At 41.9% G+C, this 105,228-nt stretch overlaps 1 protein-coding gene across 1 annotated transcript; it reads right to left on the reverse strand.

Annotated features, from left to right (window-relative positions):
• Positions 1 to 12,956: 12,956 nt before the first annotated feature.
• BDP1 (B double prime 1, subunit of RNA polymerase III transcription initiation factor IIIB) lies at positions 12,957 to 87,839 on the reverse strand. Its single transcript, XM_063456383.1, has 49 exons — positions 87,545 to 87,839; positions 81,742 to 82,327; positions 77,402 to 77,511; positions 64,466 to 64,528; positions 63,627 to 63,752; positions 62,873 to 63,003; positions 60,614 to 60,708; positions 57,892 to 57,946; positions 51,951 to 52,091; positions 51,585 to 51,833; positions 50,968 to 51,216; positions 50,287 to 50,538; positions 49,312 to 49,545; positions 48,405 to 48,561; positions 47,707 to 47,848; positions 46,932 to 47,002; positions 46,729 to 46,834; positions 45,952 to 46,022; positions 45,165 to 45,357; positions 44,484 to 44,680; positions 44,130 to 44,262; positions 42,908 to 42,978; positions 41,681 to 41,891; positions 41,020 to 41,201; positions 40,538 to 40,763; positions 39,022 to 39,197; positions 37,895 to 38,075; positions 37,240 to 37,322; positions 36,328 to 36,505; positions 36,028 to 36,215; positions 33,931 to 34,072; positions 32,484 to 32,647; positions 29,003 to 29,135; positions 27,689 to 27,807; positions 26,997 to 27,165; positions 26,089 to 26,369; positions 25,293 to 25,644; positions 25,016 to 25,108; positions 24,705 to 24,723; positions 23,277 to 23,360; positions 22,598 to 22,724; positions 20,723 to 20,897; positions 20,207 to 20,276; positions 19,201 to 19,384; positions 17,724 to 17,898; positions 17,150 to 17,183; positions 14,686 to 14,926; positions 14,034 to 14,304; positions 12,957 to 13,576 (listed from the first exon to the last, which is right to left on the reverse strand). The coding sequence occupies exons 1-49, from the start codon at positions 87,751 to 87,753 to the stop codon at positions 13,448 to 13,450; spliced, it is 8,028 nt and encodes a 2,675-aa protein (XP_063312453.1). The 5' UTR covers positions 87,754 to 87,839; the 3' UTR covers positions 12,957 to 13,447.
• Between the last annotated feature and the right edge of the window lie 17,389 nt (positions 87,840 to 105,228).

Below are 105,228 nucleotides of genomic sequence, written 5' to 3' on the forward strand. Positions count from 1 at the left end.
CACTTACCTTCTCCTAGAGACAGCCTGAAACCACACTTACCTTCTCCTAGAGACAGTCTGAAACCACACTTACCTTCTCCTAGAGACAGTCTGAAACCACACTTACCTTCTCCTAGAGACAGTCTGAAGCCACACTTACCTTCTCCTAGAGACAGTCTGAAGCCACACTTACCTTCTCCTAGAGACAGTCTGAAACCACACTTACCTTCTCCTAGAGACAGTCTGAAACCACACTTACCTTCTCCTAGAGACAGTCTGAAACCACACTTACCTTCTCCTAGAGACAGTCTGAAACCACACTTACCTTCTCCTAGAGACAGTCTGAAACCACACTTACCTTCTCCTAGAGACAGTCTGAAACCACACTTACCTTCTCCTAGAGACAGTCTGAAACCACACTTACCTTCTCCTAGAGACAGTCTGAAACCACACTTACCTTCTCCTAGAGACAGTCTGAAACCACACTTACCTTCTCCTAGAGACAGTCTGAAACCACACTTACCTTCTCCTAGAGACAGTCTGAAACCACACTTACCTTCTCCTAGAGACAGTCTGAAACCACACTTACCTTCTCCTAGAGACAGTCTGAAACCACACTTACCTTCTCCTAGAGACAGTCTGAAACCACACTTACCTTCTCCTAGAGACAGTCTGAAACCACACTTACCTTCTCCTAGAGACAGTCTGAAACCACACTTACCTTCTCCTAGAGACAGTCTGAAACCACACTTACCTTCTCCTAGAGACAGTCTGAAACCACACTTACCTTCTCCTAGAGACAGTCTGAAACCACACTTACCTTCTCCTAGAGACAGTCTGAAACCACACTTACCTTCTCCTAGAGACAGTCTGAAACCACACTTACCTTCTCCTAGAGACAGTCTGAAACCACACTTACCTTCTCCTAGAGACAGTCTGAAACCACACTTACCTTCTCCTAGAGACAGTCTGAAACCACACTTACCTTCTCCTAGAGACAGTCTGAAACCACACTTACCTTCTCCTAGAGACAGTCTGAAACCACACTTACCTTCTCCTAGAGACAGTCTGAAACCACACTTACCTTCTCCTAGAGACAGTCTGAAACCACACTTACCTTCTCCTAGAGACAGTCTGAAACCACACTTACCTTCTCCTAGAGACAGTCTGAAACCACACTTACCTTCTCCTAGAGACAGTCTGAAACCACACTTACCTTCTCCTAGAGACGGTCTGAAACCACACTTACCTTCTCCTAGAGACGGTCTGAAACCACACTTACCTTCTCCTAGAGACGGTCTGAAACCACACTTACCTTCTCCTAGAGACGGTCTGAAACCACACTTACCTTCTCCTAGAGACGGTCTGAAACCACACTTACCTTCTCCTAGAGACGGTCTGAAACCACACTTACCTTCTCCTAGAGACAGTCTGAAACCACACTTACCTTCTCCTAGAGACAGTCTGAAACCACACTTACCTTCTCCTAGAGACAGTCTGAAACCACACTTACCTTCTCCTAGAGACAGTCTGAAACCACACTTACCTTCTCCTAGAGACAGTCTGAAACCACACTTACCTTCTCCTAGAGACGGTCTGAAACCACACTTACCTTCTCCTAGAGACAGTCTGAAACCACACTTACCTTCTCCTAGAGACAGTCTGAAACCACACTTACCTTCTCCTAGAGACAGTCTGAAACCACACTTACCTTCTCCTAGAGACAGTCTGAAACCACACTTACCTTCTCCTAGAGACAGTCTGAAACCACACTTACCTTCTCCTAGAGACAGTCTGAAACCACACTTACCTTCACTCTGAGGATCTGTGGCATGCTGTCACTTCATTTATTCTGAGTGACTCATTGAATTTAACAGCTCAGATTCATTAACATTGAGAGGATTCATGACCACATCTCCTCTGTCACTGCTGTCTCTCACTCAATGCACAATTGTCACTAGACACAGCCCTGAAGCCTGACAGCCACTGTGTCAGAGGAATTCATCCCTTAGGCCTCTACTGCATACTGGGCAACTGCAAGATTCCAACTACCATTACAGTACCAAGGATATTCACCTTCCTTTATTCTCTTGCAGGATACAATGTGGATCAAAACGTATCCAGGCTGGGCTATATGTGTATACCTTCTTTGTTGAATCTGCACGCAATATTTTTTTTATTTTTTTTATCACCACTGGTAGAGGAACAACATCTCAGAGAATTCACGCCACTGTCCACGCTGGCTCTTTCACCCACTGGCTCGGTTATGGATGAGGATCTCTCTCCGCATCTCACAACATCTACTCTCATCTCATAACAAGCTTCAGAAACAGCTTGTGAGGCGTCATATCTCCTTAAACCAATCTTTGATTCCCAATTTAAGGACATTAAAGAATCAATTGATAATTTACTCTAATCCCATTCTTTTCAAAATATTCTACTAGAAATAAGACAAAGCACAACTGAAGACGAACTTCACCAATTACAATCAACAATACAATAACAACACAAAAATTTCTCTACAGGAAAAATTAGATGATCTCGAAAATCTGAGTAAGAGAAAATCTCAGATTTGTGGGCTTCCCCTAATTAAGCTGACATTTGCTTCACTCTTCAACGATGGCTACAGGACACTCTGCAGCTTGGTGCCTTTGCTTCCGCTCCCATCATTATCGAAGAAGCACATAGAATAGGCCCAGACAGACCCAGTGACACCACTAGATTACCACCAATAACAGCAAAATTTCTAAACTTCAATTATATGGGTTTAATCCTTACAAGCTTACAAACTATCCAGACTTACCAATCAAGACAGAATTCTAATCTTTAAGGATAACTCTTTGCAAATCACACCGCGGAGACACGTCTTCACACCCATCTGCTCAGTGTTCCACAAAAGGCATAAGATTTGCTTTGTTATATCCTGCCACACTTACGCATTGCAAACCATACTCTATCGGCCTCTTCAATATCAGAGGTTTACCACCTTTCTTCAAAATGTTCTCTCAGATTAGGGGTACCCCCCCATCCCCTAGGTTGGAGCAATTAATCTTCTCATCTAACATTTTTTTTTTCGTCACCTAGCTGTATATAGTTTGGGCTACTTGACCTTCTACCTGTCAGATCCCTAGAACTCCTTGCTTACCATTGCCTCTGGTACTTTCTGACCGCTTGGTTTCAGTCCTATGTTGGACCTAAGCAGGAACACATAATGGCAATCAACTCGCTGGAGTGACTCTGGCTTACTTCTCATGCAGCCATTAACAAAGCTTTTCACAACTACTTCCAAAAACTTAAGATAGCCCCGACTGATCATCATGATCAGGTTTTGGCTTTCTTAAAAAAAAAAAAAACCTGAACCTACCTCACTTAGATGAAGACTCCACAGAGCTCCTTAATGACCCTATTACTAAAAAAGAAGTCCATATAACCATTGCATCCCGTAAATCAGGAAAAGCTCTGGCATGCACCCTGCTGCTCCCAAAACAAGGTCGGGATGTGGAGGATTTAGCGTCCTATTGCCCTAAATCGTTGCTCAACCTGGATCTTAAAATTCTTACTAAAATCAAAGTCTTGAGAGTACAATCATTTTTTTTTTTTTAATTCTTTATTTTTCATGTGCTCAGATTAACATCAAGCACGCAAAGCTACAACAGCTTTTGCACGCATTTTCATAACATTTTGCAGTGGAGACAGCACACTTTTTTTTTTATAGAACATGAGGAATACAGGCAGTTAAACATAAAGGTTGTATAGTTTAGTATGCTAGACTGAACGTGCTTTGGACATGGCTAGTCTCGTTATGACTGTAAATCTTAAGGTACACGTTTTAAAAGATAAAATAATATTCAAGAGACACAGGATAGCTATTTGTGAGGAACAAAACTGTTGATTCCTGGCTAGCATGACATATTTTCACAGGCTGGTTGCCAGTAAGGCTAGTTAGCCGAGCCACTCCAAAGCAGCGATTGTGACCTTCCGTGCTGCGCATAAACCTGCTGGATCTTGCTAAGTGAAACTCGTTTTATGTCGAGAATAATAAAGTAACGTAGAAAAGGGCTGCCTCGAACTATAAAGCAGGACTATCAACGCAGCGCTGATGCAGTGTCAATAACAGTATTTTTAAACGTTTTGTTACAAGCTATACACAAGGGTACTAAGTAGTATGGTCGAGTAATTACGCAGGTGAGCGAGTGACCACTGGAGGTGAGCAGACTTCTGTGCTAAAAACAGGCTCTGCGTGAGGGTATGTGGGGATGGAAGGCAGTAAAGGGTAAATTGGCTGCAGTGTGAAGCTAGGATCTTTACATATCACTAAAACAATTTGCACAGTGCAGCTCAGCTTTTGAGAACAAAGAGTCATGAAAGTAAAGCATAACAAGTGTTCATTAGGTACCAGTATGGGGGGGATTGAAAAGGCATGGTACCAGAGATTAAGTCCTGGACCCCACTCTTCCTCAGCCGATACACTGCGTGGATTGAGTAAAGTCCCTGTGCTGTAACCTCTGTGGCAGGCTTGTTGGGACTCCAGCGTGGATACGTCTGATCGCTATGCGGCGGTTACCGAAACCTGGTGTGCAGACTTTGAGATGACTGGACCTGTGTAGCTGCTATTACTGGGAAACCGGAGTCCTTCTTTCAGTGTATGGGGTCGCTTGTACCTGCCTCTTGCCAGCGAACAGGCAGTGAGGTTCCCCATTCTGGCCCGGGCCTCTGGTCTTTCTTCGTGCTTGTGTTCGTTGTTGCCTGGAGCGCACCAACCAAGAGAGCAGCTTGTGGGCGATGATTCGCCTTCCTCCATAGAGTCTCCCGGGGAGGCGGGAATGAGATGGCTTGGCAGAGGTTATGTGTGGTCGAGCTGCTGCGGCACGCTTTGGTGTTTGAAGATGGGGCCGATAGCGGGGTGGGCATGCCGCCATGTTGAGTTGTGACCCGGCGTCGGATCGATGGGCTGGCACCTTGCTCCCAACCTCGGGTGCAGCAGGTGAGTTAAGAAGGGCGGCTCTGCGTTCCAGGCGCTGCCAGAACTCCCGGCATACACGATCAAACCGCAACTCGAAGCAGGCTTTCCATGTCTGAGGCTCCGATTCCCCCTGAGACTGTGGAGGTTGTGGTTTGGCGGCCATCTTGTGTTCAGCCTGCCTGTTTTGTTCCGGTAGGACACCCTCATAGGAGTTATGTAAGCTTCCCCAGCGGGGACCGGGATAACCCCCACCGGTCTGGGGGGGAGGGGGGAGGGGGGATGCAGGGTGCCAGCAGGGTTGTTGCTCTGAGAGGTCCCCAGGTCGGAAGATCGGCCGTCTCTCCCGGCCCTTAGGCCTCCGTCTGCTCTAGGCCGCATGTATATGATGTGGGATAACTTGATATAAAATCACAAAGCGGGCCACAGTTGTGTAGAGCCCCAAATTCCACGTTTTTTTGTCAGTTATGGCTGATTTTAAGCTGTTTTGTGCCAGAGCTCTCTGTAGACACGTCTGCTTGGTTCAGCAGTCAGGCCCCGCCCCCCGAGAGCACAATCATTTTTGCCTAGGGTCACGAGCTGGGGTTTGTGGTGGGGAGATAGATGGTCACCAGGGTCCAAAGGTTGTTGACAACTGTGATGGGTGCTGTGGGTGGGGGGGTGGAGGGGGAAATCAGCATTGATATTGAAAAGGCATTTGATAGCATCACTTGACAACATTTACTACACCTATCAAAACTACTCTTAGCCTGTAGCCTTTGTCAAAAACATACATCAGAACCCAACCGCTTGCATTACAACAAATTGACTGTCCATACTTCACACTGGGACAATGGGTGTGACAAGGTATGCCCCTTATCACTGCTGCTGTTTAACCTATCCGTAGATCCACTGTTGCGAGCCATTACAGGGGTATTCTTATGAAGGAGGTAACTATGAAGGTGTTAGCTTTCGCCGCTGATATTCGCCTGTATACCTCAGAACCAGACACTTCCATACCACCCCTCCTTGATAATTTTTATCCCCTCGTGAGACTTGGAGTTAACTGGACTAAGTCCAGTGCACTACATTTGGAGAAGGGGCCACCTCATCAGTTGTCTGGGAGAATCCCTCTGAAGTGGCAATTAAGTGGCAATCAATAGTTTTATTGAATTAGAACACTGGCACAAATTTCCTCTCTCATATATGGGCTAATCTTAATAAATTGGTTAGTTTCAGAAAGTTGCTGTAACTTCTACATGTGCACCCCCATCTTAATCTCCAAAAAGGATAAATGTCTCCTGAATAAAAAGCTAAGACAGAGGCTTGAGGGCCAAACTGAGCTTTGCTAAACTTTACCTAACCAAATTCAATGAGACACTTAATCTTCCAAATTCCAGAAAATATAGTATGGCAACTTAGCTCCGGCATGCTCTTGAATGGATCCACTCACAATTAAGATACTCAGATCTAGCCTTGGAATCCTTTCTAGCGGTGCTGGAATCCCTACCAGTTTTACTACACGGACCACATAAACTCTCAAAGTCAACTGCTTTCCATGGTCTATCAAGATATGTTCCTGAAAACCACACGCTATGCATATTTTACCCAGCACCGACTCAATTTAAATGCACTCACACCAAACACCAAAGTGGTCCGAAAACCAGTCAGTATCTGGTGTGACTGCCATTTGCCAACATGAGGTGATGGACGTGGATAAATGGCACAACAATGGGCCTCAGGATATCGTCACGGTATCTCCGCATTCAAATAAAATGCACTGGTGTTCGTTGTCCATAACATACGCCTGCCCATGCCACAACTGCACCGCCACCATGGGCCACTCAATCCACAATGTGGACATCAGCAAGCCGCTGACCCACACAACGCCATACACACTGTCTGCCATCTGCCCTGTACAGTGAAAACCGGGATACAACCGTGAAGAGAACACCTCTCCAAAGTGTCAGACGCCATCGAATGTGAGCATTTGCCCACTCAAGTCAGTTACAACGACTAACTGCAGTCAGGTTGAGACGACGAGCATGCAGATGACCTTCCCCGAGACGGTTTCTGACAGTTTGTGCAGAAATTATTTGGTTATGCAAACCGATTGTTGCAGCAGCTGTCAGGGTGGCTGGTCTCAGACGATCTTGGAGGTAAAGATGCTGGATGTGGAGGTCCTGCATTTATAATTTTGTTCAGTGTAGTTATAGACTTCAAAAAAGTCCTGCTTTACTTAGTATCAGCTTAAACCTGGAACTTTAAAGAACATGGTATGGTTTGTGTGCCACTTCTCACTACTGGGTTTATAACCAATTCCCCTGTGTTGTGGAAATGAAATATTACCCTAATTTTAGTTAATAAAATGCCTATTTACTCCATTTAGTTATAATCAGTATTATTCAATAAATTACTAAAATGACCACTAGATGTCACTCAGGAGTACCCCACCCATCGACTAAACACTCTCATTTCCAAGATGGTGCTGGAATCCGGGGGAGAACTTCATGACGACAGTAATGACAGAAGATGGCACACCCAGTAGGACGTGCTTTGAATGAAACACTTAACCAATTACTGATTTATAATTCTGTTATCTCTGACAATTATTATTATATTATTTATAGAGCACCGTCAAATTCCGCAGCGCTTTACAATGAGTGGCCGAACAGACATGTAGTTGTAACCAGACAAGTTGGACACACAGGAACAGAGGGGTTGAGGGCCCTGCTCAATGAGCTTACATGCTAGAGGGAGTGGGGTAAAATGACACAAAAGGTAAGGATAATATTAGACTAGTGACAGTTGCAGAAGAGGAATCAGTTGGGAGCTATTACTACTGCCTATTTATATTATATAGTGAGCGCCTAATCCACCCATTTTTCTGGGAGCTATTAAGAGTTTAATTGATACGCTTTTATGAAGAAGTGGGTTTTTAATGATTTTTTGAAGGAGTGGAGACTGGGTGAGCATCTAACAGAGGAGGGAAGCGAGTTCCACAGGAACGGTGCAGCCCTCGAGAAGTCTTGAAGGCGAGCATCAGAGGTGGGAGTACGGACAGAAGATAGACGTAAGTCTTCAGCAGATCGTAAGGGCCTGGATGGGACATACTTGTGTATAAGGGAGGATAGATAGGTGGGAGCAGCATTATGTAGACATTTGAAAGCAAGAACCAGAATTTTAAATTGAGCTCTATATTTTATAGGAAGCCAATGTAGGGACTGACAGAAGGGTGAGGCATGGTAGGTGCGGGCGGACAGGAAGATGAGCCTCGCCGCCGCATTCATTATGGACTGTAACAGCGCAAGCTGGGAGCATGTAAGACCACTGAGGAGCGGATTACAGTAGTCAAGGCGAGAAAGTACATTGGAATGGACCAACACCTTAGTCGCATCTGGCGTTAAGTAGGGGCGGATGCACACAATGTTTTTGAGATGGAAATGACAGGATTTGGCGATAGAGTGAACATTTGGCTTGAAGGAGAGGTCAAAGTCAAAGAGAACACCTAGGCAGCGAGCCTGCGTGGTGGAGCTGATGGTAGCACCATTGACTTGGAGGGAGACAGACACGGGAGTAACAACACTTGAGGGAGGAAAGACCAGAATTTCATTTTTGGTCAAGTTTAGTTTAAGGAAGTGGGCAGCCATCCAGTTAGAAACAGCAGAGAGGCAGTCAGAGACACTAGTCAAGAGGGACGGGGAAAGATCAGGAGAGGACAGGTAGATTTGCAGGTCATCTGCATAGAAATGATATTGGAAGCCAAAGGAGCTAATGAGTTTACCAAGGGAGGCAGTATAGATGGAGAACAGTAGGGGACCAAGGACTGAACCTTGAGGGACACCAATAGAGAGGAGTTGGGGAGAAGAAGCAGAGCCAGAGAAAGAAACACTGAAAGAGCGCTGGGAGAGGTAGGAGGAGCACCAGGAGAGAGCAATATCTTGTAGACCGATATTGCTAATAATGAGAAGAAGCTGTTGATGATCAACAGTGTCAAAAGCCGCAGACAGGTCAAGGAGAATTAGGATAGAGTAGTGACCACGAGATTTTGCAGCGAGTAGATCATTGGATACTTTGGTCAGTGCCGTTTCCACAGAGTGCTTAGCGCGGAAACCAGACTGAAGCGGGTCTAGCAGAGAGTTTGATTCAAGGAAGTCTGTCAATCTCGCATACACAATTCTTTCAAGGATCTTGGATGCAAAAGGCAGTAGCGAGATAGGACGATAGTTGGATGGGGAGTTAGGGTCAAGATTGGGCTTCTTTAGAATTGGGGTTACAGTTGCATGTTTGAAGGGCGATGGAAATATACCAGAGGAGAGAGAGAGATTGAGAATTTTAGTGAGAGGTGGAGAAAGAGAAGAAGACAGAGTACGGATAAGATGCGAGGGAATTGGATCTAGGGAGCAGGTGGTGGGGCGGGAGGACTGGAGCAGAGCAGAAACTTCTTCCAATGTAGCGGGTGCGAATGAACATAGAACAGCAGAGGGAGTGAAGTTAAAGGAAGTATTGCAAGGGGGAGGAGAAAGATGAGAGATCTCTTCTCTGATTGTACAGATCTTGTTAGTGAAGTAAGTTGCAAAGTCTGAGGCAGTCAAGTTAGTAGGTGGAGGAGGTACAGCAGGGCGAAGAAGAGAGTTAAATGTGTGAAATAGTCGTTTGGGTTCGCGGGAGAGTGTGGTTATGAGGGTATTGAAGTAATTAACTTTTGCAGAGGAAAGAGCCAAGCTGTATGAGCTTAGCATAAATTTATAGTGGAGAAAGTCAGATGCACAGTGAGACTTTCTCCAACAGCGTTCAGCAGTTCTGGAGCATTTTTGGAGGTATTGAGTGAGCTTGGTGTGCCAGGGTAGTTGTTGGGGGGGCCTGCGGCATTTAAATGTACAAGGTGCCACGATGTCTCGTTGAGAGGAGAGGGTGGAATTGTAGACAGAGGTTGCAGCACTAGGACAGGTGAGGTTTGAGATAGGTAAAAGGAGAGTTTGGAGATTAGTGGAGAAATGCTCTAGGTCAAGACATTAGAGGTTTCTGTGAGAGTAATGTTCAGATGGTGGTGTCAATTGGGTCTTAGGTATGCTTATGATGTTATTGTGCTTTATAAGGGGTCGCCTGCCCCTCTGAATAAACATTCAAGTTCTTCATTAACCTGAAACTTGTGTCTGGTGTGAATTACTTCAGGGAGCGTGCACGCACTGTTTCTTTAATTTGGCCAGGGGCAGATACACAAAATAATCAATTTATTGATTTCCACTTCACCCTGTACATGGAAATGTCCTTCTGGATGACATGGATAACAAAACACCTGGTCTGGATATCTTTAGTACACTCGTTATCATCTGAGGAGGGGTTGTAATTGTGAATCTTCTTCATGACATTTGTACATTTCTTTGGCTTATTTAAAAATGTCTGAGAATAGCCCATGGCCTCCGAGGGTAACAATCTTTCCTCAAACCTTTTTCCTGCTCTCTCAGCTTAAATCAACTCCCAATCCAGCTATTTTCCTCCGTCACCTGGTTACTAATCCCACAATGTCCCTACTATAGATTTATACCCAAACGGTCTTGATCAAGCCATTGTCCTATCAAATTTTGTAATATTTTTTTCTCATTTACAGCCCCCCTCTATATAATATTGTTAAGTGCTATGGAATAAGTTGGCAATGGCATACAATTGCCAATAAAAATAAAATACAACTTTTCCTATGACTAAGATCAATTAGATTTAGACTTTATGAAGAGGTCAATCTTATTTGTCCAACTAATGACCAGAAAGATTTGCTCATGGCACCAATGAAAAATAGGTAAAAAATATAAAATCCCAACAAATCAGGAAAATCCTCAGGACCAGATGATTTTAGCTCCAAATATTACAAGCACTTTCTGTGTCTCATTGTGGCAACGTTTTCATGCCATAGGGGACACAATCCAGAATAGTGGCAGTGACTGAAAAAAAAAAAATATATATATATTTTTGTGGTAGTATAATGGCATAAATTTGCACTACAAATACTAATACATGAACAGTGTACTAGAGTCATGATCAATTAACAGCATAAATACTAACAAATGAAGCTTCATACATCACTAAAGGAATTTGGCGAGCCAGACATGTTATGGGGGCATTTTGAAATCTACAAAACTATGAAACTACAGATGGGTACAAGATTACATTTGGTGTGTAAAGTCATGACCTATAGTTGGTTCTGGGAAAGTTTATCAGCATATATTTTGGTGGCCGTATTGGATTGGTGAAAGATAAACATAGATAATATCAAGTTACATTGATGCTGTTAATATACAGCATTCCAACTAGGTTTTAACTTTTTGTCTCTTCAGTTCCACGACATTTAAATAAAAGCTGAACATGTTCCATGAGGACATGAATAAAGGCTAACTAATAGTGTTCTCATGTACTGTTCTTAGAATTGAAATAACTTTAACAGGTGGGAACAACCTCTTCGTTTCCCACTCAATAAGAGATAGAACAAGCTTTTTGATTAGGTTGTGTACAAAAGCTTTTTGAATGGGGCCAAGTGGACTTCTCATCAAGCTCTCATACAGACTAAAATTAAACAGCCAACCAAGACAAGAAGAATACACTAGTGAAAAGGTAATCTAAAAAGGTCATTTCTTGTTGACAGAAGAGGTCTGGTTGTTCTGTTTTCCAAGGGCTTGTGCACCAGCAGATAGAGGTATAGAAAAAAGATAATTTCATTTGGTTTTGTGACTTTCCATAACAGAGCAAAATTCAATGAATGTTTCAACAGAAGTGCAATGTAAAGTTAAATACTGGCTTGGCTGAGCAGACTAATCAGTGAAGACAGGAATGTTCTGACGAGTGGAAGCCTTGAGAAGTACTTAAAGGTTTAACAGGTTCAAGGCTATGAAACAGTAATGAGGAACCAAACAAACTGCAACACACACTCAAAATAGAATACAACAGATCACGTGAAATATTGTCTTCATTTCTAAAGTCTCAGCTATGGATAAACAAACATATTTTGGATCAAGTAGATCAGCAGTGTTCTGTGTTCTTTATTAAAAGTTCATTTGTCCACATTTTAATATATGACCTTTGAAATGACATTGTTACAATAGTAACTATATAAATATAAAAGTATGGCCTGAAGGGTTAACAGACCCCAGAAAGTCTATAGCAAAATTTCAGAATTTCATATGGAATGAATATATGTATGCATGTTCAAACACTTAGTCGACAGATTTAAAAGCACTAATTAATAATGAATACTGACCAAACTGCTAGCTTGTTTCAGCAATCGCCTGTAATTAAAGTTCATGTTCATTATAACCATCGCCATAATCTTCTGTCTATACGTTAAGGGTCCCAGGAGTAGTTCTTTAACAATAACCAATTACTCACTTGTTAACTTTGGTGCACAGTGCCAATTAAAAAAAACATTTAGTAAGAATGACTTTATTTTTATGCTATGGGTGGTAAAATAAAATAAAAATGGACAACAGAATAAAAAAAAAAAAAAACGACTGAAATGTGTTCTAAAAATAAAGAAAAATTCAACAGTCGCAAAACAGCCTTTTATTATTAGTGTGCAAATGAACAGAAACCAATAATTTAGACAAAGTATGTCCAAATTCTATGGAATCTAGACTGAGGGAAAAAAAACACTCCAGACGGTTACCTTTTTGATTCATTAGAACAAATCGCATGAAAAGGCATGAACAGGTTTAAAGCTGATTTGTAAGCCTACATGAATGGAATGGGGAGGGACTGATTGATCGAAAGAGAATAAAAAAATACCCTATTTATCATCATAATCTTAATAATGTTAATTATGTGTCAACATTGGAAAACCTTCAAGGGCAAAATCTCAGAAATTTTATATGGATTTCAAAGAAAATTTAAGTTTTTTTTTTTCTAAATAAAGTGGAATTATTTTTCCATTTTTAAAGGTGTTATTGGACCAAATACAATACTCTAATAATGACCACCTGGTAGGACAACGCTAAAATCAGAAATGGCCATGTTTTCCAGAGGAGTTGGCGGGAGGAGGAACCCCCCGCCAACCAACCAAAAAAAAAAAAACTTGGATGATCTCATTTAACACATTGAAAGAATAGGAAATCTGGGGAATAATTAAACTTTTAACACTGACAATGATTTACATTGCTCTATCGTACATTAGGCACAGAGGCTCATTTAAAACAATGGTCCAGCAATGTACTGCATAGCAATATTTTGCAGCCTTTGTCTTCAATTGAAAGAGAAAATAAATTAAACTTTAAATAAATAAATATACCTATTCACAGTCACTGTACACGACGGATATAAAAGAGGCTCTAAATGTGCCTACTTGTAAACCACAGGGAAAACATGCTTCATTATGGTAAAATATACAATTTGTACAAGGCACGGAATATGCATGCGTTCTACAAAAGGGTGCTTTCTCAAGGCAACATTTCCATGTGTTCTTAAAGGTTTCCTTTGAAAAAAGAAAACTTGTCTTGGGAGAGCAATTTTGCTAGCAATATGCTGTCAGTCAACATCTTTTGAGTTTTAATCATCATCAACCGGCATAAAGATGTCATCAAAAAAATATTCTGAGACTGTGGAGACCTCCTCTTCCGAAACATCTTCAGTCGAACTGGGCAATTCTTGAGGTTTGTTGATTTGATTGTCCAAATCCTAAAGAGTAAAAATCAATACAAATATCAGCTAATGTCCTCTGTATTTAAATATAGATCTCCATTAAGCTAGTCACATATAGATTAGCAAACTAAACAGGAAACGCACAGACGGATGTTCTTACTAAAAGATGTATGTAACAGAATATCTGTAACATTCTTGCTCTTCTCTTGGTGCAGATGACGAAGCTCCACCATTGGACGACCTAGGATCCAGTCCGCCCTCCGCTGGTCCACCAAGGAAGAGTGGGAGGGAGGGGGCACGCAAACACCACAGACAGCCTCCCCCCTCACAGCTCTCACGCACAAGTCACTCAGCCACTACACACACAACTCCCTGTCAACACACACCAATCACAGAAACAGAGCTCAGGGCCCTAGGAGGTGGCCCCAATCTGGCAAACTGCCTAAAGCCCTGGGCAACATTAATACGGCTCTGTTCTTGATTGCCAACTTACCTGAGGTTTGCCAGAATCATTGATCTCCTCCTTAACAGAAGGAACCACTGACACAGCAGGCAGAGAGCAGGTCTGTGAAGGCACTTGAATGCTTGTTGCAGAGGCATTGTTTCTTGTAGAGACTTTATCCTGGGATTTCCGGGAACTCAAAGATGGCTTTTTAGACAGAGGCCGTGGCAAGGTTTTCGTCTTACTCTTTAAGTCCTCCTTTCCTCTCTTTGCTTTTTCTTTGCAAACTAATCCCAATATTCCCAATGGCTTTTTGCCAGGCCTGAGAAAATATGAATGATTTATTCCCATCATACTTAAAAATGTAAACATTAACACACTGTCACTTTTACTTTTCCACAAAGATAGAACCAATGCAATCAGAAGATATACAATTACAATATAGAGAGCCAGAGTGTCCCTTTCTCTCCCTGTCATTCACGCAAAAGATCTTCTTAATGCCTAGATATATGCTATGCAAAGTTGGGAATGCCTACAAAGTGCCATGTGGATGCATTTGCACTCACAGAAGCTCTGTGCATGACACCATGGGGGTTTACATTTATCAATATTGCATTTCTGGTTGCGGCAATCTACCAGGATTTACAATGCAAAAAAAAAAAGAAGAAAAAAAATCCACAAAAAAACATGTTTGCAGTCTTACCGTTTCAACGTGGTTTTTGAAGGTAATGCTGAACATGCTGCAGGTAAGTGTCCAGTGCTATTTATTGAATTGTTTTCAGTGCTGAGGACTGCAAGTTCACTTGTATCTTGTGTGCTAGATGACGGAGTTTCTGGTTTGCTCTTGATGTCTGAAGTGGGGATTTGGTCCTCCTGACATGGTCCAGGTATTGATGTGACAGAAGTGGATTCCTCCTCAACATTTGTCAATTCCAAATTCTTTTCTACAATTGGAAAAATAGGACTGGTTTGTAAACTAGGCATTGTAAGGCACTATAACTCTACAAGAGAAATGTTACATACGGGAGGTTCACCAGAACAGGTCCACCACAAGCAGAAAGTGGCTACCATCCTATTCATGGTCACCCATTCAAATGAAGGCACAGGCAAGATGCATGGAAATGCTAGTAAAGCTATAATGGAAAGCTGGAAAGCTTAAACGTAATGCTTTTCCCAAAAATTAATCCCCGTACGTACCCCAATTCTACAGGCAGGACGTCATTAGCTAAATAGTTTTAGCACTAACTACGAGCTATTTGGTTTCTTTGTCCTCCCATCACGCACATGCACGTTATCTAGGTCTTTTTTGGCTAACAATATGTATCAGACTGTTTCATTGAGATACAATCTCATGTGTCACATATGATTGTCCAAAGACCAGCATTGAAATCACAATATATTAAACATAAAATAAATAAATAAATCCAAATTACATTTGAGGGGGAAACAAATTTGTTTTTACCTAATTTTCAATCCAATATTTTTTTCCTAAACGTTGAGTATTTAAAGGAAAACTCTAGACCAGGGGAAGGCAGCCTTTTAGTATTACTGTGCCAAAACAAGATCTTGAAGTCCCTTGGCGTGTCGGTTCTATTTTTTAAATTGAGGTGTGTATGTTTATATTGTGCTTGTGTTGTTTATGGGTTTTGCAGGTGCTTTGTAGCATTGTATTTGTGCGTATGTGGGCTTGTATATTGTTTATTTTCATGAATAGTTTGTGGTATTGTGTATGATACCTATGAGGGCTGTGTTTGGGGGCTGCTTCTGGTATTGCATGTGAGAGGCTGCTTGTGGGGTTGTGTGCGTGTATGCGGATTGTCAGTGGTGTTGTGTTTGTGGGTACTGTGTGTATGTTTTCCTGCAGGCAATTTGTATTTGTATGAAGGTGAAACTTCTTCTGCAGCTCTGTATATATCTAGCATTGTGGGTGGCTTCCCTGAGGTCCAGGTCAATGGCAGGAACTGTGATAGCTGATGCAGGTTGTTCTACTTCAGTAGAGATTCCCGTTTACAAGTGCTGGGAGGAAGTGATCTGAGATCACTTCCTTTAAGTGCTGCAATGAGTAAATCGAGGTTTGTCCCTTACCACCTGCAACCACCGCTCTGTCTGCACTAGCAGATATCTGATTACCCACTGGGACTCCTGATAGGCCACAGCCTGTTTGTATAAAAATACAGATTTGAAAAGAAATCAGCACTTTTATAAAACTCTGTCCTGGCTGAACCAAAAATATTGTAAAATATGTAAAGGAAAGGTCCAACATTATAAAAACAAATGGACCGTTTACATTCAGAAGTTTAAAGGAACACTATAGTCACCTAAAGTACTTTAGCTAAATAAAGCAGTTTTAGTGTATAGATCATTCCCCTGCAATTTCACTGCTCAATTCTCTGCCATTTAGGAGTTAAATCACTTTGTTTCTTTTTATGCAGCCCTAGCCACACCTCCCCTGGCTATGATTGACAGAGCCTGCATGGAAAATAAAACTGGTTTCACTTTCAAACAGATGTAATTTACCTTAAATAATTGTATCTCAATCTCTAAATTGAACTTTAATCACATGCAGGAGGCTCTTGCAGGGTCTAGCAAGCTATTAACATAGCAGGGGATAAGACAATCTTAATTAAACAAAACTTGCAATAAAGAAAGCCTAAATAGGGCGCTCTTTACAGGAAGTGTTTATGGAAGGCTGTGCAAGTCACATGCATGGAGGTGTGACTAGGGTTCATAAACAAAGGGATTTAACTCCTAAATGGCAGAGGATTGAGCAGTGAGGCTGCAGGGGCATGTTCTATACACCAAAACTGCTTCATTAAGCTAAAGTTGTTCAGGTGACTATAGTGTCCCTTTAAATAAAAATGTAAATTGTGCAGATAAAAACAATTAATAGAACACTCTGCAATATACAAGCTCCATGTGGACTTGATCAGACTTTGTTCACATTTGTAAAGACATTAGGAACAATCAGGCGGTGGTGGTGGTGTTGGAGGATTGTGGGAACGGTTCTACTTGATGTAGTGGTTATGGTGCCAGAAGTGACCAAGCTACCAAGGGAGGCACTCTTAGCACCATAAACACTAGAGCCGCTAGAGCAGGCAGCAATGGTAAACCCTTGGAGAACCAACCACACAGCTTTCACATGTTTGGCAAAAAGATTGAACGCTTACCTACAATCTTTTCAGCTACGTGCTGTTCTTCTATCTGCAACAAAATAATCCAAACATTTTAAATTAATAAGGGACAAGACACAAACAATCCTAGGCAATGCCAAAATCCGTATCTGACTCAAAAGTTGGATATTTGTGATTTCTGTGGGAAACGCAAGTCTTATGGCTTGTCTGGTGTGCAGATCTTTGTTCAACATTGTATTGACTATCCACGGACTTCAGGTAGAAGGGATTTTAAATCACAATTTTTCCCACTTTTTTTATGACTCAAGAGTGGTTATATATAATTTATTGCTTAGAGTGCCCCTTTAACCCCTTAAGGACACATGGCATGTGTGACATGTCATGATTCCCTTTTATTCCAGAAGTTTGGTCCTTAAGGGGTTAAAGAACATTCTATAGGCTTTGTGTATTCAGCAAGCATAACACATAGAAAGGATTCCCATTCACTGGTAAGAAATCAATTAGAAATAAGAATGATAGGTAGAATATTAATTTGTTTTTACATTATGGGTGTTTTAGGAACCAACTGCATTAATATAATGGGTGTAAAAAGTAATTAATTACATCCTACCTGGACACTATCTTGGAGCAAAGGCTTCTTCTGAAATGGCTCAGCCTCTACTGCCTCTGAGTTGCTTGCCCTTCTTTTTCTTGATATCGGGCTTACTGCCGATTCAGCGTTCTCAATGTCGGGTGGGATGCACGGATCGCAGGACGCAGGAACAGAGGATGCTACAGTCTCTGTGCTGCAGATTGCACAGAAAATCCAGGTTACGAGAGGTAGAACAATAGACACAGGGTGGTTAGATAGATTAACTAGATCGATCGTTCTCGAAACGTTCCAAAAGCGACCCTTTTTTATATAAAAGCACATTTGGATGGTGATTCACCCCATAAAATGTCAGCAGTAGCCAATTCTAAAATGGTGCTATATACTGGGAAACAAATCAAATTAAATAAAACAAACAAAAACAAAAAAACCATTAGACTCCTTGCAAAAAGAACCCTCCACTGAGGAATTAAGAACTGCCTGGACCTGATCCTTATGATGCGCCTGCTCTAACAAGTGGGGACCTGCATTGAAACAGCATGGGGAACCAATCTCTGCCCCGACCCATAAGATAAGAACCACTGAACCACTGAACTAGATACGGATTTTAAATAACAATAAAAGTAACAATCCTGGACTAGGCAACTGAATTGAAAACTAAATCTGAAAGCTTAGGAAAAAATAACCTAGTTTTTTGGCCCTAAATTTTAAAATATGGTTTCCAACTCATCATAGAAACATCGAATGTGACGGCAAATAAGAACCATTTGGCCCATCTAGTCTGCCCAGTTTTCTAAATACTTTCATTAGTCCCTGACCTTATCTTATAGACAGGATAGCCTTATGCCTATCCCACGCATGCTTAAACTCCTTTACTGTGTTAACCTCTACCACTTCAGCTGGGTGGCTATTCCATGCATCCACTACCCTCTCAGTAAAGTAATACTTCCTGATATTATTTGTAAACCTTTTTCCTTAACTCCTTAAGGACCAAACTTCTGGAATAAAAGGGAATCATGACATCTCACACATGTCACGTGTCCTTAAGGGGTTAAAGGTGAGGTCAGCGTTTAATGAAATCCTTACACTGTCTCGACGTGCTGTCATGTGGGACTATGGACTGTCTGAAATATTTCAGCAACTTCCTGCTTCTCTACATTGATCTGCAGCACTGCAGAGAATTCCATGCAAAATTAAAAACTTAAGTATATTTTCATTTACTTTAAAAAAACACAAAGAAAACAAGAAGCCAACTTCAGCTGTGCCTTCAGAAAAGTTAGATGATACCACTGCTAAGTGTATAGTTATAGAAGAGCTTCTTACACTTATAGCATTGACAATACCAGTATATTAAATACAATATTTTAGAGAAGTCCGTGGTCATATTGTGGTCGGTCCAAGGAGAACATACTCATATGCTCCTTAGAGAAACAATGTTCTATATCTTGACTGTTGCCTCTAGATGTTGCAACACGTTTCCGCAGCTCCATATTCTCACCTCTGACATTCTGACGTAGATACAGCATGCGCAGAACCTGCGCTGACCATAACAGGAGCTGGAAGAGGCTCCTCTGGAATAAATGTATCGCAGGAATACTGGTAATCCGAGTTTAGAGGAATTTCTACCAGAGTCAAAATAAAAGTGGTTTCCTCATCTGGACATCCGGTTTCAGATAGATTATCTGTCAAAAGGCAAGAAAAGAAAACGGTTAGAGGTATTAATATAAGACCAGTCAAATAATGGTGCCTACATTACCAAAATGCAGTTCTCCAGCTGTGAAAACCACAGGTATCATCTTAAGGGTAGCAAAGCATTATGGATGCCATGGTTCCACCACAACCAGCTGGAGAGTTACCGTTTGGTTATCCTTACACTATAGTGCAGGGAAGGCAAAGTTTGGCAGTACAGTAATGCAACGTGCTATTCTGGGGTAAGGTTCTAAATGAAGTGAAACCAATTCTACTGGTTTCCATGGTGAATGTCCGCTACTCTCATCAGAATAACAATCTATTTGTTCCTTGCTCCGCCTATATGTTAGCCATTACTGTTTTATGGCATCATAGGAGGCTAAAGTGGATATTTGAATCTGCGCATTGGACTCTGCAACTGTAAAACATGGATCATAAGATTAGTACAAAGATGTGTTAAAAAGGTCAATTTGCAGCCATTTGATACAAGGATAAATAAAATCATTTTTCTCCCATGTAGAATGCAAAAAGAACAGTAATGTCACAAACTGGTTATTACTTTACTTTTTTTATTTGCATATATAGATACACACTAATGTGCAGCTCACATAACATGTTGAACCTCTAAAGCACATGTATTAAATCTTGAAATCTGCACAGCAGACACAGAGTGTACGCACTGTTCTGTACATGAATTATTGGAGCACTATTATTCTGGAGACTTCAACACTCTAAGTTCAGACTAGGAACTCTCGCACAGATATTAAACATATAAGAGGTTTATTTAGAGCTGACAGCAGCAGGCTTGCACCTACCTGAGATTTCCTGATTGTGTGGTACTACACAGCACGGCTGTGAGTCTCCAGGAAGACCATGGAAATTAATCTGGACAGGAAACACAGGAAAGAATCAAGTAAGCATTCTCCAGTGAACTAAATCGGTCACTACACCGCCATGAAAGACTATCATCAAACTTGACTTGAAATAGAGAAGTGGAAGCACTTTGATCCATTTGGAGTAACCTTTTAAAAACAGGTTTGTTTGTTTTTTCATCATCTTTAACCCCTTAAGGACACATGACGTGTCTGACATGTCATGATTCCATTTTATTGCAGAAGTTTGGTCCTTAAGGGGTTAAAAATGAGTATATACTAATCTATGCCACAAAATATCAAGTTATTTGCTTCAAGATAGTTCCCCTTTAAAACCCTTGACACACACACAAGAACGTTTCTAACCAATAACAAGTAGTTTGCTCCATAAGTCTAGTTGTAGATCAGATTAAAAGATTAAAAAAAATAAAAAAAAACATTCAGAAATGAGTCTCTCACCTGCTCAAACGGAACTCCAGAGTTCCCATCATCTGGATCAGTGCAGAGGTTGGCTAGCCTGGAATCAGAACTTTGAGATGGGAGACATTCCATTAAGACAAGGCCATCCTGATCCCCGAGCTCACCAGGAGCACCATGCTCATTGCTGAGAAGATCACAGTGAGTTTCATCTGATCTATTATAAAATATATGGCAAAATAGTTCCAAGGATGAAAAATAAAGTTCTTGTTTTACTAGACTGACTAAATTGAAAACAACTGCCTTTTGGCAGGATATTACATGTCACACATCTTCACAATGTATTAAAAAACAAAACAAACGACATCTTAGTAGTGGTAATGGTCCAAAGATGTTGCACCATGTCAAAAATTGCTACTTCTGATAAAGTGGAATGTTAACATTATGAGGAAAACATGTCTCTCGTGGCTGTCAGACAGTACAGCCACCTACAGATTCTTTGATATACGACAGACTTGCATTTAAAGTTCATACTTTTGCTGCAAACCCCTAGCTATGCATCTTCTGTAGTGAGTTTTCAAACTAGAAAGTGATCAGGAAGCTCACCTAATTTTCTATCACACTAGTATGTTCATGGGAATGGGAGTTTACAAATCAGCTTAGTACTATAGTATGATGTACAAGTCATGATGTGTAAAGTGGAGTGCCACTCGCTCAAATTTCCATCTGTAATGCTTCCAGATTAGTGTGACCATCCCCAACGTACCAATACTTATGAATAAAGTTGGACCTGGCACACACAGGTGATGTTTGGGCAGGTTTTATTGAAAGGCAATACAAAGAATTGGCTTCCACAGAAGCCTTTATCAAGATTGATAGAGTCTACTGTGGGAGCCGAAACGTTGTATAGTCTTCCAATAAAATCTATCAAAACACCACCTCTATGTAAAAACCAAAGAAAAGAAAAAAAAAAATTACCTGCGCCCTCTCCTTAATTCCTATGTATATTTAAACAAATGGAGGTCATTTAGTTACTCCAATGGCCACTGGAGGGAATGCCCGCCTGCCAACGTCAAGGCAGACCCCCCCCTAGACGGGTCCTACACTGACCTTTCATCTTGCTTCCTTGAGCTTCTGGCAAAAATATCTCTACTGAGACAGAGAGGGGTATTTTTTATATACACCCCTATATACTTGTTAACCCTTAATAGGGAACACATGGGATGGGCGGCAGCATTGTAACCTAGCTGTGGTTTTTACTATATGTATTAGCTGATGTGTACTGTAGTCATTGCTGCCGTCCCAGGAGTGATGGGAGTGAGCGCAGGACTTTTATTTTTGTATTTGTATTTACTTTTCGTATCACACAGCTTTGTTACAATGCAGCCACCCATCCCATGTGTTCCCTATTAAGGGTTAATAAGTATATAGGGGTGTATATAAAAATACCCCTTTCTGTCTCAGAGATATTTTTGCCAGAAGCTCAAGGAAGCAAGGTGAAAGGTCAGTGTAGGACCCGTCTAGGGGGGGGTGCCTTGACGTTGGAAGGCGGGCATTCCCTCCAGTGGCCATTGGAGTAACTAAATTACCTCCATTTGTTTAAATATACATAGGGATTAAGGAGAGAGCGCAGGTAACTTTCTTTTCCTTTGGTTTTTACTATATGTATTGGAGTTGATGTGTACTGTAGTCATTACCACCTCTATGTGACTAGTCCAACTTTCTTCATACATTATGTGCAGGAGTATGTGTAGTGCAAAATCGGTAGCATAGTGCACACTGGGTGGAGGGAAAAATGATGGGCTTCAAGCCCAACATGAATGGCAATATCTTGCTTTTCTTTGTTCTGGCACAAAAAAAACCTCCAAAACATTAATTCAAGAGCACACATCACAGATCATGTAAGAAAGTCCTCACCTAGCCTCTTCAGTTCGATCTTTAAATGCAAGGTCTTCACAGTTCTCAAATTCGTGCTTCTGATTGATGGATCCGGTACCCATCAAGGGTGTTTCTGGCTCAGTCTCCTTTGGTGTTAAACCTGTATCTATAAAAGAACAGCATAACAATTATATAGTATTTCTATGCAGTTAATTTGTGCACATTGTTTGATCCTCAAATCTGCACTTGGAATCACATCGTACATTAGGGGTCTTATAAAGCACAATTCTGTGGATAAGACATAGATGAAGGGAGTAACAAAAACGGTCCATTGGTTTCCATGGTGACTCAAATTATATAACAGGGAAATCATCCAGGCAATAAGGGGACTCCAAAGTACATATACGAACAGAGCAAGCAGCAGGCATTATTGTTTAGTGATTTCATCCTCACACTTTAATGTAAACATTGAACAAATCAGTCAGAGATATCACATAAAGGACAGACCGCACGGCTAACTGATGAAAGAATCTGAAAAAACATTCCACTGTTAATCATGGTGATTGTTCCGCTTCTAGGAAGTTTTCCCAGAATTCCAGATCAGTCACCTCTGCTATTGGTATAGATTACAATCACACTCTGAATAGACAAAGAATAATGTATACAGTGAAAATAAAATAAAAAGATCAATATTACTATGGACAACGAGTATACATACCAGGTTCAGATACTCTGGACTGAAATACAGGATTTCCCATGGATATCAAAGTCATGGCCGCTTCAGTACTTCCATCAACGTGATCTTCAATAAAAAAATAATTCACGTCGCTATCAAGTTTAAACTTTTATATTCAATTTATTCAAATAAAGTGGTAACACTTCTCAGTAACCTTCTTTACAATCTATCAAATAGTATACAGACATAAGGGATGCCAAATGTGCTCTTCATTTTTCCAAGAGGCATAACATCCAGAACAGGGACAGGCAGCCTTCGGGTACATCGGAACAGGGATAGGCACTCCAGATGCCCTTACACCCATAATACTGGCAAAGAATCATGGGAGGTGTTGTCCAAAACATCTGGAGTGCCGAAGGTTGCCTATGCCTGATCTAGAACAAGAGTAGAACACTGACCATTGCTGGAATGTGTTCACTTTACTCTACCAACATGGCACGGGAAGTCTGGAAAAGGCACCCATGGGTTGAAACATCGCTGGGTCACCAGTGTTATTATGGTGAAATGAAGCTTCACAAGATGAAGTGTTTCTGCGTTCACTGAACCTATTTGTTATTAAAAGGACACTATAGTCACCAGAACAACTACAGCTCATTGTAGTTGTTCTAGTGAGTATAGACAGTCCCTGCAGGCATTTTCATGCAAACACTTTCTTTTCAGAGACAAGGCAGTGTTTACATTAAAGCCTAGGGACACCTGGGGCAGTGTTGCACAGTGTGCATCACTGATGTTCAGCGCTGAACTTTCTTCAAAGAGATGCAATGATTCAATGCATCTCTAGGAGGAAATGCTGATTTGGTACCACCTCCTTGACTATCTCCGCCAATCCCCCCCTACAGGGGAAAGCATTGGATTGCCTGAGACCATCAATTCTGATTAGGTCAGCCACAAAGGCGGATCGGGGGTGGACCCTCGCTGGCGCTAGAAATAAGGCAAGTTTTAACCCTTTCAAAGAGGACAAGCCACCTAAATGGAGGTTTTAACATTAAAGGGTCAGAAATACAGGTTTGTGTTCCTGACCCTATAGTGATCCTTTAATCTATTATATTAAAACAAAATCCAAAAAAGCATTAGTTTCACCTCTTGTAGTGAGCACTTGCTCCCACTAATCATTTCGTAGAGAAGGTTAACTAAACAAAATATTGCCGTCATGGTATAAATATCAATTGCCCCATGATTCAAATTGTCCTTTTTCAGGTCTAATTTAATTGGATGATATGACAAGATTAAGCAGACCGTGGAGGTCTAGAAAGTTAACAGTTAAACAGCCCCGTAAATGTAAAAAAAATAATTAAAAAAAATTGAACTTTGGTTTGTATACAAGCAAAATCAAGATGTTAAATGCAGGAACTTGAATTAAGCCCAAGTTAAAGAATGTATTATAGCAGAAACAATGCTAGAAATAAGTACCTGAATTGTCTGGTGATTCCTGAGGGGAAGAAGAAAAAAAAATTAAACTATGACTAAAGGTTTACAATAAATTCAACACAACATAAACCGTACAACAGCGCCAAACAAGAGAAAGTCTGAAATCATGAACGGCATGCAATCGCCATGAATCTAATGGGAAGAGAACGAATAAGGTCTTTATATCCATGAGAAATGCTCTACATTTAAAAATAAATGTGGGTGACAAGAACAGAACTGAACAAGCAACACATAGAATGGTTTATGACAGATGTAACAAACAAGCACAAAGCATGTATTAGTGCTAAACTTACATGCTCTGACTGAGCATCTGGAAGGAGATGAGAATGTGTGTGTGTTCCATCAGTGATAGATGGGACTTCCAAAATCTCAACTGGAATTTCAAGCTGCGTAAAAAAGAAATAAAATTAAGAAATTAAACAAACACAAAAGAGCTACATATCAGTCACCGTGCAAGGACGGATAACCGGTCATACACAAAAGGAGGAAATGTTCAATATTCATCTCCTGACTAAGTTCCAGTGCAAGACACTTAAAATCACCGGATCCCACTCTCCCCATTCCAATTACCTCTTCAACAGTCTCCTCGATCTCAGAAGGCACAGGTCTTGGTGACCTGAGGCTGAAGGGAACAAACACGGGGGCTTGGTTCACCATGTCAGGAGCAAGGTTATAATTCTCTTCCTCAAAATCCAACTGTGCATCATCATCGTCCTCCTCCTCCTCCTCCTGAGAGGCTCGGAGTTTGATGAGGGTGGTCTTTCCTTTACACTTCTTGGAGACAGAGTTTGAATATCTGCTTTTTCCAATACTGGACTTTGTACTCCTTAGATTCTTGTCTTTTTCTGTGCTATCCTCTGGTTCAGAATGTGATGGAGCAGGTGGGGTAGGCAATACTGGCCTTTTAAGTTGTCTCCCAAATCTAAAATTATACCCAAAAATACACTCAGCGACACACCATACACAAACACCACTGTTGGATAATCTTGGCTCTCAAGACATTTGTGAACTTTGGGTTGGCTGAGCATCGAGATTAAATGTATGATGTTCAAAAACATCTTGATGCCAAGGCAAGCGGTCACTGACAATGTTAAAATAATATAAGTCTCACTACTTTAAAGTTTGCCATTTTAAAACTATGTTTATTCAACTGCAAGGAGACGGAGCGTGGCAGACGTTTAATTGGCATTAAACAAAAAAAAACCTAAAAAAAAAACTGCACACACAAAGTTTAACCCCTCTGCTGCCGGAGCTGTAATTCCAACTCTGGCAGGGTCACTGGGGTGTCACCAACCAGTCCGGAACTAGTTTTAAAATGTTATGTAACCGCACAAAGAAATTTACTGTATGCTCCTTCAACACTTGCCTGCTCCTCTGATACACATGGCAATCGGGCTCTGCTCCAGAAGATGCGCTGTTCACTTCTATAGATGGGCTATTCTCTTGCAGATTCGCCTTTGCACTATGCTGCGGTTTTCCTGGGGACAGAGTGTTCTGCTGCTCTCCAGAAACAAAGACTTTATGGTCCAAGTAACGCTCAAACTCGGCTTCTGATGCAGAGGGGCATCTTTTCTTAGGAGACACAGTCTTGCCATATTCAGCAGCTTTCCTTTTAGTAACAGGTGATGACACGGACGGGTCGGCATTCTGCAAAGAAAGTGGACAGGTGAATAGCGGGCACAAAGCCAAGTGAGCAAATTTTATTAAACTAAGCTGATAACCAGCAGTTATCACAGCATTAAGTTTATGAGCAGAAGAAGGAACAGTATAGGGGAATGCTGAAAATTGAAGGAGAATGGGGAAGTGAAAAGCCCCTCTGCAGTTATTACAGATAAGTGCAACCAAGGTTGTAATAAGGACCTTCACCTGGGCTCTCTATAAGGTAATACTTAAAACAAATAAATGTCATGTACTCAGAATGGTTTCTACTTCACTTTATATAGTCCACTAAAATGCCTATAGCTTGTAAATACCTTTGTAAGCAACATGAACCCTCTCTTGGTTCACAAAACGGAACCAGCATGACCAGGAAAGTAAAAAGCTTTCCCTGAGTAGCGGAATGCTGGGAGCTAATACGGCAAATGTTCCATGCATTTTATTGTTGGATTCAGTGTTCACTTACGGGATACACAGTGGATTTTTTTTTTTGGACCAAGGCAAATCCCATCAATGCCCCCAAAGCATTTAATAAACTTTGAATACATTTAAAAAAAAAAAAAAAAAAAAAAAAAAAAGAATCAATGCTCTGGAACCAGCACATGGATCTGTACATACATGCGTTTCTGTAGTAGTGGGTTCTATCTCAGCAGACAGCGCCTGATTTGTCTCTGTGCTTTCCTTCCGGTTACAGGCTCTTGCGAGGTTCGGTTTTGGCCGTACAAGCCTCCCCCTTCTCAGCTGGGCCGGTTTGATATTTAGGCTTGTGGCATCCTCTTCTTTCAGTCTAAGTTTAAAAATATCATATAATCCTAAATTACACTTGAGATTTGTGTTTATATTTGCCAACACCTCTTTTTTTAAGCTAAGATAGCTGTACTTGACATATTCTACAATGTTTACAGTGCAAATATTTTGCTACATTTCAAATTCACAAAAAAATATTGGCAATTCATAGTCAAGTGAATAGTCACCTCATCTTGCACAGTAAACAGAAATAGCCTTAAAACCTCACAAAAAACAAAACCAAAATAACAAAACCACAACCCACAAAATATGACAAATGTAGAATAAAACAAAAAGACAAGTCACGGGGTCTCTGCACACAAAATCTTATAGCGGCACCAATAAGCCTGCTTTGTATGAAGACACTTTACTGGTTTCAAACGGCAAACTCCAAAATAATATTGGCTTGGTAGAGAATTTTGGGAGTTGCAGTTACACTGTCCAAACTGAAAGAAGACAGATTCTCTTGGCATATCTACCCGTTATAATACATATGACAGAACGCTTTACACATTATAGTTTACCTTGTGGTTTCGCAAGCAGCAGTGTTAACCCTTTGAGCACCTTCTGCAGGACAGCTAGACTCTACCACTTTGCGGGAATTTAAGCAGCTGGTTTCAGGAGTTTGGAACTTTTCATCTGCCTTGAAGAAATATTGAACAGGTTTATTTTTTTATTTTCGAAATGTTGTTAGGCCCATTTTAAACAGCATGTTTGGTTAATAAGGTAGTCACAGCCCTATAGTCAACAGGACCTCAAAAGGGACACAACAAGCACCAAAACAACTAGCTTAATTAAGTTGTCTTGGTGTACAAATTATGCCCCTGCTCAATTCTCTGCCATTTAGGAGTTATATTACTTTATTTATGCAGTCCTAGCCGCACCTCCCCTGGCTGCGGCTCTCAGATGATCCATGAAAAAAAAAAAAAAAAGAAAATTTCAAGCTGATTTTACAGCACATTCAATGTTATTTACGAAAGTAAAAGCCGTTGGGAAATCAAAGTGAATTTAAACTTTAAGCCCATCACACACGTAAAGCATTTCAGCCCGCTGAGGTGCTTTATGTGTGAGGATCATTGAATTGTGGTTGCAGTTTATAAATTTCTAAAAAAATTGGCACTTTTATCACACACGCAGAAACACCTCTCCAGCTGTCAGACAACCAGGGAGTTGATCTGCCATTCAATTCACAGGGCGCACTGCCTTCTTCTCCAAGTCCTGATGTGAGCATGCATAGCGCACACAACAGCGAATGCAAGTTAGTACTTCTCAGTGAATTGTACTACAGCCCAGAAGCCACAGGTTTATAGCTAAAAAAAAAATTAAAAAATAAAAATATTAGGATTCTTAATGGTCATTTCCCTGGCAAAGACGGAAAGTATGCTTGGAAAAAGGGAGATTTTTGCAAAGGCTGCAGACAGCAGAACCGCAGCTTTTGAGAGCTATTTATAGATATTTCCCCATAGAAAAATAATGTAGAAATAAATGCATGTTTAAACACATACTTTTCTCCATCCCCAATGAAGTGTTCCTGTAAGACCATATAGCTGAAATAGAAGCATTGATGATTTTTTTTCCCCCCCAAGATTTTTGTCCTTAAATTTGAAATGCAAATTCTCACTTTGGTGAATAACCTCGAGTGTGTTTACGTTAGACATTTTTATTTCCTTGATCTGTTAACTGCCTGTGAGAGTTAGCAGCAGCCTCCTGTGTGTGATTAAAGTTCAGCTAACGGTGAGCTTAGAATATCCCTTTAAGGGATGCAGAGAGACCCCATCTTAAACACTTTTACACGATTATGGTGGTTTCATGAGAAAGTCCAATTTGCTAGCGAATACCTTTATTTTATCTTCAGCATCCAGTGTCTGTGAGGCTTCCTTTCTTCCCACAGCTCGTGTTAGGTTTGGCTTTGGGTGAATTCTAAGACCCGGTAATGCAATGATGGGTTTATGGTCTTCAAGTGTTTTGAGGCTGGAGGAGGAAAGAATGTCATTGTTTACACAAAAGTAGTTTCAAAACAAAGTATTTCTAGAGACATACAATTAACTAAAGCAGTCTCCCACTAGGGCATCCAAAAGCTGGTAATGGTTTAGAACACATACAAAGTAACTAATCACTCAATGGTTTTGGACAGAGCTGGGGATTGTGTACAAATTAAACAGCAGCTTTTTTTTTTTTTAATTCGCTTTTTTTTTTATTCATTCTTTATTTTTGTTGTGCGGGTTATTACAGAGCATTGTCATGCGCCGCAACAGCGTTCATTTACATAAAGATACATATAGGTTAAACAGTGGCATGATAAACTTGAACAATTTTTGTAAAACATGTTAAGCTAGGCAGTTTTGTTTAAACGATAGCAATCTATTTGATAAACGAATATGTTTGCGTTAACCTGACAGCGTTGGGTCTCAGCATTGCACATAAAAAAGAAAACCGTGATCTAGTATAAACATTTGTGTCATTCTGCGGTGTTGTGTTATGCTGATTATTGTAGTATTATTTTTGTTTGCTGTGCAGATGATTACAATATATGAACGGTCGCCACAACAATGTATTTCAAGAGTCATAACTGTTTAGCAGTGACGTGTGTGTTTGCACAATTTTGTATTTTTTAAGCATGCTTGACTAGACAGATTGGTGAAGTAAGCTTAACTAGAGTACCATGACTTACATTTAGTTTACGATTCTGATGTTGCTACGCTATCATGTACATAGTGTATAAGCACGGTTAGCAGTATAGCAGTAGCTAGTTCAAATAATACATGTAAAAGTTAAACTATGTGTACATAGCTAGGTACCATGAACACTAAGTAGGTGCTTAATAATCCAAGATAGATAAACAAGGGAGATGGGCTGAGAGGGCCCACATGGAGGCTATGTTAGGGACCTCAGGTGTCATGTTGTTCAGCATGGATGCTGGAATGTATCGTTGGGTACAGGAGCGGGGCAGCTGGGGCAGACAGTATTCATCCTGACCTAATCTGTTATAAATCACCATGCGTGTAAGGTAGGGACATATAGGGTTCGGTTGAATAGGCTAGTGAGGGTTAATTGCATGTTAGGCTTGTGCTGGTTAAACCGGCCTGTGGTGCTTTCTATTGGCATGTATCTGAGACACTAGAGGGATCCCAATAAGCCACCCTTGTCATGTAAGGGAGATTTCCCCAAATCATTTTTTATTAAGGCAGTGCTAAACAAAAGAATATAAGAACATAAACTAAAACATTCCTGTCCCCACGGCTTGCAGTGTCTCCCGGCATTTTGATTTACCATCAAAGCCAGCCCTGGGGGATTCTTCGGTTCTTTGCCGAGCTCAGCCGACGCCCCTTCGGGAGGTAACATAGTCCTGTGAGAGTTCTAGAAGGGTGCCCAGCGGTGTGTCTGAGTGGGGGCTTGCATCTGCATGAGGTAGATGGGTGAGGCTCGGAGGGTGCCGACCTGATCTGGGGGTTAGTATTGTAGGGTCACCCCTGCTGGCTGTGGTCGTGGGCTGGGAGTTGCAAGGTGTTTTTGTCGGCAGAGCCCCGTCATCAGCGAGGTCCGTCTCATGGGTTTGCGGGCCCGCTTGAGGCCTCTTCTCTTTTGGGAGTGACTGTGCGTCCGCCTTGGGAGCATGTCGGCAGCGCTTTGGGTGAGAGTTTAGCTTGTTTGTATGCCGCATTTTGCTGCTCTCTATCTGCTATCGTCTTCCAGAATTTGTTGAAAATGTCATCCAGCTTGGCCATGTAGTTTGGCAGTTCTGTGCGGCAAGCCCCCGTGGCGACGGCCATTTTGCAAGGCCGCTTTTTGCCACCCTGCTCTCCTGGGTCCCTCTGTGGGGTCTCTGCAGGTGTGCTTAGTTGCCGGGATATCCCTCACCAGCAGGGGGGGGAGGAGGGAGAAAGGCTCTTGGTTGGCCCTCCGCAGCATTGGGGTCTGCTTCCCGGTTGCTCCAGGCTGGGTGATCGGCCGCCTAACCCGCGCCCTTGTCTCCAATTAAGTCGCAAAAAGGCTGGTTGTTGCTGCAGTAGGCCCTGGTGATGCAGCTCACGTTTCCTGAGGTTCAGCGATTCGTGAGTAGGTTCGTTGCGATCTCCCTTGCATCCCCTACGTGGGTTATGCAATTTTGGGGGATTTTGTTGCTTCGGAGCGGTGTAATTTCGCTTAGATTAGGGATTTGGACGGGAGCTCGTGCTTCAAACGTCTTATCAGCGACATAACCAGGCTCCGCCCCCTCAACGGCAGCTTTTTTTTTACTAAATAAACAATGTGTCTAGTGTCTCAACAGGATTTATTGTGAAAATGCCAATTATCTACTTGAAGTACTGGTATTTTCCTAACTGACACACAGTTATTCAGTTTATTTTAAGATGAATGGTTATAAATATCTTTTTGAAAACTATTTCGAGAGACACATCAAAGACACTGAAGACATGACAGAAATGGGCACTTCTCGGAATAGAACAAAATCCGCAATAAAAACAAAAACAAAACAAAATGTAGTGTTTTATCAAGTGCCTAGCAGAAGGCACAGAAATAGCAATCTGTTGTGCATTCAGGAGCTTGAAAAAGGCTCCTGTATCAGCAAAAACATTATTTGTATTGCTTGTTATGAAGAGTGTTTGAAATTTACTTGAAATGTTTACTTCACCCCACTTTACTAAGTGCTCACCCATTTTGTTTTGCCAGTGAACATAATTGAATTTTCCTTGGCAAGTAGTACGGGGGCAATGTGGGTGGGGGAGAGGCACATAGGGGTCTGGAGTAATGTAATCGCCCCATGGTGCTCTGCTGCAAAAAGGTCTCAGTCTGGAAAATGCCATGACAGTGCATGTACACTGCACGTGCCTTCCTTCCAAAGCGCCGTCCACGTGCATGAATCCTTAGGGGTTGGGGTTAACTGGGCAGGCTGGCATAGGACGCTAATGGGTACTCTTAAGGAGATGTTAAGCAAATCTCATATGTGGATTTTGAATTTATGGGACACTCTAAACCAGGGGTGCCCAAAGTTAGATTCCCAGATGTTTTAACACTACAGCTTCCATTCTCAGTGCATGCAAAGCATCATGGGAATTGTAGTTCTACCACATCTGGGGGAATCTACCTTTTGGGCACCCCTGCTCTATACAAGCTCCCTGTACTGTACAGAAAATATAGTGCAGTAAAAAGGAGTGCATGGATGGTCAAAGCATAAACACCTCCAAAAATACAGATCTTAGCACGCCGGTTATTTCTGAGCTGCAACTTCGACAGCTGGCCAAGTATAATGAGAGATGTGGAGCTTCTCCACTAAAAACGGATCGATGCATTTTTTTGAATTCAGTAAACTGGAGTACATACGGTTCTGGTGCTTGATTGCTGGGTAGGCGTTGCTCATTTCCATCGCAATGTACTATCTGGGAATCGTTTGTATGTAGAGATGTCTCTCGCCTAACAGTATGTCCAAATTCTGTTTCTCCCGACTGCTCCAAAGAGTTATTGGCTGTATCAGCTTTACTGTAATCCTGCAAAGACAGACAAACAGTCCTACTTACAATGCCCCATACAATCATACATACTCCCACTGCTAGTAGGAGAGACACCATGTACGAAATAGCAAGCCATGGCTTGCAGTTCAATGCATTGACCTACATGGGTTTGTTTAAACCAATGAGAATTTGTTATTTTTTTAGGAAGGAACAAAACAAGAATCTTCCAATGAATTAAAAGTTTTGGCTGAAAATGCAAAAAAAAATATTTTAAAAGCACCTCTGGGTTCTTTGCATATCTTGAAAAGGCCTGGAGGTGCAGGGGAGAGGCCTGCTTTATTTACCTGAACCTGCCCCTTCCGGTCGCGCTGACATCGTGATCTGGTGCATACCCATCAGCTACTGGCGCTTTAGGAGCCGGTGTTAGTGCTGCACACGCGCAAAAGTACAATACTGATAACTGTAGAGGATCCTGTGAGAACCTCCATTGACAAAAAGCCCTTCTCCCCTTAGCCAACTGCTTGACAGCAGTAGCTCTGCCTTTTTGTTAAGCTTTGCCAAAAGTAGTAAAAATTCACAAGAGAAATGAGTCCCTTCTTTGTGTTGATGTCTTTTGACCAAGTTTAAATTACAGTAGCTTTATGAAATGCTCTTTTGTGGGGGGAAGGGAGGGTAATCAAACGAGGACGAGACAGTCACTCTAAGGGCACCAGTTCTAACCGTATGGCATGGTTACAGTATAACGTTCTAGTTACCGAAGGAGAATTGGGCTGCAGGGGCCATTTGGCCACGACGTGGGATCACAGGTACATTTTTCCTTTAAGTACTCTGGTGCTTTTTATGTTTAACATAAACAAGGACATTTCCACATAATCCAGCGTGTGGAAAGTCACAATGCATTGTGCATCACGGTGAATAATGTGCTGGGGGTGACTGCACAGGAACAGCAGCGGGACGAACATTTTGGAAAGAAGCCATTAATCCAGTTTTAGAATATGTCGAAGCTTTTCTCCAAGTGACACATTTATACATTTTCCCCCAAAGTCCACAAGATGTAAGGTTAACATTTCTCGGCATGGTTGAATTAATCACATTTCCAAGTCATTAAGTTAAAAAAAAATAAAAAAATTAGGTTGATTAATAAGTGTGCCCTGTCCCACTGAGTTCCTCACTCCATCTGCACTAAAATGTTGGACCAGGAGGACCCTTATTTCCTTAGGCTCCCATGCCGATAAATCAATGGATAGTGGAGAAATAACATCAAATGACATGCTAAAATGAGCATCATTAATTAACAGGTTTGGTAGCAGTATAATTACTCTAACATCCACTGATCCAGCCTGGTCTTCTTGTCCGCTTGTGCGTTTCCTCTTGACTGTGCACCATAGATTGGGGGACTGGGCTCCTGCGGTCCTTAAGGTTGGATGTGTGCTTGGTTCATAAGCAGCTGCTTCTTCACTACTACAAGAACATCCCAACATTAAAAATAAATTAATAAAACACACACACACATAAAAGTACATATCACCAACTCCTTCTCTTCACGGTCTAGATTTTTGACATCTTGACTAGCAACAATATTTACACTAAGAGTGTAACGAAGTGGTCATCAATATCACAAAAGTTCTAAACCAGAACTCACCAAAAGATAAAGAATCACAACAATTTACAAACTTCTCCAAAAACAGCCTGTTCCTAATCTATCCTGCCACCGAGCTTTGGAAGTCGAGACTGACCGCCCAATGGGCCAAAACGTTTACAGCATTTAGAGGTAACAATTTAAATGCAGCCCACAGTGAAATTTTGAGGAAAATCCTCTACAGATGGTACATGGTTCCTGTGAAACTATCTAAAATACCCCCCACGTATTCAGAGATGTGCTGGCGCTGTAAATCTAATCCGGGTAACATGCTCCACATCTGGTGGCAATGCCCTGGACTAGTACAATAATGGGAACAAGTGCTCAATATCATTCGCAACTGCACAGACATACAACTACCCAATACCCCAGAGCGTTGTCTCCTTTAAACTCTCGGATATCGACTCCTACCCCATGGAATATATAACATTCCACGTTATAGTGGCTGCACTTACGCTATTAGCACGTAAATGGTTCTCCACCACTGCCCCTACCCGAGAAGAGCTGGTCTCCTAAATAACCCAAATGAGCAAAATGGAAAAGAGCCACTAGGAAATCACCAAAAGCCGCTCATTTTGGCAAACAGCCTGGGACAAATGAGATTCTTTCACTGCAATGCCCCTACTGTAGGGACAGATTCCAAACGGTCAGCAAGCACTGGAGGGACTAAATGCTAACCATCACTTCCAATTGGAAGACATAATATAATCTGCCTTCCCCCCCCCCCCTTTTCTTCTTTTATCCCCTCCCCCCCCCCGTATGCCAGATATTTATTACTGTAGTGTCCATGTTGTTGCCCCTACTTTAACCAAACAATGTACAGGTACACGGTTCAGGTGTGCCTATATTAAGGTGTGCCAAACAAGTTTACTGGCTTAACAACACGCAATGTATTTCTGTTTGGGCTCGCAATCCTGCGTGATGCGAGGATAATTAAACTTGTGGAAACTGAGAAAATATCTTGCGCTTGACATACTATTATACAAAAGTGTGAAATAAATAAATAAAATATAAGAGGAATCTCGCAGGACTACAACTCTGGCAAAGCATGATGGGAATGTTAGTTCTCCAACAGATGTGTATTTACTTTTTGGCCAGACCAGGTGAACGGGATCTATAGTGCAACATAATCACAGCAAGTTTTCAATTAACAGGACACTTTTCCAGTCCAGGACTCTCTCTCAGCTAGAATTAATATATGAAAAATAAAAGGATCCGGCTCTTCAGCGGGCGTTGCAGACTTTAATCGGGAAAAAAGATACAAGAGATGACATTTCAACCACACTCACACTAAGTGGTCTTTATAAAAAAAAAACAAAAAAAAAAAAACAACTCACTGAAGAGCCCGTATCATTTATTTTTCATACTTGCATTTGGCCACCTCGGGTCCTTTGTTGCATCGTGGGATATATACTTTTCACTTGAGAATGTGCCAGTAACTTACATGTGAATTAGCTACAAGTCATGGTAGAACAAGCAACTAGCTACTCAAACTGCACACTAAGTTTTCATGTGACCCTTAAACAAGCATAAGGGGTTATCTCCAGCCACTGAGGTCTAGCTTTCTATTTATGGTCTGCCGCTTTAGAACTTTGGGAGAATCAAAGAGAATTGAAGAGTGCCCAAATATGTCCACCACTGTTTTTCATACATTGCTAAGAAGTAAATGAACCTTCACCCATTTGCCCAGGAACAAGCATTTTACTTTTCTATTGTAAGTCCTAAGGAACCTCCCACAATATATATTTTAACAACTGGAAGTTTAGGAGACACATACATTGCAACTCCGTCTTCAAAACTATCGTGTACATCCGTTACACCAGCGACCGTGGTGTTTTCCTTAGGTGGGTTCTGCTGAGTTTCTGGAGGAGGGTCACTGGATTGAGGTCCTTCAGACAATAATGCAGCACTTTGTGGATGCCCGAGGTCACCACTCCGTTTAGAAACATCTTCGCATATAGAGGTCTGTTGGAAAACCCATAGGCATTAAGGACAGCAGCAGAAAAACAGAGAAAGTTCCAATGCAGCACATACTCTGCATTAAAAATAATAAATACAAAGATGGTTCGAGGCATACTTTGGGGATGAAAACTGTAGGTTGGATGCTTTGTCCTGTTGCTTTACTCTCTTCATCGCTAGCGGATAAATCTTTCTTCACAGCAGCTCTGGCAAGGTTAGGTTTTGGCCTCTGGAATCTGCTCCTTGATAAGACTGCTGGTTTTAAGACATCTGCAGGTCTGCCTTCATTGACAGGCCTAGAATAAAACAATAAAAAATAGAAAAAACTTCTCTTTAACCCCTTAAGGACCAAACTTCTGGAATAAAAGGGAATCATGACATGTCACACATGTCATGTGTCCTTAAGGGGTTAAAGAAATACTAAGCAAACTAACAAACACAGCTCAATCTAGTGGTTAGGTTGTCTAGAATCCCCTATCGCCTTCCTATGGTATAATAAACTGTTTAACCCTTCAAGGACCAAACTTCTGGAATAAAAGGGAATCATGACATGTCACATGTCTTTAAAGGGTTAAAAAGGGTTTGATCTAAGCTGAGGCACCTATTGATGCCGAGGAACCGCTCAGAACACCTACACAGACACTGTCGAATATCAAAGTCAATTTTGAGCAACTTGGACAACACCTACTGGCCTAGAATTCTGGGCAAGTTAAACTGTCACTTTAAGAACCAAGTCCATCCCAGTGGTTAAGACTCCACATGTGCAGCATTACAGTATGGAACACCACAGATGCTTAGATATTTTAAATTGTGCAATTCCACCTCTAGCAGTCTTCAATAGCCAGCCAGGTATGAGTGTTAATGTGAATTCTATGGAAAGAGGTTTAAAAAAGAAAAAGAAAAAGACGACTAGGATCGGCATATAATCTCTGCAGGGGACAGATACCGGCATGAGATAAAGCAGAAGAGGAGGCTTTACACTTGCTGGGACGCATTAGCGGTGAAATTAAATAAAACCATAGAGACTTACTGGAGGCGACTTGGCGAGGCTTTTTCGCGGTAAGAAGCATTCAGAACAGAGATGGATCCTCCAGGCGACACAGTGTTATTAGTCTGTGATTGAGACATGGCATCTTTTAGTTCACACTGAAAGCATTGGAGATTTGGCCAAGTAGTCATGACACAGAAAGTAGCAGCACTGCAACATGTCTGATAAAGGCTGCATTTGAAAGCTGTATATAGGTATTTTCTTCTTGATAATGAAGACTGTTTCCATACCGTATTTTTAAATCGTGTGGTTTTAAAATATAATTCATCACTAATGAGATAGCTAGAACACTGCAGGGCCTTGAGAAGAGGTTTACAATGGTAATTTGCACACAGTTTGACTGACACACACACACACACACACACACACACAAAAATCACTTCTTTATCAACAAGACAATTATCAATAAGCCACAGCTCTTACAGCCATACTTTAAACATGCGGCATTAAAATTGGCCCCCCAAAATTTGAAACTCTGAAAAATACCTACTCTGCAACTTGTATAAGAATTGATACTACCACAAACGGAAAAAAAAAAAAAAAAGCCCATTAATGAACAATCGTAAATTAATATTGGTAAGCTATCTTTTTTTTTATAACCCTAGCATCTTCCACCAAGACTAACTCATCCTCTTACTTTTATTGTGGAGGGTAAAAGGGATTCCACATTCATGCTGATTTCATCTTTAGTTGCCCCATTTGAAGCAGGAATATTCTTTGCTGCAGCTCGCTGTATATTTGGTTTTGGCCTTTGCAATCTACCCCTGACTGGAATAGGTGTCTTGACTGGCTCTGGTTTCATGGCTTCTTCTGTGGAGCTGGGAATTAAAAAAAAAAACAAATTTTTGTTGTAAGAGAACAGCATTTTTGGAACGCTGAAAGATGCAGGCTACATTTACACTTATCACATTCAACCAAACTGCCCGCTTGCCTGTTTTGTGCCCAGACTATTCTGCAACACCATTTCTGGAATAAAAGTAAGCTTCTACATTATCGAAACTGCATATTGGAGGGGCAAAGCTGTAGGCACCCATATATTTTTTTTGGCAAACAGCTTGACACAAACTATAAAAATAAATAGCACCCAAACACGTTCTAACCACTATAGCTGCTGTGCGGATATCACAGAGTGCACTTTAAAGATTGCTGACACCTAAATGGACACTATAGTCACCAGAACAACTGCAGCTTGTTGCATTTGTTCTGGCGAGTATAATTATTCCCTTTAGGCTTTTTGCAGTAAACCCTTTTTTTCCAGAGAAAATGCAGCCTAGGGATGCCTCCACTGGCCACTCGTCATATGGCTGCTAGAGGTGCTTCCTGGGGCAGTGCTGCACAGTGTGACTGTCATTCAATGTCTCCACCCTCTGCATGGAGGGTGAACTTTACTCAGAGATATATTGATTCAATGCATTTCTATGAGGAGATGTTGATTGACCAGGGCTGTGTTTGGCATTTGCTGGCTCTGCCTCCTAACCAATCTGAGCCAATCCAATGCTTTCCTATGGGAAAGCAAAAGCATTCTGATTGGCTCAGAACACCACTTTTAAAGATGTCAGCCAAGCAGGCAGGTCAGGGGCAGAGCCAGCATCAGCAAACTGGAATAAAGGTATGATTTAATATATTTATGGGGGCATTAGGGGAGGGGGAGGCAGATGCGCTAGATGGTATTTTTAACACTATAGGTTCAGGAATACAGGTTTGTGTTCCTGACCCTATAGTGCTCTTTTAACTTTTCCAGTATGGCTTGGCATTGGAACTTACCTAGAATCTTTCAAGATCTCTTCTGATCCCATGTGTCCAGGTAAAGAATCAAGTTGTTTATTCTGGGATAGAACAGTTTCTGAGGTCTCAGAGTTGGAAGTGTACGGAAATGAAGCTGAGGTTTGTTGTGCAATGTTTTCATCTGACAAAGAAATTTCCCTTTCCGGTTCTCCAGGCTGGTGAAAATAAAGACATGATCAGGCAGGTGAAAGAAAATTCCTTGCAGAATACTTTTTAAATAGAAAACTCCTTTAGGTCCACTAACAAAGGTATGGCTTGCTGAAATCACCAATTTGTACAGCGCAACACGTAGATAAAATAATCAACCAGGGCCTACAAGCTAACTCCCAGTGAACCTGTGCACCTTAAAAATCATGGTAAAGCCCAATCTGAAGAGTGACCCGATGCTCTTCCACTTAAAGGGACTCTCCAGTGCCAGGAAAACAAACCGTTTTCCTAGCACTGCAGGTCCCCTCTCCCTCCCACCACCATCCCAAGTTGCTGAAGGTGTTAAAACCCCCTTCAGTGACTTACCTGTATACAGCGCCGATGTCCGTCGGTGCTGGGTCAGGATCCGCCCACGCTCCTCCCCCGCCAACATCATCCTATTGCTTTCAATGCTTTCCTATGGGGATTTCAGCTACGCTCTAGGTCCTCGCAGAGCGTGAGGACGTCCAGCAACGCTGTAGCACACTTTTCATGTGCTATAATCACGGAAGTGCCCTCTAGTGGCTGTCTAGTTGACAGCCACTAGAGGAGGAGTTAACCCTGCACGGTAAATATTGCAGTTTATGAAAACTGCAATAATTACACTTGCAGGGTTAAGGGTAGTGGGAGTTGGCACCCAGACCACTCCAGTGGGCAGAAGTGGTTCCAACTGGGCAGACTAGATGGGCCAAATGGTTCTTATCTGCCGTCACATTATATGTTTCTATGTAAGTGGTCTGGGTGCCTGGATTGTCCCTTTAAGTACACTTGCCAATAACCCTGGTATTTACATTTACACAAGTGCTGGGATTTCACTCATGACAAGTTACAGGTTTTTCAATCTATTATACGGTATGAAGCTTCAGTACATTTGTTCAGTGTATTTTTAACTGTGAATTACAAATGTATGTTTAGAAGGAAAAAAAATGTCTTTAAAATAACCATTTAAAGCTTGAGATATACTGAACTACTTCTAATCATTACACGAACGGCAAATGGATTTAGACTAATAATGAGAAAAACAAATTATTATTGTCAAGTTACAATCTCTATGCATTAAGTATACAGGTATGGGTGGCCAAAATGTTCATCTGTGATAGGAATAACTCCCATGAGGATTTGCCAGGAAATCTATGTTTTGACCCCTACCTCCTCTAAGAGATCAGCACAAAAGCCTCACATTCTAAAAGCACCAAAACATTAAACATTTATTTACTTAGTGTGTGATGTAATGTGTCAGAACTCTATACAATTTGACTCTTTTCTCAAAAACTTCCACCATAGGATTTATTTTCAGTGAGTTTCTTACTTTTCCTAAAGCAGACAGGCCTTCTCTGGGGCTCTGGGAAATGCTAGTGGGTTCTTCGGTGACTTGCTCGGTAATTTTCCTGCTGTGGTCTTCTTCCACATTGGATCTTTCAGTTCTTGGGGAAATCCTTACTAGATTGGGTTCGTTGGACCCATCACATGCCAGTGGTGAGAATTTAGCTGGGGATTTCACACATTTATTCGGAGATCGGAGCGGTTCATCAGCCCTAAGCAATAAGCATGTATTTGTTTTCATTACAACACTAGTTCAGTATTTAAAACAAACAATACCACCCCCCCCCCCCATTTCAAGGCATAAAATAACAAATAAAGACAATGTAACAGAAATGATGTAATACAAATAATGGTATTATATACACACATCTAGACAAACATACACACTAAACAAGTTTTATACAAAACAGAGTACTGGTATTAGTACATGCTTGATATCTAAATAACAGCAATGTAAAAATCACTTACGTAAACAGTTCTGAAGTGGCATCTTGCCCCAAGTGTTCTGGGATAGAATCCATGTCCATGGTTTCGGAGTGAGAGGACGCAGAGGAAGAATCACTTTGGGTGGTACAGGCAATAGGAACTGATGCAGAGTCTTGTGTAGAACCTTCTTCTTCCATGGGGATTTCCAATCTTTGTTCTCCTACCTGTAGATAATAAATTGACAATGAACAGCTAGAAGGAAGTTCAAACACACCTAATGAGAGATTGTCTCATATTAACAAGAAAAAGATCATAACTAGGGAGATGTATCTCTCTCTATATGTATACCATTAGTTGTGTAACTTCAGCTAATCATTCACCAAAGTAAGAAAATGTGTATATTTTAGTGGGCATCACAACATATTTATTTATTTTTATTTAAAAATTGGAACTTCCATATCTATTCAATCTCTTAATATTTGGTTTCTCTTGGGTGAAAATTCAATAATCTTGGGTTGAACTAACTTCGCACCCAGATTGACCGCGTTTAGATAAGAAATTAGAAAGTGAACCCAGCAACAAGCCTAACAAGGACTCCAGGGCAATTCTAGAGGATACTTCTAGATAAAAAAGGAAGAACTTGTACTTGTTTTCCTCTGGGTTATTGTGTGATCATCTTTTCTGAATAGATATTCTTCATTACCTTTTTAACAGGGCACATTTCCTCTTTGTGATGTGTTGGGGCTACGGATGAAGCTCCTGCTGTTTTGCTATGGTTTTCCTCTGGTTTTGCGATTCTAGTAGGTGTCCTCACCAGATTAGGCTTTGGTTTTTGAAATCTGCTCCGAACAAGGGGTGTAGGTTTAATGGAAGATGGTCTGCAGTCATCCTTTGGTACAGAGTGGTCCTCAGATCTAAATAAATATTTTGCAAAAAGATAGCAATTCTTGCTTAAACGAGAAGTGTGTAATTTAAAAATGTTTACAAAGGTAGACATTTTATTGGATCAAAGAGATAAATAGTGGAAAACATTTTGAGTGTTCACAAATCATTGGAATTAATTTAAGAGAACAGTATGTTTTACTTATAACAACTATGCTATAAGAGATAAGAGTTTCCTGGTCAGCAAAGTTCCCAAATGTAAACACATAAATGGTACAAAATATGTGTATACTTATTAAATCAATTCTATAATTCTATAATTCCCAGCAATGCTGCTCAACCAAGTGCTCAGATTATCATGATCCAACATTCAGAGTTTATCCAAATGTATTTCGTTAGGAATATCAAACAAACCTGAACCATATTTAGTCTTTCAAAAGGTTTAAAGGGAAACTCCAGTGCCAGGAAAACAATCCGTTTTCCTGGCACTGGAGGTACCCTCTCCCTCCCACCCCCCAATCCCCAATCCCCAGTCGCTGAAGGGGTGAAAACCCCTTCAGTCACTTGCCTGAGGCAGTGACTATGGCCCTCGTCGCTGTCTCCTCCTCCGCGCCGCTCCTCCCTCTGATTCCGTCGGCCGGTGGGCGAGACTGATCCTGCCCACCGGTCGGGGTGGGCGGGATCAGTCTCGCAATAATTACACTTGCAGGGTTAGGAGTAGTGGGAGTTGGCACCCAGACCACTCCAATGGGCAGAAGTGGTCTGGGTGCCTGCAGTGTCCCTTTAAGAATCATGATTTTAAAACCCCAAATTATGTTAAACAGATGCAATAGGTATCAAAACAACTTAAGCTCAAGGAAGCAGTTTTGGTGCATAGATCATGCTTGAGTTACAGTTACAGAAAAGAAGTATAATTTGCATATAACAAGTCCTTCCTTAACTAATGGAGGGCTGCTTATCTTAGTGGGTACACGGACAGTATAGAAACAGTCCTGGATAAACAAAATGTAACCCAAATAGTCTAGACAAAAAAAAATAAAATTCTCACTTGTTCTCGGTTCCTTTGTCCAATTTAGGAGTTTCAAGAGGCAGGTTGGTAATACTAGGCTTATCAGAAGTCTGAAGACGGGAAATAAAAAAATAAAAAAAAATAAACAGTACAGGTTATTTGAAAATGTCGAACAACTAGTTGTTAAATCTAAAATTGCATAATTACAATTCTATTTTGAGCAGCAGAAATATTGGGGCAGATGAGGATTGTACAAATATAAAATATATTATGGAATTAAAAAAAGAAAAGGAGAGGGTTAGCGCTTAATAACAGGATAAGGCAGCAACTTTAAAAGGGAATCCCCCCCAAGACCCTTTAAATACAACAAGAGAAAAGAAAAAAGTAAAAGCTGTGCCAAATAAGACCAGTAAATAAAAATAGTCCAAAAAAAAAAGTCTTAGCTGAATAGATCTTCCTTAGGTAAAATAGTCTGTACAATGCTGGATCAGGAACAATGTCCTCGCTGTCCTTCCCCAGGTGGCATTTTCTTTTCCTGGACTCCAAGCAATCCTCGGTTGGGATTATTCCACCTACGCTATCATCAGGGAGCAGTTAGCCTGCTCCATCCTTGTAAGTACCATTTTATTTATTTTATTTCTACACTATTTTATACAGAGAGCACTATTGGTTGTCTCTTTTATTCTCTTTGAGTGGCCATCTACCCTTGAAGAAAGGAGGCTGCATTATATCCCATAAGCGGGGATCATACCGCTGTACGCTTTCCATACAAGAGCTAGCTATAGCTCTATCAAATGTGAGTGCAATATTATCCTTTTTTTATCATTTGTTATCCCTAGTGAACATATTACACTATTTGGTCATCTGTTTTATCTTTTCATATAATTGGACCCACCTGGGGAAGGACAGCGAGGACATTGTTCCTGATCCAGCATTGTACAGACTATTTTACCTAAGGAAGATCTATTCAGCTAAAACTTTTTTTTTTAATTTGGACTATTTTTATTTACTGGTCTTATTTGGCGCAGCCTTTACTTTTTTTTTTCTCATATTATGGAATTAGCTTGTTTCAAATGCAAATGCTAACTTTTATACAATGTAACAAAGCACTATCACAGAGATGGTAATGGCCTGATTACAGTGGTCACGCAAAGACACTGATAAACCACTAATGCGGTATGCAGTTTAGTTGGTTAACCGCAGCGAGAACTCCATCCAAAACCAAAATGTATTCCTCGTACCAAAGTTAAGTTAAGAATACCTGTCCAAGTTTATCGGTCTGTTCTTTGGTCTGACACTGATCCAATTGTCTAACCTTCCCAGGAGCTCTGGCCAAGTTTGGTTTGGGTCTTATCAGGCGTCCTCTCACTGTCTGGCCAGGGGGCTTCTCGTTACTGCAGAAAAAAAAAAAAAAAAGCTAGTTTTAGGTATACTGCAACACACACACACACACACACACCTTGTGAGATAGAAAGCTTTACGATATAATGAAGTAGATCACAATGAAGTAGGACAGGACATGTGAATGGGTTAGAGTTAATGGAGGATTTTACAATAAACATCAAAAACTGTTAAATTGCCAATAACTGGTCACATTCTAACTTCATATACTCACCATGAGGCCTCTGTTGTGGTCCTGTCTTGACCTGTTTCTGGTGGGGCAAATTCTGGAGCTCCACTGAGTGGATGTGCAGACTCCGAGTGCTTGGAAGGCGAATCCTTTGGAGACTGAATAGGAAGAGTGACTGGAACGGTCCCGTCTAGGCTTAACATTCCATCTACCGTGGAGACTTCCATTTTATTGTCTTCATGCTAAGGATACAGGCAACTCATTGAATATGGACTTTATAATTTTTTTTTAAATGGAGGCATGTAAAAACTCCTAAATTCCTTTGTAAAAGATTATTGCATTAAGGAAGATAATACAGCAGTTATATTAGGATTAGAGTCCCTTTAACACCAATACTCAAGAGTGTGAGATAAACATTGGTGGTGAGATAGTTCATTGGACAACATTGCCTTATTTCAAAGTCACATTTTCTATTAAGCATTAGGAAAATAAGTACCATTAACTTTGGTAATGTAAATATCTAGATTCCAGGATGCACTGGGGAACTAGTGACCAGCTGAATCTACTTTTCCCGGTTAAACATGGATATTCATATTCAAATACACAGACTAGGTGACATGTTGTCAACTTATAATAAAATGGCATGGATGCAGTTTTTCTGACATGATGAGGTACATCGTCCTTAAATAATTTCAGAAATGTTAAATTTCAGGAACAATCTCTTACTTTTTCCAACACGGTGAGGTCCTCTTTATGACACAGTGAGATCTTGCTGGACCCTTCCAACGCCAATTCTTGAATATTGGGAGCATCCTCTGCCACTGCCACAGTTTCTTTTTGAGTATGGCTTTTTGCTAAATTGGGCTTTGGTTTCTGGAATCTGCCACGGGCCACTGGTGCGGGTTTAGGGGGAGACGTTCTGTATGTGAAAACAGAAAAAAAAATATTAATCTCTACAGTGAATATTTGCTTTCATAAAGACTAGGTTAAGCACAACACAAAAGCCCAAAGAACACCGAGAAGGTTTCTTTTCTGACAAGAAAGTATTCAAATATTCTGAGACATTTACGGAATGTGGCATTCAATTGTTTTATCTGCTTGGCCAACATCTTATGTATTTAATAGGAAACAGAATGAATTGTTCCTTAATGTCAGCATATGGTCATGAAATGTAATAGTGGAGAACATCTTTGGAGATAAAAACTCAACTAACTGCAAAAACTCCTTAAGAAGTACTAAGCAGAGATAATACTTATATGTAACTAAGTGTAAAGGTTTAAGTAAACATTTTGCCAATCTGACCTGCTTTGGGTAACATTTTGGATTTAGAGGAACGACATAGGAAAAGTACAGCACAAATATGGAATTAAAATGAGATAAGGAACAATGCTTAGAGCGACAGCTGGATTACATCATTCTGTTTCCCAATTGTCAACGGTCAGTAGTATTAGAATGTCCCAAAATTCGATCACAGTTAAGAGGCAGATTTCAACTTTAACTACTAAATTCTTACACAGGTTCCATCTCTGCTTCTGGTTTTGTAGTGAGGTCTTCATTTGAACTGGCGTTGACACTTTCAGACACCTGTAAATAGCAAATAGAAATACATATAAAATGATCTATAAAATATGAGAGCCCAATTAAAAACTAAATGTGTTCTTATAGAGACACTGAGCGAGCCAGACAGCTGGCAAGTTAATCAGAGACATTATTTTAATTTTCTAAAACGGAACACTTCTTATATATAGGCACAGCTATTTGTAAAACAAAAAATAATTTAACTTTACTTTCACATACTTTTGAAAAACTTCTATAGGTTACCTTTTATATACAATTAATTAAAAAAATATATATTTTTGTTGTGGAAAAGCGTTACAGTAGGAAGTCATGCGGGAAGTAAAACTTATCCACATGTACAGTTTAAGTAAGAACAGTTACATTGGCATAGTGCTATAAATAAAGAAACATCGGTCAGCTTTGGTGGTGCCTATCTGAAAACAGTTGCTTAAAACATATAGGTAAAATAAAAAAAAAACGCAGTACACTGGTAGTTGTGGGTGTACACCGGGGAAACATACCCCTGGAGTTAGGCTTCAGATTTAAAGAACTGTATACCAGCATAGGTGGAAATAACACGCTCTATCGTAGGTGGGGGGTGCGATATATGGGGTTGTATGTAGGATCATTAACATGCGTAGCGTATCGCAGGTTGCTATCAGTAAGGGTGAGGCAGCTCGTCTGGGTGTTAGCCTATGTATTGTCGTGGGCTTGGAGGGATGGGTATATTTACAGTGATGGTGTCTTTTGCCAGCCTCTCCACAGCTGCTTCCGGCGGGGTGCAGTTTGGTTCGGGTCTGGTAATATATTCAATCCCTGGCTGGGAGATCTCAGCCGAACTGCAAAGAGAAAAATCAATTAGTTTTCTTGATTGTCTTGGTTTTAAAAAAATAAAATTAAAAATTAAAAAAAGAAGAGGAGAATATTATCACTCACTTGTCTTTAACGTGTGAATCCACCTCCTTTGGTACGGAGTCTCTTACAGACGACTCTTTACATGTGTTTCTCTGCAAGAAAGACAATAATATTTCAGATTAATGTTCTGTAGTATATGATACAAATTACATAACCAAAAGTCTACCAGCAATAGTTACAATAACTTGATCCGGTATCCTGTTCTGGCATTCCATCGCTTCAGCCTGTATAGGCACCCTATATGCTGATTATATAGAGCCTGGCACGGCTCTATCCTTGTGAGTTCGATTCCATTCATTCTGTTCTCATATTTGATGTTATTATACAGAAAGCACTATGTTTTTATTTTGTATGTATTTTCAGATATATTGAACCTGTGCTGCTTCAACACACATAAGTATTATTAGTGTGTATTCACATTGGGTGTACACGGTTTTTACATTTTATGATCTCTATATAAGGTGATAAGGGAGTACACCTTCTTACACCCATTGTACTAATATTATATCACTACACTATCTTCTGAAGCGCCTACACAAACCATTGTTCTATTTTTAATAACTTGATGATGTCACTGAAACTTACAATCTATAGGACAAAGATAAAAATAAGATAAAATAGCAAAATAAAACATCTCAATGTTCCATCTAAATTAAAATTACCATTACATTAAATGTATAGTACAGTTAATTTGTTTCCAAACTGCTATAAAAGGTCTCCATTGTTCTTAACCAATTTATCTGTTATTTTTAGGGTCCAGGTTAAGTGCGGGAAAGAACATATATGGTCTGTGTACCTTAAAGTCAGAGGCTTCACCAGTAGATTTTTGTGGACTTCCTGGCATTGGATCCTCACAGACAGACACCATGTGTTCATCAGCTGTCGACAAGTCCGAAACAGGAGGCACTTCACAATCATGGACATCCATGAGCTGTGTGCTGATAAAAAGATCAAAAATTACACAGGAGAAAGAGCCAACAGGAAGATTGCTTAGACAGAAGAAAAAATTGAGGAGAGCCATGCTTGAACAACAATGCTCAACCTATGATGCTCTCTATTATCGCTCTACTGTGGTTAGAACCCAGGAGATGTCCGTTTAGACTGGAGGATGCAAGTAGCGATCACTCTCTAAGGGACATCTCACAACAATGCCCAACAATATCCAGTGAAAGATACATTTTCCAGTTCCCTGATTTATTTCGTGAAGCGGTAACTTTTTTTTAAGTTTTTAAAAAAGAAACCCTATTGCAGAAAATGCAAGAAAGGCTGATACATTGCAGCAATAAACAAACAAAAAAAATTAAATTAAAGAAATTTCTAGATAATGTTGAGATAATACTTTACGGCTGGCTAAACATAGCGTGGAAATGAAAATCAGAATTTCTTTTGTCCTACTGCTGAATTAGACAATGTTTCATTTTACTCTCTATTAAGTTTTTTCCCCTCAAAGTTTCAAACATTAAGCTCAGGTACAGAAGAAGGAGACATTAATACCTTGATAGCAAATCACCTTCCGGCCAGTCGGAATCTTCAGAGAAGAGCGTAATGGATTCATTGTGAACGGACTCTTCTGACTCTACGCACAGACTCTCTAAAGTTTTAACAACATCTTCCTTGACATTTTCCACAGGGTCTGTGTCCTCAAAGGTCACTACAGAACAAAAGGATTTCCAAATAGAAACTTTTTTTAAAAGGGGAAAGACAAATCGCTTTGGAGGCTTTGCCAGAAGAATAGAATTTAAAACACAGTACTCTATTTACGCTACTATACGAATACTCATTGACGGTCCACAGCCTATAAATCAGGGAAGGCTCCCAATCCTTGACAATTTACTCCCATTTATTATGTCAAGTTAAAGTGTCACCCTAAGGCAGCTTAAAAAGGTCCAACTGTTAGCCATTCCTGCTAGAATTATGTTCCTAGAAATTCTACATTCTATCTGTGAGGTGTGTATGGTATGTTAGCTACTGAACTCCAGAATCACACAGAAAGGCTAGTTAGAGCCACCACTTCAAATATATATTTGCTTGTGAAATTCCTGTGGTTTGAAAGCTCCCATTTAGATTTTTCAAATCATGGATGTGACTTAGCTTCAAGAAGAGCTGGGCATTTCCCATAAACCTTCTAGGTTTAGATGAATGCAGTCATATATATTTATTTCTGCATTCTTAGAGCCAACTGAAGAACAGGGCAGGGCTCAAAATGCCCACTAGCTATTGATCAGTGAAAATAAGCCCTGGTGTAGAAATTCACTGCTAGTAAGATGAAATTAACCCTAAGGGCTTGCAGTGACAAGTAACTTTAAAGCCTGGGTAGTGGCGTAGGACATGAAATGGTAAGTTCTGGTGTAAGGAGTTTGGTTGGTTCTTGACATTTGACCGAAGAAGAAGAAGTGTTTACCAGTTTTTCCCTTTCGCCTAGATTTGGTCTTTTTGGTCAACGGAGAGACTGCAGAACCATCCTCTAATAATGGCTCCTTTTCAGGACCTTTGGGGTCATTGTTTTTTTTCCGTGCTCTTCTTTTCTTCTCTTTGATGGTGTCTGGAACCGGATTTTCCTCGGTGGTCAAACTATCGTCATTCCCTGTTTTTTCTTTTCCAGACTCATGACCTTCCTCTCCTGAAGTGCTTTTATCTACAAAAAACAATATGGGTTAAACACTGCAGAATCTGCTATGACACCATGAAATGCACCAATCTACTGGTGTGGGGGGCTAGCGGTTGAAAAAAAAAAAAAAGGAGTAATTCCCATAGCACAAATAAATATAAATGCTCCCTCGACAAAAACAGTATTTTACTGGAACAATCTCAAATATATTCCAGTTTAGAATTGGCTGTTTTTTCGTATAACACTGAAAAAAGGTAGCGTGTGGCAAGTTGAAAAACGTAATTTTTGTCTTTGATATTCCAGAATGCCTAACAACCAGTTACAGTGAAATTGTTTAACACCTTACGATACCAGTGCTGGTTATCGGAGTAAAACAGCCTCTTCAACACATGAATCAGTCAGTTACAAAAATGCAATAAAAAGAAATGCAACCCTCTCTCTTCTTACACGTTTAGGTTATACTCTGTGTATTGTTTTTATTTCAATCCTGCTCTAAAATGCATGTATCTAACAAAACTTTTATTTAAACACCCCCCCACCCCCCACACAAACACACAAAAAAAACTCCATTCTGAATGGATGTCAACTTCAGGATCCATATGTACATCTTTAATCTTTGTCAAATGTACTCTGCAAAGCAATATATAAGAGACAATAGAATTTGCACTACTCAGCATTTATGGCTGATGTAGATCAGATCTGTAGTTCACAAAAACTCGATGACCCCTTATGTAAAATTAAATAATACATAAATAATATGCATCTTACTTTTTTTCCTGGATTTTTTTTTTCCTTTCTGTAAACCATTCTCTTCCACAGAGTCGACAGAGTCTGCTTCTTTGTGCTTGCGTTGCCGTTTCTTTTTAACGGGAACGAGATCTAAGGAAGTCTGACTATCATTTAATCCTAGCGTCTCGCAATTCTCCTTTTCAGAGGTCCTAGAGTCCGCCATCTCGCCTTCTGACAAATTGGCCTCATTTTCGTCACAGTCTTTACTCTTTGGTTCAGTCTCTTGCTTATCTGCAATAATAATGATGTGAATGAGAATACATTGTGTTAGCAAAACTAATAGCAAGAATACGTTAACGGATCATTTGACGCACCATAAGAATACATTAAAGAGTAACTCCAAGAATGCCCACAAACGGTTTATCTTCTTATGGTAAGCCACTGCCAGGGACCTCATGGCACAAAAACAACTCCATTTTAATTAAGTTTTTATGGTGCCCATAGTATTCCTTTACATATAGGGGACCAGTGAACATGTTAAAAATCCAAATTAAGTATTTATTTCTGCCGAGAAGAATATACATAATATATACAATAATTAAAAAAAATAAAAATTATATTATATATATATATATATACATATACATATATATATATATACATATATATATACATATACACACACACACACACACACACACACACACATCCACATCTTACTTTTATTTCTGGATTTTTTTCCTTTCTGTAAACCATTCTCTTCTACAGAGCCGACAGAACCTGCTTCTTTTTTCTTGCGCTGCCGTTTCTTTTTAACGGGGACGAGATCTAAGGAAGTCTGACTATCATTTAATCCTAGCGTCTCCTCGTTCTCCTTTTCAGAGGTCCTAGAGTCCGCCAACTCGCCTTCTGACAAATTGGCCTCATTTTCGTCACAGTCTTTACTCTTTGGTTCCGTCTCTTGCTTATCTGCAATAATAATGATGTGTATGAGAATACATTGTGTTAGCAAAACTAATAGCAAGAATACGTTAACGGATCATTTAACGCACCATAAGAATGCATTAAAGAGTAACTCCAAGAATGCCCACAAACGGTTTATCTTCTTAAGGTAAGCCACTGCCAGGGACCTCATGGCACAAAAACAACTCCATTTTAATTAAGTTTTTATGGTGCCCAGAGTATTCCTTTACATATAGGGGACCAGTAAACATGTTAAAAATCCCATTTAAGTATTTATTTCTGCCGAGAAGAATATACATTATATATACAATGAAAAAAAAAACTATATATTTTTACATAATATATAATTACATATATACACCCACACATCTTACTTTTTTTCCGGGATTTTTTTCCCTTCTCTAAACTATTCTCTTCTACAGAGCCGACAGAATCTGCTTCTTTGTTCTTGCGTTGCCGTTTCTTTTTAACGGGGGCGAGATCTAAGGAAGTCTGACTATCATTTAATCCTAGCGTTTCCTCGTTCTCCTTCTCCGCGGTCCTCAAGTCCGCCATCTCGCCTTCTGACAAATTGGCCTCATTTTCGTCACAGTCTTTACTCTTTGTCTCTGCTGCTTGTTTATCTGTGATAATAATTAGAACAGCAACATGACTTGGATATATCGCTAAATGTTTCCTAATTTGAAATGCTATCAAACACGTCCGTAGAGTAAATCTTCTACTTCAGTCACAGTAATTACCTTTCGGCTTCTTGCGTGTTTTGGGCGATTTTTTCTCTTGTGGTTTTTTAACTCTTGGAGATCTTGGCTTTTTGGTCTTTTCTGCCAGTGCCCTTTCAAGGAGCTTGGCAAAAAAATCAAAGTCAAAGGCTTGTTTTTCACCTGCAAAACAACAATATGTTAGTACCGTATATACTCGAGTATAAGCCGACCCGAATATAAGCCGAGGCCCCTAATTTTACCCCAAAAAACTGGGAAAACTTATTGACTCGAGTATAAGACTAGGGTGAGAAATGCAGCAGCTACTGGTAAATTTCTAAATAAAATTAGATCCTAAAAAAAATATATATCAATTGAATATTTATTTGCAGTGAGTGTATATAATGAATGCAGTGTGAGTGTATATAATGAATGCAGTGTGAGTGTATATAATGAATGCAGCGTGAGTGTATATAATGAATGCAGCGTGAGTGTATATAATGAATGCAGCGTGAGTGTATATAATGAATGCAGCGTGAGTGTATATAATGAATGCAGCGTGAGTGTATATAATGAATGCAGCGTGAGTGTATATAATGAGTGCAGCGTGAGTGTATATAATGAGTGCAGCGTGAGTGTATATAATGAGTGCAGCGTGAGTGTATATAATGAGTGCAGCGTGAGTGTATATAATGAGTGCAGCGTGAGTGTATATAATGAGTGCAGCGTGAGTGTATATAATGAGTGCAGCGTGAGTGTATATAATGAGTGCAGCGTGAGTGTATATAATGAGTGCAGCGTGAGTGTATATAATGAGTGCAGCGTGAGTGTATATAATGAGTGCAGCGTGAGTGTATATAATGAGTGCAGCGTGAGTGTATATAATGAGTGCAGCGTGAGTGTGTATGAGTGCAGCGTGAGTGTGTATGAGTGCAGCGTGAGTGTGTATGAGTGCAGCGTGAGTGTGTATGAGTGCAGCGTGAGTGTGTATGAGTGCAGCGTGAGTGTGTATGAGTGCAGCGTGAGTGTGTATGAGTGCAGCGTGAGTGTGTATGAGTGCAGCGTGAGTGTGTATGAGTGCAGCGTGAGTGTGTATGAGTGCAGCGTGAGTGTGTATGAGTGCAGCGTGAGTGTGTATGAGTGCAGCGTGAGTGTGTATGAGTGCAGCGTGAGTGTGTATGAGTGCAGCGTGAGTGTGTATGAGTGCAGCGTGAGTGTGTATGAGTGCAGCGTGAGTGTGTATGAGTGCAGCGTGAGTGTGTATGAGTGCAGCGTGAGTGTGTATGAGTGCAGCGTGAGTGTGTATGAGTGCAGCGTGAGTGTGTATGAGTGCAGCGTGAGTGTGTATGAGTGCAGCGTGAGTGTGTATGAGTGCAGCGTGAGTGTGTATGAGTGCAGCGTGAGTGTGTATGAGTGCAGCGTGAGTGTGTATGAGTGCAGCGTGAGTGTGTATGAGTGCAGCGTGAGTGTGTATGAGTGCAGCGTGAGTGTGTATGAGTGCAGCGTGAGTGTGTATGAGTGCAGCGTGAGTGTGTATGAGTGCAGCGTGAGTGTGTATGAGTGCAGCGTGAGTGTGTATGAGTGCAGCGTGAGTGTGTATGAGTGCAGCGTGAGTGTGTATGAGTGCAGCGTGAGTGTGTATGAGTGCAGCGTGTGTGTGTATGAGTGCAGCGTGTGTGTGTATGAGTGCAGCGTGTGTGTGTATGAGTGCAGCGTGTGTGTGTATGAGTGCAGCGTGTGTGTGTATGAGTGCAGCGTGTGTGTGTATGAGTGCAGCGTGTGTGTGTATGAGTGCAGCGTGTGTGTGTATGAGTGCAGCGTGTGTGTGTATGAGTGCAGCGTGTGTGTGTGTATGAGTGCAGCGTGTGTGTGTGTATGAGTGCAGCGTGTGTGTGTGTATGAGTGCAGCGTGTGTGTGTGTATGAGTGCAGCGTGTGTGTGTGTATGAGTGCAGCGTGTGTGTGTGTATGAGTGCAGCGTGTGTGTGTGTATGAGTGCAGCGTGTGTGTGTGTATGAGTGCAGCGTGTGTGTGTGTATGAGTGCAGCGTGTGTGTGTATGAGTGCAGCGTGTGTGTGTGTATGAGTGCAGCGTGTGTGTGTATGAGTGCAGCGTGTGTGTGTATGAGTGCAGCGTGTGTGTGTATGAGTGCAGCGTGTGTGTATGAGTGCAGCGTGTGTGTATGTGTGCAGCGTGTGTGTATGTGTGTGTATGAGTGCAGTGTGTATGTATGAGTGCAGTGTGTGTGTATGAGTGCAGTGTGTGTGTATGAATGCAGTGTGTGTGTATGAATGCAGTGTGTGTGTATGAATGCAGTGTGTGTGTATGAATGCAGTGTGTGTGTATGAATGCAGTGTGTGTGTATGAATGCAGCGTGAGTGTGTATGAGTGCAGCGTGAGTGTGTATGAGTGCAGCGTGTGTGTGTATGAGTGCAGCGTGTGTGTGTATGAGTGCAGCGTGTGTGTGTATGAGTGCAGCGTGTGTGTGTATGAGTGCAGCGTGTGTGTGTATGAGTGCAGCGTGTGTGTGTATGAGTGCAGCGTGTGTGTGTATGAGTGCAGCGTGTGTGTGTATGAGTGCAGCGTGTGTGTGTGTATGAGTGCAGCGTGTGTGTGTGTATGAGTGCAGCGTGTGTGTGTGTATGAGTGCAGCGTGTGTGTGTGTATGAGTGCAGCGTGTGTGTGTGTATGAGTGCAGCGTGTGTGTGTGTATGAGTGCAGCGTGTGTGTGTGTATGAGTGCAGCGTGTGTGTGTGTATGAGTGCAGCGTGTGTGTGTATGAGTGCAGCGTGTGTGTGTATGAGTGCAGCGTGTGTGTGTATGAGTGCAGCGTGTGTGTGTATGAGTGCAGCGTGTGTGTGTATGAGTGCAGCGTGTGTGTATGAGTGCAGCGTGTGTGTATGTGTGCAGCGTGTGTGTATGTGTGTGTATGAGTGCAGTGTGTATGTATGAGTGCAGTGTGTGTGTATGAGTGCAGTGTGTGTGTATGAATGCAGTGTGTGTGTATGAATGCAGTGTGTGTGTATGAATGCAGTGTGTGTGTATGAATGCAGTGTGTGTATGAATGCAGTGTGTGTGTATGAATGCAGCGTGAGTGTATGAATGCAGCGTGAGTGTGTATGAATGCAGCGTGAGTGTGTATGAGTGCAGCGTGAGTGTGTATGAGTGCAGCGTGAGTGTGTATGAGTGCAGCGTGAGTGTGTATGAGTGCAGCGTGAGTGTGTATGAGTGCAGCGTGAGTGTGTATGAGTGCAGCGTGAGTGTGTATGAGTGCAGCGTGTGTGTGTATGAGTGCAGCGTGTGTGTGTATGAGTGCAGCGTGTGTGTGTATGAGTGCAGCGTGTGTGTGTATGAGTGCAGCGTGTGTGTGTATGAGTGCAGCGTGTGTGTGTATGAGTGCAGCGTGTGTGTGTATGAGTGCAGCGTGTGTGTGTATGAGTGCAGCGTGTGTGTGTGTATGAGTGCAGCGTGTGTGTGTATGAGTGCAGCGTGTGTGTGTATGAGTGCAGCGTGTGTGTGTATGAGTGCAGCGTGTGTGTGTATGAGTGCAGCGTGTGTGTGTATGAGTGCAGCGTGTGTGTGTATGAGTGCAGCGTGTGTGTGTATGAGTGCAGCGTGTGTGTGTATGAGTGCAGCGTGTGTGTGTGTATGAGTGCAGCGTGTGTGTGTGTATGAGTGCAGCGTGTGTGTGTGTATGAGTGCAGCGTGTGTGTGTGTATGAGTGCAGCGTGTGTGTGTGTATGAGTGCAGCGTGTGTGTGTGTATGAGTGCAGCGTGTGTGTGTGTATGAGTGCAGCGTGTGTGTGTGTATGAGTGCAGCGTGTGTGTGTGTATGAGTGCAGCGTGTGTGTGTGTATGAGTGCAGCGTGTGTGTGTGTATGAGTGCAGCGTGTGTGTGTGTATGAGTGCAGCGTGTGTGTGTATGAGTGCAGCGTGTGTGTGTGTATGAGTGCAGCGTGTGTGTGTATGAGTGCAGCGTGTGTGTGTATGAGTGCAGCGTGTGTGTGTATGAGTGCAGCGTGTGTGTGTATGAGTGCAGCGTGTGTGTGTATGAGTGCAGCGTGTGTGTATGAGTGCAGCGTGTGTGTATGTGTGCAGCGTGTGTGTATGTGTGTGTATGAGTGCAGTGTGTATGTATGAGTGCAGTGTGTGTGTATGAGTGCAGTGTGTGTGTATGAATGCAGTGTGTGTGTATGAATGCAGTGTGTGTGTGTATGAATGCAGTGTGTGTGTGTATGAATGCAGTGTGTGTATGAATGCAGTGTGTGTGTATGAATGCAGTGTGTGTATGAATGCAGTGTGTGTGTATGAATGCAGTGTGTGTGTGTGTTGCAGAGCCTTGGTGGGGGGTGGGCAATTTTTTATTTTTATTATTATTTATTATTTTTATTTATTTAATTTAATTATTATTATTATTGTATTATTATTTAATTATTATCATTTTTTTATTATTACTAATTATTTGATACATGGCAGGGAGGGGGGCTCTCCTTCCCTGGTGGTCCAGCATTGGCAGTGCAGTGGGGGGAGAGGGGGGCTGGCAGAGCTGTAACTTACCTTTCCTGCAGCTCCTGTCAGCTCCCTGCTCCTCCGCGCGGTCTGTGCAGCTCCCTCTGTCAGCTCCCAGTGTAAGTCTCGCGAGAGCCGCGGCTCTCGCGAGATTTACACTGGGAGCTGACCGAGGTGCTGAACTGACGGCGTGGAGGAGGAGATAGCTGACAGAAGCTGCAGGAAAGGTAAGTTACAGCTCTGCCAGCCCCCCTCTCCCCCAGTCTGTATTATGGCAATGCAAATTGCCATAATACAGACTATTGACTCGAGTATAAGCCGAGTTGGGTTTTTTTAGCACAAAAAATGTGCTAAAAAACTCGGCTTATATACTCGAGTATATACGGTACTTGGAATAATAAGATATCTTTTTCTTTTCCTCTCCAGAAAGTAGACATAAGCCACTCATGGAAAAATTACAACCAATCAGGGCAATATTAATTTCCACAATGTGTTAGTGGCCAGAAGTAGGGCATACATAATGTTAACGTGTCACCATTAATTTTTTTTTTTTTTTATTACATTCAATAAAACTTAAAGGGACACTATAGTCACCAAAAAAACTTTAGCTTAATGAAGCAGTTTTTGTGTATAGATCGTGCCCCTGAAGTTTTACTGCTCTATTCTCTGCTATTTAAGAGTTAAACCCCACTTTTGTTTCTGTTTGTGCAGCTCTAGCAACACCTCCTCTGCCTGTGACTGACAGAGTCTGCATGAAAACAAAACGGTTTCATTTTCAGATATAACTTGCTTTAAACATTTTTATCTCTTGCTCAATAAACTGAACATTATTAAACATACAGAAGGCTCCTGCAGAGTCTAGTAAGCTATTAAAGCAGGAGATAAATTCTGCATTAAACAGAATTTGCAATAACGGAAGTGTAAACATTAGATGACTCTTTACAGGAAGTGTTTAGAAAGGCTGTGCAGAACACGTGCAGAGAGATGTGACTAGGGCTGCACAAGCAAACTGATTTAACCAATAAATGGCAGAATTGAGCAGAGAGACTGCAGAGTCAAGATATATACACCATAACTGCTTTATTAAGATAAAGTTGTCCCTTTAATTATTATTATTATTTATTTTTAATTACGTATGTTTTCTTGAGAAAACGTCAGAGAATACATTTTTGCTCAGACTTTTTTGTTATCTCACCAGCTGCTGCTTAACTGGCAACTTAGGCTGAGCAGCAGCTGATCAGGTAACAGAGTCTGATCCAACATGGCTACTCAGTCAGACAAAAATGTGACATTTTCTAAAAAAAAAAAAAAAAGTCAACATCCTTTAAAATCATTACATTAAATGTAAAACATTAAGGGCACCTGTCTGAACTGACTCCATTACAGAAAATCCAATGCAGTTCATTTTAGACACTTTGGACACTATTTTCCTTACACACAAACTCTGATAAAATAAATGAATAAATTAAACTTACTAAAAGCTTTGTCAATCCTCCAGCCGTTCGCTCGTTCTTCTCGCTTAAATTTGTTCTGAAATTAAAAGGAAACAAGACACCATATTGAATCTTTATTAACAATTATCACTGTGTTATTTCTGTGTTTTAGAAAATAAAAAACTAAAAACAAGACAAAACGGTGGAAAAAAAGGAAAAGTAAATCAAATGAATATCCAGATTGAGGAAAACAAAGCAACAAGTATTTCCCTTTTTAAAAGCTAGATACGCAGACACACAAACACATACATTTAAATAGGACTGGATAAATATCAGATAAAATATACGGGTCTTGTGACATATACAGACAATTACCGTATATACTCGAGTATAAGCCGACCCGAATATAAGCCTAGGCCCCTAATTTTACACCAAAATACTGGGAAAACTTTTTGACTCGAGTATAAGACTAGGGTGGGAAATGCAGCAGCTACTGGTAAATTTCTAAATAAAAATAGATCCTAAAAAAATTATATTGAATATTTATTTATAGTGTATGTATATAATTAATGCAGTGTGTATGCGTGCATGAGTGCAGTGTGTGTGTATGCGTGCATGAGTGCAGTGTGTGTGTATGCGTGCGTGAGTGCAGTGCGTATGCGTACAGTGTGTATGAGTGCAGTGTGTGTAGTGTGTATGAGTGCAGTGTGTGTAGTGTGTATGAGTGCAGTGTGTGTAGTGTGTATGAGTGCAGTGTGTGTAGTGTGTATGAGTGCAGTGTGTGTAGTGTGTATGAGTGCAGTGTGTGTAGTGTGTATGAGTGCAGTGTGTGTAGTGTGTATGAGTGCAGTGTGTGTAGTGTGTATGAGTGCAGTGTGTGTAGTGTGTATGAGTGCAGTGTGTGTAGTGTGTATGAGTGCAGTGTGTGTAGTGTGTATGAGTGCAGTGTGTGTAGTGTGTATGAGTGCAGTGTGTGTAGTGTGTATGAGTGCAGTGTGTGTAGTGTGTATGAGTGCAGTGTGTGTAGTGTGTATGAGTGCAGTGTGTGTAGTGTGTATGAGTGCAGTGTGTGTAGTGTGTATGAGTGCAGTGTGTGTAGTGTGTATGAGTGCAGTGTGTGTAGTGTGTATGAGTGCAGTGTGTGTAGTGTGTATGAGTGCAGTGTGTGTAGTGTGTATGAGTGCAGTGTGTGTAGTGTGTATGAGTGCAGTGTGTGTAGTGTGTATGAGTGCAGTGTGTGTAGTGTGTATGAGTGCAGTGTGTGTAGTGTGTATGAGTGCAGTGTGTGTAGTGTGTATGAGTGCAGTGTGTGTAGTGTGTATGAGTGCAGTGTGTGTAGTGTGTATGAGTGCAGTGTGTGTAGTGTGTATGAGTGCAGTGTGTGTGTGTATGAGTGCAGTGTGTGTGTGTATGAGTGCAGTGTGTGTGTGTGTATGAGTGCAGTGTGTGTGTGTGTATGAGTGCGGTGTGTGTGTGTATGAGTGCGGTGTGTGTGTGTATGAGTGGTGTGTATGAATGCAGTGTGTGTGTATGAGTGCAGTGTGTGTGTATGAGTGCAGTGTGTGTGTGTGTGTATGAGTGCAGTGTGTGTGTGTGTGTATGAGTGCAGTGTGTGTGTGTATATATGAGTGCAGTGTGTGTGTGTATATATGAGTGCAGTGTGTGTGTGTGTGTGTGTGTGTGTGTGTGTGTGTGTGTGTATATGAGTGCAGTGTGTGTGTGTATATGAGTGCAGTGTGTGTGTGTATATGAGTGCAGTGTGTGTGTGTATATGAGTGCAGTGTGTGTGTGTATATGAGTGCAGTGTGTGTGTGTATATGAGTGCAGTGTGTGTGTGTGTATGAGTGCAGTGTGTGTGTGTGTGTGTGTGTGTGTATGAGTGCAGTGTGTGTGTGTGTGTGTGTGTGTGTGTGTGTGTGTGTGTGTATGAGTGCAGTGTGTGTGTGTGTGTGTGTGTGTGTATGAGTGCAGTGTGTGTGTGTGTATGAGTGTGTGTATGAGTGCAGTGTGTGTGTGTGTGTGTGTGTGTGTATGAGTGCAGTGTGTGTGTGTGTATGAGTGCAGTGTGTGTGATGCAGTGTGTGTGATGCAGTGTGTGTGTATATGAGTGCAATGTGTGTGATGCAGTGTGTGTGTGTGTGTGTTGCAGAGCCTTGGTGGGGGGTGGGCATTTTTATTATAATTTTTTTATTATTATTTTAATTTTATTTTGCTAAAAAAATTATTGTTTTTTTTATTAATATTATATTATTTATTTGTTTTTTCGTCCCCCCTCCCTGCTTGATACATGGCAGGGAGAGGGGCTATCCTTCCCTGGTGGTCCAGTGGCATTGGCAGTTCAGTGGGGGGGAGGGGGCTGGCAGAGCTGTAACTTACCTCTCCTGCAGCTCCTGTCAGCTCCCTTCTCCTCCGCGCCGGGCCGTGCAGCTCCACTGTCAGCTCACATTAAGTCTCGCGAGAGCCGCACTATGACCCCGCGGCTCTCGCGAGACTTACACTGGGAGCTGAGGTGCCGAACGGACCGGCGTGGAGGAGAAGGGAGCTGACAGGAGCTGCAGGAGAGGTAAGTAAACTCTCTGCAGCCCCCAGTCTGTATTATGGCAATGTAAATTGCCATAATACAGACATTGACTCGAGTATAAGCCGAGTTGGGGGTTTTCAGCACAAAAAATGTGCTGAAAAACTCTGCTTATACTCGAGTATATACGGTATATAAAACACACAAACAAAATAATTGCTCACGAGAATAGAAATCCCATTTTACCTTGATCTCTATACGCTCCCTGTGAGGAAAGAGCTGACCGATCATGGAGAAGTCTGTCCCAACCATACTGATCGCTAAAAAGAACATCTCGGTCTCTAAAAGATAAAGAGAGACAAACATTTCATTCAATTACTGGAAACCTATCTGAAACAGACTGACCAGAATGACCTACTGCAAGTAATCAAGTGAAGCATTTAACCATAATCACAGCAGGAGTTCTTGCTAAACTTGCTCAACCAATATGAATAAAAAATAATAAGATTTAAAATACTTCTATTCCCCAAAATCCACAAGTAACTGAAATCAGAATGGCAAAAGAATGCGAGTACAATATTACTCTGCCGTTTGTCCAAGCACACACCACCTGGGGGCATCATGGGAATGCAAAATCGCTAGGGGTATCATGGGAATGTCAAGTCGCTACAATGTGGAAAATGGTGGTTAATAGCCTTTTACTTTACTTTCCTCCATGGTGTTATTCACCTAGCATTTATCGGGGTGAAGAAAGAAGCAAATATTCCTCTATAAAAGGAAGAGACCTTTTACAAAAACATTGTTCCCATGTGAACCTGAGAGAACATGCACAACACCAGCTGCTACATGCATAGTAACTCTCTCTAGTGACTGGATGTTCTCAGCGCACACATGTACTTAAGAGCAGAACACACAATCCTTTAAACAGTAGAGGCCAGTTCCTCTATGCGAGTTATTCACTAATCCGGGGAAATGAAGAGAATTGAACATTTTAGACCAGACTAGTCAAATTAGAAAGAAATCTCCAACTCCACTATTTCCGTACCTAGGATATACTGGCCTAAAAACGGTCAACTTCCTTGTAAAGTTTCTACGTTCGTGTATAAACCCATACATAGTGGCTTTTACCAGATTATGAAAGCCAATACGTGAATACACTTGCAGTAAATTTATTAATAGATCTTTATTTAAAATCTTTTCCTGCCCTGTTAAAGAAGAGATTAAAGCGACACTCCCCTGCTCGTATAAGATATATAAATTAGTAGATGCACCCCCAATTAAAATATGCATTACATTTAATTATAGATTATTTTTTTAATTGGGGATAAATCTAAGAAGAGTTTGCAAAATCTGCCTTTCTTTTGTCTGCAGCCTTTGCACGCCTTCCCTTTTTAACCCCGCCCAGACTTCTGTGGCTGTCCAATCACAGAGTTCCCTCTAACAGCTCAATGACAAGTCTTTGCAAGGCAGGTGCTCTAAGCAATCGCGGCTTCTTGAGTTTAATTCCACTGAGCTCACCAAACCAGTCTGATGGACAGCCATGGGGGCGTAACAAGCTTAACTTATGAAAGTGACAATGATGTGGGATTATTAAAAATCCTTATTGTACTTGTATTGAATTATTGTACTAACTCCATTTTAACTTTATACTGTGACTTCTTCCTCCATTTTGTCCTCCTAACCTGACTTCTTCCCCCATTTTGTCCCCCTAACCTGACGTCTTCAATCCTCCATTTTGTCCTCATGACTTAACTCGTTCATTTTAAACTACCTTACGTGACTGAACTTCTCAACCCAATTAGTACAGTAGACAAAGACTGTGCTTCCTGCAAGGACAAGTACCAGGAGGTGCTGGCTACTCCTTAAGACTTGCCGGCTACTCCTTAGGACTTGTAAGATAGTATAGTTTGAAGGCCACGAGAACACAGTAGTAATGAAATGTTCTATTCATAAGAGACCTTGCACCTGGACATGAAGCCTGATATCATTGACCGTGTAAAATGACGCTCAGGACCCCCTTATCCCCACCCGTGTCCAGAATAATCCCACCTCCGGTGGGTGGACACGGGACTAACCTCTTAATTTTTTGAACCAATAGGTAAGACACTAACCCCGACACTTAACAATTAATCCAATTGATGATGTTTATTTGCTGATATTCTAATAATCAATGATGACGCAAAATGCCTCTTAAAAGGGCCTGCGCGCCCGCTTTTTCTTCACTTGCCAATAAACTTTCTCGAAGTTATTTTAACCTGAACCTTGTGTGTCAGACTTAATTACTTCAGCGTATATACGCAATTTAATTTTATTGATTTGGACAGGAACAGATAGACATTTGAACATTTTGGTTTACTTTCAAAAAGTACCATAACAACAATGTCTACTGAATTTTTGTAAAATGAAAAAAAAAAAAACGACACTTCAACTTAACGCATAAAGCAAGTGAAAGTGCTTTAGGGGTCTGGAGTGTCTTTAACCTACTTTATCACAACTTGCCATTACCTTGATTAGACCATGGCTTAGAATGAGTGTTCTTCCGAAAGCTAGAGTAGGTGGTTGTGGAGCCTCTCTCAAAAATTGGATCATTTTCTTCAACGATGGCTGCTTTTGCTCTGGTTACTTCTACTGTTAAACTAAAGACAAAAAAATAAATAAATAGATTAGTCACCAGGGTTTATAATTCTATAATCTATACAGTTTTTACCTTTATAGGTAATGTCTACACACCATAACTACTACGTCGTCAACTTGCCATTGTTCTCGGATAAATGGTTTTCAAATGGCTTGACCATACTGGGGATGCCCAAAGCACCTGTGCTTCAGCCCCTGTCCCTTAGAATTACTAATGTAGAAGTTACACACTGGGGCACAATTAATGGGGGTATATAACATACCTTAAAGCGTCTTTGTGCTCTACACACACAATATATGGACGTCCAAAGTAGAGTCTCTATATATTTTGTTAAAAATGAAAAGCTGTACTAACTACATTCATAACCATAACAATGATAGCGGTCCAATTTTTTAAATTACCAAAACGAAATTATTAATTAATATTATGAAAGGCAATAGTTTTGGAATTTTCTGCACTTTTGACAGAAGTCGCTGGTGTCATTACTTGTTGTTCTAGTCAATCCACTGCAATACACAGAATTCCATTTTATGGACAGTCTACTTTGGCAATTATTTTCTTCTTTAACAAAATCTCTTGGTACTTCAATATAAAACAATAAATAAAAATGAAACAATGATATACCTTTCCTCGTCCAGTATAATGGACCCATCTTCTGCTACTTTCACACGAGGGACTACAAACTGGCTATCGTTTTCATCCTCATCTAGATCACCATCTTCCTCAAGAGGGGTGTTTTTTACGTCAGTTCTAAAATAAAACAAAAAATGACAGAACAAGATTTGCAATAACAGAAAAACGGATTCAAAATAATAAAATGAATAGTAATGCGTGCAAATCTACAAAAAAAAAAAAAAAAAAAAAAAAGGTACTCTTTCATCTTTGCCAGACGTATTGACAAAGTTTAAATATATGGTAATTTCTTAACTTGCAATCTTTTAGACAGAGTGAAATATTAGCAAAAAAATCAGCCTGTCACATGTGGATATATGTGAATGTGGATATAATGACTACATACAGTAAGTACAGTTAGACCCGGCGTGTGTACTATACATCCATTTAACCCCTTAAGGACACATGACATGTGTGACATGTCATGATTCTCTTTTATTCCAGAAGCTTGGTCCTTAAGGGATTAAACTCTCAGTTATAGGTTCTTGTCGTTTTCACCCTGTTTTACGGCATACAAAGAACAAAATAAAATATATTCCTAATTTTTGTTTGTTTTTTACACTAAAATTGTGATACCCCATACATGATTGCAAGATCATCTCTGCAGGACAAGCACACTTTGTAGGATCCTATTTACCAATTACAAATCAAAGTAAAACAAACAAAAAAAACAAAAACACTGCATATATAGATCTACACAGAGATTTTATGTACCAACAAAAGTTGAGAAGGTACAATACATACGCCAATATAAAAAGCCAAAACAAAAAACAGATTTACTAAAGACTCACGTGGTGATTGGAGTTTCTGTGCTTTGAGATTTTTCACTGTTCTTTCTTTCTTCAAAAGAGGATCTAAAAAATTTTTTTTAAAAAGTGAGTTATTACAGGATACATTCTGTTTGTAGTCACAACCTGATAAACATAAGAACCTCACCCCACAAGAAAGTAATACCCTGATGAATCTAAGTAAAAGAAAGGAGCTTACAATAAAAAGTGCCGATAAGGGAGGAGGAGTGGTGATTATGTCAACCCAGTACTATGTTACAGAAGCCTATAGACTTCTTAATGATCACTCCACCTATAAAAAAACTTGATCGCAATCCCAACTACAATTTTAATCAAGACCTTAAGAGCTTGTTATGGGATGCTAGATCAGCAGGCATTATAGATGAGTCCACTTTTTCTTTTATTTTTTCAGATTTTCCCAAAGTGCCCACTTTTTACTTTCTCCCTAAAATCCACAAATGCAAGGATAAACCCCCAGGGAGGCCGATTATAAGCGGCATTGATTCTCTTACATCCAAGCTCTCTGAATACATTGATTACCATCTACAAAAATATGCTCAGGGGGCTATGTCATACCTGAGAGATACTAAGCATCTTATTCAGGAGTTAGAATGCATTGAATGGGATGATGACTTCATCTGGGCTACTTTGGATGTAACTTCACTCTACACCGTAATAGATCACGATCTGGGTGTAGAAGCAGTTAGAAAGAATCTCGAGTGTGATACTGACTTAGATCCACCTTTTTGTGTTTTCTTGGAAAGGGCCATCCGTTTTATTCTCACTCATAACTTTTTTAGTTTTGATGGAGATTTTTTTCTTCAGATCAAGGGCACCGCAATGGGCACCAAGTTTGCACCAAGCTATGCCAACGTGTTTATGGACTGCTGGGAAAGATCGTACATCTGGTCCAATAACCCGTTTGGTGCAAACTTGGTGCTCTGGAGAAGGTACATCGACGATGTCCTGATTATATGGCGTGGCCCCATTGACCAGTTACATGGTTTCTTTGAATATGTCAATCAGAATTCTTTATCTTTGGTCTTTACCCCTAAGATCGGTACCAAGAGTATTGATTTTCTCGATCTGTCAATATTTATTGAGGATCGAAAGTGAAGACTAAGACCTTCTTTAAAGATATCGACTCCAATAGTTTTATCGATACCAAAAGTGGACACCATCCAAACTGGCTTAGAGGAGTTCCCAAAGGCCAGTTTGTCAGACTACGCAGGAATTGTAGCGATCTAGATTCTTTCTTTGTGCAAGCAGAGGTTCTGAAGAAACGCTTTTTAGAGAAGGGGTATTCCCCCAGCTTTATAGACTCAGAAATTGCTAGAGTTGGGAAGATTTGTCGCAACGATCTTCTTGTGAATAAGAAAAAGGATATGACTAGAAACCCCATTTTTGATTTTTCTTTTAATACTCGGTACAATGGAAGAGCTTTTGATGTGCAGAGGATTGTAAGAAAACATTGGGGATTGCTAGTTGAGGACGAATTTTTGGGCAAACAAATACCTAAGGATCCAAAAGTTATTTTCAGAAAGGGCACTAATTTAAAACAGATCCTTGCTCCTAGTGCCTTTCGATCTGAGAAGCTTCATACTAGGCATAAGGGAGGTTTCTATACATGTGGGAACTGTATAAGTTGTGGCCATTTATTTAGTACAGTTTCTGATTTTGTCAGTACGCAAACGCAAACGAAATTTAAAATAAAAAATAAGATATCCTGCTCCTCGACGCATATAGTATACCTCCTCACCTGTGGGTGCGGGATGCAGTATGTGGGGAGAACTGGGAGAAAATTAAAAATCAGTTTTCAAGAACACAGAAATAACATCAAAAAGGGTCTATTGACTCATTCAGTGCCAGTCCACTGTAATGGCTGTCCCCTCTTCAGTTTTAATACATTAAAATGCATAGGCAAAGAACAAGTAAGCCTGAAGAGGTGGGGATCTAATGATGACCTTAAGACAACATGAGGGTTATTGGATCCATACATTGAAAACCATGAAACCAAGGGGTTTGAACGTAGATTTTGATTTGATTTGTTTTTTATAATTAATAATTTTTATTTTATTTTTATTATTATCATTTTTAATTTTATTTATTTTTTATTATTTATTTTTCATTATTTATTTTTATTTTTATTTCTATTTTTATTTTTATTCTTATTTATTTATTTATTTTTATTATTTATTTATTTTTATATATCTTTATAATATATTTATTTTTATTTTTATTTATTTTATTTATTTATTTTATTTTTTTTATTTCTAATTTTATTTTTATTTTTATTTTTTATTTATTTTTTACTTTTATTTATTTTTAATTTTAATTTTAAATTTATTTTTATTTTTCCTTATGTTTCTATTCCCCCTAAGGTGTTTTTATACTAGTCATAGGCTTCACGATGTTATCTTGATTGTTTCTGGCCATATATATGATATGCTGTTAATTTATGTACTATATCTGTTTTTCTTTATACCATGGACTTGTGTTTATGATAAAACGGAACTCTCCCTATGTGCCACCTCCGCACTGATAAACGAAATCAAACTGAGGCTTGGACAGCAACTCCGGAACGCATGACGTAACCGGAAGTAGCCCGAACCCGGAAGTGAGCGGCTGAGCCGGCGTTTTCGCGCCAAACCGGACGGATTTAAAAGGGAGGTTTCTGGACTTGATTTTTATGCTTGCATATGGATGATTGTATGCTCGATGCCCCTGAGGAAGTTCATCTCTGAACGAAACGCGTAGGGCTTTGTTTTTTAGTGCTACAGTATTAGCATTTTTACTTTCATTATAGGTTTTATTTATTTATTTAATTTTTATGCATCTGGTTCCTCTGCTCCACTGGATTTCTCCATTGGGATGTGTGACTCCATCTGAACCTTGATGTGCCTATTTGACACTGCAATTTTGTAAGTGTACCTGTGAATAAAGTGTGTCATTTTTTACTTGGATACTCTGCACTATTATTTGTCTTTTTCCTCCTATACATGATTCTGATGCTCCACAAGTCCTGAATTATCCACATCATCATATTTTGATATGCCTTCAATCAAATTGGTTTTGTGAGTGCAATTATTTATAACTACGATTATAATTATTTTGCAACAGTATTGCGCTATGTCCGTCTCTATTATTTCTGTATTGTAGATTGCCATCTTTTTGGTGTTTTGTTGTTACAACCTGAACAAACACACCTTTTACCACGAACCTTGGATATTATGGATAGGCAACAGACCCTAGGTTGGATCTGAGCATAGCTTTGATTTTCCAAGGATGGGATAGTGAATATTCAGCTTTTTCTGAGCACCATGCACGTGACTGTGCTTTGGATGCCAAAAGAGCCACCATGGCCGACAAGGTGATCCAGCCATGCATAGTTACCATTTTTCATTTATTTTCTTGCATTCTGGTACATGTACATTTAGCAATATAGTTCCCATTTTTCATTTCTACGTTCGAATCTACTCAATAGTTAGCTGGCATATATCTCCACGTCCTTAAAGAATTTAGGGAACGCTAGGTTGTTCAGTTAAACTTGTGCGCTACTGTTAGTTGCCCTTAAATCATAAGCATTCCCTGTTTCCATAAGTCGGAACTATAACATACTGCGCATATAGATACTGCATGTACCAGATTGATATGTAATATGATGAATATACTCATATCCATAATTTAGTTTACAATTGAACGTGTATATTATGGTACACTGCCTCAGCGGGCATTAGCACCGCGTAACTTATTACCGCTTATTTATTGGCAAAAGACACAAGACGTACTTTATTTTTTTTTTTTTTTTGACAATCTTTATTTTTATTTTGTTTTGGATAGCATAGCAAGATGTATTACAACCATAGCAAGTAAAAACATGACATGAGTACAGTTCACCAAACTTATAACGGGTGTACATCAGAAAGTCCAGGGTAGGAAGATTTAGTTAATGGGAGACTTCATAAGATATTACGTGTGCCATATACGCACTGCTGCTTATACATAACTTGTTAACCCCTAGTACAGTCAAGGTGGTAGGGCTTTCGTAGAGCTTTTGCCGGAGTCCCCTGCGAGATATTCCAGGCTATTAGGGTGTCTGCGCAATGTTAGTGATACAAAGTTATAACAAGCAAGAACAGAACATGAGTACACTTCACCAGTCTTAGAACAGGGGTATGTCGGGAATTCCAAAGGTAGGAAGTTTTAGTTAATAGGGGACAGCATAAGATATTGAGTGCGCGATATATTCACGGCTGTTTATACATAGCTTGCTAACCCCTAGTACAGTCAAGATGGTTGGGTTTTTGTAGAGCTCTTGCCGGAATTCCCTGCGAAGTATTTCAGGCTATCTGGGTTTCTATGCAAGGTTTATGATACAATGTTATACCGTTATGAAGCCGCATGCGGCTCTCAGCCTATTTCACTTTGATTCGGTGTCACAATTCACACCAGTAGTTCCCCCCAGTAACATGTGGGACTATCCGTGTATCTGTAGTCAATCTACGTGCCAGCTTCACAGTGACATGGGGCCATCATGAAGATGAGCGTCAGAAGGGTATCTTTATCCGGTCCATGGGGGCTGAAACATGACAGTAAGTGGTAGTAAGTCAAGTCGGTGGGGGTGAGGATGTCTACACATTGACGTGTCTGTGAGTCCGTCCCTCGGGACGGTCGAGAGCGCTTATAGTTCGTACCAAGTAGGGTACAATATGGTGCAGCAATCAAGGGGGTAGTCTCTACGGGGGAGTTAAGGAGTCTGACTGTCGGGGCTAAGGGGATGGGAGGATGGAGAGAGGGAGGGTGAGGGTAGGGAGGGTCGGGATGCCTGTCTCCCGCTCCCCGCACCGGCGGCCGATAAATGCCACAGCCATGGCGTCCAGACTTGAGTACATTTTTCTTGTCTCTCCTGTAGGGCCGCCGTAAGGGACTCCATCGTATATATATCCCCCACCCTGTCCATCCACTGCCGGAGTGTAGGCGCATCCCGCTGCTTCCACATTGTGGGGATCAGTGATGTGGCTGCCGTTAGCAAGTGTTTTATCAGGGATTTTTTATAGGCAGCAAGCGTCATGTCTGTGTGGTGAAGGAGCATGGAGAGGGGTTGGAGCGGTAGTGTAATATCCGTGATCTGTTGAATGGAATCCCTGACCGCTGACCAAAAGGGTGTAATCTCGGGGCAGCTCCACCAAATGTGCAGGTAGGAGCCGTCTGAGGCTCCGCACCTCCAACAGTCTCCGGGAATCTCTGCGTCCATGCGGTGCAGAGTGTCCGGTGTCCTGTACCAGTGCGTAAGGATCTTAAAGTTCGTCTCTTGGAATTTGGAGCTGATGGAGCACTTATGTGACAGTATGAAAATCTTTTCCCACTCCTGGTCAGTGAGTGTGGTCCCCGTATCCCTTTCCCACCTGGTGACATATCTCGGGTGTGACTGGTGTTCGCTTGCTAGAAGATGGGCGTAGAGCCTAGATACCCCCTTAACTGGGTGTGACCTGGCTGAGCAGAGAGTTTCAAATTGTGTGAGGGCTCTGTGTAGGCATTGTTTGACTGGGAAAGTCTTGTAATATGCTCGAATTTGCATGTAATGGAAGGTGTCTAGTCCCGTGGGTACCTTGTCCCCTAAAATGTCAGCCAAGGGTTTAAGTCGGTTCCCTAGTGTGAGATGCTGAAAGCTGAGCCAGTCGGTGTCGGTGTATGTGCTGAGGTCTGCGGGCGTCAGTCCCCCTCCTACTCCCGGGTTGTGCGTTATTGGCGTGTGAGGACTGTCCGTGGTCGTAAGTTGGTGTGAGTATCGCAATGTGCACCAGATTTGCAGTGTGGCGTCAATCAGGGGGTTGCCAGTTCGCAAGGCTCCCAGAGTTAGGGTGCTTAACCATAGGCGTGAGGGAAGAACGCCACCCGTCTGCTCGAGTTCCATGGGGACCCACAGCTTGGTGGTTGGGCGGGCATGCCAGTCCACTAGCCTGAGTAGATGGGCTGCTTGATAGTATCTTAGGAATGACGGGAGCCCTGCGCCTCCTCTCGTTTTTGGGCGTTCTAATATAGCCTTGCTGACCCTACTCTTTCTCCCGTTCCAAACAAATTCTCTCACCGCCGCTGAGATCGTTTGAAAAAAGGATCTTGGCAGCGAAACGGGGATGGCTTGGAACAAAAATAGCAGGCGGGGCAGCACATTCATTTTAATCACGTTGATCCGGCCGAACCAAGAGACATAAAGGCCCCTCCAGCGGCGGAGGTCGTTCAGTAAAGCCGTAAGGATGGGGAGGAAGTTTAACTGGTACAATAGGGTCAAATCAGTAGGTAGCCAGATCCCTAGGTATTTGAGCTTGTCGGGACACCATGAAAAGCGGAATTGTGAGTGCAGGTGAGCGATCCCCGCCGCTGGGAGTGAGATTGGCAGGGCCTCCGATTTAGTCATGTTTAGCTTGAGATTGGAGATGCCCCCAAACTCCCTGAAGGCCCGAAGCAAGCTGGGGAATGACACTATGGGGTTGTCTATGAAAAACAGCATGTCGTCGGCGTATGCCGCCACCTTATGCTCCACTCGATGCATGCTGTACCCCGTAATACCCCCGTCCCGTCTGACCGCCTCCAGGAAGGGCTCCAGGGTGAGGGCGAACAGGAGGGGGGACAGGGGACAGCCTTGCCTGGTGCCGTTGCGTATGTTGAATGGGGCCGAGAGCGCTCCGTTAATCCGGATTCGAGCCGTGGGGTTAGTGTACAAAGCTAAGACCCATGCGCGGATATTGGGCCCGAACTGCATATGGCGCAGGGTGGCTTCCAGGTACTTCCAATCCACCCGGTCAAAGGCCTTCTCTGCGTCCGTGGAGACCAGCACCAAATTTTTGCCGGTCGACCGGGCGGAGTGGATCAGATTGAGGGCTCGGATGGTATTGTCCCGCGCCTCCCTACCGGGGACAAAGCCCACCTGGTCCGGGTGTATCAGCGCGGGGAGTATGCGGGAGAGTCTCAGGGCCATGGTCTTGGCAAATAATTTTAGATCCGCGTTGAGTAGCGATATCGGTCTATAACTCCCGCAGTCAGAGGGGTCCTTACCGTCCTTGGGTATTACCGTCACCGTCGCGTGTAATGTGTCAACAGGGAACCTGCCACCATCTATCAGGGAGTTGAGACCCTGTAGCAAATGAGGCAGCAGTATATTTTTGAATTTGCGTAGGTACGAGGTCGGTAGGCCATCAGGGCCTGGCGCTTTGTTGGACTTAGATTGTTTAAGGGCTGCGGCTAGTTCCTCCTCAGTTATCGGGCGGTCCAAGTCCTCGGCGACATCCGCCGGGACCTTGCACCCCACGTACTCAGAGAGGAACGTCTCTATCCTATGTTGATGTAGGGAGGTGTCCGCGCGGTGTGAGGATGCGTCGCTATTGTACAGATCTGCGTAAAAATGCCTAAATGCTTGTAGGATGTCCGGGGGCGCCCGTTTCACCGTCCCATCCCTGCCCCTTATCTGGTGCACATGCTGCTGTCTATGCTTCTGTGTCAGGGTGCGGGCCAACATTTTCCCGCATTTGTTGGAGAATTCGTAAAAGTGTCTATTAGACTTCCGTATTGTATGTAACAGATTCTGTGAGAGCAAGTCCCTGAGTTGTCTACGTTGGTCGGTGAGAAGGCGGTAGGCATCGTCCGTGTGGTCTTGTTTGTGTTGCGTCTCCAAGTCCGCTATTGTTCGTGTCAGTGTCTGTATCCGTGTGGCATGGTCTTTCTTGCGTTGGGTGCAAAGTTTGATAAGCTGTCCCCTTATCACACATTTATGTGCTTCCCACACCGTGAGGGGGGCCACGTCGGTGTCGTCGTTGTCAGTAAAATAATGTGTCACGGTCTGTGCTATTTGAGTGGTGAAGGTAGTGTCTCCCAGTACACTTTCATTGAGTTTCCAACAGCGTTCCCTGGGTTTGAAGAGTGGGGATTTAAGTGTGATGAGAACTGGGGCATGGTCCGAGTCTCGTTGTATTCCGATGTCGGATGCGAGGAGGAAGGGGAGGTATTCTTGGGCAAGGAAGACATAGTCTATCCGGCTATATCTATTGTGTACTGCGGAGTAGCATGTGTAATCTTTAGCGTCGGGATGCGCCACCCTCCAACAGTCGACTAGGCCCGATTTACCCAGAGCTTGTTTGGCTTGCCTTAAGCAGTGTGCGGGAATGGTACTGGTGCCCACGGACGTATCCATCCGGGGGTCCAGCGGAATATTAAGATCGCCGGCTAGTATCAGGGTTCCCTCTCGGAACCTCTCCAGTTGTGCCAATGTTTTCATCAGAAATCGATGCTGTCCCTTATTGGGGCAATAGATCGTGGCGAATGTGTACCTATGTGCTGCAATTGCCCCCTTCACAAATAAAAACCTCCCCTGGGGGTCAGCTTGTGAGGTAGTGTCCTCGATCGGGACATTATTAGCGAAAACAATGGCCACGCCTGCGCGTTTGGCGTCTGGGTTGTTAGCGTAAAATCCCAGCGGGTACCGTCTATCCCGTATCTGGGGGGCCTCGTTGCCTTTAAGGTGCGTTTCCTGCAGAAACGCTATCGAGGCCCTATGTGACCACAAAGTTCTCAGTAATTGTCGCCGTTTTTCGGGGGCATTAAGACCTCGAATATTATGTGAGAACAGTGTCAGGGAGGCGGGGGTGAAAGTGGTCGCCATGGCTGTTCGGGGCGGGGTGGGGAGAAGGAAGGGAGTAGGGGAGGGAAAGGTAGGGGTACTGTCCCTGTCCGTGGGTTCGGGCCCGTCTAGGGCTACGGGGGGTTAGGCAACTAAGACCCTAGGTCGTGTAAGGGTGACCTGATCTACAGGTGGGTCGGTTGCAGGGGGGTGAGAAAGTCCGGTAGGATAAGTTCGTTCAGAGAGAGCGGTGTCCGCTATCCCTCGACCCACGTTGTGGGGCGTATGTCTCGGCCATTAGTCGTCGGGGGAGTGTGAAGCACGTGGCGGAGCGCCAGGGCCAACCCGGGAACCGGGCAGGGGGTGTGGTACCGTCCTGGTGGGGAGTCTGGGTACCCGTTGTGAAAGCGGTGTCACCTCGCGTCATCAGCATACCCCGAAAACCCTATGCAGGTTGCTTACATCAAGGTTATCTATAACGTAATAAAACTACAAGGAACCAAACATAACTGTTGGAATACATCATAACTGTCGACAGCCATTAACCGCTAAGGGCCCTGTGAGTCGGGGGGGAGCGACCCCGGGGCCGCACCCAAAACCGCCCGCCACGGCGTGGTAGGGAGACCACATACAGTTTAATTGTGGGGAAAGCACGTGGTGCGAGCGATCCAGCGCGGCCCCCGGGCCGCACCAGCCGTAATAAACACAAGACCAATCCAGGTTGTCGTTCCGTACCGCCAGACTGCAGGCGCCGGCCTAGCGGCCTACCGCCCGCCGTGGGGCGGCACGAGCTACTAAGTCAGATAAGGCGACACATCATGGTACAGTACCAGCCCCCCGCCCTCCAACAATATACATAAATTGCCCAAGTACATTTACAGCAAGACTCTTCTGCCCCGTGGATGCCCCTTTGCCAAATATGTGCCAATAGTTCAGGCTGGCCGGCCCCCGTAGGCAGCGCATAGGGGTGGTTCTCAAACTGGTCCTGCAACTGCTGCCATAGGGTAAATTGGCCGCTCCCCAGGCGGAGTAGTATTATCAGTCGTGCTGGGCCGGCCCGCATAGGGTGTCAGGGGGTATGGAGTCCCAAATGTCCCAAAAAACAAGAAGGAGATGGCATTTACCCATACCCCACCCAAATTCGGCAAGGGCCTAAATGTGGCTTTGGGGAAACCGCCACTGTTCACATCGCAGCAAGTGTGTAGGGGGGCCCTGCCGGCGGTTAGTCCCGGTTCCCACCCATATTACAAGCTAAGTGTGCAAGTGTAAAAATAGTCAAGTCAACTTATCTGTTAGCGAAGTCGCCTGGGGAGGCCTCCTCAGGCCGTCTCCTGCTGCCACGGGACCAAGACGACAATATGCTTATCTAGGGACCGAGTGTTATTCTTCGGGGCCTTCCGGGCCCCCCCAGCGGGCGGGTTGCGCATCTCTCCTAGGTTGGTTACGGAGAGCCTCAGGGACCTCGGGGTGAGCTGGTCGCGGTGGAGGCTGGTCCAGGATCCAGTTGCGGACCGTGACTGGCGGTAGATCGAGGGCCCTCAGAAAGCCGGGTATATCGTTAGGCCAACGTAGGGAGCACCACGTGTTGCCCTTCTTAGCCTGCAGGCTAAAGGGGAAGCCCCACTTGTATGGGATGCGCTTTTCCTGTAGGATGCCTGTCAAGGGTCGTAGGGCTCTTCGTGCATCTAAAGTGAGGGCAGAGAGGTCTTGGTATAAGGAAATCGGGGCGTCCAGATAGGTGACCGTCTGTGTGCGGGCTGCCCTCATAATGGCTTCTTTGAGCTGAAAGGAGAGGAGGCAGCAGATCACATCTCGGGGCAGGCCATCCCTTCTCGGGGGCCGCAGGGCCCTGTGTGCACGTTCAATGTGGTAGTTATCTTGAGCACCGTCGCCCAGTATACGGGTGAAAAGCTGTGCGAGGGCAGTACCCAGGTCCTCAGATTCAGCCTCGGGCATGCCCCTGATCCTGATATTATTCCGCCTGCCCCTGTTGTCCAGATCCTCCACCTGTCTGCGGAGGTCTAGGAGTACTGAGCCCTGCCTGGCCGTGGCATGGTCAGCTGCCTGGGAGTGTTGAATCGCCTGCAAGTTTTCATGCTCTAGCTCTGTGACACGCTCTTCCAAGGCCGAGAGGTCCCTGCGCACCTCCAGAATCTCCTCACGGATCGCCGCCCTCAGTTCCGCTACCATGGCAGTCTTATCTTGCTTGGTGAGCATATTAGCAGATATGGCTGTCAGTTCCGCCGTGATTTGTGTCAAAGTTTCCCCTCTGGCTGGGCTTGGCTCCGAGCCCGCTCCGCTCTCAGTACTAGGGGATGCCGCCGCCATTTTGTCTGCCTGCCTCGTGGCACGGTAAGCGTCTGGCGTGGAGAGAAAATCATCCATCGGGCCGGCCTGTTTTCTCGATGGGCTAGTGCCCGATGGTCCAGGGGTGCCCTGGCGCTTAGTTCTCCCCATTTCGCCTGCGTGGTTCTGCTAATAATAGGGGCTATGTGGGTCGAGTTCGCGGAGCTCCGACAAACACGTCTCACTCCATGCACCGGCAAGCCACGCCCCCAAGACGTACTTTATTAATTACACATAAGGCCATCAGCCACAAGCACTCAGATGTTTAAATGTTGAATGTCATGTATTAAAAGCACAGGTGTACCATGCATTTTGAGCCTTAACCTGATGGGACTAGCCTATACGGCCCACGCATCTGTATGCAGCAAATACAATGTTTATTATTCTGCCCATGTGATTAGATAGTGAATACATTTAGGGGACACACAATCTGGGCATTGCTGTTAGCCTGAATTGCTGCAAAGATGTACTGCGTTCTACATCAGGATAAGTTAAACATATGCTTGTTGTACATTTTAGACTCCGTTATGCCTATATTATTTGACCGTTCTGTTACGGTTATAATTTTGCAAGGAATTACTGATAGCTTAGCACTTGACTTTACAGTGATTACTTAAGCCTAAGTTCCTTATTGCTATTATAGGCTTTAATTATCAGCATATTACCATATTAATATGTCGCATGGCCAAGTGCAGGTCAGGCAGCCCACGGCCTGCGCTGACTGCCAATAATGAATGAGGGAGTAGAGCTTGGTCTGAATGACTGACAGCCAGACACTTATGCGATACAGATTTATGGTAGTGCAGAATACAGTTTAACCTGCGTTCAACGCTCCCATATACGCTGCCGTTTTAAGAACATATAGGTTGTTATTAGCGCTCCTGTTATATAGGTTAGTAAAATGCTGTAACCAGACTAAATCATTTCAGCGCAGTAAACTATGCCGACACTTGTTAACTGTAACTGATTTAACGATGCCTGCATCTTCAGCTTTTTAAGCCTCTGCGTAGGCGACCGGATGTGACCTAACCCTGACTTATCACGCCTCTGCGCAGGCATCCATGCAATAATTTTTTGATTCGCTCCTCATCTGCTACCATTTTGCATATAAAATAAAACGATTTAAAACAAAAGACCCACCATGTCCATTAATCAACTCAACAAAATATTTGGCAGTACAGAGATGAATGGTACCAAAAACTAATTTCACCATGACAACTGCAAAGTGTGATCAAGATGCTACGAGTTATCCTTTAATTTGACATTTGCATAGCAATCTAAACAAGAATACCTACAAATATTTCTGCTGGGGTGGGAGAGGAAAGGTAGAAATTCCCCCCCAAATAACACAGACCATAATCACACAGATAAAAGGATTATTATTTGTATAGCGCCAACAAGTTCCGCAACACTGTACAATTTTGAGATGTTCTTGTTATTTATTTATTTTTATTAATGGAGACACATGCCAGAATACCTGCACTGGGCATGTAAGATACATCACAACATGACCCGTACTCTCAGGAAAGACTGACATTCTGCAGTTATCTGCAGCAGCTTACCAACGAAGGCCTCCATTAAATACTTTAGGCTGAGCTTTTTGAAAATTACCACAATCTGTTTATCTCCAGCAGTCACCATTAAGGTCCATGGGAACTTTAGTAGATAATTAATTCGAAAAGTTTTTCACACACGTTGTGATAATTTCATACCCAATGACATCGGCAAAATCGCATCCACCTGGGAAAAAAAAAAATGAATCTCTGGCTCTCTAAATGTTCCTAGAGCCCTTGGCATAGCGCTCATGCAGATAATGATGCACTCACGCTACACTTATTGGGGACAGTTCTCAGATGTCAGGGAGATTGGTAGGCCGGTCATTTAAAAAACGTGTTCAAAACCAGGTTATCAAACCAGAACTAAAAAGAGGATGGGTGGAATCTCTCCATTACCCAAAGGCTGCTCCAATTAGAGATACTTACTTCATGGGGTTGTTGACAGGGATGAAATGTACAAAATCTCTCATAGTCATTTTCGATCGTTCTGGTTCAATACTGGTATCTATTATGGGATGTTTCTCTTTCCATGCTTTCTATAGAGGAGGAAAAAGACAAAAAAAACGTAAGATTCACTCGAAAACAACAATGATATATATATATAAAAATATAAAGGTTATACTTTCAAACTTAAAAATGCATTGATTGCATGCAATTACATCAATTTCTTCAAAATGTGTGGCTTTTTGTATGAAGGAATTTTTTTATTACTGCAAGTTTTAAGGTACGAACAAGTTGCACATAAATCAGTGATCTGATGGAAAAAAAATGACAAATTTTAAAAAAATACTGCTGTCATCCTTTTTTTTTTTTTTTTAAAGGGACACTATAGTCACCTGAACAACTTCAGCTTAATGAGGTTGTTCAGGTGAGAACTATAGCTCCCTGCAGCCTTTCTCATGTAAACACTGTATTTTCTGAGAAAATACAGTGTTTACATTGAAAGCTAGGAACACCTCCAGTTGCAGTCAGTCAGAGTGAACCAGAGGGACTTCTGAGTTGATCTGCTGTCAGCAGAGCACAGGGCAGCACTGTGCACAGCATCCTGTGATTCAGTATCTCCTCCCTCTGCATGCAGACACTGAACTTTCATTCATTGATTCAATGTATCTCTATGAGGAGATGCTGATTGGCCAGGGCTGTGTTTGAATCATGCTGGCTCTGCCCCTGATCTGCCTCTGTCAGTCTCAGCCAATCCTATGGGGAAGCAATGTGATTGGATCAGGCCACCACATGTCAGCAGACTGCTTGTTTTTCTAAGTCTAACAGCATGCATATTTACAGCTTCTGGATTGAATACAGTAAGATTTTGCTATATTTAGGGAGGCATGAGGGGCCCAGAGGGGGCTAGATGGTGGTGTTAACACTATAGGGTCAGGAATACAGGTTTGTGTTCCGGACCCTATAGTGATCCTTTAAGTATAGATGTTGAATTAGAAAATGTTATTTACAAATAATTTGAATCCCATAGAAGAAATCTATAAGAAGGCATGGTAAAATTTTCTCCTCCACTTAAGCAGCACTGTCACTGTCTGGGGACTTTGCATAAATTTGCAAACACATCGCCCTGGGGGTCCGGTGGCCAGAAAAAGGAGAGTTTAACTTACCCGAACCTGTCCCTCGCAGGCGCCACCATCTTCGTCCAGCAGGTCCTCCTCTGCAACTGGAGCTTCAGCAGACATGTCTGCTGTACTCTTGCGAATGGACAAGAGTACAGCATTGAGGGCTATAGAGTATCTCGCTAGACTCTCCATAGACAAATCTAATTCCCGGCACCCGTCATCAGTGACGGCTGAGGGACTGACAGTTCTAGACAGCGGTAGCTCGGTCTAGTGTCTAGAAGTGTTAGGTTGAGGAAATATACAGTGACAAAGTAGTCCCTACCTTGTCTCAGTAAATATTTTTACTGGGTTGGAATTTCAGCCAATAAGAGTATTTTGATTAAGGTTCTTTCTTTATGAAATACTTGTTTTGCCGGGGTCGGGGTGGGGGATGGTAGCAGTGCCAGTTTAAGGATTTACATGTCATGGAAGCTTTCTATATTATTTTGCCTAGTTCAGGTATTCAACTCAAAAAAGTCTTAATCCCATGTTACAGGTAGAGTATTTCACAGATTCATTTCCCTGCTTTACACGCCCCCGTCCGCCATCACTTCTTCCCTCTCTGATGCCCAATTATATGTATTCTCTGAGCCAGAGATGAGGGGGGCTGTGAGGAGTGGTCAGGAGGTGGACATTAAAAACAATAAATATTTTTTTTTTTTTTTTTTTTTATTTATCTATTTTTAAATTAAATTTGCATTAAAATATTTTATGGGCAGAGAGGGAACATTCAAGCTTCCTGCAGGCACACACCGAATGCTGCCTGCAAGGGTAAAAGCTGGGCACAGTGCACTGACAGACATTTATTTAAAAAAAAAAAAAAAAAAAATAAACACAGATTTAACAATAGACAGCCCAGTTCCAGGCTGCGTAAGTCACATGTGCTGTAGGAGTTATTAGTTCCTGGCTCAAAAGAGCAGAAACGCTGCACATACAGAGTCCTATCTTCATGACCACTTCTAAAACCAGACATGATCATGGAGGCTGAAGTAACCCTTAAAGGCCATACTAGTCAAACTTGAAAAATTTGCCAAGATAACTATGCATCCATTTTGATTACTTTGGCCTTAAATGTGAAATTCCTGAGCACATGTAGACACCGCCCGAAATATATAAAACAACAATATAGTGGATGCCAACTAACCGATATCTCCCTAAAAATGTACATGTTGAATCTGGATTAGGTTTCCTCAACTGGTCCAAACCTCCAAACATAGAACTCGGAGTATTGCTGGACAGTGAAAATGCACCCAAAGCAAAACTGTACTCACAAATGTAGACTTTAAAGGGACACTATAGGCACCCAGACCACTTCAGAGAAACTGCTATGTTTACATTTGGGGTTAATGCCTCTAGTGGCTGTCTTCCGGACAGCCACAAGAGGCGCATCTGCGATGCTGGATGCGAATTTCGCAACCATCGCGCAGAGCGTCCATGGGAAAGCATTGAGAAATGCTTTCCTACGGACACTTTGAATGCGCGCCCGGCACTTGCCGCGCATGCGGCTCCACTGACGTCGGACGGGATTAAAGTAACTGAAGGGGTTTTAACCCCTTCAGCGTCACAGGAGGGGGATCCTGAGGGTGGGGGCACCCTCAGGGTACTATAGTGTCAGGAAAACCGCTTTGTTTTCCTGACACTATAGAGATCCTTTAATCTGAAATATTCTGATTTAAAATAACGTAAAACAAACGCTTGAAATCTGCACAAATTCTCCAAGTTCAATAACAGTGTAAAACTGCATAACAATTAAAAACCGAACATCGTTAAAATAAACATCAACGTTAATGTAAAAGTCAAAACTACCATTTGCTTTCAAACTGAACACATGCTTTCTCCCCTAACCTCCATATTGCAGACAAGAGCAACATTTTAAAAAGGCTGTTTTTTGTTATAGATTTTGCCATGTCAAGACTTGATAAAGACCCACTCATATAAACAAAAAGTTGTGGATCTTTGTGCTACATATGCGTATGATTGCCACCCTCCTTCCAACATGTATGTTTATTCTACATGTACTTCAACGGCCTCTAATAGGCATCACATATAACCATCCAATGAACTTCTCAGTATTCTCAGTAAGTCTGTCTGGCAGTATTTAACCAGCCTTTAATACTAAAATACAAAGACCCATTCGTTTGCAGGGCTTTATGGAGCAGCAAAGACATCACAGCTACGGTGATCTTACAGGTTTTGAATGTGATCCTTTAAAAGGGATACTATAGTGTAAGTAATTCCCAAACCAGCACTTTAAGTGTTAAAAAAAAAAAAACCTTACCGCACTCACTTTTGGTCACCTACGGATGCTGGACGTCTTTACGCTCTGCATGAGGACATCCAGCGTCAGAGAAAAACCCCGTCAGATAAAAACCAAAGTCACCTAGCACGCAAAAAGTGCCTCTAGTGTGTGTCTGACAGCCACTAGAGGCATTCTTAGTCCTGCAAGGTAATCATTGTAGTTTCTATAAAACTGCAATGATTTACATTGCAGGACTAAGTGAGACAGGGACATTGCACCCAGACCACTTCAGTGAGCTTACATGGTCTGTATTCCTTTAATGTTTAAGTATACAAAATCTTTGTCTTTATCATCTTATATGTAAACCAAATGTTAACATTCTATTTATTTTTTGCGCAATCTGAATTACTTAAAGGACCACTATAGTGCCAGGAAAACAAACGCCCCCACCCTCAGGGTCCCACTCTCACTGGGCAGAAGGGGGAGGAAGGGGTTAAACTCTAACTTTTCTCCAGCACCGGCGCATTTAATCAGTCCATAGGAAAGCATTTCTCAATGTTTTACTATGGACGCAAGCGTCTTCTCACTCTGATTTTCACAGTGGGAAGAGCGGAGGCGCCTCTAGCGGCTGTCAATGAGACAGCCACTAGAGGCTGGATTAACCCTAGTGTAAACATAGCAGTTTCTCTGAAACTGCAATGTTTACAGCTGTAGGGTTAACCCTAGATGGACCTGGCACCCAGACCACTTCCTTGAGCTGAAGTGGTCTGGGTGCCTATAGTGGTCCTTTAACCAGCAGAAAACAAAAAATAAATGGCATTAGGAACTCGATTGTTTTTAGTTTGATCGCCGAGATGTAGTATTAAAGAACAGCTACGTTTTAAAAAAATGTGACAAAACCATTCAATAAATATAAAATTGCTTACCCGCTCTTTCCTTAATTCATCCCGTAACAGATCTCTTAACTTCTGAGCCCTTCTAAGTCGCTCTTTCTCCACATCAACCACTACCTTCTTAATGGGAGTAGGCTTAGTCCTACTGAGAGACGCTTCATTCACACTCGATTCCTGCGAAGGTCTCTCTTTAAGGGGACATAGCTCCTCCTTGGTCAAAGGCTGAACACTTTTACCAGGGGACGAATCAAGTAATTTAAGAGCAGGTTTCTTATTAGGGGAAAATTGCGGCACATGTGGCACCGGAGTCCTCTTTTCTGGAAGAGGATGAGGTTGCCCCAGAATAGGTCCATGAGATGTGGGAGACTTTGGAGAAGATGGTAGCTTTGGTTTCTCGGGTGAGGAGACTTCATTCTTCACAGGAGCGTTATTGTTGGGTTGAACTAATGGAATTTCCACTGGAGAAGGTTTCTGTGAAGGTGTAATCGCAGAGGAGGAATTGGAAGCCCTTGGTTTTGCCAAGTTGGGTAAAGTGGATATCCGCTTTCTTCTCTGGAAGGGTACAGGCGTGACTTTAATTGGCTGGCTTTCACTCCCGTTCACCAGCTCCTTTTCATTCCTGATAAACACAAGAGAACATAAAATGTGTGAAAAAGTGGAAGATATAATGACAAACATTTTGTTCTTTGGTTCCACAACATTGTGGAGAAAGACAGTGAGAAGGTTTATTCATTATACAACATACTGCCATTTTGGCCTAAATGTTACAATTTAACTTTCAGTTCATTGCCGTTTTGGAAAAATGTGCCAACTCTAATCCAGTCTCCGTTAACTATTTTCGACAAATTTTTATAAATTTGGTTTTTAATGCACCAACAACCCATTCAGCAAATATTGACTTTTCTTTCTTTGGAAACCATGTTCTTTATAATGAGCATCCCGTCCGTGAGCGACGAAAATAGTAATGTATTCGTTCACGCAGACATGAATGCAATAAGCAGGCAGTATCTTGGCAGAAACAGATTCATTCTCTATAGTGCAAGTGATGCATTTCAAGTAATCTTGTTATACTTTGTGAAAAAAGCATTGCGTTTGGCAATTTGTCACAAATCACAGTTCAATCATAGAACTCTAGAACTCTGCACAGATATTTGTTTGGAGACTGTAGATCACTCCATAGTGTGCTTTTGAGATGTATTTAGAGTAACACGATGAAGCATGCTTTTTAAAGGAAGAAAAAAAAAAAAAGTGATCTTATTTTAACAGTTCTCCAATCCTTCCTCCCCAGGTAAACACTTAAACTAAAGGGACACTCTAGGAACCATAACAACTTAATTGCAATAAATTTGTTAAGGTGCGTGGAGATCCCAGATGCCATGTTATCTTAAGAGGATATACTATTAATGAATGATTTAACCCCAAACTATACATGACAATACAGATCACTCTGCCACGCTACTTTTATTTATGATTTTCGCTAATTATTAAAGCCTTGTGTGATGAAATCCACTTCGCCACTGGTTTTTGGAGGGGTCTGTTTGCCAGCCTCCTACCCTGGGACTATGGGCCCTGTGATAACCCATGTTCAAAAGTACTGTTTCTGCCCCTTGGATTTTTAACTGGAACAGATTCATGTGGCGGCGGCCATCTTAAATTGTCCAGCGGTGGTTTGTCGTTGAGTGTATGGAACTGTTTTAGGCATGGGACCATGTGCACGGTGGGGCAAAAATAGGACTTACAGGAATTTCCTGAACCCTTGAACCAATCTGGGTGATTTTTTGGATATGTTGTTCACCCAGATCAGGGCTATCAGAGGATGTGTGGGGATATGTTGTATTTTGGGGTTTGTAAAAATTTATGTTTTTTTCTGTTTAGAGTTAATTGAGTTAGCCCATTGTCTTTTTTTTTTTTATTGTATCACAGGCAGAGGGGAGGGATTGTGTGATGTAAGTGGGAGTGTCGGACATTGTTGTATTGTTATGATTGGTTTGTGTCCTTTGTGTGCCTGTGTTCCATCAGTTCCAGGGGGTGTGCCTCTGGCCTGAGGAATTTTATATAAGCAAACCTGTACCAATAAAGCCTCAGACTTGGCTCATGTTTGGGGGATTGCTATAATCACTATACACCCCAGAGTATAATCACTAGCTCTTGTAAGAGCTGTTCCTGCTCTCTGGATTACAAGAGAGGTCTACCTACTGGAAGCTAGATCCTGGTCTTGGGTCCAGAGTGGGTGGACGACGGCAAGACCCCAACCAAGCTGCGGCGGTTTTTGGGGTCTGCGGTGGTTATGGTGTCTAGTGGAGTGCTTGGAGCCCTCGGGAAGCACTAGGAGCATCCGTCAAACAGGGGTACCCAGTCGGGGTGCCAGGCGATCCGTTACACCTTGGAATAGGGGCTGCTGAGAAAGTCAGCTGTTACACTCACCTATCACCCCATTTAGAAAACTAGGTAAAACAGATTTGTACCTTTATGGTGCCCGGAGTGGACTTCGTTCTGCAATGTAAACCATTGCAGTTTTAGAGAATCTGCAATGTTTTCATTGCAGCACTAAAGCAGCCTCTGGTGGCCGTCTACCAGACAGACAGTCACAAGAGTGACATTGGCGGTGGCAGAGCCACAACCCAGCACATTGGCGCTGGGATGTGGTAAGAAAATAAATGGTTTCTAACCCTTTATTCACCATGGAGGGGGGGGGGGGGGAGGAGGCAGAGGGAGCTATAGTGCTAAAAAAATACAGCTTTGTATTCCTGGCATTATAGTATCCCTTTAAGATACATTATAATGTACAGATAATGTACATTAAGATCCAATTTAGTCCAAAGGTTATTCAGCATGGAATAGGGATTAGTTATAGAACATGAGGCTGTATACGAATGCAATATTAACATTTTTTGTAAATGAATTCCATTAATCTAAGTTAGCTGAACATGTGCCAGAGATAACGCATTTTTTCACAAAGACGTTATGAAATAAGGATGGAACGTTCAGAAAAATACCTCAGTCCCATGGTTATTCTGCAAAGCGTTGTACACACAATGAACACATGTAATTTAAGTTGTACTCCAAATATTATTAACCTGTTAAAATGGTGATAGTTTGCATTTATATCAATATCTATGTATTTTTATTGGTATATAATAAAATCAGTTCTGATACAGCTGTTTAATACATTTTCAGATTAGTTTATCTTAAAAAAACAAACAAAAACAAACAACCTTAATCTGGTTACAAATATACAATTATAACAACTAGCAAGAATGAGTATTTCTGTTTACAAATCATGATTTAAATTGAGTCTTACTGACTCGCAAGTTAAATCAGATCCACATGCTATCCCCCAACAGCCCAGGGAGGCTGTCACCCACCATAGCAGATGACAGCTGCAGCTTTGCATGCTGGGATCAGCTGTCAGTGAGCTATTACTGTCTGTCAGTGATGTACCTGGCCATGCAATCAGTGACATCATGTCACAGTGCTTGCATGACAGAAATGATAAGCCTTTACTGTAATAAATGGCTTGTCAAAGTCCTCCTCTTTAGTTGCCGTCAATACTCTGACCTTTGAGAGAGAGAGAAGAGAGAGCTGTTGCCCTGTGTTTCTGAGTGTCTAAATGTGAATATTTCTGAGCACTAAAGGATTATTTAATTTTCGCAGTTTAGAACTAGTATTATTTAGGGGAATTTGAGTGGAATGTTTAGACGTTCGTTAGAAATAATTGTTGCTTACAGACTGTTTTAAATCAACATGTTTAGTTATATAGTTCTGGTGGTATTTAGGAGGAACACAAGCGGTGGCTTAAGTTACATCGGAGCGAAGAAAAAGTTAAAGAAATTAGAAAAAAATGGAAATGTGTGTAAATGTAGATATTAAGTAGTTTAGGTTTCTGCCGTTTAATTATGTAGTAGCATAGCTTTTCTGATGAGGAGATGTGTACCATCATGGCACCTGAAATGTCGGATACTACATCAGAATTAGAGGTCTGTGCAGTGACACCGACAGGGTCACTTCTATTCATGAACTCACTACCTAACAGGGCCATTTACCAATGTGAGGATTCAAAGTGAATGTCAAATATTAGGCCAAAGTAGTTATATTGAAAAATGTCTTTAGGCCAGCTATGTTTCCAGCTCGGCTACTTTGGCCTACAATTTGAAACGCAATGTAAATTCACCTTGAATTCTCACTTTTGTGAATAACCCTGTAAGTCATTAGAAGCTGGGCAACTACCATCCCTACCCCCAACTGTTGCCCTGACTAGAGCATTAGGTGGTGGATGCAGCATTGCACATTCAAATACCCCATCACTAGAATCCCTCCATGTAATGCCATCCCAGGTGTAAATGGAGATTTGACAATTTTTAGTCCAGTCTTCAGACTTATTTATTTGGATAAAAAACATTGGGGGTAAGAGCCTTCCAAACCAATATGTATTCCTGCTCCTGAGTAAGGCACGAAACACGCTACGTTGATTGGAATTCTGCTCACTGACTTGTATCATCCATGCACTAGTCCAATATTCTAATGGGATTGAATAAAAACTCAAATAGGAATCAACAGTGTCCTCACTTTCAAGAGAGATCAGCACTTTTATTAAGTGGCTAGTAGGCACTCACCCATCTGACAGACAGCCAAAATGGTTTCTCTATCAAGTTGAGCTCAACAAATGCCACAGATGTGCAGTATCCCCTCAAAGTAAAGATAAATCTGCATATCCCCATGCAAGTTAATTTTTCTGTTTTTCTCCAGAATGCCACCTGCACTGAATTTGCACTTAATTCAGATTAGCCAGCCCAGATTGAACTCTTGATGACGCAGCCAGAGATGGAGTTACACCTCTTGTATCAAAAGCTGTATGTGCAGTGTTTAATAGCTCCCAATAAATATAATGCCCTTATAGGTATAAAACTACCTGTAAGTGCATTATATTTATAAGGTGCTGGAAACCTTTAATATCCGTTGGGTTCTTTCTTTGTTAATATGGTTTGACCAGGACATATCAGTGACGTGATCATGATGCTTGGAGTAATCCTTTAAATCACAGAATGCTGAACTATAAGTAACACAGGTAAGAGCTACTTTTAACTGCTGGTTTTAAAAAAAAAAAATCCTCTTGAAAATGTGACTAATCCATTTTAAAACATGCAAACTGTTTTATAGGACAATGCATGTTTCAGAGCTTAGAGATTAATTACACGTTTATAAGCTGGTACTTTACACCAAAATATTATACAATTCTGCGTTCACCAGAAGAAGAGAAAAAAAAAACGACTATAACCCCACTGCACCCCAAGCAGTGATGTCAACTTGTCGGGTCTTGTCAACATTTTAAAAGTCCCCCCAAGAGTGCACTTTTAAAAAACCATTGTAAGCTGATAGGGTGGACTGTGTGTTTTAAAAATGCAAACATCTCTACAAGAATTAGAAGGTCCACACCTACATTTTCATAGCACCATAGAACTTCAATAAGTTCTGGTAATGTGTCTGGTGCTTGGAGTACCCCTTTAATGTGATTTTATGATGACCAACTTTGTCGAAACGTGAGTATAAACATATACAAATGCTAAAGGGTCTTCTGTGGGTATTGGTAACTTCAGTTTAATTCTGACATTCCATACAAGCCATCCCGGAGTGCCTAGTCTCAGTGTATGTTATAGCTCACAGAGGCTTTAAATAAAAGCAGGAGTGGTCTACCTTCTGCACTTCAGAAGCTGTGGACTACATTTCCCATGATGCTCTTACAGTCATACTGTTGGCAGAGCATGATGGGAGATGTAGTCCCCTATCTGCCGTGCTGATGGTTAATATATATAGTATATAAATAGAGAGAGGCACTCACTGGCTCCCCTGCTTGTCCTCAGGTGCCTGGGGCTCCTTGTGGTCCGCTGCGGGCAGCGAGTTGCCCTCCCTAGGCGGGGTCCCCGCTGCATTCTCCTGACTGGGGTCTGTGGGATCAGAACGGGGGGCGACCTGGGCTACACCCCCTCCCACTGAGCGGCCCCCGGGCCTGACAATGGGCTTGAAATTGATCCTCGGTCTGCGGATCATGCTGCACGGTGCGCTCTATCAATGGCTCTGCTTCTTCATCCCGGAACCTCGGCTCCCAACCCGCCTGGCTGCTGCAACACGCTGCAAGCGCGTCACGTGGGAGCCAGGCGTGAGGGTGAGTACAGGGGTTTCACAATGGCGTCATTACTCTGCGACTGCCCGGAGACGTAGAGGGGGGAGGCACGACGTGAGGCGAGCGCAGAGGTTTCACAATGACGTCATCTTTCAGCGACTCCCATCGATGTCACCTGGACAGCGACCTGGAATTCATTTCAGACCATGCCTGTTACCTAGTACCTGTTGGCAGCAACAGTGATTCTGGCAACAAAGCAAGACTGACAAATAAAGGAGACAGGGAGTGGTCTTAACACTTTTTTTATATTAATTTATAATAAGTGGTGCAATGCGTTTTTCAATATTATTATTATTGCCATTTATATAGCGCCAACAGATTCCGTAGCGCTTTACAATATTATGAGAGGGGATTTAACTATAAATAGGGCAATTACAAATAAACTTACAGGAGCAATAGGTTGAAGAGGACCCTGCTCCATCAAGCTTACATTCTATAGGAGGTTGGGTGTAAAACACATTAGGACAGGGATTTGCAGTCAAATAAGGTGGGCTGTCCTTTAGGAGAGAGCAAGAGACAGGTATGTGAGGTAGAGGTTACTCTGGGAGGCCATAAGCTTTCCTAAAGAGATGGGTTTTAAGGCACTTCTTAAAAGATGCAAGACTAGGGGAGAGTCTGATGGCGGTAGGCAGGCTATTCCATAGGAAGGGAGCCGCCCACGAGAAGTTCTGCAAGCGTGAGTTGGCCGTACGGGTGCGGACACCGGACAGGAGGTGGTCACGGGCAGAGCGGAGAGACCGAGAAGGGACATATCTATGGATCTGTGTAAAGTAATGTAATGGAAAGAAAAGGATGGAAAAGGTGCATTAGTAATTAATAATGAAAAATACCGTTAGAAATGGTAAAAAAAAAAAAAACAATGGGCAAATTTATCTAAATGCTTCCCCATATTATTATTAATATTTAGAGCCGACATTCTACGCAGTGTTTTGCGGTTATAAATGGGAGTATTTAACAAATCACTGAAAGACAAAAATAAAGTTGGAGGACACAATGGGCAAAGAAGGTCCTGCTCAAACACACTTACTAAATTTCGCATAATGAAGCTTTCATGCACTAACCCAGAAAATGTGGTAAATATAAAATCTCCACACACGCAGGAAACGTAAATCTGTATACGAGTATTACAGTCATGCTTACTTCAAAGGGTTTTTGTTCATTAAACAGTGACTTGTGAATTGAAAATCAAATATCAACATCAAAATAGTTTTGCATTTTTTTCTGCATTTTCTTTTCGGCTTGGCTTCTTTGATAAGAAGTTTTTAGGTTTTTGGTAAAGCACAATTCCACATTTAGTGAATAAACCAGCAATTCTGGAGAATTTATATGACTTTACATTCATAAAGATTTGAATGTGATTTATAGAGGCTCTGTCACGTTCTTAGTGGCCAGGAATCCCAACCCCTCCCCCCCAAGCATTTTTGGCTGTGGGAGGGATGCAACTTACCTTTTCAAACTGTAATTTCTTCTTTCACAGCAGCATCATCTTTGCGTTTATTTAAGATATTAGCAGCTGGAAACTCCATTTTGTACCACCACCAGGACATCCGTGTCGTCCACACACTGTAAAGCGCTGCAGAATTTGTTGGCGCTATATAAATAATAACATAATAATAATGCCCATATTTCCAATGATCTGTGTTGACTCTCACAATTGTGCAAGACTAAACACAGAGTATCCATGACATATGGCTCCCAGACCTAATTCAATGATGGACGCTGTGAATATAGGTACCAGCCGAAGACAAACGCCATAACATACCTCCCAGGTTTACCCATTTAGTATGGACGGTCCCTATGTTAGTCCATACTCCTTCTGACTCTCTTTTCTATCCAAATGTCTCACTTTTCTAGGAACTCCACATTGTTGGTGTCTCTGAGTGTATAACAGAGGTGTAAATCACCTAACATTTCTTGGAACAGCCAGGATCCTAGCCACACAGCACTTATACCTCTAAAATTAAAGTGTCTCTCTTTTTCCATTTGAAATGTTAGGGCATATGCCATAAAACATGACTAAAGCTCCACTTTTTGTAAAGTTGCAGGTATACATAAGAAAAAGTAGTCGCTGTTTTCCTTATACATTTGAAATTAAGCATTGTATTACAAAAGGAATTGGGGCAGCTACAGGGGATTTTAGACACATGTACGTGGGGAATAAAAGTGACAGACCCATTAAAAAAAAGTGTACAGCGCTACGGAATTTGCTGGTGCTGATGTAGATTAATTTAGAAATAAACAAATATGTTTAAATGTCTATCTGTTCCTGTCCAAATCTGAGATGATTAAATTGCGTATACGCAGAAGTAAGCTCACACTGACACATGGAGTTCAGGTTAAAAGCACTTCAGAAAATTTAATGCAATCTGGTTGGAAAACAGTTATGCAGATCTTTTTAAAAGCAAAATGACATCATCATTGAATATCAGATAATAACAAATAAACATCATTAATTGGATTAAACATTATGTGACTAACTTCGTGTCCACCCACCAAGAGGTGGTATTATTTTGGACACGGGTGGGGACAAGGGGGGTCTTGAGCGTCATTTTACACGGTCAGTGATATCAGGCCTCATGTCCAGGTGCAAGGTCTCTTATGAATAGAACATTTCATTACTACTGTGTTCTCGTGGCCTTCAAACTATACTATCTTACAAGTTTAGGGAGTAGTCAGCAACTCCTGTGTCTTTGCAGGAAATACAGTCTTTGTCTACTATACTAATTGGGTTGGGAAATTCAGTCACGTAAGGTAGTTTTAAAATGAACAAGTTAAGTCATGAGGACAAAATGGAGGATTTGAAGAAGTCAGGTTAGGAGGACAAAATGGAGGATTGTCACAATATAAGGTTAAAATGGAGTTAGTACAATAATTCAATACAAGTACAATAAAGATTTTTAATAATCCCACATCAGTCCCCCCTATGAAATGTTAAATTCTAAGAGATAAAAACTTTATTAAGTTAGTATCAGGAAGACGTGTTAACCCAAGGCACAGAAACCCTATGAAGTAACGGTTCTTAAAGTCTTCTTAGTTCTTCAGAGGGACATCATAAATAGACAAGCTTACATTACCATATGGACTTGTGTTATCTGGAATATAGGCACAAGTAGTCATGGTGACAGGTAAACGTTGTTGGTTGCAATAGGTATAATAAATGCAAATCAAAATATTATTATTATTATTAGCAGTGACGGTTGGGAAAATGGACTCAAACTTTCCTTTTACTGCAAAATCATCTGGTACCCCCCTTGGCACACCTATGGCATCAATATATATATATATATATATATATATATATATCAAACTTTCCCTTTCGAGGGGTGCTCCTTTTTATGTTCTGAAGCATGAATGTGGTGTGTCAAGAGTACCTTGTCATGTATTATGTGTATGGACATAATAACCTTGGCTAGGGCGCATTTGCTTATGCATTGTAGTATTAAACCTGTCCCACGCTACATCAGCGTAGGTGGACTCGGATCATTTAGTCAATATTAATATCACCACAAACTCACGATGGGCAAATAATCCTGAGGAAGCTTGGCATTTGGATCCCTTCAGCTTCACGAGGTCTCCTTTTGGGGTCCTCGGCTTTCCATCGATGGCAGGTGGTCAGGCATTATTATGGCCATCAAACACCTACTTGCTGGTATCTTAAGTGTGTCAAAATCAACAAATGTCACTTCTCATGTTGCAGAGAGAGTCTTGAATCTGGAACAATGAATCCACTGAGTGATCTCTGCAACTTTCACAATGCACTATTGGGTATATGGTCTTGGTTGTCACATTGATGACCGGCTAGGCTTCTGGCCATCCTGACAAAATGTCTATGATAACTAGTGCATATTTGACCCAGTAGCTCTTTGTCACCTGGATTCTTGAAAGGGATATTGAGAGTTAGCTAGGTGCTTAGGAGTATTTTAGAGATCAAAAGAGTTCATGAGGGTCTTGGATAGGTATAAAGTTCCATGGGCTCACTGCCCAGTACATGTTTTTGGGTAAACAGAGCTTGAAAGCGTTGGAGTACAGCCCGTCTTCAAGGGTTGCCCCTTTCTGTTTTTCCAGCTTTGTATTTCTTCAGGGTCCGTAGCTGCTTGTCATTCTTTCAGAAGCTTGAGATCTGTAGGTAGGATTTACATGGTGAGTATAGAAGTTTCTTTAGCGGACACCATTCTGTCCACTTCCCTTGGTGCACTTGTGGCTTGGTTGGCAGCTTTTAGTCAGCTGAGTGGTGCTTCTTATCTTCCAGATTGATCCAAAATAATGTGCTGCACCCAGGGCATGTCTTGAGTCAGTGTAGATATTGGCATGTCTTCCTTCAGGCATTTTGTATGCCACTGAGAAGGCTGTCAATTCAGCGTCTTGAGCAGATGTGAGTGAGGAAAGTGAAGGTGCTTGACGTACCTGATCTTCTGTAGCAACAGCAAATCCAGTATGGTACCTTTCCTCTTTATCCGCAAACAGAGTGGAGTCAGGATCTGGTAAAGCTACTTTGTCTTTCTATTCACAGTTCTCTTGCTGACCCCCCTCTGTAGAGATTTGTAAATTGAATGTTCATGTTTTGTTCTAATGAGTCAAGTTCCTTTCATGAGATTTCTGGGGACTTAGTGAAGAAAAAACATGAGGGACAGCCACCTCCCTTACTTCCATGGGAATCTGGGTCAGGGCCGCACTATTTCCTTGAGAGTGCCCAAAACAGTTCTTTCAGTGTGGTATTCCCCCCTGGGAAGTGGCGGAAGAGTGGCCAGAGCAACTTTTCTTCAAAATATAATGTTGTCAGGTAGAGGCAGAGTTGTCTATGAGTGGAGGAAATTGGTAAGGAATAAGAAGGGAGGAAGCATATAAAGGATATAGATATGGTGGTGGGGAGATGGAAGAATGAGTAGTGGATAGAGTGAGAGGGAAGAAGGTGGAGTAGGAGGAGGAGAAGGCGGAGTAGGAGGAGGAGAAGGAGGAATAGAGGAGAAGTAGGGGGAGAGAGGAGAAGGTGGAGTAGAAGGAGAAAGTGGAGTAGAGGGAGGAGTAAGAGCAGGAAGAGGGAGTAGGAGGAGGAGAAGGTGGAGTAGAGGAAGGAGTAGGAGGAGAAAGTGGAGTAGAGGGAGGAGTAGGAGGAGAAAGTGGAGTAGAGGGAGGAGTAGGAAGAGGAGGGAGGAGTAAGAGCAGGAAGAAGGAGTAGGAGGAGGAGAAGGTGGAGTAGAGGAAGGAGTAGGAGGAGAAAGTGGAGTAGAGGGAGGAGTAGGAAGAGGAGGGAGGAGTAAGAGCAGGAAGAAGGAGTAGGAGGAGGAGAAGGTGGAGTAGAGGAAGGAGTAGGAGGAGAAAGTGGAGTAGAGGGAGGAGTAGGAAGAGGAGGGAGGAGTAAGAGCAGGAAGAAGGAGTAGGAGGAGGAGAAGGTGGAGTAGAGGGAGGAGTAGGAGGAGAAAGTGGAGTAGAGGGAGGAGTAAGAAGAGGAGGGAGGAGTAAGAGCAGGAAGAAGGAGTAGGAGGAGGAGAAGGTGGAGTAGAGGAAGGAGTAGGAGGAGAAAGTGGAGTAGAGGGAGGAGTAGGAAGAGGAGGGAGGAGTAAGAGCAGGAAGAAGGAGTAGGAGGAGGAGAAGGTGGAGTAGAGGGAGGGGCAGTAGGGGAAAGTGGGGGACTGTAGATGAAGGGGAGGGATCGGTGGGAGGAATAAGCGGGGGTGGGCAGGTAAGGGAGCAGACAGGTGATGTAGCAATGGAGGATACATCAGAAATCAAGACTAGGTAGAAATGCAATGGAGGCTGCAAATAGCCCATGTACAACAACTATTAACTGGCCCTAAGCTTTCCCTAGAGAAAAATAATAAAAGGCTAACATGCTCATCTTGTCTCCACAAGCCTCGAACGTTTCACTCCCATGGGTGGCCCATGATGGCTTGCCCACCACTTCTCCACACGGGGCCTTGTGCCCGCGGAGACAGACGCTATCCCTAACTCTCGTTCTTAATTTAATAATTTATATCTAACATCTCAAAATGTAATTCCCACTTATATCACAAATATACGTTATCACAATTTTATGTCTCGTAAATGGGATAAAATTTATTCTACTCTTCACTGATAATGTATTTTTAAAACATACAAAATAGACAAATAACATTGCCTTCTGCAAAATAAATGGAAAAGATAATGGAGATTTTGTTAAGCTTATAAATGGCTATACATTAATTCACATTTCTTGTTCTCCAGTTTCTGGCTGTTGATGACAATGTACAATGTAATAGAGCAGCGGAAAATGCTAGCAGAATGCTTGGTTGCATAGGGAGAGGTATTAGCAGTAGGAAGAGGGAAATGCTCATGCCATTGTACAGAACACTGGTGGGACCTCACTTAGAGTACTGGATACAGTACTGGAGACCATATCTTCAGAAGGATATGGATACCTTAGAGAGAGTTCAAAGAAGGGCTATTAAACTGGTTCATGGATTGCAGGGTAAAATTCACCAGGAAAGGTGAAAGGATCTTGACAGGTATAGCTTGGTGAAAAGATGATAAAAGCATTTTAAATACATAAAGGGGAAACAACACAGTAAAAGTGGAGACTATATTTAAAAGAAGGAAAACTACCATAACAAGAGGACATAGTCTCAAAAATAGAGGGACCAAGGTTTAAAAATAATATCAGGAAGTATTACATTACTGAGAGGGTAGTGGATGCATGGAATAGCCTTCCAACTGGAGTGGTAGAGGTTGATGTAGAATTATTAAAAATCTTTATTGAACTTGTATTGAATTATTGTACTAACTCCATTTTAACTGCATACTGTGAATCCTCCATTTTGTCCTCCTAACCTGACTTCTTCAATCCTCCATTTTGTCCTCATAACCTAACTTGTTCATTTTAAAACTACATTACATGACAGAATTTCCCAGCACATCTAATACAATAGACAAAGACTGTATTCTCTATAAAGACATGATTAACTCAGGAACTGCTGACTTTACTGACTTTCCCCTAACTTGCAACATAGTATAATTTGAAGGCCACGAGAACACAGTAGTAATGAAATGTTCTATTCATAAGAGACCTTGCACCTGGACATGAGGCCCGATATCACTGACTGTGTAAAATGACGCTCAAGCCCCCCTTTCCACCGAGTAAACCTCATGCTGGGAAAGATGGCGCCTGAGCCTTCTGTCCACACCCTTGTCCAGAACAATACCACCTCCCGGTGGGAGGACACCTAGCTGGTCACTCAAATCCCTGAGCCAATTAATAATATTGATGGGTGGACACTGATATAGTCACATAACGTTTAATCCAATTAATGATGTTTATTTGTTATTATCTGATATTCAATGATGATGTCATTTTGCTTTTAAAAAGATCTACACAACTGTTTTCCAACCAGATTGTATTAAATTTTCTGAAGTGCTTTTAACCTGAACTCCATGTGTCAGTGTGAGCTTACTTCTGCGTATACGCAATTTAATCATCTCAGATTTGGACAGGAACAGATAGACTTTGAACATTTTGGTTTACTTTCAAAAAGTACCATAACAACTTGGCGCATCCAACGTGGGGCATCGGGCTATGTCTGGCCGGTGAGCCGTCCTAAGGAAGATGCTGTTGGACGGGGGAATCCTGGGGGTAGGAAGGGAGACTGATCACCTCCAAGTACACGGTAGAGACTTCTGCAGAGCCACCGGTATGTTCCGGCCCCTTTGATTGACCCGTCCACGTGTCTGTGACTGCTTCCCGGGAGGACATCAAAGACAGGTAATATCTTGCCCGGTGTCTCGTTACTCACTTGTTTACCTGCAATTTTAGTCTATCTGTTGCCTGGGTGTGTTTGAATTGTGTTTGAATTGTTTGCCTGTTTCCCCATTTTGAGATAAAGGGGGGGTGGACCTGCAGGGGATTTGCCTGGGGTTCTGTCTTGCTTGTTTTCCCCTTTTTGGGATAAAGGGGGGTGGACCTGAGGGGACTTGCCTGGGTCTTCAGTGTGTCTGTCTATCTGTTTGTATTTTACCCCTTTTGGGATAAAGGGGGGTTGACCCGTGGATGTGTTCCTGGGGGGTCTTCTGTTGCCTGTTTTACCTCTTTTAGGAACCACGGTGCTGTGGTTGTAAGGAAAAAGAGGGGTTGACCCGTGGATGTGTTCCTGGGGGGTCTTCTTTGCCTGTTTACTTCTTTTAGGAGCCTCGTGGCTGTGGCTGTAAGGAAAAAGAAGTTTGTGGAACTGTGGGATCTGTGTAGAATCATAGTTTCCTGTGATCCAAGTTTGTGTCACTTTGATAGCCTAGCTAGCTTCACTGTGCGCGTTCGGACTATCCAGCTCTAGTTGAGTTGGGGACGTCCTGACCCGGACCATCCAGCTCTAGTTGAGTTGGGGACGTCCTGACCCGGACCCTTCGGCTCTAGTTGAGCTGAAGGTCCACTGATTATTTAATCGTGGTAGGAGACTTAGCCTTGTGGCAGGGGACTTTGTTTCCTGGGGGAATTCAGGCAGGTATTGCTTGTTTTTCGCATCACGTGGTAGTGAGACTTATAAAGTGGGTTTTATAGGGGCACTACGGGAATGAGGATAGACGTGGCCACATTCTTGTGGACTGCAGAGTAGAGGGAGGCTGGAAAGGATTTCGGACCGGTGTTAGCTGTTATCCTTGGCCGCTGGTAGTGAGACTTATGAAAGTCGTTCTCCGAGCGGGGACACTACGAGGTTGAGAAAGGTGACTTTGGAGTAAGCACATGTAGAAGGAAAGGGATTACTGTTGATTTCATTTGAACTGTGATGCATGCACTGTATTTCAACTGTACTGTTGTTTGTTTAATGTGGAGTCATTTAAACTCCTGTGTCTGTCCCTAAGGATTTTTTTCCTTACTCTTTACCTTTTCTATACTTCCTATATTATTATTCTATCCTCTTCTATTTCTATTGTGAGAGAAGTGATTGGTCACACACTTCTCACCTCCAATTAGTGACTAGTCTACGTTTTGGAAAGACGCACTGGGGGGGGACCCACCCCTCTCGAGTGTCAGTCCACCATTGTAGACACTGTTTAAAACCTTTCCCCCCTATATCTGGGACGCCTGTATAGGAGGGGAATGGAACAGGGTTAGAAAAGCCCAATAAGGGCTGGCTAGCGCGTGTGATCTAGTTGAAGATAGAGATTGCTAAAGTGTGTAAAATTGCTGTGCCTTCATGTGGTAGATTACTGACAGAGAAGAAAGCAAGCTTACTGGTACAGAGTAGCAATGCTATTCAGCAGGAAGGTAGGGTTGAGGAAGAACTAGATCACAAAGGGTTAAGAATGTATGTATATTATAATAATTGTTTTTGTATTTTGTGTTAGCCATTACCCTGGTAGAGGGTGGGGGTTTTGTATTGAGTTTCACTGAAGAGTATTAAATGTTGTGTTTTTGTGTCTCTTTGCTTGCAATAATTGTAACGTAACTGTCCTTCCAGCGCTGACATGGTTAAAAAAACTTCATGCTGGCTCTCTCCTTGCCTTCTGTGAGACGCGAGGGGGGAGAGGGAGGGGTGACATTCCTGGTTTTTCAGTTCAGCGTTCAGTAAAATTATTCAGAAACTAATAAGATTTAGCAATGGAACAAAGTATTTTCTCCAAGACTGTTGTATAAGATAAGGAGTCAGGGATGTAGCTCAATGTTTATTACGAAGGCTAGGAAAGTGAATCTGATGCAGGAATAGAGAATTATTTGGACGAGTTAAAAATGTAAAGGCAAGTGTGATTTGTTGCATTGCTATGCAATGTGGATAGAGGGAATATGCAAAGTTGTTAAGCTAGATTGTGAAGAGGAAAAGTGATTAATGGCTGTAGGTATATTGTTTGCATTCCGTGAGTTTATTTATTTATTTTATTTATTTATTTATTTTCCGCCCGTGTATTGTGTCATGCTCATCCTATCTTAAAGACATGCTGTCTTCCTTAATTCCCATATATTATGAACAAAAAGGTTACGGTTACTAGGATTATCCTGCTATTAGTTTCCCTGTGTCAGGAAGGTGTCTGTGACAAGTATTGGTTAATATGTAGATAGAATATATATGTCTATCGTTTCATGTATAAGTAACAAGTGTGTTTTAGCTTTGTGTACAAAGATTGATAACATGCTGAAAGAAGGGTTATCTTAAAGAACATTTACTAAAAGAAAGTTCTAATAAACCAAGATTTCTTGAACAAATGAATAAGCCAAGTTTAAAGACTGACTAACATAATTTTTGTTGTAAGCCCAGATATTTTATTATTGCATATGCGTAGGAATTGAGACTTTGGGCATTATAGTATATTAATTCTAGATCTGTTACTAGCAGCAAGTGCTTAGCCTTATGCCTATCCCACGCATGCTTAAAACACTTCTACTGAGTTAACCTCTACCACTCCAGTTGGAAGGCTATTCCATGCATCCACTACCCTCTCAGTAATGTAATACTTCCTGATATTATTTTTAAACCTTGGTCCCTCTATTTTTGAGACTATGTCCTCTTGTTATGGTAGTTTTACTTCTTTTAAATATAGTCTCCACTTTTACTGTGTTGTTTCCCTTTATGTATTTAAAAATGCTTTTATCATATTTCCCCTGTCTCGTCTTTTCACCAAGCTATACCTGTCAAGATCCTTTAACCTTTCCTGGTGAATTTTACCCTGCAATCCATGAACCAGTTTAGTAGCCCTTCTTTGAACTCTCTCTAAGGTATCCATATCCTTCTGAAGAATATGGTCTCCAGTACTGTATCCAGTACTCTAAGTGAGGTCCCACCAGTGTTCTGTACAATGGCATGAGCATTTCCCTCTTCCTACTGCTAATACCTCTCCCTATGCAACCAAGCATTCTGCTAGCATTCCCTGCTGCTCTATTACATTGTACATTGTCATTAACAGCCAGAAACTGGAGTACAAGAAATGTGAATTAATGTATAGCCATTTATAAGCTTAACAAAATCTCCATTATCTTTTCCATTTATTTTGCAGAAGGCAATGTTATTTGTCTATTTTGTATGTTTTAAAAATACATTATCAGTAAAGAGTAGAATAAATTTTATCCCATTTACGAGACATAAAATTGTGATAATGTATATTTGTGATATAAGTAGAAATTACATTTTGAGATGTTAGATTATAAATTATTAAATTAAGAACGAGAGTCAGGGATAGCGTCTGTCTCCGCGGGCACAAGACCCCGTGTGGAGAAGTGGTGGGCAAGCCATCATGGGCCACCCATGGGAGTGAAACGTTCGAGGCTTGTGGAGACAAGATGAGCATGTTAGCCTTTTATTATTTTTCTCTAGGGAAAGCATAGGGCCAGTTAATAGTTGTTGTACATGGGCTATTTGCAGCCTCCATTGCATTTCTACCTAGTCTTGATTTCTGATGTATCCTCCATTGCTACATCACCTGTCTGCTCCCTTACCTGCCCACCCCCGCTTATTCCTCCCACCGATCCCTCCCCTTCATCTGCAGTCCCCCACTTTCCCCTACTGCCCCTCCCTCTACTCCACCTTCTCCTCCTCCTACTCCTCCTTCCTGCTCTTACTCCTCCCCCTCTTCCTACTCCTCCCTCTACTCCACTTTCTCCTCCTACCCCTTCCTCTACTCCACCTTCTCCTCTCTCCTCCTACTTCTCCTCTTCTCCTCCTCCTACTCCTCCCTCTACTCCACCTTCTCCTCTCTCCTCCTACTTCCCCTCTACTCCTCCTTCTTCTTCCTACTCCTCCCTCTACTCCACTTTCTCCTCCTACTCCTCCCTCTACTCCACCTTCTCCTCTCTCCTCCTACTTCCCCTCTACTCCTCCTCCTACTCCCCCCTCTACTCCACCTTCTCCTCTCTCCTCCTACTTCTCCTCTTCTCCTCCTCCTACTCCTCCCTCTACTCCACCTTCTCCTCTCTCCTCCTACTTCCCCTCTACTCCTCCTTCTTCTTCCTACTCCTCCCCCTACTCCACTTTCTCCTCCTACTCCTCCCTCTACTCCACCTTCTCCTCTCTCCTCCTACTTCCCCTCTACTCCTCCTCCTACTCCTCCCTCTACTCCACTTTCTCCTTCCACTCCACCTTCTCCTCTCTCCTCCTACTTCTCCTCTACTCCTCCTTCTCCTCCTCCTACTCCACCTTCTTCCCTCTCACTCTATCCGCTACTCATTCTTCCATCTCCCCACCACCATATCTGTATCCTTTATATGCTTCCTCCCTTCTTATTCCTTACCAATTTCCTCCACTCATAGACGACTCTGCCTCTACCTGACAACATTATATTTTGAAGAAAAGTTGCTCTGGCCACTCTTCCGCCACTTCCCAGGGGGGAATACCACACTAACGAAAAATTAAAATTATTCAGACATGAAAGAACTGTTTTGGGCACTCTCAAAGAAATAGTGCGGTCCTGACCCAGATTCCCATGGAAGTAAGACACCTGTAAGGGAGGTGGCTGTCCCTCATGTTTTTTCTACACTAAGTCCCCAGAAATCTCATGAAAGGAACCTGACTCATTAGAACAAAACATGAACATTCAATTTACAGATCTCTACAGAGGGGGGTCAGCAAGAGAACTGTGAATAGAAAGACAAATACCCCCCCAATCTCACACAGAAATAGGTGAGGAAACCTCTTCTACTGCTCCTCATGGTTGCTTTGAACAGATGAAAGAAGAAACAAGACACCTTTCAACAGAGCATGCAGTAGCTTTACCAGATCCTGACTCCACTCTGTTTGCGGATAAAGAGGAAAGGTACCATACTGGATTTGCTGTTGCTACAGAAGATCAGGTACGTCAAGCACCTTCACTTTCCTCACTCACATCTGCTCAAGACGCTGAATTGACAGCCTTCTCAGTGGCATACAAAATGCCTGAAGGAAGACATGCCAATATCTACACTGACTCAAGACATGCCCTGGGTGCAGCACATTATTTTGGATCAATCTGGAAGATAAGAAGCACCACTCAGCTGCCCAAAAGCTGCCAACCAAGCCACAAGTGCACCAAGGGAAGTGGACGGAAGGGTGTCCGCTAAAGAAACTTCTATACTCACCATGTAGATCCTACCCACAGATTTCAAGCTTCTGAAAGAATGACAAGCAGCTGCTGACCCTGAAGAAATACAAAGCTGGAAAAACAGAAAGGGGCAACCCTTGAAGACGGGCTGTACTCCAACGCTCTTAAGCTCTGTTTACCCAAAAACATGTACTGGGCAGTGAGCCCATGGAACTTTATACCTATCCAAGACCCTCATGAACTCTTTGATCTCTAAAATACCCCTAAGCACCTAGCTAACTCTCAATATCCCTTTCAAGAATCCAGGTGACAAAGAGCTACTGGGTCAAATATGCACTAGTTATCATAGACATTTTGTCAGGATGGCCAGAAGCCTAGCCGGTCATCAATGTGACATCCAAGACCATATACCCAGTAATGCATTGTGAAAGTTGCAGAGATCACTCAGTGGATTCATTGTTCCAGATTCAAGACTCTCTCTGCAACATGAGAAGTGACATTTGTTGATTTTGACACACTTTTGACTCTAAAGAAAAAAAAAAAAAAAAAAAAAATGACTTGTTAAATAAAAAGATACCAGCAAGTAGGTGTTTGATGGCCATAATAATGCCTGACCACCTGCCATCGATGGAAAGCCGAGGACCCCAAAAGGAGACCTCGTGAAGCTAAAAAGATCCAAACGCCAAGCTCCCTCAGGATTATTTGCCCATCCTGAATTTGTGGTGATATTAATATTGACTAAATGATCCGAGTCCACCTACGCTGATGTAGCGTGGGACAGGTTTAATACTACAATGCATAAGCAAATGCGCCCTAGCCAAGGTTATTATGTCCATACACATAATACATGACAAGGTACTCTTGACACACCACATTCATGCTTCAGAACATAAAGAGGAGCACCCCTCTAAAGGGAAAGTTTGATTGATATATATATATTGATGCCATAGGTGTGCCAAGGGGGGTACCAGATGATTTTGCAGTAAAAGGAAAGTTTGAGTCCATTTTCCCAACCGTCACTGCTAATAATAATAATAATATTTTGATTTGCATTTATTATATCTATTGCAACCAACAACGTTTACCTGTCACCATGACTACTTGTGCCTATATTCCAGATAACACAAGTCCATATGGTAATGTAAGCTTGTCTATTTATGATGTCCCTCTGAAGAACTAAGAAGACTTTAAGAACCGTTACTTCATAGGGTTTCTGTGCCTTGGGTTAACACGTCTTCCTGATACTAACTTAATAAAGTTTTTATCTCTTAGAATATTAACATTTCATAGGGGGGACTGATGTAGAATTATTAAAAATCTTTATTGAACTTGTATTGAATTATTGTACTAACTCCATTTTAACTGCATACTGTGAATCCTCCATTTTGTCCTCCTAACCTGACTTCTTCAATCCTCCATTTTGTCCTCATAACCTAACTTGTTCATTTTAAAACTACATTACATGACAGAATTTCCCAGCACATCTAATACAATAGACAAAGACTGTATTCTCTATAAAGACATGATTAACTCAGGAACTGCTGACTTTACTGACTTTCCCCTAACTTGCAACATAGTATAATTTGAAGGCCACGAGAACACAGTAGTAATGAAATGTTCTATTCATAAGAGACCTTGCACCTGGACATGAGGCCCGATATCACTGACTGTGTAAAATGACGCTCAAGCCCCCCTTTCCACCGAGTAAACCTCATGCTGGGAAAGATGGCGCCTGAGCCTTCTGTCCACACCCTTGTCCAGAACAATACCACCTCCCGGTGGGAGGACACCTAGCTGGTCACTCAAATCCCTGAGCCAATTAATAATATTGATGGGTGGACACTGATATAGTCACATAACGTTTAATCCAATTAATGATGTTTATTTGTTATTATCTGATATTCAATGATGATGTCATTTTGCTTTTAAAAAGATCTACACAACTGTTTTCCAACCAGATTGTATTAAATTTTCTGAAGTGCTTTTAACCTGAACTCCATGTGTCAGTGTGAGCTTACTTCTGCGTATACGCAATTTAATCATCTCAGATTTGGACAGGAACAGATAGACTTTGAACATTTTGGTTTACTTTCAAAAAGTACCATAACAAGGTTAACTCAGTAGAAGTGTTTTAAGCATGCGTGGGATAGGCACTTGCTGCTAGTAACAGATCTAGAATTAATATACTATAATGCCCAAAGTCTCAATTCCTATGCATATGCAATAATAAAATATCTGGGCTTACAACAAAAAAATTATGTTAGTCAGTCTTTTAATCTGGAGGCAAACATTATCCAGTAAAAACATTTTGAAACCAATCCCTAATTGTATTACCATTTGTTAAAGAAATCTAGGTTTATTAGAACTTTCTTTTAGTAAATGTTCTTTAAGATAACCCCTCTTCCATCATGTTACCAATTTTTTTTATTTTATTTTTTTCCTTCATAATCTAACGTAACAACTTTGCATATTCCCTCTATCCACATTGCATAGTATTGCAACAAATCACACTTGCCTTTACATTTTTAACTCGTCCAAATAATTCTCTATTCCTGCATCAGATTCACTTTCCTAACCTTCGTAATAAACACTGAGCTACTAATTTTACTGAACGCAGAACTGAAAAACCAGGAATGTCACCCCTCCCTCTCCCCCCCCCGCGTCTCACAGAAGGCAAGGAGGGAGGGGTGAGGAGAGAGCCAGCATGAAGTTTTTTAACCATGTCAGCGCTGGAAGAACAGTTACGTTACAATTATTGCAAGCAAAGAGACACACAAAAAAAAACACAACATTTAGACAATACACCTAGGCTTCCCATACTTATAGCAATAATTGAAATAATCCCTGATCCAGTCAGGTCAATCCCAATATAGTAATACTCTCAGTGGGACTCAATACAAAACCCCCACCCTCTACCAGGGTAATGGCTAACACAAAATACAAAAACAATTATTATAATATACATATATTCTTAACCCTTTGTGATCTAGTTCTTCCTCAGCCCAACCTTCCTGCTGAATTCTAGCTGCAATCTACCACATGAAGGCACAGCAATTTTACACACTTTAGCAATCTTTTCAACTAGATCACACGCGCTAGCCAGCCCTTATTGGGCTTTCCTAACCCTGTTCCATTCCCCTCCTATACAGGCATCCCAGATATAGGGGAAAGAAGATTAAACAGATTATCTACAATGGTCAGCTGCCACTCAGAAAGGGTGGGTCCCTCCAAGTGCATCTTCCCAAAAACGCAGACTAGTCACTAATTCCGTGTACCCGAGGTGGTAGCCACGGATTGGAGTGGGGTGAGAAGTGTGTGACCAATCACTTCTCTCACAAGAGAAATAGTAGAGGATAGTATAATAGTATAGGAAGTGTAGAAAAGATAAAAAGGTAAGGAAAATCCTTAGAGACAGACACAGGAGTTCATGAGACTCCTAATTAAACAGACAAGACAACAATACAATTGAAATACAGTGCATGCATTACAGTTCAAATAAAATCAACAGTAATCCCTTTCCTTTACTCGTGTGCTTACTCCAAAGTCACCTCCCTCAACCTCGTAGTGTCCCCGCTCGGAGAACGACTTTCGTAAGTCTCACTACCAGCGGCCACGGAAAACAACTGACACCGGTCCGAGTTCCGTCAGCCTCCCTCTGCACAGCAGTCCACAAGAATGTGGCCACCTCTATCCTCACTCCCGTAGTGCCCCTATAAAACCCACTTATAAGTCTCACTACCACGTGATGCGGAAAACAAGCAATGCCTACTTGAATCCCCCCAGGAAACAGAGTCCCCTGCCACAAGACTAAGTCCCCTACCACAAATAAACAGAAAACTGGAATTCCACCAGCCCCAGCGCTCAGGGTTGTGGTTACCAAAAGAAAATTGGAATTCCCTCAGCCTCCACACTTGAAGCTGCGGGTTACCACGTGCACAAAGAAGCTAGCTAGGCTCTCAAAGTGACACAAGAAGGATCACAGGAAATTATGAGTCTACACAAAATCCACAGTTCCAACAATCCTCTTTTTCCTTACAGCCACAGCCACGAGGCTCCTAAAAGAGGTAAACAGGCAAAGAAGACCCCCAGGAACGCATCCACAGGTCAACCCCCCTTTTCCCCTACAACCACAGCACCGTGGTTCCTAAAAGGAGTAAAACAGGTAACAGAAGACCCCCAGGAACGCATCCACAGGTCCACCCCCCTTTATCCCAAAAGGGGTAAAATACAAACAGATAAACAGACAAACTGAAGACCCAGGCAAGTCCCCTCAGGTCCACCCCCCTTTATCCCAAAAAGGGGAAAACAAGCAAGACAGAACCCCAGGCAAATCCCCTGCAGGTTCACCCCCCCTTTATCTCAAAATGGGGAAACAG

Source organism: Pelobates fuscus, chromosome 5 (genome assembly GCF_036172605.1).
Source record: "Pelobates fuscus isolate aPelFus1 chromosome 5, aPelFus1.pri, whole genome shotgun sequence".
Classification (NCBI taxonomy): Eukaryota; Metazoa; Chordata; class Amphibia; order Anura; family Pelobatidae; genus Pelobates; species Pelobates fuscus.

Bases quoted from the DNA above. Each gene is read 5' to 3' on its own strand.
- BDP1 (XM_063456383.1), bottom strand. From the start codon at position 87,753: ATGATCCGCAGACCGAGGATCAATTTCAAGCCCATTGTCAGGCCCGGG. The intron at 48,562-49,311 runs GTAAACACTTCT...TTTGTTCTGTAG, and splicing joins TAGGCGAAAGGGAAAAACTG to TGACCTTTGAGGACACAGAC. The intron at 22,725-23,276 runs GTATGTATACTC...GTTCTTTTATAG, and splicing joins GTCCAGAGTATCTGAACCTG to ATACAGGTTTAACACCAAAG.